The sequence below is a fragment of the Trachurus trachurus genome (assembly GCF_905171665.1).
Source record: "Trachurus trachurus genome assembly, chromosome: 11".
Classification (NCBI taxonomy): Eukaryota; Metazoa; Chordata; class Actinopteri; order Carangiformes; family Carangidae; genus Trachurus; species Trachurus trachurus.
Window position 1 is genome coordinate 29,708,937 of NC_139904.1, and position 144,179 is coordinate 29,853,115.

The window sequence follows — 144,179 nt, forward strand, 5'->3', positions numbered from 1 at the left end:
AATATCATATTGAGTGTCTTACAAAGAAACTCAGGGTTAAACTTGGTTTCTATTATAGAAACAAAAGTTGTTTCTCCTTTAATGCGAGAAAAAGACTGATTCAGGCAACTTTTGTATCAATACTTGACTATGGTGATATCTTATACATGCATGCAAATCTCTCCTCTCTGAAAATGCTGGATTCGGTGTATCATGCAGCATTAAGATTTGTAACAGATTTAGGTTTTCGTACTCATCACTGTAGTCTTTATGAGAGTGTTGGTTGGTCTTCTTTGTACAATCGTAGATGGGAACACTGGTATTGTTTCCTTTATAAGGCCGTCCTGTGTGACTTGCCTCCTTATTTGTGTTCTCTCTTGGTTCCTAAAGTCAACACCAGAAGCTGTCGTCTCAGGCACGATAGATTGATAATGTATACTATTCCTCGTACACGGACTGTCTTTGGGGAAAGTGCCTTCAAAGCATTTGCACCCTCGTCCTGGTATAAATTACAGAGTCATCTTAAATTGGATTATCTCCCAAGTATGGAAGATTTTAAAGCTAGGATCAAGGACTATTTAACTACTGAATGCACATGTTCTCTCACCGAACGCAGCTGGTGATTATAATGTATTGATGCGATTTGCTGTTATTGTTTTAGCTGTTTTTATGTTTGTTTTGTTGATGTTTAAATGTGGATGTACTGTGCTGCTTTCTTGGCCAGGACCCCCTTGCAAAAGAGATTCTGAATCTCAATGGGATTATTCCTGGTTAAATAAAGGTTAAATAAAAAAAAAAAATCCATCTGCCACAGTCGTTCAACCTGACTATACAGGTCCGCAGATGAGGGGAGAGTGGATGTAAAAAGGCACTGCTGCTCAGTGAGACCATGCTTTAACTCCTGTGCGGGGCCCTGCAGCGTCCATCCAAGGCGTGTCTTAATGGCGGCTGGCCCTCCAGGTGGTCCAAGACGGACTGGTTCCACTGGCGTTATCAAGTGGGGGTAATCCGATCCAATGAGTAACAACGGCTGGGCCTCAACGAAGTGCTGTAATGGCAGTCCCTGCAGGTGGCGAAACTTGCGTTGCAAGGCACTAACAGGGTGAGTGTGCTTGGCAAGGCTCAACTGTTTCGCAGTGAATGCTCCCCGGATGTGGTACAGTCTCTTAGGTTCTGTAGCAGGAGAGATGGTGAATGAGACTGCCGCCCGATGAAGAACCTGTAGTTCCTGTCGCACTGTGCGGAGGGTTATGTCTTCTGACTGTCCCTTGAGCCCAAGTTGCTGTGCAGCCGCATGGAGGAGGATTGTGCGTTCTGATCCATCGTCCAGGATCGCAAAAGCCTCCATAGTTCTGTCTCCATTCCTCAGCAGGACCTTACTGAGCTTCAAGAGAACCTTGCGACCCGCAGCCGGCCTGTCAACGTACAGCACTTCATTGGTTGTGTTGAGTAGGACAGAGTTGGCAGCCTCAATGGGATCCTGGGATTTCTCCGGCCTTTCGGGAACTCTATCAGAAACCTCGTGGAGCACCATTAAGTGTCGGCGGTTGCAGGTTTTGCATCGCATCTTAAGGTTGCATTCCCGCGCGTGATGGTCTCGACCACAGCGCCAGCATCCGTTCTTCTCCTTAACCCAGCTCTCCTTCTGCTCACGGGTTAACCGCTGAAAGTTGGAGCAAGTATTGAGCGTGTGGTTCCCGTTATCACAGTAGGGACAGTACATTTTCACTTTGTCTTTAGTGACAGGAGCTTTCGATTGTGCACCTGGCGGCTTTGTCTCTGTTCCGAGGAGTACGGTGGTTGCCCGGACCGAATGCTTGAGCTCCTTTCGCTGGTCTCGACCTTTTGCCTGGGGCTCCTTCCTCGTGCTGTTAGTGAACCTTGTGTTATCCTCCTGTACCTGAATCTCAAATTCCAGCCAGTCTGCCAGATCAAGCAGAGTGGGAATGGGCGTCCGGAGTGGATGGATGAAACGGCGGAAGCTGGATCTTAAGTCATGGGGGAGTTTTCCCAGGAGTCTGGAGACGTGTGATCCACACTCAAGTTCCACCTTACCTTTCCTGCCCAGCTGCTCCAACAGTCCCACTAGTGAGCGCACCCGCAGAGCAAACAGCCTGAAGGCTTTGATGTCACCACTGGCAATATTCGGACCATCCATTAGTTCAGCGATCCGCTGAAGGGCTAGCTGGTGCGGTTGCCCATACTGCTTGTCGAGAGCGGCCATCGTATCAGAATAAGGGTACTTTGAGTTACAGTAGGAGTCAGCAACCAATAAGGCTTCTTCTACCTTGAGATGATCCATAAGGATCTGGAATTTGAATCTCTCATTGGCGTCGTCGGGGAGGAGGTTTTCCAGGGCAATTTTCATCCGTGAGAATTCTCTGGGATTTGGTTGAGTGAAGTCTGGTATGCTTGGAGTGGGTCCCTTATACAGCCTCGAATGGCTACTCTGGGATGGGGGACTTGGCGATCGATACTGGGAACACCCACGGTGGGAGGGGGACACTGAACGTTCTTGGCGATAAGAGCGATGAGAGTCGCGATGGTGAGCGGAGTCTCGCCGTCTGGGTGTTTCCTGCCTATAACGATCGGCACTGGATAGACGAGAATTGGAGGAGTCCCGATGGTAGTCGGATGACCTATCCTTTACCGGCTCCGGTTGTCCGGTTTCTGAGACAGGGCTGCCTGAGCGTGCAGGGGCGTTGGGTCTCTTGGTTCGTGGGGCTGGAATAGGTCGGCTTAGCTCTGTCCTTGCCTCCCGCTTACCTTGCCGAGGAGCTGGGACTGGTTGTGTGGAGGAGGACCAAGAGTGATATGAAGGCTCCTCTCTGTCATATCTGGACCGGGTCCGATGATCAGCATGGTCCATTTCCATCCTCGCCATTTCTAACAGCAAGGCGTCTTGTCGGCGACGGAGGTATTCCATCTCCTGCCTCATTTCTTCTTTGGTGGTGTCCCAACTATCCTTTGTCACCCATCGTGGTGGTGAGTACGAGGCCTGGCTTACAGGATATGATGGTGCTCGGCCTGCTGTATATTGCCCCTCGTCTTCATCCTCAGTGTAGTGACTTCGTGGTGGTGGTGATGAACGCTTCATCTGGCCTAGGTCACGGTCGTCCCGTGATGTGGCGAACAATGTCTGCGGCGCGGCGCACGCAGTAAGTTCTTCTTCGTCTGAATACTCCATGTCAATCCGCAGTGAGTCTGAATCCGGCTCGAAGGACCATGAAAAATACGGTTAGCCTTTGTAGCCCTCACCCGTCTGTACGGTTAGCTTATGTAGCTCTCACCCGTTACTTAATGCTGATTATTGCCAAGCTCAGACACGCTGGCGGTTGTCCAGTGAAAGACAGAGACAATTGGAGTAGAGTTTCAGAGTTTTTATGTAGGGTAGTTTCCACAGTGCATTGATTTATGTGGTTCTGAAATACAATAAACATTGCAATAAACAAAATTAGCAATGCAAAGAAATGACATAAGACCCTTAATCTCCCTAATCTTTAACATGAACTGAGCATGTGGATGCATTAGCATAAAGTAAGCTAAACATAGCAATTAAGCTAGCAAAAACGTGACTATCACTGATAACAGCAAAACTTACATTTACATAACATAAAGCTGTAATCACATTGCACACAAATATCCAAAACTTATTACTTACATTTTTCATGCACGCACAACACTTTGGGAAACTTTCAACCCTTCTGATGTCTGTAATGGCCGCCGTGTGTCTCCGTGATCAAGATGGATGGCAGCAATGGTGGGCGGGGACAGACAACTAGGAGTGTAATGTGATTGGTTGACTGTACTAACTGATTGACAGCTGAGTTAGCGAATAAGGAACTGCTAACCAAAAAAAGTAAGAAATTACATGAGGTAGATTGGCCTTTTTTACAGTAGTCAAATTCAAAATACAGCAGCGCGGTGTCCCCCCTCCCCTACCCCTCAGCCTCCAGGTTGCCAGACAGTGACGCGCTAACCTCGGCTCTGCTCACTCACAGTCAGTCTCAATGTCTCAAAGCAGAGTAAAAAGCTAAATATTCATCAACAACCTCACTGTTTTATTGCTCTGACTCACAGTAACAACGAGCGGAGTTCACGTCACTCAGGTGATCTGCAAGTTATCGTTAACAGTTGCATTACCGCTCCGACGCTGTGTCTGTGTGTGCAGCGCTGACACACGGACACAGACACGCACACACAGACACAGACAGACACATGTAACCCCGCATCTACAGGAGCTTAGTGTGTTATTCACGCCGTAGATGAGCCAACATATGAGACGTCTTACCGCAGAATAAACGACACGAGCCGCTCCGTTTCATTCCGTTTCTCCCTTTACAGTCTATGGTTTCTCCTCCACTTTCTGACGTTGGATCATAAAACATGACGACCGGAGACAGGCGACACGTTCACAATCACTTAATTTACCATCGGCTCCATTTCGCCACATTTCCTCTCTCTTTTCTAACTTTCACTTTGTAATTCTTCCCTTTAGCTTTAGCGTTAGCAGCAGCTCAAACTAACTACGCTATGCTCACTACAGCAAACGGCAGAGCGACAAGCCGCTTATTTCTACCCTGTGATATCAAGGAAATATGACCATAATAACCGATAATAGAACACAATCTTTTTTTTCACAATCTCGTTTTATCTCCCAGCTGTATTTGCAGCTCAGTGGAAGCTAACTGGCAACCCGGAGTCTGAAACGCCACAGACGCTGTGACAGGGAGAAAGCGCTGGGTGGCGACACATGCCAACCATAGAAATTCAAAACATAAACATGATTTGCGGTCTGCAAAAAAAATGTTTTTAATGCGAATATCTTGGCTGTAGGATTGTTGTTGGTGAGTTCAGTTATTCCTGAGTCTCTGTTACATATTAGTACGATTATCTGTTAATCTGACTAATATCTGTTTTCCTCATCTGTTCATGAACAACTTTGTCAATCAGCATGTTAACATGAAACTTGAAGAAAAAAAATTGCCTTAATCCGACTATAACTGGACAGCTGAAGTGCACGTAAACAAGTTAGTCGGACTAATATCAGAGTTATCTGTGACTACTATGTCTCTTTTATCTTGAATGAGGCCAAAGATGAATTTCCACGGCAGTGGACAATAAAGACTTTCAATTCAATTCAACTCCAATTAAGACACCCAGATAATGCGATTGGAAATCAATTTTCTCCGTCATGTATACGCCTTAATCGGACTGAAGCTGGACAATGCATGTGCGCATGTTCCACAACAGTAGAGACGGCACAAAGTGGAGCAGAGAAGCTTGCTTTTTTTTTTTTCAAAGTATATTTTTGGGGCTTTTCATGCCTTTTATTTGATAGGACAGTTGAGAGAGACAGGAAATGGGGAGGCAGAGAGAGGGAGAATGACACGCAGGTTAGGGCCGCTTGACACAGGAATCAAACCTACCAACTGAGCTAAACACCGTCCCTGCAGAGAAGCTATTATTGCCAGATTGCGCATCAATCCACGTCGATTAGATCACCCCACATAGGAAGTCCAAAAATAAAACACAACGGACACTTTTTAAATAATCACTTTGTCAAGTTTCACCCACTGGCACAATCAGCTAATTGTCTGTCAGTCAGCCAGTCAGAGGGACCTATAGGTGAAAAACAGCAACATTGTATTATGCATTTGTTCTACAGGAACACAAACAGAAAGTAAAAAGAAAAAATATTACGGAGTAATGTCGAACAGTAAATCAACCTCAGAAATGCAGAGATATCTGTTACAGTAAACTCACTTTAAACATGGCTGTTATCACAACAGCTTGTAGTTCTCCATGATGTGAGGTCTCCAGCTGCTCTGGGCTCTGCAGACGGAGCAGAGATGCAGCACATCCAGTGGGCGAGGGTTTGATACGTCAAACGGAGCTGAACTGTTTCAGAGTCAGAACAGAGCAGAGATGGAGTCGGTGGAAATTTGGGGTAAGAGTGAAAAATGGTGTCTGAGGCTTTAGACCTTTTTAGAGTATTAATTTGGAACCTACAGCTGCTTCATAATCCTAAAACACAAGGACACCTACAGTACAGTACCCTCACACTGCATGGGATCGTTTACCCCTCTTTGTTTGTTTGAATTCAATCAGTGTGAGCACAAACTGGATTAGAACTAAAATGAAACCGGACGAATCCACCAGGACTCTACACTCTGAACATCTACACCCTAAAGTTCTCAGAACTTCCAAGGTTGAACAACTCTTATTGATACTCTAAAGCAAGTTTCTTACATAAGACAAAGCACCTCCCACTCATTACGTGGTTTGCTGTTCAGTACATTAGTGGCTACAGTAAAGGACATGTCCTGTGGTGTAAGCCTCAGTGGGAACTGTAAAGCCAGAGACAGAGGCAATTAATGGGTCTCTCAGTTTGTCTACAGTGAACACTCGCTGTGCAAATAACTCAGCACAAGTTAAAGTTTGTGATAGGCAATTTAAAGATCCCATTATTTTAATGTAATCTGTGTAAGAAACCTCTTGTTCTCCATTTCCAGTTCAATGAAGCGAGGGTGCTGGAAGGAGATGAAATCTCTTTCTTCCAAGGTGCTTTGATGATTTCAAGTGAAGTGACCAGAAGAGAGTACAAAGGACTATGCATGACATGGTATAATTGCTGTTTGTCTTCAGCCTGAGATCCAGGCTCTCTATGTTCTGTAATAAGAACAGATCTAAGAGACAGACTGATATTACAGGAGGAGGCTGAGCGGCTATTGAAAAAGTTGAGGCAGTGTAAATGCCAGCATAGGGAAGAGGCCTATAGAAGGCCGTAATGATGGCTGCCCGAGGGCTAGTTTGTTTCCATCATGCAGCTATTGCCAGCCAAGATGGGACTGGAGTGTTGCTGGAAGTCAGTTTACTATTCAGTATATCAGATTGTCTATACATAGGGGATCTCTTACACTGTTAGAATGCACTCAGGGACGTTAGACCCCTTCATTTATTTACATTTTATATGGCAACCTGATACTAAAGTCATTTAAATGCATTTTTCCTCCTTCTCATACTCCTCTAAAAAGGAAAAAAACTGTCTAAAATATGTGTCTTCCCAAGTCACCTTAGATCAGCTGAATTTACCAGCTGGACAGTTGCATTTGATACGATCAAGGGAAATGGGAAGAACCTGGGGTGCATTAGCATCAGTAAAAGTGTCATCAATGAGATATTTCAGTTGTTCTTTTTGAATAGATTTAGAAAAGAAATAATGAAAAAATATCACTTTTCATTTTGCCATGGTGGTTTTGCACGTAGATTGATGAGGGGAAAGTCTATTGAAATGATTTCAGCGTAAGTCTGCAACATAAGGGGTCTGCATATTTTCAGAATGCACTTAAAAATAAACATAAACTGCTTTGGACCCTTTAATTTTTTTTCATTTCATTTTATTTATTATTATGCACCATTTATTCATTATTTAAAATAGCAATGGCCTGTCATACATTTCTCCACATTTGCCCCCCACTGCTGCACTGGAATTGAAGGACTTTTTTCCCCTTTTTTTTCCTTTTCCTTTAAATGTTTTTCATGCTGGTTTTTCTCTATAATTACCCTGCCATGAAATTCCATGTGTTATTCTTCACTAGTCATATTTGTTGGACATTAAGGAGTTTACTTTGTGATTCTTGATTCTTTGGTCGAGAAAGGCAAATATCTCCAGCAGCTATGTAGTAAACATTGGTGATGGATACAAATTGTGTACTGCAGAATTGTGGTACTTGATTTCAAACAAGAATGGGCTGAGCAATTAAAGCTTCTCTGAAAAGTTCCTATCATGGACACACACACTCACAAGAAAACAATAAATATGTCAAACAACTCAAACTAAACAATTCAATTAAAAGACAAACTGTTCTCAGCTTTAAAGCTTTTTGTAAGCTATGCTGTTCATCACAAGAGGACACAATTACACATTAAATATTGATGGTGCTTTTTTTGGTGTGTTGTGCTACAGCCTACATTTACATGCCCTTTCCCACATGACGTTATCCCATCATAATCAATGCAAGTGCTGGATGGCTCTGCTGCTAAAATGAGACCGGATGTTGATGATGGGCACTTGCTGAACAGACTGATGCTGCCTTTGCAATCTCAGCTCTACTTAGGCCCCTAAAAGCCTCGGCCTGGCCCTGCTCGAGCAGCACTTCTGGACAGAATGTCAAAGCACTACAGCTTTAAATCCAGTCCTCTCTCTTGTGCAGGCTTTTTCTTATAGGTCAAAAACAAATTATACGTCTGATTCTTGCGGTAGATTGCAGCGCTACATTACCTCAACGATCATGGCATTGACTCGCACAATGAGCAAGCGCTATCATGACATCATCTTGAAAGAGGCCCGCCATCCTCAGGCTTTTACAGATGTAGAGGCTCCATCACTTTGGATAATAACCTGTTACTTATAGTGACTCATTCCACCAAACACATTCCACAGTTTCTCTTTCTCTGCACGTTCTCAATAAATCCAATGGTTCATATGCAGTGTTCAATCAATGCCTTATTTCCTCCTTTCTTTGCTCAGGCTCAGGCTGTTTTCCATTAAGAGTCTTTACCATTAAAAGTCATTTAGGTGCAATTTTGTGGGATTGTGTCAAAAGCGGCGAGTGTAGAATTTTTAAAGCTGACATTCTTCCAGGGACTTGATGGAAGCTGGGTTGTTACCTGCTGTGTTGCACTTTTCTGAGATTTAAGATCGATTTTCTTTCTACACGTACGACGTAAAGCCTGGATGTGACACACACAAAAAATGCTTTTTTTTCCTAAGGTTGCAGGGAAAACGACATTTTCTGCTGAAGACGTCTGGGTTAACAGTAATGACTCTGCAGAAATTCACAGATGAACGGATGCAGGGGTAAAGGCTTAAAACAAATCTGATGACAATCAGCGTAATCTACTGCCACATGAAACACAAAGTCTCATTTTGTCACCTGGATTTGAAAAAAAGTTTACCGTCGGGAAACAAACGGACGTGCCGTTGAAATCCTCTTCATAAACAGCTTACTGTTGCAGAGAGTCGTGATGCATTAAAGAGCTTTACACAACATCACAAGTCGGTCCTCATGCATTTATGCAGCCATGAAAATAAAGCAGAGCTGCTGAGGGATCACAAGTCGGTGACAGTGTTTATTTTACAGATGGAAATGATCAGGGAAAACTCTGGCTCACTTTTAAAGAAGCCCCCAAAAAGCAACACATTTTCACTTGTTAGTAGCAGATCTTTGTCGATTGTGTTGTTGATGTACTTCTCTCACATCAATTGACTGTAACAGTAGATAAATTATAGTGACAACCACCACCAAATGATGGCTGTTCAGAAGTTTGCTCCAATGTTTTTCGGAGAAGTGGAGCTCCACCTATGGGAGCAGCGACGGGGACGTCTCAGAGGCAGCAGCCCCGTCTCCTGAGCTGCTCGGCCGGCCAACCTGCGTCGTCATCCTGGGGGGGGGGGGGGGATAATCGCTAAATAACTTACCCGCAGGCTTTTAGAGGTTTACCGCCGGCTGGTTAAAGTCTTTTTAGGAGATAAATGTTGGTCTCATTAATGAAATTTAACAATTGTGGCAGTAGCATTAGTTTGTTTGAATGAAAAGTGAAGCTTCATGTGTGTATTGGACAGAGGAGCAGTGCTGCCTCAGGGCTATGTAGCCTATGTACAGAAATCACCACATTACATCAATAAGTAAATGTTTTACAATGAACTGATCAGTCTACATTAAATTTCAAAGTTAGGTAACCCTTTAATTTCCAGGCCGTTAATTACGTCATAATGTCAAGAAATTACCAAGAAATAATAATTAATTGCATAGTAATGTCAAGAAATAGCCTAGAAATAACGGTCAATTTCATAGTAATGTTGAGAAATATAGCCAGGAAATAACTTTTAATTGTGTAGAAATAGCCCAGTAATAATAGTCAATTGTGTAGTAATGTTTAGAAATATAGCCCAGAAATTGCATGGTAATGTCAAGAAATATAGCAAAGAAATGGCAGTCTAGTAAAATAGACAAGTTGTAGTAGTAGAATTGCTGTGAATTACTGCTAAGTATTGGGTAATTACAGAGTAAATAGCCTGTCGTTTCCATGATATAGTCAAGTACTTGCAGTGTGATTAACCTGATGTAATTGTAATTTCCACAGTTTTACCTTAAGGTTAGCTGCAATATCTGTTTCCCAAAAGCAAATGGTAGATCTGGCAACTGCTGGAAATGTCACCGTAGTTAACCCATAATTACCTTTCTGCTGCCTGCAAAGTGTAGTGGACTTTGTTCCTTAGAAACGTATAGGTAGTTTCAGCATAACTAACATGGTTATGAGAACTTCCACTGTAATAGTCTTGCCCATAACCCATTTGGATGAAAGATGGTAGATGTGGCAACTGCTGGAAATGTCACCGTAGTTAACCCATAATTACCGTTCTGCTGCCTGCAAAGTGTAGTGAGCTTTGTTCCTTAGAAACGTATGGGTAGTTTCAACATAACTAACACGGTAATAAGATCTTACACTGTAATAGTCTTTCCCAGTAACCCATTTCAAATGTGTAAATATTTTCCAACAAAGATAAGCTACATACCATGAAATGTCACACATGAACACTTTTTAGGAACATAGAAGCCATTTCCAAATGATGGAGGAGATAATTACCTTCACATTTTATATCAAGTGTACAATATTCCTGCAATAACCTATCCACCTTTTTCTGAACTTCATAGAAGAAAGGCAAAGTAGATTAGAGTACATGAATGGGATGTTGTCCTGTTAAATCTCAAAACTCATATTCACATGTTCCCATGAAGAAAATACAATGAAACTGTTTTCAGTTGTTTTTAATAATTTCCCTGCTTATGTTAGCGTATTGGAACATTCCCAGTAGAGTTATTCCGTTTCCGATAGCAGTATTGGAAATGCCTCCGATACCACCGAAAATGTTGGCATCGGTATCAGCAGTCGGCTACTGAGTCCAGGTGTAGCCGGGACGGTCTGCAGGCTCCCACTACTGCGTTGTGTTCTGTGCACAATAACACGGGACGCAGGGCTGGGTTCACACTCAGGTTTATTCCTGTATGATGGCAACATAAAACAAAAAGGATGTGAATTAAATGGTCATCTTCTCCATAAAAGTCCTCTCTCAGTCAGGAACAGCACAGACTGACAAATGCAGCACTATTTCTCCCAAAAAACTATCACATCTCTTCACATGGTAAAACACACAAGTAAACATCTCTAACATAACAATGGAGGCTGAGCAACCACACACATACCTGTATGATGGCGACATAAAACTAAATGGATGTGAATGAAATGGTCATCTTCTCCATAAAAGTCCTACCACACAAAAAATAATTTAATTTAACATGTAGGCTAGTACATGGAGGACGCATTGGCACATGCACACCACACACACACACACACACACACGCACGCACGCACGCACGCACGCACACACACACACACACACACACACACACACACACTCACGCACACACACAGGAAAAAATCGCGGCAAAATAACTGTCTCTCTCTTGCTCAAAACAGCTCTTAAAACACACTACACGACAGAAAACACCATTCCAAACAGTTTTAGATTAACATTTGTTCATTAAATTGGCAATAAAACTCAACAGATATAACTTTTCGGTCCCGGAGCCTCAACCATGGATGTATTATATTGGGGCCTCAACACATACCTCTCTCAGTCAGGAACAGCGCAGACTGACGAGAGAGACGGGAGCGACGTGCGTCATATCCGCAGACTTTCAAAATAAAAGATCGGTTTTGTAAAGATAAAAGAAATACAAAAATAAAACCACAAAAATTTAATTATATTAACAATAATCCATATTTAACGTAAAAAAGAACCTAAAACACATCATCTGATGGATTTTGGTGAAATTAATAACAATAAAATGTGTTGTTTCCTTTTTCTATCTGTTACACAGGCACCGATCCGATACCACGTGTGTTTATCTGTGGGTTATAAATACAACATGCAGCTAGAATAGAATAATAATATATATATTGTGGATTTATTTTTGTATTTCTTTCATTTTTACAAAACCGATCTTTTATTTTGAAAGTCTGCGGATATGACGCACGTCGCTCCCGTCTCTCTCGTCAGTCTGCGCTGTTCCTGACTGAGAGAGGTATGTGTTGAGGCTCCGGGACCGAAAAGTTATAGCCTATTTGTTGAGTTTTATTGCCAATTTAATGAACAAATGTTAATCTAAAACTGTTTGGAATGGTGTTTTCTGTCGTGTAGTGTGTTTTAAGAGCTGTTTTGAGCAAGAGAGAGACAGTTATTTTGCCGCGATTTTTTCCTGTGTGTGTGCGTGAGTGTGTGTGTGCGTGTGTGTGTGCGCGTGTTAGTGTGTGTGTGTGTGTGTGTGTGTGTGTGTGTGTGTGTGTGTGTGTGTGGTGTGCATGTGCCAATGCGTCCTCCATGTACTAGCCTACATGTTAAATTAAATTATTTTTTGTGTGGTAGGACTTTTATGGAGAAGATGATCATTTCATTCACATCCATTTAGTTTTATGTCGCCATCATACAGGTATGTGTGTGGTTGCTCAGCCTCCATTGTTATGTTAGAGATGTTTACTTGTGTGTTTTACCATGTGAAGAGATGTGATAGTTTTTTGGGAGAAATAGTGCTGCATTTGTCAGTCTGTGCTGTTCCTGACTGAGAGAGGACTTTTATGGAGAAGATGACCATTTAATTCACATCCTTTTTGTTTTATGTTGCCATCATACAGGAATAAACCTGAGTGTGAACCCAGCCCTGCGTCCCGTGTTATTGTGCACAGAACACAACGCAGTAGTGGGAGCCTGCAGACCGTCCCGGCTACACCTGGACTCAGTAGCCGACTGCTGATACCGATGCCAACATTTTCGGTGGTATCGGAGGCATTTCCAATACTGCTATCGGAAACGGAATAACTCTACTGGGAATGTTCCAATACGCTAACATAAGCAGGGAAATTATTAAAAACAACTGAAAACAGTTTCATTGTATTTTCTTCATGGGAACATGTGAATATGAGTTTTGAGATTTAACAGGACAACATCCCATTCATGTACTCTAATCTACTTTGCCTTTCTTCTATGAAGTTCAGAAAAAGGTGGATAGGTTATTGCAGGAATATTGTACACTTAATATAAAATGTGAAGGTAATTATCTCCTCCATCATTTGGAAATGGCTTCTATGTTCCTAAAAAGAGTTCATGTGTGACATTTCATGGTACGTAGCTTATCTTTGTTGGAAAATATTTACACATTTGAAATGGGTTACTGGGAAAGACTATTACAGTGTAAGATCTTATTACCGTGTTAGTTATGTTGAAACTACCCATACGTTTCTAAGGAACAAAGCTCACTACACTTTGCAGGCAGCAGAACGGTAATTATGGGTTAACTACGGTGACATTTCCAGCAGTTGCCACATCTACCATCTTTCATCCAAATGGGTTATGGGCAAGACTATTACAGTGTAAGTTCTCATAACCATGTTAGTTATGCTGAAACTACCTATACGTTTCTAAGGAACAAAGTCCACTACACTTTGCAGGCAGTGGAAAGGTAATTATGGGTTAACTACGGTGACATTTCCACTGGGCAAGACTATTACAGTGTAAGTTCTCATAACCATGTTAGTTATGCTGAAACTACCTATACGTTTCTAAGGAACAAAGTCCACTACACTTTGCAGGCAGCAGAAAGGTAATTATGGGTTAACTACGGTGACATTTCCAGCAGTTGCCAGATCTACCATTTGCTTTTGGGAAACAGATATTGCAGCTAACCTTAAGGTAAAACTGTGGAAATTACAATTACATCAGGTTAATCACACTGCAAGTACTTGACTATATCATGGAAACGACAGGCTATTTACTCTGTAATTACCCAATACTTAGCAGTAATTCACAGCAATTCTACTACTACAACTTGTCTATTTTACTAGACTGCCATTTCTTTGCTATATTTCTTGACATTACCATGCAATTTCTGGGCTATATTTCTAAACATTACTACACAATTGACCATTATTACTGGGCTATTTCTACACAATTAAAAGTTATTTCCTGGCTATATTTCTCAACATTACTATGAAATTGACCGTTATTTCTAGGCTATTTCTTGACATTACTATGCAATTAATTATTATTTCTTGGTAATTTCTTGACATTATGACGTAATTAACGGCCTGGAAATTAAAGGGTTACCCAAAGTTATATGTTAGGCTACGGTACTCTAAATCGTCTTTGGTTAGGGTAAGAGGTGATTGCATTGTGGGATACAGTACACAATGTAGACTGGCCAGATGCATACTGGAGATATTTTCCAAATCAGTACGACATCCGGGAATTTTTCACATACTGCAGATTAAGCTTTGTTTGCATAATGCATACTACATACGCTACTGCATTTTGGCCATATCAGTACTAGCAGTATAGTATGCGGTTTTGAATACAGCCTTGCATGTTGGTCTCTGTCAGCCATGATTGCTTTGTTTGGTTTTTTGTATTATTAGGTGCTATGTTTACAGGACAGGTGGGGAAAAACACGAACATAGAGGGACATAGAAAACAACGTATTACAAGAAAGACAACTTAGACAAATTAACAAAGACTAGGGTTGTGATGTTCGCGGTGCTGTACATATATTGTGGTGGAAGGTGCTATATGTGAGTATGTGTGTGTGTTAATGAGCATGTGGTGTTCTGTGTATGCCTGAAGGTAAGCTGGAATGATTGAATACAGCTAGAAAAAAAAAGATTATTTTGAATGATTGTTTCTAACGACATTGTGTTGCTGGGCAGAGATTGTGAAATAAAAAATGTGGAATTTGCTGAACATTGTACAGTTTGATGTCACAAAAGGATGTAGGCCTATGTATTTTTTCTTTTAAAAAGAAATGACAGGAAAATGAAAACGGCAACAAAATGTCACCATGTTGACAAATGTTATCAGTTGAAAGCTTTTGAAAATACACATCAGCTGCCATTGGTTGAGCTTTACGGTCAAAACACAGCTATTATTTTCTATACAACCCCACACACACAGGCGCTCAGCAGCGTGTGTCAGTGTGCAGCCGCGGTTCCCCGTAACACCATTTACAGCCTCTTCACCCCTGAAATCAGGATGTTTTCTTTCCTTAGAAAAGGCTCTTGCTCACTCTGTCACTGTCTCTTCATACAAGGAAGGGCACTTGTTGACGTTGAGAACTATAACATCTGCATGACCCACAGCTACCCTAAATTCTCTAATAAAAGCCCGAGCCAAAGCACGGCCAAAAGTTGCACTTACAGAAAAATAAGAAAGGCCAGAAGCACTCGTGTCCTTCTCATAGTTATTTTATTGCAAACTGCGTCGGCGCTACAACACACAGACCGGTTTCGACAACGTCTTCCTCAGTGTGTAATTTTCAACAGGAAATGATGTATTTAAATACTCACAGCCGTGGTCAATCACTTGATAGACAAGTAACAATCATCGAGAAGAATAACAACTTCAAAAATGTATAAATATTAGACAAATAGATAGATAGAATAGACAGAAATACAAAAAAATACATCAAAGACCCAGACATCTAAAGTATCATAGGTAAATAGGTACATAGAGCAATGTACCTATTTACCTATGATACTTTAGATGTCTGGGTCTTTGATGTATTTTTGTATTTTGTAAATTTTTCTATTTTTCTAATATTTATACATTTTTGAAGTTGTTATTCTTCTCGATGATTGTTACTTGTCTATCAAGTGATTGACCACGGCTGTGAGTATTTAAATACATCACTTCCTGTTGAAAATTGCACACTGAGGAAGACGTTGTCGAAACCGGCGTGTGTGTTGTAGCGCCGACGCAGTTTGCAATAAAATAACTATGAGAAGGACACGAGTGCTGCTGGCCTTTCTTATTTTTCTTTTTCACATTAAAAGAAGACAGGCATTCTTCGGAATAAAACCAAAGGGGAAACACAAGCATACTGCATAAATTGTAAAGTGCTTAAATTGCTAACAAGGTGATCAGTGGTGTGGCACATTTGAATTGTTCATTTTGTTCATTTTTGTTTAAAGTGTTTATGACTGAGGGGATGATGTTTTTCTCAACCTGGGGGACTCTGTACCAGCGTCCTGATGTGATAAGCTTGAAGGACAGGGGGTGGGTGGGGTCTTCTGTGGTTGTCTTATAGCTCTCTTTGTGACTGTTTGGGTATGGGGTTCTGTCTGAGTTTTGCCTGTTATTTTACTTTCTTGTTTGGTGATCCCTGAGAGCTTAGATTTGTTTTTTTACTGAGATGTGTATGAACCAGGATGTGCTGTTGAAGGTCAGAACAGATTCAATCAGTGACTATCTCCTGCCTCAAAACTCTGCAGTTTCCTCAACAAGAATAGGCATGTACCTTCTTGTAGATGGAGTCAGTGTGTTGGGAGAAGGTCAGGGTTATGATGGTGATTTTTCCATATGTGAAACATTTTGCACATGGGAAACATGTGGTTTTGGCCCAATTTTGTGTGAATCACATGTGAATTCCCATGTGAACCCATTTTCCACATGCGGAAACACGTTTTACACACACGCTCCACATGGTAACACATAAAATTGGGCCAAAACCACATTTCCCATGTGCAAATAACATGATTCCCATTTGCAAAATTGTTCACATGTGAATCACATGCGAAGTTCATGTGTTATTTGTAAGGGATAGTATCTTTAAAGTCAAGTAAGCGATCCAGTGGTTTTGGCTAACTTCCTGTCAGCCGATGGAGTTAGCAGTCCCCACCCTCGTCCCTACGTCACCGCATCCCTTGGCTGCACACACAGAGAGGACCGCCCCTTTATGCCGTTCTCTCTCCTCATTGGATAAAGGTTGTAGGATACAAGGAAAGTTTTCTCCTCGGCTTACAGCAGAGCAGAGTGACTGACAGACCCGTGTTTCAGACCAAGCACTCTATATAAGTGATTGCTGTCGGAAGATAGAACTATTTAAGACTTATATTAACACAAATATTCCGCTTACTTCTGCTTTAATTAATTCTTGACAATAACTGTGGTACTGGTACTTGTTGGGGAAACAGTCTTTAATTTTTTTATGTACATTGGTGCATGACAAATGACAAAATGAAGAAATCTTAAATCTTGTATTTGAAAATTTACTGTATGTTGATAACACAGACAATAGCAAGAAAGATTGAAAGAGATATTGCTACAGTAAATGTATCATTGCTCTGGAAACTGGCTCAACAGAATGTCTTTAGCTGGCAGCATACTGTACAGTGAATTAATCACACAAAGCCAAGAAAAATGGTGTACGAACTAAATAAAAAACGGAGACACGACCTGTTAATTAGTGATCTTCAGAGGTGCTGGTGGGCAGATTGTCTTTGCCCTCAAACCAGCCCGGCTCCCTGCTTCCTTTACATCCAGGCTTTATGCTAAGATAAGCTAACCACCTGCTGGCTATAGCCTCTAACATGCTTGTATGAGAGCGCTATTGATCTTCTTGTCAGCACAGCATGCGATTCTGACATCGTAGACCACTGTCTCTTCCCGTTTTCTTACATTCAACACTGTCTTCTTTCCTTCCTAACAAGGACAACAATCTCTGCCAAGCCGTGTTGTTTTGGTGGCCTAATCCTAAACAAACATTAAGCGGGGGGAGATCAGACAACAGTCAAATTCATTCTGCACAGGCCATATGTGTACCAGAATTTGCAGACAGCCTGGGTGTGTGTGCATTTGCAATGATTTCTGCCACAATGGTTGTACCCCAGCAGATAAGATTACTATTCCAACTACAACAGCATGGTGGACACAGAGGTCACCCTCTCTGACATACAATCTGGAGAAATAATACTTTTCCCCAAACTTGTAAACACAAATACAAACCCAAATCCCACACTATACCACACCTCTTAGAACACCCTCCAAAAGCCAGGTCATCTTGTATAACTGAGCATGGTGAAACAGAGAAAAGACTCATTCTCATCTAAAAAGACGACTTTGTCTTTACATGTTGTACAAATGTTGTAGCTATTTGAAAACCGGTGCACCCGAACTGACACTGCTCTGTTGGTGAAGAAGCTTTGGAAGCAGCGTGGGAAAGAACAGCCACCTGGTGTGAATAAAGCTCTCCTTCATATCTAATTGGAGTTGGTGCAATTACTGTATGCTTATTAGCACTTTCAGGAGTGTTTGGTAATTGGACTGTGTTAATAACACTTGCGTTATCTGGCTGGGTTTGTGTTGTATCTGAAATAGACTTACCTGAGAACTGTAAACAGATATAGAATTCCTTTCAGGGGAAAAGAAAAACATCTGCATTCTGGGTGAAGAGAGATGACAAAGTTCACAGGTTTCTCAGGATGATTGGGAAGGAATTAAAGGTCATGACCCCCCTAGGGAGAACAAAGCACATAGGCCACTAATAAGCCACTACATTAAAGCAAAGATGCTCCAAATTCAAAATGCAGCTCAGTCAGTCCTTTAATAATTCACATCTGTTTTCTACAGTGTCTTGAAATAATAATAATGTCTCTGCCAGTTTGTCTCAACTTAGAGACAAACACATACAGTAATATATGGGCATGTAGCCTACAGTAAACAGCTGCCTCAGTGGACATATTATACTGTATTATACGTGTGTACATGTGTATCACAGCATTTCAAAATAAAACTGCTCTGTGCCTCGTGATGTGATCCATCATGGGTGTCTGTCACCATGGTGATGTTCCAACTCTTGACAACTCAGTAGTTTAATTTGAAAGTTCTCAGATCATACAGCCATATTTTATTTCATGACTGGCTCTTGTATTATCATGATTTGCTCCCTCAGCTGGTGATATACCTACATAGACTATAATGAATAAAATAAATATAGAATAACATAATAAATTTGAATATGTCAGAGATTGGATGACGGCAATAGCTGTGTTCTATTTTCCCTGTCGGAATAAGTGTCTGTAGATTACTGTTCATCCAAATTCTGTCTTTTTATTTCTGTATTTTGGAGCAAACGTTTTCTAATGTTAGTGCCTTCTCTTTTGTATGTGTTTTGTCCTTAGGGGCCACTGTAGTCTATTTATGATGTTATTTATAATTACCACTGCTTCTTGTGTCTGACAAAAATCTAAATCCGCTTATCGCTCTTCCAGAATTTTTAACCACATCTCACAGTCTTTATCAGAAAATGGACTTGGTTCAGGTGTCATTGTGTGAGTTAAGTGTGGAGTTGTGGTCACCTGATAACAGGTAGCGGTCTCTAATCAGAGATGGTCTCTGGCATTTTACCCCCTGGTACAATGGAGGATTTGATGCGATAACTTTCAGGAGAACTGCCTTCATATCTGCTTGTTTAAAATCACTGGCTGCTTTTGGATACTGTACATGTATGGTCCAAATGCTGGTGTTAGCATCCAGTGGACTCCTTCAAACCTATCCTAATATTCAAGTCAGTATAACTGTAGGCTTCACCCCATTTTTTCCTTAGGAATTTCACACTGACCACTTCTTATGTAAACTGCGGTAACACTTTACTTGACGCCTATATCCCTGTTATTATAACCATACTTATAATGAGTTATAATGCAGTTATAGCACTGTATAACTATAGTTATAAACACTCATAAATGATCATAATGCTTTTAATCACAACACACTATAAAGCATTTTATCATGACTCATAAGGTTGGGTAATATAATAGGTTATACTGTAATTGTTAGTAACTCACTGACAATGCCCACATCAATAATGAATTATTAATATAGTTATAATGTGTTAGAATTGTCTTATAAACGTGAATAACTATCATTATAAACACTCATTAATTATCATAAGACTTTATAACAATAAGCATAAGACATCATAGAGCATTTTATAATGGCTTATAGGGTCTTAGTATTATAATAGAGTTATAATGCTCTATAATGTGTTATGCTCATTGTTATAAAGTCTTATTTGATTTAAGAGTGTTTATAATGATGGTTATACACGTTTATAAGCCAATTATAACACATTATAACTATATTTATAATGCATTATAAATGTGGGCATTGTCAGCGAGTTACTAACATCATGACTTATAAGGTCAGGTATTATAATAGGTTATAATAATTATAACCTATTATAATACCTGACCTTATAAGTCATGATACAATGCTTTATAGTGTGTTATGATTATTGTTATAAAGCATTATGATCATTTATGAGTGTTTATAACTATAGTTATACAGTGTTATAACTGCATTATACCTCATTATAAGTATGGTTATAATGCGTTATAGAGATAGGCGTCAAATAAAGTCTTACCTACAGATGTTACTGGTTCAAATTTGCGGACTTCACGCGTGGTCCACGCGAGACGGCACAAGACTCATGCATTTTTTTTCTTTGGCGAGACAAGAGGTTTTAATGAAAAGCCTCAATGTGCCAAAACAACCGCCAGGTGGCATCTGTGAGAACGGAGGACGACAGGCGGATGACTCAGTGATCTGTGCAGTAATCCACAGCTTAAACTCTAGGCTATTAAACTAGAACTAACTACTGTATACACTGCCTAAATCACAGAAACTATTGTAATATGATAAAGCCTGTCTTGCTTTATGACTTGATGATTATGTATCACATATCGCCGCGATTAGGAGTGGCGCTGTTCATGATACAGAATACAAGAGGATGAAAGGAGAACTAGCTGCAGACAGTAAATAATATAGTAGCCTAGTTTTTCAATGACAAAATGTAACGACGGCAGCTACAGTAGACTATAGCCCACGTCTCACTCTCTTTTTTCGGTCATCTGTCTCGTCATCTCCAAAATGTGTTTTTAAAATGAGCCAACTACAGTACTGTGCAGTAGTGCCGCAGATTTCTCACTCCGCACCTTGTTTGAGAGTGCAGCTGGATGATTTCTTGTGAATGAACGGGTCTGTGTCACTTTGGGGCTGGGCGATAAAACATAGGATAAATAACTTTCCCTCGATAGAAGACGCGGCCGATACAAAGTGACACCGTCAGCCATGCAGCCGGCCTGGACTTTTTATTTTTAATTATGCAAAGATGATAGCATCAACAAAACACGGCGTAACACACGCGGCTGTATGGGACAGGCTTTTATTTAATTCAGAACAAACCGCTTAGCAAAAATGGAAAATATAGTCTATAATAATTAATTGATCTGTTGTTTGGCCACTGTTTGAAAATAACCCGAATTATGAGCAAATAATCTGATCCAGAACAGCAGTCATAATCAGACTTCTTCTAAATAAACCTAAACATTAAATAACTGGGCCAGGTCGGACCATGGGGTTATTTTTTCTCTTCTTCTTCACAGGAGAAGAGGAGGTGCGCTGCGCTCACGGACGCGTTGATGTTTTGTGATTTATCTGCTGCCTTGACTCTGCCCTTTATACATGTGCGTTCAGATTAACAATAAGACAAGCCATGGTTGAGTTTATTGAGTTTTAGCTGCTCAATCTCATTGTTTCAAAGAAAAGGGATTGATTTTTATAACGAAATGAAACGAAAACAATATTATATTGATACATTGTTGTAAAAAAAATCCAAAAGAAACGAAAATGAACTAAAGAAAATAACTTTCACACACACACACATTAAAACAGTGCGATTGGTTGAAAGCTGATAATTAGCCATGTGCTTATAAGCTGATTGGCCGAAACCAAGAACAAAGCCGCGTGAATGGCCAATCGCCATGTGTTAACATTTCCATATTCCGCACATTCTGTGACAAACTGTAAACTGTTTTCTTGTCTGTAACAACATCTATTGCACGTCTGTCCGTCCTGGGTGAGGGATCCCTCCTCTGTTGCTCACCCTGAGGTTTCTCCTGTTTTTCCCTGTTAAAAGGGTTTCCATGGAGTTTTTCCTCAGTCGATGTGAGGGTCTAAGGACAGAGGATGTTGCTACGATGCCATGTGAAGCCCTTTGAGACAAACTGTTTGTAAAAACGGGCTATACAAATAAAATTGCCTTGCCTTGCCTTGCCTTAACGGCCGACATGTAAATCAGCTGTTTCGATGGGCGTTATATGAATAGAGATGTTAATGTGGTACTTTGCACATAGCCTCCTCTTCTCCTGTGAAGAAGAAGAGAAAAAATAACCCCATGGTCCGACCTGACCCAGTTATTTAATGTTTAGGTTTATTTAGAAGAAGTCTGATTATGACTGCTGTTCTGGATCAGATTATTTGCTCATAATTCGGGTTATTTTCAAACAGTGGCCAAACAACAGATCAATTAATTATTATAGACTATATTTTCCATTTTTGCTAAGCGGTTTGTTCTGAATTAAATAAAAGCCTGTCCCATACAGCCGCGTGTGTTACGCCGTGTTTTGTTGATGCTATCATCTTTGCCTTGCGCAGATGATCCTTCATAATTAAAAATAAAAAGTCCAGGCCGGCTGCATGGCTGACGGTGTCACTTTGTATCGGCCGCGTCTTCTATCGAGGGAAAGTTATTTATCCTATGTTTTATCGCCCAGCCCCAAAGTGACACAGACCCGTTCATTCACAAGAAATCATCCAGCTGCACTCTCAAACAAGGTGCGGAGTGAGAAATCTGCGGCACTACTGCACAGTACTGTAGTTGGCTCATTTTAAAAACACATTTTGGAGATGACGAGACAGATGACCGAAAAAAGAGAGTGAGACGTGGGCTATAGTCTACTGTAGCTGCCGTCGTTACATTTTGTCATTGAAAAACTAGGCTACTATATTATTTACTGTCTGCAGCTAGTTCTCCTTTCATCCTCTTGTATTCTGTATCATGAACAGCGCCACTCCTAATCGCGGCTATCAGGCTGTCAGCATTGTCCCCAAAACGTCTGAGCAGTATTTAGTACGGTGCTGCCACCTAGAGGAAAACAGTTGTGGTGAAAAGTCACGCGATCACGCGATCCTGCAGTGCAGGACAAACCCCGCAAATTTGAACCAGTAACATCTGTACATTGCAAACCAAACTGTAAACTGCTATAGCTGTGTGAGTAAATCGTGGTGCATAATGGCCCATCAGTTCCTACTGTATGCTGAATTTAGAGCTGCAGCGTGGAGGGGTGGTTAGGACTCTCCCTCCACAGCAAGAAGGCTCTGGGTTCAAGGCCTGGAGGCTTTTTTAGGTGAAGTCTGAATGTTCTCTCTGTGTGAGTTCCACCCACAATCCAAAGACAGGCACACTAGGTTGATTGGAGATTCTAAATTGCCCATGTGAATGTGAGTGTGTGTGGGTTGTTCATGTCGGCCCTGTCACAGACTTGTGACCTTGTCCAGGGTGTATCCCACCCACACTTTATGCCAGCTGGGACTGACTTCAGCCCCCTGTAATCCTGCACAGATAAGCAGTAAAACAAAGTATTTTTAATATTCCCTACTAATTTTAAATGATTTTTTATTAAGTATTTTTAGAGTGCACTACCAGTCAAACATTTGGACACAGCTTCTCATTTAGTGGTCTTTCTTTATTTTTAATACTTTCTACATTGTAGATTCATACCAAAGACATCCAAACTATGAAGAAACACATTTTGGAATTATATAGTAAACAAAAAAGTGCTAATTTAAACAAATGTGCCCATATGCAGAGGCTAACAGTCCTCAGTCTGCCCTGCATCTGGTGGTGCATGTCGTTCCCCCTCTCCTTACTTCCCCATTTCCTCTCTCCTTCTCTCTTAACTTCTCCTTTCCTTTCCCCTTTATTATCACATTAAGGCAAAAAGCCCCAAAATATGCTTTAAAAAAGAAGTGCTCAGCACCTCTGAGAACTACTTAAAGACTGTTAGAAAAACATTCCAGGTGACAACCTCTTGAAGATGATCAGTTCAGTTCAGTTCAGTTCAGTTCAGCTTTATTTGTGTCCCCGTAGGGCAATTAGTGTTAGTGTAGTCAAAAATACATAAAAAACATACAAGACATACGATTAAAAGTCTAAGCGGGAGGGATAATACTGTACAGTGTGCTGAAACAACGGCAGCGACTCATGATGATGACTGAATTAAAAATGTGCATAAAGTTGTCATCAAATCATCTCAAATCTAAATCATATTATGCTTTGTTTAACACTTTTTTTTAAATTACTACATAACTCCATATGTGTTCCTCCATAGTTTTGATGTCTTCAATTTGAATCTACAATGTAGAAAGTAATGGAAATAAATAAAAAACTTTGAATGAGAATGTGTGTCCAAACTTTTGACTGGTAGTGTATTTCCGGGGGACTTTTTTTGCCTTTATTTTGAAAGGACAGCTGAAGAGAGACAGGAAATGGAGAGAGAGGGAGGAGGAATGACACACTGCAAAGGACCACAAGTGGGAATCGAGCGATTAGCCACCACCCAGTGAGCTATATTACACCCCAAAGAGGATTTTTTATTGATTTACTCTGAGACCTCCCGTGGCCACTTGATAACCACTGTCTTAAGCCAGGGACACACCGGCCCGACCGTCGGGCCTCGTTGGACGGCGTCAGGAGCTCGTCTGTTTGGTGTGTTCCTCTCCGTCGGGGAGCGCCGGGTCTTGTCGGGTCTCGTCGGGGCCGATTGAACATGCTCAGTCGGGACTCGTCGGCTGTCGGGAGAGTAGACTCGTCAGTTACTCTGATTGGCTGTGTGCTAGCTATGGCGATTCTGATTGGCGGTGCCCTAAGCGAATCAGCGGTGTGTGTGTGGGAGGGTCGGAAGTGACCACAGTAAACAAACGGTGTCCTAGCCTGTGCTACAGTAAAAATGGCACACAAAATAAAAAGAGGAGTAAAGCAATATATTAAGCGGCAATTTAAGCATCAAAGATAATCACACCCACATAGTTTGAAACAACGTTCAAAACACACACAGCTAGTGTCACAACTAAGCATATAAAGTCCGCTAGCTTAATGCTAACGTATAATGTAAAACACCATAGACAGGCTAACAGAAATTAGCATCGGCTATCGCCATTTCGCGGCAACCGAGCCACAGCAGTAAGCTGCTAAAAACTGTTTTATTTTAGGCTTTAGTGCTGTTAAACGTGGCTGGTTAAATTCTTTTTGGGAGATTAATGTTGGTCTCATTGATGAAATTTAACAACTGTGGCAGTGGCAGTTTGTTTGAATGAAAAGTGAGCAGGGCTGCCCCTGGTCTGTATTGGTCTGTATTTCTATGGGGGAGTCCTCGCCACTCAATCGCTCTGGTCGGCAGTCGGGGCAGTGTGTTTCACTGTTTCCTTTCTCCCGACGAGAGGCGACAGACTCGTCGGCCAAAGCCGTCGGCTTCTGGGCGCGTTGTGGCGGTGTGTTCCTGGCTTTACAGAAAGGCCGGACTACAGCCTCTAGATGTCATAGCTACAGTATGGGTCATGAGCATCTGTCGTACCAACCAGGACAATCTCAGGATTTAATGAGCTACTGCACATCAGAACAACAGTGTGTATGATTTCAATACTTGTGCACCAATGTTTTTTTTTTGGTACATAAATACATAACTGCCTCCTTTACTCTCACCACAGTCTTTGTTTGTATCCCAGCGAGATGCTGTGTGCAGCCTGCAACATCAATGGCTACATCTGGGATAAGCAAGTGGAGCTGCGTCCCTGTTGTGAACAGAACACCACAACCCTGGCTGTCTCAGCCGCTGTGTTGTGTGAATGCAAAAAAAAAGAGAAAAAATTCACTTGTACCGGCACTGTTACGCTGTAATCCTACGATAAGAAGATCTGGGCGACAAATACACAAACACATTAAGAGCTCTCCGAAAAAAGAGGAGCGAGGAGCCGCTGAGTGCGCGCACGCCACCGCCGCCTCGCACAGAAGTGTGTGTCGCTTTTGTTAAAATAGAAAATAAACCTGTAATCCTGCGCTAAATTTTGAATTACTTTATAAAACTGCAGACTAAGTGAAGTTTTTTGGGGGGAGCTTAGGACGAGGATGAAATGATGTTGCGCTCCCTGTTTTACATTTAGAAGAAAAAGAGAGAGAAAAAAAGCACAGCTACAGCTCACTCAGGCTGACATGTGTTCTGTGTGATACAAGAACAAGAACCAAAGTGTCTCCAAAGTGTCTCCTTCTCTGCTTCCCTCCTTCACCCAGACATGCAGATCTATCAGTGAGGCTGAAACCCATTATAAAGGGGACATATTATGGAAATATCACTTTTGAAGGCTCTTTAACATATATGTGGGTGTTTGTCTTGCCTTCTGGCCCGTAAAATGTGAGAATTGACAAAATAATCTGTAATTTTCAGGCTCTATATATAGGTTCACATTCAGTTCAGTTGTCTTCCAGTGATGTAATTAGCTTTCGAAATTGCATAATCCCACCCCTACCTGTTACCAGTAGAAGGGGCGGGGCAAGCTGTGGCTCATTTGCATTTAAAGGGACAGACACTGAAAGCAGCCGGTCTGAACAGGGCTGTTTTGAGAGGATGAAAAGAGCTGTGATGTTTGATCCTTGGAGGATTTTGACCAAAGCATGTCACAGACATGTCTCTAAGACACCTGGGAACTATTTTAATTTGTGGAAAGGGGGCAGAATGTGTCTCCTTTAAAACTGCCTCACTGATGTTCCCCTGTACTCTGTATTTCAGATTCACGCACATCGTCCCTGCCTCTCCATCTATTTTACACTCAGTGTCCTCATTCTACATAATTAGCAGAGTACAGCAGGCACTGTCGCCACTGTTTCAGGCTCTGATGCACCGTAATGAAGTCTGAAACAAATCGCGTTTTACTTAAACCACTGAAATCTCTGTGGAAACAACCTGAGCTGTCCTGTAAAGCCCCGCAGATGTAGCAGGCTTAAACCTCTGAAGTTGGATTCATTTAATTCTCCATTTCTCCTCAACGTTCTTTAATATGTTCTGCGATGAGAGATAGTCCACTGCAAACACGGTGAATGCGGCCGAGGCTGTGTGTGTGTTTCCACAGGGATGGCGTGCTGCAGCTGGTGGATTAAAGCACATGCCAGGGAAGGGAGAGAAAAAAAATACTGCAGCAGTGTAAGACAAAGGCAGTAAACTTATAAAAGACATTAATTGCAACACACAGTGCCACAGCATCATTAAACAGTGGTACAATGCCTCAGTAGGCAGCTATTAAAATGACCATTAATGCAAACTAAAACCACTGCATTGCTCTCCGGTTGGAGCCCATTAGTTACCCAATGACGTTAATATGTTTCAGCTCATTTGGATCAATCTCTCAGTGAATTAAGCTCCAGTATCTCAGTCCACTAATCCACTTGAATCCTCAGTGTGAAAATCTCTTCATCACAGCATTAGTTCATATAACATTTTGACTGCTTGTTAATGTGGTATTACACTGTCACTGCAGACAGCAGCCCAGAACGTACAGAGCATAACACAAGTGTCTTTGCTGGTCACACACTGAGACAGTCGTCATTTTCCTCTTCAAGTCCAGAAGTTAGAACTGATGTGAATAAGATGGAATTGCTCCTTTTAGCTTCTCACATATTGTATACTGATTATGAATCTGTTTGTCCAGGTTTGGCTAGAAGTGACTGGTCGAATAGATTTTTTTAGTGATGTACCTCATTTTCACTCACTGAGAGTCTCTCATCGTCTACATGTTGTACAGAGACTTGAGGAGAGCAGAGACTGTGGACAAAGCAAAAGACCTACCTTTTTAGCCTTGCATTTAACTGAATTTTATTATTTTTATATTTTCATAACACTATTAATTGTTTAATTGCAGTATCTCTCTATCCCCTTGATCTATATTGATATTTATCTATTTTACTTTACCTATTTCACTAATTGTATCCCATTACACATCTATTTTATCATATTACTTACTGTTTTCCCCATTGTAAAGGATTGAGTGTAAGATAGTGTTTCCTCGATGCCTTTAAAGGGATAGTACCACCCATGGCCCATTGCCATAATCCCTAATAGTTTTAGGAGTCGGTTTTTTTTTCCTTTAAGTGTCGGTGCAAGCTATTCTTAGAACGGCAGAGCAGAGCCATGAGCTGCTCACACAAGTTGTGACCTGCACATTCACCACGCTATGAGATAATAACAGAACGTTACAAGACAGAGTTGTTTTCCAGGTAAATTAATGCAAAACCGCTTATGCCAGTTCCCGTCGGGGACAGTTTTTCAGCAAGCAGTCTCTGCATTTGCCTCGAAAACAACTCTGTTTCGTAATTTAGTTTAGTTTATTGGTTTAAATATACAGACACAATGCACAAACATTTCTGTAAACATGCCTGTTTAGCCAAGTTGGCTAATTTTCAACCGTATACCGTAATGTTCTGTTATTATCTCATAGCGTGGTGAATGTGCAGGTCACAACTTGTCCACCAGAGTATTTTGGAGATGTTGGATTGTGTATTTGATGAGTTTGATGAGGGAAACCAAGAAATCCCATGAGCATCCGTAGCGTAGCTCTGAGCAGCTCGCGGCTCTGCTCCACTGTTCAAAAATTAGCTTGCACTGACAATTAAAGGTAACAAACCTACCGTATACATGGGCCAATTTGCCAAAAATGTTGAACTATCCCTTTAATTGCAGTGTTTTAAAATTCTTGTGTGAATGCGTGTGTGTTTGTAAATGTAAGTGTGTATCCATATATGCATCCCCTATGTTTATCGTTTTTATCATGTAAAGCACTTTGAGCTGCCGAGGGCATGAAAAGTGCTATGCAAATGAAGCTTGATTGATTGATGTAAATAGGAAGTCTTTCCTGTATTGTGCAATTTTGTCATCATTTCTCGTGTTTGTTGAGTGCAATCTTTGATTGTAGTGTGTTATAGAATGTTTACAGTCAGAGGAGGAGCTCACTCAGAGCCTGAGGGCACAGCCTGTTGATCACTGCTGTGTGGGTCACTGTGATCTCTGCCTCCACTTTAAATGAGTTCTGTTTGCTCTCTGTCTACATCTACCTGAGGAAGGTCTAAGACTGAAAATTGTTCAATAAATGGATCTATGTGGCAAGTACAGACAGTGTGCGGGTGTTTTTTTGTGTTTGTTTTTTTTGACACCTTTCCCAGTGCCTAAATTGAGATACACTCTTCAGATGTGGTCAGATGGAATACACTGTAGGTGCATTGCTGTCTTGACCAGGAAAAATCAGATCTGAAGTTAGTGATTCAGTATTTTTCCTTTCATCTTAAGGTCATATTGTCAAGGCAGTAATATAGACCAACATAGGTGGGCACACAGTCTTGTTGTGCATGAGCAAAGTGGACTGAAAATGTGCCTGGATGTTGGGTTCAGCCAGGTGGAAGATAAAATCCAGCCTCAGAAGCTTTGGAGCGTCTTTGTGACATGTTGTGTACTGTGTAACGCCGTCATGTTTCATCACTGGTGTCTGATGGATGGATGCTTTCTTTCTACCTGGTGAATGTGTCACTGTGTTTCCACTCATCGCCTACATTTGTGAAGACAGTTTGAGAATAAACTGGAGGTTTATTCGCACTTCTCAAAATATGAATTAATAAATATAAAAACAAAAGACATGCGTATTGATTTCCGAAAATCCTTACATAGCAGTACTCCTCTGACAATCATTCAGGACAAGGATGTTTAGATTGTAACAGAATATAAATACTTTCATTGATAATAAGCTGAGCTTTGAAGCAAACACAGATGCAGAGCATTATGCATTATTATTATTAACAGTAATTTATTATTAGTAGTATGTTTTTTTTATTCGTACTGTTTTTTATGTATTACTGCACTATGTTGTGGCTATAGTGACATGTTGATGTCTTTGATGCTGTCTTTTCTCTATCAAGTTTGTAATGCTTGCTGCAAATCCAATTTCCCCGGGATATAAATAAAACTGAACTGAAGTGATAACAGAAATTAGTTCCAATGTGCAAAGTTTGCATGTTCTGTCTGTGCATGTAGCTATATATTTTCCTCTTCAGCAACAAAAATGAAGGCTGCCATTGATTGCTCTCTTGAATATTTATATTGTACAGTTACACACCGTTTGCTGTACATCTACATCTTGATTTTATTGGCCACATTGGAAACTTTTACCTTGTAAGGAAGATGTCTTTTCATTTTCCACTTGTCAATATTAAATTTATAGTCAATCAATAATCAATTCTATCTTGTAAATAACACATGGTGGCCAATCAGATTGCAGGGGGAGGCAGGTGCCCTCGTGTCCCACCATGGAAGACCCGCCCCTGCAATCCAGTGGGACTGATTGGCGACTATGTGTGTGAATGTGAGTGTGTGATTTGTTTTATTGTGTTTGTATCTATATTTCAGATAGACCGGTGACCTATTCAGGGTTTGAGTGTGTGTCTGTGTGTGTGTCAGGACTGTGCTCACTTGTCAGTCACAATATGTAAACAATTCACCACAAATACAACCTAACTGTTGTTATAGCAGCAATATACCAAGGTGAGTTGCACCTAGCTTCTAAAGTGAATGAGAGATAGTTCTGTGATTGGTTCATTGCATGCTACAGCTAAAACACGGCCATGGATATTGAAGAGATTAAATACAACTCCTTTGAGCCATGTGCCGTCTCCCTGCATTAGAATAGAAAATAAGACATGGACACACCCTAAATTATCTTGTGCCACCTCAGAACCTGTGCTTTTGGTTCTTAAAATAGACTTTAAGCTCATTTTGTTTATCAGTGCTTAGCTAGATATATTACTGTTCTATGAGCTAAGTCATGTGTCAACATGGTTTGCTTTTTTTTTCCTATTGGAGACAATGTGTTGAATTCAAATCCCTAATATACACTCTCCACAGCCAAGCCCAAGTCATAGAGAGTTCATAGAACCCAACTGAGCGATGACATTGAGGTACACACCACACACTGGTTGGCATTTGTGACGGGTTGGCATCACACAGTGAGTGTTCACCAATCAACCGCTGATCTGCCTTTGATCAGGGGCTTGTGTCTGTGACGTCTAGAATCTGTCAGCAATGTCACATTCAGGCTTATAATGATGTTGTCCAATTGTGGCATGCACAGAACAAGTTATTCAAAGTGTCTGGGGTTGTAGATGTTGAATTTTCTGCAAATAGTAACTGGACAGAACAAATAACATCTGATTATTGATTTAAAAAAAAGAAAAATCAATGTACAAACTTTTATAAAGCAAAACTTGAAATAAGTGAACTAAAATTGTTTAAGTTTAATCAAATAGATCACAGAGCCTAATTGAATTTTTTGGGTGTTTTTGTTCTGTATAAAGTTAACATTAAAAGGAAAAGAGGAGTAAGATCTTCTGAATATATCTTGTTTTTCTTTTTTGCCAGTTTTCTGGCATTTATTGAAATAATAGTTTGGAGAAAAAAAAATGTATAGGCTACAGTATATATCTTAACCTAATATTACCAAGTGCTCACAAAGTGTTAAAGCTATGGAGCAGCAGCAGCCAGTAGAATATTTATGTCTTCTAAACAGAGAAGCCATGACTCTGCTTTGAAAGTGAAAGGTGTTGCAGATCTGTGTAAAAAGAGTTCAGTTTAATTCCTGCCCAGTATTGTCCCTGCTTGCCTCAGAATATTTTCAACATTTGCAAGGTCTTTCTTAAGACACACAGGACACTGAAAGGTTTGATTATTTTGAAAGCTCCAATCTATTAAAAGCAGATGTCCAGCTCTGGGTTCTATGTGAATGGTGTGAAAGTATTAAATCCCCAGTCCACAGAGAAATGCACAAAGAATATATTCAGAAAATACACAGCAAAAAGAAGTTGTTATTTTGTGATGTTTTGTGAACTCACCACAATCAGCTCTGGCCCAAGCCGTGTGGATCCACCATCCATGTGTGTGCAGATTTGTGTGTTTTTTATCTCAGCTCCTAGAACTCAAGTGTTCATGGTAGGGCTCTCAAATTATGACACAAAGGGCTGGATTTACTAAGGTCCCAGATAGCGGGCGCTAAATTGTTTGCACCCGCTAAAAAATTGCGTGTTTGGTTAGTGCACGCAAAACAGGTGATCTACTAAAAGTAACCCGCCAAATGTGCTGTTTTTCCTAACAGAGGTTGATTGCTCTGTGTGTGTGTTTTATGTGTATTTATTGGTATTGTATGTTTTTATGTATTTTAGACATCCTGGCTGCAAATCAATTTCCCAACTGGGACAATAAAGATAACTTTGAACTTTGAAAACACGTGCAAACCACAATATGTAAATGAGGGCTATTTTGCCCGTTTGAGAGACGCAATCCTCGGTGCGCCCGGTTAGTAGATCAGGTTCCACATGTGTTTGTGAGTGCAATCACGTTTGCACACGTTTTAATACACGCAAACCTTTAGTACAGACGGACCTAATCAGAAAGGAAACGGAGGCTGTGCAGTGCGCAATGCGCATTGATCCTTTTTTCCTTTTTGGGGTCGAAATGGATCATGTGCATAATTAACTGCAAAACAAGCAAATACTTCATATTAATGACGTATAATGTTCATTATGCTTCTAGCCTGTCTAGCCTCTACCTGGTCTTTTTACTAAACTTAACCAACTCCTTTCTTCATTGCCTAAGCCCAACCAAAGCATCTCCCTCAGTCAGCTGTCAGCACGAGCGGCGGCTGCAGCAGCCTCGCGCCCTGTGAGCTCAAGCCGGCTTCAGCCGCGCTCGAGCGGCGCAGGGGGGGAGAAAAAAGTGTATTTCTATTACTGTGTGGGAGATCTCCAACAACGGAGTCGGGGAGAAAGCAAGTGGGACAGATCTGCCCAGTCCCTGAGCAGCGCACGTTTCACAGACAGGCCACAACACAGAATGTAAACAACGTCACACGGTTCAGCACCTTGGACAGCTGCGGGGGGGAGGGGGTCGTAACAGCGGTGTTTCGAAGTGGGGGTGTTTCGGAACAGCGGGGTGTCGAAGTGGAGGTGTGTCGGAATGGAGAGCTGTCCACGTCAAATGCAAGGAGTGCCACTTTTACAACCTGCCTCACTACTAGGGTTGTAACACAACCTAGGGTAACAGTTGACACTGAATAACTAAAAACTGAGAGCACACCACAAAATATACATCTACGGTATGTAAGTTTATTGTGCATGTTCCAACACTAAAGCATCTTCCTATGGCTCAGAATGAACAAAAATAACTCATCACTGATGGCTAAATGAAGAACAGTGTGGTGTGGATCCTAGAAAGCTGTCTTTAAGAACATCATTCTGATAATGGTACATGGTATGTATGTGTAAATGGAAACCTTCAGCAGGAAATCAGAAGCAGCTAATAGTCCATGTATAATTCCAGGAAAGATGGTGACACATGATAAAACAACAAAGGTAAAAGGTGTTACAATCATCCACACCCCTGTCAGCCATTGTTTGACCAGCTGAAATGAACATCAATAAAAAGACTCACATTTTACCTAAGGACCTGCTCTTTTATCTTGTAGAAGTTCTTCAACAGTATCAATACTAATCAAAATCCAAAAGGTTAGTTTCTTACCTAAAACAACGTTTTTGTCAGGTAGAGTGGGTTCACATGATATTGATCATATCAAATGGGAGAGCTCAGAGCCTCCTCTCTTCTAATTGGTTCACTAACCTGTTTTTCTGAGTGAAACCTGAGGCAAGGCAAGGCAATTTTATTTGTATAGCCCGTTTTTACAAACAGTTTGTCTCAAAGGGCTTTACATGGCATCACAACAACATCCTCTGTCCTTTGACCCTCACATCCACTGAGGAAAAACTCTATGGAAAACCCTTTTAACAGGGAAAAACTGGAGAAACCTCAGGGTGAGCAACAGAAGAGGGATCCCTCACCCAGGACGGACAGACGTGCAATAGATGTTGTTACAGACAAGAAAACAGTTTAGGCTATAGAGAGAGAGATGTAAACTACACTGAGATGTTTTTTGTTGTTTAATTATTTAAAAAAAGGATAGATATTCCTCTGGACACCAAATAAATAGTGCAACATATGGGACCTTTAAGTAAGACATCTACTATAACCAAGTGATGAATTCCCTCTTGGGTTTGGCAATGTTGCCAATTCATTAACACAAAAATTATCATGTTAAAGAGGGACACCGCTGGTGATATTTCTGCCTCAGGGTGATCCATCCTCTACAGGTTTTCTTTGAAGTGCACCGCTGCATGGATCTAATATGCATTCCTTCCTGGTGGAGCGATGACAGAGACCTGGCTGGCCTCGCCTTAGCTATGGAGACATCACGCGTCAGACTGTCTGCACATTGTAAATATGACACGCTGTCAGATATATGCAAATGCTTTTTTTTTTTTTAGTTCGATGTATTGGATTTGCAGTCTGAGCGTGCAGGGACATGGCGAGACAAGGAAGCTAACACCACAGACATAAAGAGTGTGTATGTTAAATATACTGACACGGAGGACAGAGATATTTATGTTCTATGATCTCTGTGTTGCCTTCAAAGAGAGTCGTAAATTATACACACACCGAGCTCCTTTTTCCCGGCACATACGGTACATCTTGTTATCCTACTTCCCCCCCCCCCCAGCCTCACAAGTGTTGCCGGGCTCACCAGTCAATCAATGTTGCTGCATAGCAAAGAGTATTTACAGTTCATTAATGAGGCAGCAGGGGACAGGAATGTCGGGACGGAGAGCTCCTGGGACACGGCAAAACATTTGAAGGAGAACTAGCGGAGTGACAGCGTTACAAAATGCACATCTGAGGGGGGAACGTGTTCGGGAGGCGGAGATCAGCGGAAACTGAGAGGGCTGAACAGAGCAAAATGCAAAGTGCTCGGTGCTCTAGGTTACAGCAGCATCTTCATTATGCACATGTCTGGGAGAAGAGGCCTGTTTAACTGGGCTGACCCTTGATAATTAGCACTGCTAAGCCTCAGTAGAACTATACTTAACATTTGATTCCCCAGATTTTCCTCTCACTATGATATCCTCTTTAAAGGGATAGTTCACTCAAAATTCAAATTTCACTCATTATCTACTCATCCTCATGTCGACTAAGAGCTGGGAGAATTTTCAGAGTCCTCCGTTCCTTCTCTGAGTTACGGGGGGGGGGGGTTCGCGCAGCAGTATTTGTCCATATAATGGTTGTCAATGGATACCAACTTTCTTCGTCCAAAAAGACACACCAAAAAACATCCAAATACCTCCATACTGCTCGTCTGTAATGTCCCTCTTGTATTGAAGCCCCGGCATGAGAAATTGTTCCGCCAGTGACACAGGAAGAGCAGTGAACTGAGACACTGGGAGCTTCCGCTACAACAAGCTTAAAATATAGACTTATTAAAAAAAAAATTTCGGAACAATTTCTCATGTCGGGGCTTCAATACAAGAGGCACATTACAGACGAGCAGTATGGAGGTATTTGGATGTTTTTTGGTGTGTCTTTTTGGACGAAGAAAAATGGTATCCATTCACAACCATTATATGGACAAATACTGCTGCACGGACCCCCCCGTAACTCAGAGAAGGAACGGAGGACTCTGAAAATTTTCACAGCTCTTAGTCGACATGAGGGTGAGTAGATAATGAGTGAAAATTGAATTTTGGGTGAACTATCCCTTTAAATTACATTTACAGCATGTTTGTTTTTTGTTTTTTTGTACGAGCAAATACTGCATGCTGCATATTTTTTTCTGTGGAAATGAGTAGCCTCGGTTGAGAGCCCTGTCAAGAGAGGCTTACTGCAGTTTTTCTTTTTTTCTTTTTTCTTCTGTGTGATGTGTCGGCCTCCCAGCAGGGAGGGAGCGCATATACCGCCTGAAAAGACGTACCATTTCAGTGCATCCCAGAACGCCCCCTCGGTCGATAAGGAGTTGTCATCTTGCCCCACCTAACAAAAGCCAAGCCTGTCAGAACCAATATGAGTCCTCATCGATTTAAATACCCCCCCTTCCCTCCTAGTTTTTTTTTTCCGCTGAGCCAACAGCAGGGGGGATTAGGAGCGCGGTCGCGGCTATCGAAGCGATGGATCTGGACACACCATCAGTTATTCAGAAAGTAATTTGATTTAGCGACTGACAAGCGGGCTGTATTGAGGAGGAGGAGGGTGGGTGGGTAAGGGGGAGGTGGCAGGTGGGGTGGCGGTGGCGGTGGCACGGGGCAGGTCATAATAGATTAATAATCGTAACTGACAAGTGGCCAAGTTACCAGCGTGCGAGTGGGAGGTCTATCGGAGATGAAACTGCAGCTATACGCCAACATCTGTCAAGAGGCCGCGGCCATAGAAGTCACTTGGCCGGTGAGTCAGTGCAGAGGGCCGTCCATCCATCATCCTCCGCTCCCAAGGTGTTAGGGCCCGGCCCGGCCCGCCGCCTCACCTCACACACGCTTTGTGAGGACAAACTAGGAGCAAAAACCTCCAGCAGTGTGTAAAGAGGCATGTCTGCACCGATACCTTTTCTTTTTCACACCACAAGTCTGTGTCAGTTGCTGCTACATGACACAGATCCTCTCTAAGGCATTGGAGAAGACTAGATTTAAAGCAGAAGTAAGCAGAATGTTTGTGTTAATATAAGTCTTAAATAGTTCTATCGTCCGACAGCAATCACTTATATAGAGTGTTTGGTCTGAAACACGGGTCTGTCAGTCACTCTGCTCTGCTGTAAGCCGAGGAGAAAACGTTCCTTGTATCCTACAACCTTTATCCAATGAGGAGAGAGAACGGCATAAAGGGGCGGTCCTCTCTGTGTGTGCAGCCAAGAGATGCACATGAATGTGGTGACGTAGGGACGAGGGCGGGGACTGCTAACTCCATCTGCTGACAAGAAGTTAGCCAAAACCACCGGATCACTTACTTCTGCTTTAAGTTACATAGATGAAACTGGCTAGTCAATAAGACTCAGTCCTCCATATGTATGAAGATATAAATGTGTATGAAGATGTTTTAGGTAAATCCGTGCATATGGATCTGTGTGCATTGAGGGGCACCTGTATTTAGTATATTTAGTATGTAGGTGTACCAGCACACATATTTGGGAATATACTACTGCCAGTGTGGACTGATAGGATCACCTTTGTCTCATGATTGTTATCATTACTTTATCTTCTTTATTTTATTTCTGGTGTATTATTTTGTCATTTGTTAGTTAAAGACAAGAGGGACAAAGGGATTCAACACTCCTGTATTAATTAAATTGTAAGCTATGTACTTCCTCCTTTATGTTCAGATATTTGAATCCAACAAGGGGAGGGGAGGGGAGGGGAACAAGCCAGAAGGGTATGGGTGGTATGGGTGGAATAAGGGTGGGACAATAGCTCACATATTTATTTTATGCATCAACGATGTATGGTGGTATATGTATGTCAGTTATGTGGCTGTGAATATGTATGTATTATGTAGTAGTTACAAACTGAAGAAGGGTGGGAAATTAAAGGTTTTTTTTTTTTACTTCTTCCTACTCCTTTTTCGAACAATATGCTGTGTTTTGTTATGTCTTGGCTCTATTTTTATTTTTATTTATTTATGTTGTATGTACAAATAGTTACATATATTTTTTCATATACATTTTTGAAAATAAAAATACATTCATTCATTCATTCAATACAATTCAATGTGGGTTTATTGTAAAAGGGGGAGATAAAATAATAATAACTTGATCACAAAAAAAATGACACAGATCCAGCTACACAGGTCTGCTCTTGTCCATTCCAGGCAGGACATGGCTCCACTGGCAGCGGCTGGTTCCACAGTGCTAACTTGGCTCTGTGTGTTGACCTTTCAATCTGCCCCCAAAATGCTGTGTGCATTGCCCCAGTATGGACCCCACCGCAGGAGAGCTTTGTGTGGCTGCTCCGTTTTGTAGTGCTGGTTTGGATCCTGAAATTTGGCCAAAGCCTAGAGCGTTTTTAGGGGGAAAAAAAGGGAAATAATGAACACTGTATTCTATATTCACAGTCACATAAAACTCATTTAATTTACAAATATTTATACAGACTAGTGTCTGGAGACTTGTTTTATAGAGATAACATTTTAATTCATGACTGAGTGGGAATCTGGGAGGCATGGACATGGGAATCATTTTGCAGATGTCATAGCAGAACAATTAGGTGAAAAGGTGAACAGCACTAAAGTGAAAAAAAAACAAACATGAAATAATTCTATTTATTGTGATTTACTCTCTGTGGCCAATGAATTCCCACATCAGATTTCCCTAAAATCTGTTTGTGACTGTTGGTTAAGTAGCGGTTTCAACCAGATGGTGGCAGATGGTGGAGACCAGAGAGGGACTTGTTATTTGGGATCATTTTTTTGGGCAGAGGTCACTGATAGAGGACTAAGGTCCAGATCCAGATCCTGTCCTATCAAGATAAAACATGTTTGTTTGTTTGTTTTTTCCTTTCTTTTTCTAATTCATAATTTCTGATTTAAGAGGTGCAGCTTTTCTAGCCTTTAGGCCACTGGTCATGTGATGCTATGTGTGGCCAATCATTACATCATCATAACACCAAGTCAGAGAGTGGGATTAGTGGGAAATAAGCAGGGAAACAAGAGTAGATGAGGGGAATCTGTAAGGCATTTTGAGAGTCTGTTGAAGTCCTGATATTGTTGTATTATTATATCAAATTAATATTACATTATTCCCACTGTCCCAAATGTTTGCTTGATAAAATGCCGTCTCACTGGACGTCTTTTAATTTTCCTTGATCTTGTGTTGGGAATCATGTCTTTCAAATCCCATCACAGTCTGGCCTGTAGACATACTGCCCATACGGCAATAATGCCATAATGATGGGGCTGAGGTAGCCGCAATCACTGCAATATATACAGTGTGTGTGTGTGTGTGTGTGTGTGTGTGTGTGTGTGTGTGTGTGTGTGTATATATATATTATACCATATCTCATATCTCAAGAGAAAGAGAGAATAATATGATGGCAAAGGGGCAGTGCAGTGTCAATGCATTTTCTGGATATACATACAGTATACCCACACATACACACATACCACCTGACTATTCTTACATTTTTAAACTTAAGAGTTAGAACAGAAAAGCAGTATTTGTCACCATGGGAACACATTCATGACATGATGCAATTGTCAGATCAGTTGAGCTGATCAACTACAAATCTTTAAGGTTATTAGTAGACCATGAAACATTTAATTTAATTACAATATTAATGCATCTTGTAATAATAACCTCTTCAGAGAAGTGTCATTTCATCTTTCCACAGGAAACACTCATGGTCCTCGTAAGGATAGAACTACGGGAATTAAACACACTGTGGCAAGCAGTGTGTCAGAGAACAGAAGAAGTGATGAAAACCCTAATATAGACGGAAGCAGAGAAAATCTCCCAAGATATGGGCTTAGCTGGGATGAAGAATACTGGAAATGAGAGCCGGCGTTACACAGCCACGAGCTGATGGAGATGAAAATGTATTGATTGTTTTGCCTGTTGACCAGATTAAATCTTAGGGGCTGCGCAATAAAATTATTAAAAGAGTCTGTACTTATTTCACATGAGCATAAAATCAATAACCATTTCAGCCAGGCACTGTTAACATATCCTTCCTTTTGAAGCCACAGCTCCCCTGGAGAATTCCTCCAACGCCTTATTGTTGCCTCACTTTCATCTTTACTGTTTTCTAAGGTCTTGCTGCATTAAAGTCTTAATCTTTCGACCTGATCATATCAAAGGTCTAGTTGTAGTAGGCGTTACTTCACTACTGTTGAACAATGAATGTTAAGATTAACATTCGATCGGCACATTAAAAAGATAACAAAGAGAATATGTAAAAAGACGTTGTCTCCTATCAATGAGAAATGACAGCCCTGCAAGGATCTTTGAAGCGGGTACTTGCCTCACCCTTTACACAAGAATGGACAGGCTGACAAATGCATGCAGACAAGACTCGACGGTGCACACGCAGCGAGTGCCTGTATCCACTTTATTGAGGCACGTCTAGTGGTAGGAGGTGGTATTATCCCTGTTTGCCTGCAGAGCGTCTTCATTTCAGGCCTGAGTTCATCAACGCTTTGGAAATGTTCTATTTCACGCACACTGGTGCGATAATGTCACTCAGGTCCTGCAGAGTGTTTTTGGCAGAACATCCCAGCGACATCCTGTCCTCAAAAAATCAGTGATCAGTGAAGCTGCCGTCCTGCTCCCGGAATCACTCTGACACAGGGAAGCATTAGAAGAATGGGAAACATCATTTTACAAATGTCAGAGAGTGGTGTGGGAAAAGGAGCCTTCCAGTCAGCGATGTGGGGTTACACTGCAGGGTTAACAATGTACATTTGGTAAGATGGAGCTTAATGGAGGGCCAAAATGGATCCACCACCAACCTGTCTGTCGGTGCCAGGAAGGAAAGAACAACAGCACAAGAAAATAACCACCTTCATATTACTGGTTCTGAAATCACAACAACACAAGAGCATTTAAAAGTATTATGTTGTTTTTTCGGTCAACTTTTGTACAAGACACAGAAGAATCCTGATAAAAACAAGTAAACCTCCACATACCAAATGGTGGTGATGGTTTTGTTTTGTTTTGTGTATTAAGATCCCCATTAGTTTTTGCCACGCAGCAGCTATTCTTCCTGGGGTCTTTTCATCTTCATAAATGACAAATACAAACCATTAACACACAACACATACTTAATACATAGAAACAAAAATACATACAGAAAACACATACTTAATACATACACGTACAAACAAAACATCCAAGACAAACACCTAACATACATTACCAGCTCCTACATTAATCACTACACAACAAGGATGCCAAGACCCAATTTACAGATATACTAATGGTCAAAATTACGATCGAAATAATAATTTAATAAAGTTTCATTTGAAAACTAACCATATTTCTTTGTTGAATAACATAATTCGGAAGGGCATTCCACTCCTTCATAGCTCTATATAATACTGTACATTGAGAAAGCACCCTGGGTAAAATAAATAACCTCCAACAGCACGTTGAGTTGAGTAAGTATGTATGGTTGATCATTTCACAACAATGATATGATACAATATTCGTATCAGTCTTTAATGACTTTCATTAGATCAACAATGATCAAGGATCATTAGGGGTTCCCCAAGGTTCGATTCTTGGTCTCTTACATTTTCCTCCTTCAATTTAGTTAATCAGCTTGAGCTTACATTATTCTGTATGTCAAAGCTCAAAACCTGGACTCAAAACAAGCTGAGGCTGTGGGTTTCATCTTGATTACATGCAAACGTCTGCAATAAGGCCTTGTTACGTCTCTGAGTTGTATCTGACTGTTGTGTCTTTCACAGACCAAGTATTAAATTGACCAAAGAAGGTCATGGTTATTTCATGAAACACTTGGTTTAGGGTGGCAAACATCAGAGCGTAAGGGCACAAGGAAATATGAGAGGCAATTAATGGTTGATTAAGTTCAGATTAATGACATTAGGTCCAGTGGCCAAATATTTGCCAACACTACTTTGATTTTGGTGAAACGGTAGGCCATGCCCAGACTCCTAGAGCTTCTCAATAGGTCTTTTGAATGGGATACAGGAAAGATCAAAGGCTGAAGTGTCTGCCTTAAGAAGGCACTTGTAGTTGTGACAGGTGTTTCATCCAGACCCATGAATTCAAAAACACAAGTTACAGTGAGTGTTACAAAGGGTACAAAAGTCTCAGGTGGCAGCGCTATCCGCATGAGGCTGGTGTGCTATTGCCAATTGGAAATTCATGAGAAGAACCTTGATCTAAGGAAGCTGAGATGACTGGACTTTTTTCTCTTTTTTTTTTTTGCCTCCACCAGGTTCTGCCCTGTGGCATTCAGGGCTCCCAGGTGGTGTAGTTACACCAGATGGATGAAGTTGCAGTTCATGGTTTTGGTTCATGGTCCATAAAATTCCTCACATTGATGTTCGAGTGGTCATCTGCATCCTTTGGGGACATCAGATCATCAGTGAAGTCCAAACATGGGAATGCACAATGTTGCTAGAAGAGCTGGTCATAGGAAGACAATTAAAACTACCAATTAAATTCCAATTTAACATATCAATGATTCAGAATTACCCAAATTACCTGAATTACCTCTTGTATAAACCAATCGGCTATAAGGAAAAAAAAGTTTACTTGTTTTATAGCTGAATCCATACATATGTGCCTGGTGTGTGAATATACAAGTACCTGGTGCTTTAAAAGGCAGACTTCTGGTAATTGTTTGTCAGGAGAGAGAAGTGGAAAACACTTTTACTGAAACACTAAGACAAGTATCTATATCTTTAAAATTCATGCTCCATTGTTCTTTCCAATCAAACTACTTTCCTTCTGTCTGAGAGCCCACTGATGTTCACATTATGATAATGTGAAGCCAGATAGAGCATGGGTGGGGAAGTCACCTCCTATTCATTTTCTCAAGAGGCAGAGAACCATTTACAAACACTGTAGAGGCCAAACAAGTTCATGTAAGCAAGCTTAGAGTAGGAAAGCAGAGTGAACAGTCACATCTATGATTTGTTGTAAATAAATGTAAATTACAGTGTATACAGTACAACAGTGACAGCATAGCACCAATATGTTGTACTTGTGAAACTAAACTGACTCAGATATACTTTATTGTCCTAATTGCTTAAATTGGACTTTGATTCAATCACATTAAGAAGTCATTAAAATGTGTTTAAACATACAGAGCATAAGCGTACACTATATAGAAGTAATTTACAAGAATAAGGGAAATTCAGGTAAAATACACAGAGAATACAAACCCTGAGGCATCAGTGGATTTATTTTTGCTCTAACCTCTTCTTATTTTAGGCTGCTGCCTGAAACACCATCTGATACAGACACAAAGGAGTTCAGTTAATACCACCGAGCCTGATGGTAACAGCTCATACTGTGGTATAAGATATGGCTGTGTGCTTAATCTGTTTAAGTCTGCATTAGTTAAATAGTGACTGGAGATTGCAATGGCCGTTTTAACCCATTAGTTTCATCACAGTTTTGACTGTAACTTTGATTATAATCATACAGGCAGACTACCAAACAACGCATTAAAGCAGAAGTAAGCGATCCGGTCGTTTTGGCTAATGCTGCGTTCCAGGCAGGCTTTTGAAACCGTAAGTTACAGCTTCAAGTCACGACTTACGACTTTGTAGCGTTCCAGGCAACCCGTAACTCGTGTTTTTCCGACCTGTTTTACCTGTGAAAGTCACTATAACGGCCACTCGTAACTTCTGACCCGTGAACTCGTACCAGATCAAACTGGTACGACTTCACAGGTCGGAAAAACACGAGTTACGGGCTGCCTTGAACGCATCATAACTTCTTGTCAGCCGACGGAGTTAGCAGCCCCCGCCCTCGTCATGGATCTATTGGTCCTCGTCCCTACGTTACCACATTCACGCGCATCCCTTGGCTGCACACACTTTATGCCGTTCTCTCTCCTCATTGGATAAAACTTGTAGGATACAAGGAAAGTTTTCTCCTCGGCTTACAGCAGAGCAGAGTGACTGAGAGACCCGTGTTTCGGTCCAAACACTCTATGTAAGTGATTGCTGTAGGAAGATTTAACTATATAAGACTTATATTAACACAAAAATATCGCTTACTTCTGCTTTAATTATCCTTGCCAAAATAAAAATAAAAACATAGCTACTTCTGCAATCTACATAAGGAATACCTCTGATGAACATAGCCTGTGCTCATGGGTGGTCCAGGTTAGATCGGTGTCAATGTGAACACCAAGATACTTGAAAGACTGGATCTGTCTAATGGCTGGTCATGTATAACCGCAGTGCAGTGATCACAGACTCCTTCGGGATCAAAATTCTCCTCTGTTTTTATAACATTTACAGTCAGATCATTCATATCACACCATCAAACAAGCGTCTTCCCTTTTGAAGGATGGACGTTTGGATCATCATAACAGGAGGCAGGCAAGAAAGCTTCGCCTGTGTCAGAAGTGCACTGGCTTTCCTCTTCCAGTCGTTCCTCTCTGTGCTATATGCGTTCATCTGTTTCTTATTTGTCTTACCATTCATCTCTATCTACTAACTACATACACTTAGTTTATGTGTTACTTTCCCATGAGGCAGTGTGCTTCTTTGATTCTTAAACCAGCGCATTTACCTCCAAACGCAAAACTCCAAGCCACTTAAATCACTCACCTTACCCGTTCCAGCTTTTAACCAACAAGAGCTGAACCTATTGTCCCTGTCTGTATGCATCACGCTTCACTTATATGTGACTTGCTGCCTGGAGGAGTGAACATCTCCCCAGGGTAATGCACATGTTGAGGTGCTTAAGAAGCGAACCAAAACAAAGCTTCTTCATCACGAGGAGCCGAAACCGGCGCTTTGCTTCTCAGAGCAATCTACCTGTATGCAGACAGAGGGGACACACCACGTATGCTCTAATGCACAGTCGGTCCCGGAGGAGCTTCTATCTGACGCTCGCTGCCTCCTCAGAGCTGGCTGTTGTCACTGGCTCATCACATCACATCACAGGCCCATTTGCCTCTCAGTTAATCCAGTCCTCCAAACCCCCTCTAAGTCTTTACACTCTCAGCAGATGCACTGGCTAAACATATCGCCACAGAAGACTGGAACAGAGGTAATCATCCAGAACATTAAACAGCACTGCAGAAAAAATATATATTTGTTGTCTTGTACTTCATAAAATTTTGGAATGTTTCTGAAAAACAGTCACTTCACAGTGTCAAGTGAAATTGCTGAAAATTGAGATAATTTAGAGAGTCAGGCCCGGGGAAGGAGAGTCATGCTGGGAATGTGAATGTATTACTGTGTATACATGTTAAGTAGCTTTTTTGGATTACACTTTTGGGGGCAACTTTAGTTAAATCCTGTCTGAATCTACTGTCTCACCAAGTCAGATTTGAATCACTCTGCTATAGATCTTTTTTTATATGGTTATTGATTTCCCTGTGGTTAAGGATTTAATGCTGTCATCATGTAAAGCCACATTGGCTCACCTTTTGCTGTCAATTGATTTCCATCAGTGTGGTTTAAAACAGATTGTCAGGGTTGTCAATGCAATAAAGATACAGAGCCAAGAGTGAGGCTTGACAGTGTCAGAGCTGCTTGGCTGCACTCCCTCACCCAGGGCTGCATGGGAGGGTTACTCTAAGAATGTAATCCAGTACGATTACAAGTTACCTGTTAAAAAATGTAATCTGTAACTTGCTCTAAGCATTACACAATTAAAGTAATGTACCGGATTACTTTCCGTTACTTCTGGATTACAGCAATACTAAATATGAAAATTAAGAATATCACGCAGCCACCACACATCAATCCACGTAGATTAGATCATTGGTTCCCAACCTGGGGTCTGGGCCCCCCTCAGGGCGGCGTCAGAGATTGCAGGGGGTCCACAGAGCTTTGTCTGTTCTGAGGTTGTGAGGTTATCAATATTATATTTGTGCATATTGAAATTTTAAAAATCTATAACACATCCAATTGGATAATTAAAATCATGTATTAACAAAGACAATAGGAACAGAAACCTACAGTACAACCTACCTGCTTATAGGGACATGATAACAATTATTACACAACAAAGGAAAATGGACAGAAATTCAAAATAAATCAAATAAAACAAAATAAGGATGGAACAAAATAGAATAAAAAGGCTCGTCTTTGACAAAAGCGCGGGGGGGGGGGCTTCGAGGAAAAAAGGTTGGGAACCACTGGATTAGATCACTCCAAACAGGTAGTCAAACGCACCGAGCATCGACCTCATGGAGGTACAAAACATAGTTGTGGAGGTGGAAAACCACAACATTTAATGATACAAAACATCTATTCTACAAGAAGACAGACAGAAAGTTAAAAAAAAAAGTATCTCTATGCGTGCGCAATGTGCATAGCCTGTCTGCTCTACAATATATTTGATTTAAAAAATGTAATCCTGCCAAGTAATCAGCTTTAATAATCAGCCTTTTTATCAAATTTACCAGTAATCTGATTACATTTTTTTCTGTACTGTAACAAATTATAGTTACCTTCTCTTTTTGTATCCTAATGTCACATGTAATCTGTTACTCAGCGAGCCTGCCCTCACCCCACCCCACCAGCCACACCTATAAAAACCACCTCTGCATAAAGACATTTCCCCATGTACCCTCTGGACACTGCTTTAATACATCTAAACAATCTAATTATCAATGCCATTACCTCCGCTCTATTATAATGGGGCTAATGTTGTGGCAAATTGTGGGGAATGCCAGTTTTCATAGACACAGTTATAGCAAGAGTTGTGTCTCATCAGGCTATTTGTGTCCCCCATCAACTGCTCCTGTTTTCCTTCTGTTCGCATCTAAAGTGACTCCACTGCTTTTGTTTCAGCCCATTAGCCGCTGTAGTTCTCATATATTGTGCTCTTATTGAAACTCATACCTTATCATTAGCTGCGCAGAATCGCCCGTTTGAAAGCTGCTGCCTTTTTTTCTTTTCTTTTTCGCCGTCTCTGTTTTCTGCTGATCAACAACACGTCACGGCTCCTATTACACATTACAGGAGTCGTGAGCGCGAGCCGAGGGGAGAAACGTAACGAGATGAAAGGAAGTGTTGAAAAAGCTCAAAGGAGCAGCACTCTGCCCCAAACCTTTTAAACAAAACACTGTAATGTCATTATGCCACTCACATGAGCCAAACACAACACGTTTTTTTTTTTTTTAATGACTCCATAAGCACATAGTAATTTGTAATTATATGTAATTTACACAGTGGCCTGATGATTCACTATGTCTTTAAGGAGAATACAGAAGGTTATTTGCAGCGACAGGGGGATTTCCATCTCAGTGAATCATATTGATGATACATTAGTCAGGCCCAATACCTTGTTAGTGTCTGCTACACCAGCTCTTTTCTTTGTTTTTATTTTATTGATATTTCTGAGCAGTCCATATCGTATAAAGGTAGATGTTCATGTGTTTTCTTTGATTATGAATCAAGTTTAGGCTCTAGATCAGTGGTTCTCAACCTTTTTTGAACAAACTCCCCCCTGACCATACCATGATCCTATGACTGCCCCCCCCCCAAAAAAAAACAAACAATGTTACATAATTTCGTTTTAAACTTGTTTTCTACACTTATCTGTTACTTTATTCATATTTCACTGTTTTTGTGAAGCTAAGACTCTGGTAAACATATTTCAAGTACCAAAACAGTTCGTCCTTATGACTGAAGGTGTGTTTTCACAAGGGAAATTTCCAGAATTTGGCCTAAATTATTTATTTTTACAGTTCTCTAGAACAAAAATGGCCTGTAATGATGGTAATGATGAGGGAGCTGTCCATGGTTACTTAACCAAAAGTCTCTTGACATATCATACAAAGAAAACTATGGACTATGGAAGTTTTAATGCTCAAAATACAAACAATATCATGAGGTGAACCCTATGTCGTGGTAAAAAAAAGATCGTTGATTCGGTGGAAACCTTACAGGCAGGGGTGGTTATGGTATGTGGGGGCTGCGGGGGTATACTTGACGACCCAGGTATTGTTACATCTGGGGGTATTGATCCGGCAGCCACCATCCAACACTGCAGGATCTGGTTTCTCTTCAGTGTTGTTATCTGCAATATGTTATATTTTTATTCCATCACTCAGACAACCGTCCACCAATCAGAAGAGAGGAGGCTTTGATCCTCTCTGACCTGTTGTTTCGATAGTGCTCCAAAAAGAAGACTGAGAGAGGAGATGTAAAACTATACTGAGATTGGTTTTGGTACTTGGCACCATAATTATACTTGTCTTTTTGTTTGTGAATAGCAACACTTCAGTTATGTATTTTGTACATGTCATGACTGGGTCCCTATTCACAAGTTTCTGAAGCATATTGAGGTGTCCATTTTCCACCAAGTGTTATTTGTATGCTTGTACTTGTCTGAAGTATAGGCTACGGTCTGGAGTTTGAAGACAGCTGAGCAGAGTTAAAAAGAAGTGCGTTAAACAGACCTCTGGGCCCACTGCTCTATGTGCTCCAGGCTAACTGCTCCAGGCTACATTATCTGCTATTAGTGCAACTCACCCAAACCTCTGACCAAACTGTTGACAGTCAAGTTGCATTGAGGGTAATGTAGATGCCAAGTTCTGACAAGGAAGGATCTCCGCTGAAGCTCTAACAGCTTTGTTTTATTCCCTTTAAAGTGTGTTAGAGGAGTGCAGTGATAACAATTACCAGTTCAATTACCAAAGGTCTCATGAGTCTAGGAGGAAAACTCTCATGGGAGTAACCATCCTGCTCAACATGAGTCACTGGCTGCTGCTGCTGTTCTCTGCTGTTGGCCACATTGAATTTCATGTCAATATTTATTCTAACATCCACCTATAGACTCTGAGTCTATGCTCCCCAGGGAGGAGGGTTGTATTGTATTGTTGTTAAATTATAATAAAGTGCAAGAAAAAGTTGTTGTTTTTTTTAATCATTTTATCAAAAAACTGGAATTCTCCAGGTCTGACTAAAACAGCTTTAATCTGACTGAAACTGGACCATGTGTGCATGCTTCACAATAGTAAGACGGCACAAAGTGTAGCATTGAGGCCGGCCCCAACCCAGCCAAGACAAAAAAAAAGCACTAGCACCAATTCATTGCATTTCATAAAAAACAACACACAGTACAAGCAGCAAGAAGATGTGTTTTATGTATTTAAAAAAGCCCTACGGTGGCCCTGAGGTGCAAATCACAACTGTAATCCAGTTATTTACTATGTGACAGAAAAGTCAGCCAGAAAGTAGTCCATATGAACCCACTGAAATGACACATATCACCACCTATGTTGAGGAGGAGGACATATTTCTGTCAACTATTTGATTTACCCTGTTGCATGTAAACTGGGACAAGGACAGAATTCCAATGAGACGTCCAACTCAGGTCATTCATTCATTCATTCATGGTAGAGATCTTCTTGAGTCTGCTGTTCTTCACTAACTCAGGCCAGTTCAGCTACAGTAGATCCCAAATTGTAGCCCATCAAACTGGGTTTTGTTATGGTAGAGATCAAGTTTTAGTTGTTTTTGTTCTTGATTCCTGTTTATTTGGTGTCTATCTCTTGTCTCATATCCACTCCTGCTCCTTGTTCCTGCATTTGTTATTGCTGGCCTGACCTTATTATTGTATTATGTGTTTCATCTGTTTCTGCCTTCCGCATGCTCCCATTGCCTTATCTGTAGCTAAAGTCTTTCAGTGCCTTGTCATTTTGTTCTGTTTGCTCCATTTACTCCTGTGGACTGGACCTGTTTTGATTTAAGTCCTGATTGCTTTAAAAACCAACTGTGTTGAATCAAACATTCTTTATTAAGGACTGACAGGAGTGGTATTAAGAGTTATTAACCACATTTGCTGTTATTGTAATCATGTCGACAGAGACAATCTAATTCTGAGGAAGTTGAGGGCTGAAAAAAAGAAACGTGTTTTCTGTTAAGTGTTATGATCATGTATGATGGGTTCAGGTTTGCTTTCAGCGAGGCTGTTTCACACGTCTATTTCCTCACCCTGCCCCTGACCTTGCAGCTTACCCATCAAGTCTAAAATAAGAACAAGACCAAAGTCAATGAATGACATATAAAAGGAGCATCAGAGAGTGTGTAGGAAGTCTAATCATCACTTTCATCCTCATCAATACCAACTCTTGTAATTGTCTTCTCAAACAGACTGTACGCTGTTGAACAATCCAAGAGTGGATCATCAGGAAATCCCTCATCCCTATGGACCCTTAGTTTGAAATCGTATTGAAATTTGGTGTTTAACATCTATTCAGAGATCTGGGCTGTAGGACATGTCCTCGGTTTATTTAGTTTTGCAGATAATGAATGAAGGTGCTCGTTCGATATAAAAAATGTACACAGGCAGGTGTGGACATTTTCCAAGCACCTTCTGTGAACAGGACTTGATGGCACTGAATGTCCTCAGATGGAAAGTTTCAATTGAGCGTGTCATGGATCCTGGTGGCACTCAGCAGAGACAAAACGATTGGAGGCAACTCCCCCACTGATCATTCCAGGAAAGTAAAGAAGAGCACATCAGCGGTCAAAGCATTAGGAATCACCCAGGGATTGATTCTCGCCGGCGATAATGTTCAGAACCTGCTGAGCATATCATGATGGTCCCATTCAGCTTTTCATACCTTATACATTTTCCTACAAATTGCTGTATTCAAAGCATGATTCACTGGGAAATGAGGCGGGCTATAAACATCTGAGGATGAATGGGTGAAGGTATCGGAGAGTGAGGCGTTCTGTCACTTCTTATCATTTGAGAGGCTGCTTGATACAGACAGGGAAGGAGCTCTATCAGTCAGCGTATGGAAACTCCATGTCCCCCACTACCCCACATGTCCCCCTTAGTTCTATTTAAACAGATAGACTAGTATATCTGCTAGAGTGTGGGCCTGGTTGGCCGTCTGGGCCCACATCCTTGGCTTCCATGCTCACTGCGGCGCCCAACTACTCATTGCGGCCTAGCCCTGAAAAAAAAAAAAAATTTGAAAAGTATGTATTTTTAGATGAGGAAGATTAAAGTCAGTGTCTCACCTGCAATACAAATGCAGATTAACCTTTGTCCTGTGTTAGCTTTCTGCTGGTGTCAGTTTTGACCTGTGTTTTAAATCAGCTGTAAAATACACTAAAAGATTTCTCTTTTTTTTCCTCAAATTTGTTTTTCTTCTCTTGGTTTACATTGTTAGACTTCCTTATCCATGGAAATATTGGTATTAATATTTTTTATGTGGGCCTCTGGGCCTTTTTTTCAGTATACCCCTTGGCTTCACTGTAACCTTCCTCTTGTCAGCTTTCTGCTGCCATCTATGGTGTTATGGTCGGTTCTGAGCCGAGTATTTATCATCCCATTTGTTTCGCATCTCTTGGTTACATTGTTAGGCTTCCTTATCCATGAAAAGCTTGGGTTGCACTTATGATTTCAGTTTTAACTCTCATTATTGTACTCATCATTATAACCGGGTCAAAATTGACCCTGACACCACAAATGTCATAATTTTAATCAGAGCTTTTTAGAATTTTGTGAAAAAACTTTTTCTTTTGTTTTTTTTTGTTTAATAGAGGTTCCTGACAAAGTAAAAAAGCCTTGAAGCTATAAACAAATGTATGTGGTACAAGTCGTCTAAAGTTACTGATTGGCCACGTGTTTCCGCATTGGGGCGCATGAATCTTTGTGCCCAGAGCTGAATGCAGCTCCTTGATGGTGCGTTCAGTTGTACCATCTAGTGTCTACAAGCTGTATTTTCGTTTAATTTTATTAATTGTCCATTTTTAAGACTTCTGTGTTGGGTTTTTTTCACTGAAGTCAAATCACACCCGCATACAAATGAAAGCTTCGAACCGAGGCTGCCATGTTGCATCGCCATTTTTTACATTCAGTGGCAGTGTGACCGTAGGTAACCACGGAAACTCAGCGGAGCTGTCGGCTCGGCCTGTTAAAACTGTCACCACTGTGTAGTGTGAGGAAGGACGGAGGCACTGATGATGATGTTGCATTCAGGTGCAGTCAGGCAGACGCTTGTTTATCCTGTTACATGCAGCGTCTGTTGTCTGTCTGACGTCTGCCCAATTTCACGTGAATGCAATGTCAAGAAAACGTTATGCAACCACACTGCTAGATGGAGGGAATTCCTACACATTATAACTTTAAGTTTGGTATAGCCCCCACCCTGGAGAAAACTACACTAGCCGCCACTGGGTACAACTGCTACTATGTACTGTTAATACTCATTTTTCCACTTCAAAAAGCCCAAACAATGTCATCAGATATTCTGTCAGGGCGCCTATAAGGGGCTCTAGAATGCTGGCGACTCTTGTGTTAAAGGAAAGACCAAATACTGAAGACCTCAGCGGAGTGGGAACACTTTAAAGTGAGTGATGACAAGACAATGGTAGTGTTCCCAATGTGCAGTTTAGAACTGACCTAGTATGGCAGCACAGCAAGGATGGAAAATCACCTGAATGCTGCAGTAGCAGGAGATTGTTTGATGTTGTATAACTGCCTCGAATTAAACCAAAAGATGCATGTTGCTGTGGATAGAGAAGAGAACAGAGAGATGTCTGAGTCCACACCCCCACCCCCCACCCACCTAACTCTCACTCTTCTTATGCAGAATTGTTTGGATAACCTCATTAGACTCCACTGCTGCCCGGTTCCAATACATTAGCAATTACATTCATGAGTAAAACTGTTTGGTTTTTCTGCTACACAATAGACCATCATTCCTAACTGCAGCACAAATACACACAGACACATCTACACACTAATAACACCTTTAGTTTATCATTGTACATACCTGCATCACATGTTCATTTCAGTCCAATATAAAAGGCTCACACATCATTGTTCCAACAGAAAAATAAAGTTTGATAGTAAGCGTGATTATTACCTGAATTAATAATATAGTGGTATCCACCACTTTCCGGAGAATGACGCTGGGTGTCGCCATGACACTCCATTCCACCGTTACTGTATTGTTGATAGCATAGACTTGTTGATAGACATTGGCCGTGATAACTTTCTTTATAATCATCACATAATTTTAATGAGAACAATACGGACAAGGTTTTAGCTATATGTCATATTTCCACGTCACTATATCACCGTTGTGACTACTCTGATGTTTATGAAGTCTAGGAACGAATTGTTGAACAAACATTTTAGATTAGCTGGGCTAACGGTTAGCTGTTAGCCGTTAGCAGTGTCAATAAACAATAACTCAATAAACGGTCCATGAAAAAAATGTTTTTTCCAGCGGATATCCTAGTTACAACATGAATGAGCTAACTGGAGTAGTTTCATGTCGTGTCCGACAACGGGAGGGTTTTAACAGCTGATGTTAGCTTAGCTGCTGCTGTTAGCTGTCAGCAGCAGCAAAGCTAACAACTACGATAACCATGACTAATTACAAAAACGTGCACACAGAAATACTAATGTTTGTTCAATAATTTGTTTTATAGACTTAACAAACATCATATTTTGTCAAAACGGTTTTGACTTCCGTTGTGGTGTGACGCAATGGATCATGGGAAAATAAAGTGGTGGATAAGCCTTTAGAGGACCTTTACTCTATTCAAGTGACCCAGGTGTGTGTGATGTACTGTAACTAATAGAATAGACAACAGTGTGTTAAAGGTCATGCTTTTCCAGATTATGTCCATGTGTATTATATTGTCTGAAAAAGTGAATTGTGCAAAGGTTGCACCCAGCCAACATGTACATGTGGGCCCCATATGGGTTACAAATGGACAGCATGGGTACAGAGTGGGCATGGGCTAGAACTGGGCAAATTGTCTGGGCCCCGTATGGTTTCAGTAATACAGGTCCTATATAGGAAGCCCATGTGGGCTAACCACATGGGTCTCATCAGGGATATGAGTCGGCGAAGTGGGCATGGGATAGAAGTAGGTGGTTTATTTGGGTCCCATATGGGTCACTTAACATGAGCCCCACATGGGAAGCCCATGTGGGCCAAATCTAAGGGTCCCATAGGGGGTATAAGTGGGCAGAGTGGGCATTGGGTGGAACTGGGTATCATTTCTTGGGCCCCATACGGTTCCTTCAACTTGGGTCCAACATGGTCAGCCCATGTGGGCTGACCGTGTGGGTCCTGTAAGTGATAAGAATGGGCAAAGTGGGCATTGGCTGGAAGTAGGCAAGATTTGTGGGCCCCATGTGGTTTCAATAGCATGAGGCCCATATGGCAAGCCCATGTGGGCCTACACTATGGGCCCCATAAGGGATATAATGGGGCAACGTAGGCATGGGGTGGCACATGGTAACAATACCTGGGACCCAGGTTGCTTCAGTAACATGGGTCCCACATGGTAAGCCCTTGTGGGCCTATTCTATGGGCCCCACAAGGGATACAATTGGGTGACATAGGCATGGGTGGAATATGGTAACAATATCTGGGACCCGCGTTGCTTAAGTAACATTGGTCCCACATGGTATGCCCATGTGGGCCTACTCTATGGGCCCCATAAGGGATACAATTGGGCAAAGTAGGCATGGGGTGGAACTCGGTAACAATATCTGGGACCCATGTTACTGAAGCAACATTGGTCCCACACGGTAAGCCCATATGGGCCTACTCTATGGGCCCTATAAGGGATACAATTGGGCAAAGTAGGCATGGGGTGGAACTCGGTAACAATATCTGGGACCCATGTTACTGAAGCAACATTGGTCCCACATGGTAAGCCCATGTGGGCCTATTCTATGGGCCCCATAAGGGATGCAATTGGGCAACATAGGCATGGGGTGGAACATGGTGACAATACCTGGGACCCATGTTGCTTAAGTAACATTGGTCCCACATGGTAAGCCCATGTGGGCCTACTCTATGGGCCCCATAAGGGATACAATGGGTCAAAGTGGGCATGGGGTGGAACTCGGTAACAATATCTGGGACCCATGTTACTGAAGCAACATTGGTCCCACATGGTAAGCCCATGTGGGCCTATTCTATGGGCCCCATAAGGGATACAATTGGGCAACATAGGCATGGGGTGGAACATGGTGACAGTACCTGGGACCCATGTTGCTTAAGTAACATTGGTCCCACATGGTATGCCCATGTGGGCCTACTCTATGTGCCCCATAAGGGATACAATTGGGCAAAGTAGGCATGGGGTGGAACTCGGTAACAATATCTGGGACCCATGTTACTGAAGCAACATTGGTCCCACACGGTAAGCCCATATGGGCCTACTCTATGGGCCCTATAAGGGATACAATTGGGCAAAGTAGGCATGGGGTGGAACTCGGTAACAATATCTGGGACCCATGTTACTGAAGCAACATTGGTCCCACACGGTAAGCCCATATGGGCCTACTCTATGGGCCCTATAAGGGATACAATTGGGCAAAGTAGGCATGGGGTGGAACTCGTTAACAATATCTGGGACCCATGTTACTGAAGCAACATTGGTCCCACATGGTAAGCCCATGTGGGCCTATTCTATGGGCCCCATAAGGGATGCAATTGGGCAACATAGGCATGGGGTGGAACATGGTGACAATACCTGGGACCCATGTTGCTTAAGTAACATTGGTCCCACATGGTAAGCCCATGTGGGCCTACTCTATGGGCCCCATAAGGGATACAATGGGTCAAAGTGGGCATGGGGTGGAACTCGGTAACAATATCTGGGACCCATGTTACTGAAGCAACATTGGTCCCACACGGTAAGCCCATATGGGCCTACTCTATGGGCCCTATAAGGGATACAATTGGGCAAAGTAGGCATGGGGTGGAACTCGGTAACAATATCTGGGACCCATGTTACTGAAGCAACATTGGTCCCACACGGTAAGCCCATATGGGCCTACTCTATGGGCCCTATAAGGGATACAATTGGGCAAAGTAGGCATGGGGTGGAACTCGGTAACAATATCTGGTACCCATGTTACTGAAGCAACATTGGTCCCACATGGTAAGCCCATGTGGGCCTATTCTATGGGCCCCATAAGGGATGCAATTGGGCAACATAGGCATGGGGTGGAACATGGTGACAATACCTGGGACCCATGTTGCTTAAGTAACATTGGTCCCACATGGTAAGCCCATGTGGGCCTACTCTATGGGCCCCATAAGGGATACAATGGGTCAAAGTGGGCATGGGGTGGAACTCGGTAACAATATCTGGGACCCATGTTACTGAAGCAACATTGGTCCCACATGGTAAGCCCATGTGGGCCTATTCTATGGGCCCCATAAGGGATACAATTGGGCAACATAGGCATGGGGTGGAACATGGTGACAATACCTGGGACCCATGTTGCTTAAGTAACATTGGTCCCACATGGTATGCCCATATGGGTCTACTCTATGGGTCCCATAAGGGATACAATGGGGCAAAGTGGGCATGGGGTGGAACTCGGTAACAATATCTGGGACCCATGTTACTGAAGCAACATTGGTCCCACATGGTAAGCCCATATGGGCTTACTCTATAGGCCCCATAGGGGATACAGTTGGGCAACATAGGCATGGGGTGGTATCCATGCTGCTTCAGTAACAGTGACATTGTAACACCCGCCATTGTAATGCCCACAAACGTAATAAACCACAAACGTTATAAAAAAAAATATGCAGCTTTTAATGTAATAATCCTGCAAATGTAATTTTCCCACAAACATAATAGAAAGAATGAGTGACAGCGTGTAACTGCCTAGAGAAAAGTATGAATGCTGGTCAGAACCATATTGTTTTTTTTATTATCATTCTTTACTGTCATCATTTCTGATGCCTCCAGTATGTTTAACTTGCAACAGTCTAATGATGCCTGATGAGCTGAAACACACACACACACACACAACTGTTTTTTTTAATTCGTCAGTTAGACTAGAGAGGGAACGTAATCAGCACACGTGCATACTCACACACGCATGGGGTAAATAATTTTATGTATAGGCCTTGGTGCAGATCGATACTGAAATATCGATACTTCCGATACCAGGTCTGTCTGCTCTAGAATCGATACTCAAATGAAAAGATTGATACTTTTGATACTGAAATCATTTGTGGTAATAGGCTATCATTAACAGGAACACAGTGGAAAATAACAAAACTAGTCAGATCTTGTCCAAATAACACACGATTGGCAGGAACTACTTTTCTTCCGCCTGGGTAAGTGCATAATGCATAAGTGCAGCAGCAAAGTGGCGCCACAAAACATGGTGCCACAATCAATGAAGATGAAGTCTGTAATTTCTAAATTATAGATAATATTATATATGAATGAATAAAAAAATATGTTTTTTTAATCATTTTCTTATTTAATTTATGGTTTTATTATATTTTATTTTACTATTTTTGGCAACATTCTACAGTAAACGAGGCCACTACCTCATTATAGTCCAGAGTTTAAAATAAATATGTTACTCTGAAGTCTTGCATCCAAGCTATGACTTGAAATATAGTACTTTTCGATTTTATTAGATTTACCAGGCCCATTAGGTGCATTTGTACAAGGTATCGGTATCGGATCGATATCACCGATAGGCTACCAGCTTGAATTTTACTCAGTATTGTTTCGGAAACAAAATAGGCCTAGCGTACTTTTTTATTTAATTGGTTTCATGAGTTTCTAATGCTTTGGCAACATTGTTTTAACTGTCAAATAAAGCAAATTTTAACTTGAACTTGAGAGAGAGAGAGAGAGAGAGAGAGAAAGAAAGAAAGACAGGGAGAGAGCTGTTGATGGCCCACAAAGGATGCATTTCCTCCATGACAATGAGCAGCGACTGGCTCTGCCTTTCTTTTTTCCACCAGTTTTCCTGTTTCTGTACATTTTTGTCATCTGGTTTGACATGAGACAGAGAGAGATGGGGTAGACTCTCCATAATCTTGGATTTCACACGGTCCTAGGCTATTATAGATACCAACAACCAACACAACGACCATTACATTTTATTACAACATTGAAAATTGATTGATGGTGAATGGTTTGAGCATTTTAGTCCCCCCTCACGTCTGACGTCTATCACACATTGCAGGGGGGAAAACACGCATCACAGCAGCTGCAGTTCTGTGAGGCAGACATATCTTAGACATATTTACAGAAGAAAAAAGGTCCACTTCTTGGCGCTTGCATTCAAACGGCCGCTTTGCACACAGAGCCCAGAGCTGCCTGACTGGGAGCTGACACCGCAGTAATGGCGGCGTTCGACTAACGGTTATTTCGCCGAATTGGTCTATAGGGAAGTTTAGGTTGGCATTTCCCACATAAAGGATATGATTAGGAGGACTGACTTATTTCACCTGGGCAGTCTAGCAGGGTAAGATCATCTCTCAGAGTAATGCTGAGAAACTGGTGAGCTTCATTATTTTGGTAGATTTTTACTTTTGTGAATGCATGTTAATGCTCATCTTATCAATCTCATGATGTTACAGTATCTTCATTTCTTATTTCAAATTAGCCATAATGGAATGTCATTACTGGACTTTATGCTTCCTATGTCAGTCTATAAGGCATTAGATCCCTGTTCATGATTCAAACTGAGAAACACTCCTGAAATATTGCAATCATGTTACAAATAAGCTTTAGATAACATCCAGGAGCTGAAAACATTGTAGTTTATATGGACATTCTAAATGGAATGTGCTTTTAGCATGGGTTTTCTCAATTAAAAAAAGGCATCTTTAAAACGTGTTTATTTCGGATACAAAGTGTGATCTCACTTGTGTCTTTGGATAGATTTATTTGTATGAACCTAAGGTACTTCCATGCCAAAGGGAACCTTTGCATCATGACTTGAAGTCAAAAGTCGCTTAACCTCCCCACTACTGTAGGTCTTCAGCAACACTGTCCAGCAGGTCATCAGCCCCACTGCCCAGCGAGCCGCCAGCCCCACTGTCCAGCAGGTCATCAGCCCCACTGCCCAGCGAGCCTTCAGCCCCACTGTCCAGCAGGTCATCAGCCCCACTGCCCAGCGAGCCTTCAGCCCCACTGTCCAGCAGGTCATCAGCCCCACTGCCCAGCGAGCCGCCACTTCCACTGAAACAATGTTCTCTAAAATCCTTACAATGGTGGAAGAAATGAAGGAAACCCAGAAAGTCCACAGCAAAATGTTAAATGTCCTATTAAAGAAGCAAGATGCGTCACCACTGGAGGTTCCGGATGGAGTGGTCTTCCCCCTGCAAACGCCAGCAGATATTGATGCTCTTGAGGAAAAACTGGGGGACCCCAGGCTGATGTCTTCTGTTGTACGTTTTTTTAAATTAATATTATTACTTTTTTCCAAATTGATTTTCATTAGTGTTCCGTGTTATGTGTTACATTAGAGTAAATTACAGAAAGGCTACAACTTCAAATGTTTAGTTGATTTTACGTCTGAATTTTTAAATCTTTGTAGCGCATTGTCTTACCACTTAATGTAAGCCCTTTTTTGTCCCTCTTATCTCTAGGTTGCCATGGTGGCAGATATAGGGGGCACAAGTGTGGATGATGCCACGAGGCGAATGATGAGATTCATTCTCTCAAACGAGCTGGCGTTGGAGTACAATATGTTTGGCCGTCACGGCAAAAAAAAGTTTAAAGACTTGAGTCTTTTCAGCGTTGTGTATGGTAAGTAAGTTAACTTTGCAGGGATGAAGTTCTCTGTTGCCCTGATGGGTTTCTGTCAGTTGGAAAAATTAAAGTAAATTAGAAGAAAAATGTCTCACGGGATGAAAATGCAAGGGATCTCTTTGTACTGGACTGCACTATTTTGAGAATTGCTCATCTGATTACTTAAGCAGTAAATGCTAAAGCTTAAATCAATGTGGTATTTTTATATTTCAAATCTGAATCCTGAATTGAACCATTGAAGCCTCAATTAATGTGCATCAGTTATTGCTTTTAGTGCACTTTGGCATTTTAATGTAAAAACATGTGCATCATTTTATTTTATGATTATTTGTACACACCTCAGCTATGTAACGGATTTGGACGTTGTTATGGAGAAACCCCTTCAGGTTGTATGAAATCCCTCACCTGTTGGGGTTTATTTCTCCATAACAACCGACCAACTATACATTAGCCCGCTTAGAACACGGCCTACAACTAAATCATTCAATAATGTAACACAAAATAATGATTAAAAGATATTTTATTCATGTAAAATGAATTTTATTGGTTTACGCTGCTTTGATCAGCACAGCACAGAAAAAATAATCTATGCAGTTTAATTTTTACCGTCATTAAACAGCTTCGGACTAATAGTGATGTTAGATAAATGACTGGTAACTTGTTACAGAGAGAGTGGAAGCTCCTTCCACATCGTGGCTGGAAACCAAACCTGCTGATCAGAACCTCTGATCCGGTGTCGCAGCTTTCCTCTCGTCTCAGTGGCACCTCGACACAAACGCACCCTGTAAACAGTAAAGTTAATCTCTTGTTTATGACGGATACGACTACACACAATACACATACCGTAACACGTGTATGGTAATCCGTCAATCCACTTGTAACACATTACATTAAGTGTAACACTTGTTACAGACATCCCTTTACATTTGTCGTCTGACCGCCTGTCACTGGACTGCGCTGCATAACCATGGATGTATTGCTGTATTTTCCGCACTATAAGGCGCACCGGATTATAAGGCGCACCTTCAATGAATGGCCTATTTTACAACTTTTTTCATATATAAAGCGCAACGGATTATAAAACATACGGATTATGCACAAATATGTCTAACTTCCTGCTGATGTGGCCCTCGACTTGCCATTTTTTAAATTCTGGCCCATGGTGTATTTGAGTTTGACACCCTTGATCTAAGCTCTAAATTCAGTTGGAAGATTAATAAGCAAAACACAAGTGTTATATTTAGACAATAACTGGGTGCATTTATTCACCATAGAAAATAGAAACACTTCTCTCAACAAGGTCTAATTCACCTCTATGTTATGCTTTGACAAAATGATGAGATCAAATACAGTTGACCAAGTTCAAGTGAAATTAAATGTACCTCTGTTTACCCCAAGGCTCTGTAAGATAGCACAAATAAGAAAGGAAAACACAATAACTCAATTGGCCAATGTAATTTTCTGTACCCAGGTACTTAAAATAATAAAAATAAATAATCATTTACACTTAATTTTTCACCAATATAGTATTTTTAGCGGTGATAATGTTGCCTGAAAGCTGATAATAATGGAACTGCATGTCAATCCCCCTCACTTAATCTCTGCGTAGCCTACCTGTCTCTATCCAGCAGTTCTTTCAACATAAAGGCAGAGTTAAAAAAAAACAAAAAACACACAGACTCCTCCAGCCTGTACTGCGAAGGAGGCTCAACATAGCCAGGTTTTGTGTTCATGTTCTAGCTCAACAAAATCTCTAGCCCTGCGGTCCCCTGGAGTTAACACGGTAGGCTACTACAGCTTATCATGTTGCTCATAACGCTCGGATCAACAGCTGAGCAGCGTATTCCCTCAGCTGAACATCTGTATGCGGAGATGAGAGAGAGAGTCAACAGCACAGGAGCAGCGTGATCTCTCCCTCCATACAAACGCTTCGTTCAAAGTAAAGGTGACTCCAGCTGAAAATGAGTTAAACAGCGGTGCTGTTATAGTCGATTTTTTCAAATTCTGAAGATAACCTACAGGCAACAAAGGTGCATTCACTGTGCTTTTACAGCGTAGTAACTTGCAAACATGCCGTGCGTGCAGCTGCACATTAATTGTTCGTCTTCGATTACAGTGTTTCGAAGCCAAAATTGAAATTCAATTAATCGTCCAGCCCTACTATATCGTGCTAAATGTAGTGTTTAATTATACTGCCATCTATTTTCTTTTTAAATATAAAATAACAAAGAGCTACACCGCAGCACAGAAACATGTGTAACCTGTATAATGTTTATTACCAAATAGCAATAGAAAACCATGATTCCCCAGTAAAAATAGACTGCGGTTTATATACCAGTGCGACTTATATATTCAGAATTTTACGGTAACTGATATTATTCAGTGTTTCCCCTAGCCGGTTTGTCTTGGCGGGGTGGTGGGTGAATGAGTCCGGGGGGGGGGGGGGGGGGGGGTTATATCGATTATCCAAAAAATATACTTTACTTTAAAGCAGAAGTAAGTGATATATTTGTGTTAATATAAGTCTTAAATAGTTATATCTTCCGACAGCAATCACTTACATAGAGTGTTTGGTCTGAAACACGGGTCTGTCAGTCCCTCTGCTCTGCTCTGAGCCGAAGAGAAAACATTTATCGTATCCTACAGTTTTTATCCAATGAGGAGAGAGAACGGCATATGCAGGGCTGTGTGTGCAGCCAAGGGACGCCGTGAATGTGGCGACGTAGGGACGAGGACTGTTATGGTGCGTTCAAGGAAACTCGTATTTTTCCGACCGTGAAGTGGTACCAGTTCGATCTGGTACGAGTTCACCGGTCAGAAGTTACGAGTGGCCGTTATAGTGACTTTCACCGGTAAAACAGGTCGGAAAAACACGAGTGGGTTGCCTGGAACGCTACAAAGTCGTAAGTTGTGACTTGAAGCTGTAATTTAGGATTTCAAAAGCCTGCCTGGAACGCAGCATTAGCGAAAACGACCGGACCACTTACTTCTGCTTTAAGTGATAACATTAAGTGATAACATCAATGTGACACCTTTAGACTGATATTCTCCTCTTGATACTCTAAATATTGATTTGGTTCATTTAAAGTTTGTGATTTTGGCCATTACTATGTGGTGATCATTTAATATTATGATTAGTATTATAATTACAGTGTTTGCAAAAGTTATTCATTACCCAGCATCATATTCAATAATAAATGTTGTAATGGACAGTGGTAAATTTATCAATTCCATATCACAAGTGCATCTTTATATTAGCAGATACATGACGCACATGTAAATACAGTGGTTCCCCCACCGTTAATTTTTTTTTAAATAATTTTTTTAAATAAAAAATAAAATACAAGCTATAGTCTAATACAGTACATGAGCTCCTGACGCTCAGCTCAACGGGTGAGGAGGCGGAGACAACTCTCAGCGGTGACGCTCAGAGAAGTAAACAGCAGCGATCAGCTGATCTCTCCTCCGTACACTGGAGTTTCACAGTTAAGGTGACGCCAGCTGACAATGAGTTAAATAGTGAAACAGCGGCGCTTTTATCGCCAGTTTTATGATTAAACTCTGAAGCATGAATTGATGATCTACAAGCTGGGTTAAAAGAGACGACGATACCACGCCACTAACCCACTAACTGTGCGTTCACACCAAAAGCGATAAAATCGCCTGTAGTCGCTCTGGTCGCTACTATCCGGCCGCTTGCCAGCTCGAGCAGGCCCTCGTACCAAGCGACCGAGGGGCGGGACTTTCAAGCTGTGCTGCAGATATGTGTCCATTCTGGCTCTCTCAATTTCTCCGGCTGTGAGAATCCCGGTCCGCAATTGGCTGTCGCCGTGGTCGCGCCGCTGCTCATTTGCATAAAGTTGAGCCTCTCTCAACTTTGGTCGCTAGCGTCGCTTCCATCGCGTCGCTCGCGCCGCTCAAATCGCGTCGCTCCCGCCGCCGGTCGCTCCTCATCGCTCCTTGTCGCCAGTGTACATTGAAAATGAATGGCAGCTAGTCGCCACGGTCGCTCCGGTCGCTTTTGGTGTGAACACACAGTAAAGTGGCTTCACAGTATTCTCTCGTGTTTATTTGTTTGACTTCCTGCCCGGCTTATCGATCGCTGTAGGGCGCGAGCCGGCCGCGGTGCACGTGAACAACACGGTTGATGGGGCGAGCCGCCCCGCTAACAGAACAGTAGGGGAAACACTGTTATTACCATTCACGTTCATGCGTTCATCTTGTTTTTGTTCATTTCCTTCCTCATTTCTACCGCTCACTTCTAGACCCACTGGTGACTGTAATGCGCCACCTTGTGGAGGTTTATGTGCTACTACATGCAAAAACACTTCAAATCGATATACATTATGTTAAATTTATGGAGGCTATACACCAGAGATGGGATCAAGTCACACATGTGCAAGTCTCACGTAAGTCTCAAGTCTTAACCTTCAAGTCTCAAGTAAGTCCCAAGTCATTTTCCTTTTGGGCAAGTCAAGTCAAGTCACAGGTTTTGTCAAGTCAAGTCCAAGTCAAGTCCTGCATAGGTCAAGTCAAGTCCAAGTCAAGTCACCTTATTATTGCAATTTCACCCGCAGAATCTAATCTAAATAAAGTGAAGACAACAGAATAGAATAGAAGAGAATAGAAAATCTATTAGCCTATACTATCATGACAACACCATTCTCAGCTTCATACCAAGTAGTTTTAGATATTAATTTCATATTTTCAAAATTTTCAAAAGTCAAACAATGTGGAACATTGAAACATCCCTGGATGCTATGAGTGTGACAGGCAAACAGCCAATCGGCTAACAGCGGTGTAGTTGGGTTGCAGCACCATCTGCAGCAGTGAGAACTTGAGGCTGAAGGAGAGGAGGTTAAAACCTACATCCATGTTAAAAACGGACACGTTAGCTCCTCGCTATGGTAATCTCCGATTGAATACACTGTGATGCGAGCGTCACACCATGGATGTATTATATTATAATAGATCCATGTAGCACGCCCGCTGCAGCGACCCTGATGGCCCCTTTGCTCCATATCAAACCCCCTTCTCACTCTCTCTCCCCCTCCCTCCCTCTCTCCGGTGCTCCTTTCAAAATAAATGCATGAAAAGTCCGCGGGGAAACAAAACAAAACAAAACACCGACTGAGCTGGTGCCGTGCCGGTGAGAAATTCGGCGGTGGTGGCTGGTCATTTAAGTTATTCAAGTCATGTGTCTCAAGTCAAGTCCCGAGTCTTTAACGTCCAAGTCCGAGTCAAGTCGCAAGTCTTTTATTTTTTGTCAAGTCAAGTCAAGTCACGTCAAAATAGCGACTCGAGTCGACTCGAATCCAAGTCACAGTGACTCGAGTCCCCATCTCTGCTATACACTGATTATCAAAGGCTTCAAATGCAGCTGGTAATGTTTGGATTGATGAGTGATTGCTCCTCCAGTCGGCCTCGGTCCTCTCAGTGGTGGTCTATGTATGGGATAATGTAGTTTGGAGATTGTTATGGAGAAATAAACCCTGACAGGAAGTAAGGAACTCCGTACTTCATGAAGGGGTTTATTTCTCCATAACAACCGGCCAACTACACATTATCCCGCTTATAATCAGCTTATTTGGATTGTGGATGGGTTGGACATTGAGAGGGTTCAGTCATACAAGTACCTCGGGGTACACCTTGATGACAGGCTGGACTGGTCCGTACACACTGATGTGTACAAAAAGACACAAAGCAGGCTCTTCTTTTTGAGAAGACTCAGGTCTTTTGAGATTTGCAATGTTATGCTGCGTATGTTTTACCAGTCTGTAATTGTAAGTGTAACATTCTTTGCTATTGTCTGCTGGGGTAACAACATCAAAGTGAGGGACAGGAACAGACTAGACAGGCTCTTCAAAACATGTAGCTCTGTGATGGGGGAGGAAGCAGAGCTGCTAGAGGCTGTGGTTAAGTGGAGGATGGGGTGTAAGTTAAAAACCATCCTGAGGGACGCCTAACACCCTCTACACAAAACCCTCTCAGGTCAGAGGAGTAGCCGTAGCAATAGGCTCATCTCCCTGACCTGCAGAACTGAAAAATATAAGAGGTCATTTGTTCCTGATGCAATAATTTTGTATAACAATTCCTAAAATGTTTTTTGTGTTCATCTTTCTTTCTTTTTTGTGTCATTGTTTTGCGAGCCACTGGACTATTTTGCATTTTCCCTGTTAGGGATAAATAAAGTATTCTCTACTCTACTCTACACTACATGGCCTATGAGTAAAATGATTAATTTGAAACATAATGTTGATCAAAATACGATTTTCATCAGTTTTTAATTGCATCATTTAGCAAATCTGCAAGGCTAATCACATCCGCTGTTTTGCTGAGCCTCCTCCCGGTCGTGCATTTGAAGCCTTTGATAATCAATCAGTGGATCGATTGATTACACGTGTTAGAATGTGTGTATTGTGTGTACAGTGTTTCCTCAAGGATTTTTTAAGGAGTGGCTTTTGGGGTTTTATTTAAAAAACAACCCGTCAACAGCGACCACTGATCTGAGTCTGTTGTCTTTCTCTCACCTGAGTTAAATGATTATGTGGAAAAACATGCTGTGGTCTGTCATCCAGGTGCAGGGGGGGTGCAAAGAGTAGATACTGAGCAAGATAGTTATCTGTAGTTTACCTTAGTAGCTACTCGTTAGGTGCAGTGCAGGACTCTGCCGTGAAGGTGGAGGCATGCTCTCCTTGTAACAAGTTACTAGTCATTTATCTAACGTCACTATTAGTCCCAAGCTGTTTAATGATGATAAAAAAACAAAACATAAGGTAAAGTTTCTCTTTTCTGTAAGCTGGTGATGTTTGGATTCACTGATGAGTGATTGTTCCTCCTGTTAGCCGTTGCTATGGAGTCCCATGCTATGGTCTATTGAGAAACACTGCAGAATTGATTGAATCTAGTATTCAAGAGACATATGTTCTAATATATATTAATTATGAATATGAGGGAATATTATAATAAAATGTTTTTATTAAGTTCAAGTACTTAATAAATATTTTATTGTGCTAAAAATCCATAAAGATTATCCATCATATTCTTCATACTTTTGGCAATATGGCCCTGAAGTTGAATTGTTGTTAATGTTCATAGCTCATACTGTCAACCAAATTTGTTTTACAGAGGCATTGAAGAAGAACGCATTAACGTCTAAGGTCAACCAGCAGGAAGCAGAGAGGGCGCTCTCGAAATGGTTTACCGGGGCAAGAGACAGAGGAGGCCGAAGGGCGGCCAGACAGCCAATGGCAAATTAACCCTCTGGTCCAGCTAAAGAAAAGTTAAGTTACTCCTGTTAAGGCCCAATGTTAACACCACAACATGTCAAAGTAAAAATTGGTTACACATTGCAATTTTTTTTTTTTGCTTAGCAGCTGTTAAAGGGATAGTTCAACATTTTGGCAAATTGGCCCATTGCCATAATCGCTAGTAGGTTCATTACCTTTAATTGTAGGCTAAAGCTATTTTCAGTACGGCGGAGCGCAGCAGCAGGCTGCTCAGAGCTATGCTATGGAGGCTAAGGGAATTTCTTGGTTTCCCTCATTAAACTCATCAAATACAAAATCCCAAAACTCCACAGCGCTTTTGTTGTGAGCTGCACAACCACCACTCTATGAGATAATAACGGAACGATACAAAACGGAGCCGTTTTCAAGGTAAATACATGCAAAACCGCTGATGCATGTTGCGTTCAGGGACAGTTTTTCAGCAAGCAGTCTCCGTATTTACCCTGTATTCACCTCGAAAACGGCTCAGTTTCGTATCGTTCCGTTATTATCTCATAGCGTGGTGGTTGTGCGGGTCACAACTTGTCCACAAAAGCGCTGTGGAGTTTTGGGATTTTGTATTTGATGAGTTTAATGAGGGAAACCAAGAAATTCCCTTAGCTTCCATAGCATAGCTCTGAGCAGCCTGCTGCTGCGCTCCGCCGTACTGAAAATAGCTGACACCTACAATTAAAGGTAACGAATCTACTGCTATGACTGTAGCGATTATGGCAATGGGCCAATTTGCCAAAATGTTGAACTATCCCTTTAAAACTCTTCCGTTGTTGGACACGACATGAAACTACTCCAGTTAGCTCAGACATGTTGTAACTAAGATATCCGCTGGAGAATTTTTTTTATGGACCGTTTTGAGTCACTGAGTTGTTAAAGTTGAACAGGTATAACTGTTAGCCGTATGATAACCAAGTAGTTGTAAACAACAAGGTCGTCCTAATGAATGATGTGTAAGGGCCTGTTTTAGTGAGAGAATGCTGATGTCTGATAAAAAATGTTGAAAAACTGAAATAAATCAAAGATTAAAAAAAAAAAAGAATTTCCTCCAATTATTTTGAGGACAGTCATATGTCTGCCTTTGAACAGGGCCAACATTGATTTGTTTGCTTAAAGTTTGCTGGAGCTTTTTTCCGTTTTATATGACCATGTGCCGTACAGTTTTTTGTGACATGTCGGCTAAAAGGCATGATCACGTGACTTTTGGTGTAAAAAACATGACATCATAATAGACATATGGCTAGATGAGAATTAAAAGACCAACATACTTTTTACTGGACCTCAATCGACCAATGATAAGTGGTATAATCTGATATTTTAGAGCAGAGTTTTTTTTTATTTAACCAATACTGGTTGGTAATTTATTTTTTGACTAATTGCAGTTGTGGATGTTGATTCAAATTGTACTCAGTACTCAATTAGGATGTTGTATGAAAATATTATATGTGTGTATCTGTAAAAGGTAAGAGATTTGAAAGTGGGATGCATGTTTTTTCAGCTCATGTTGTCCCCATGTAGGACCTATATAGGACTAAAAACTGGGACAAAAATGGGTCTTGTATATCTTGCCTAGTTGGAGCCCACCTAACACATAGTGTAATCCTGCATTAAACCCACATGGGCAATTGGCTTGGGGCCATTATGGAACCCGCTGACAATCCCACTTGCAACCCACATACCAGCCATTACTGTCCCCATTTAGTACCCACATAGGACTAAAAGCTGGGACCAAGATGGGTCTTGTCTGTTTTGCCCATCTTGGGCCTATCTAAAACCTTGTGCTATCCTGCCTTAAACCCACATGGGCAATTGGCTTGGGGCCATTATGGAACCCGCGGACAATCCCACTTGCATCCCATATTTCAGCCAATACTGTCCCCATTTAGTACCCACATAGGACTAAAAGCTGGGACCAAGATGGGTCTTGTCTGTTTTGCCCATCTGGGGCCTATCTAAAACCTTGTGCTATCCTGCCTTAAACCCACATGGGCAATTGGCTTGGGGCCATTATGGAACCTGCGGACAATCCCACTTGCAACCCATATTCCAGCCCATACTGTCCCCATTTAGTACCCACATAGGACTAAAAGCTGGGACCAAGATGGGTCTTGTCTGTTTTGCCCAGATGGGGCCTACCTAAAACCTTGTGCTATCCTGCCTTAAACCCACATGGGCAATTGGCTTGGGGCCATTATGGAACCCGCGGACAATCCCACTTGCAACCCATATTCCAGCCCATACTGTCCCCATTTAGTACCCACATAGGACTAAAAGCTGGGACCAAGATGGGTCTTGTCTGTTTTGCCCAGATGGGGCCTACCTAAAACCTTGTGCTATCCTGCCTTAAACCCACATGGGCAATTGGCTTGGGGCCATTATGGAACCCGCGGGCAATCCCACTTGCAACCCATATTCCAGCCCATACTGTCCCCATTTAGTACCCACATAGGACTAAAAGCTGGGACCAAGATGGGTCTTGTCTGTTTTGCCCAGATGGGGCCTACCTAAAACCTTGTGCTATCCTGCCTTAAACCCACATGGGCAATTGGCTTGGGGCCATTATGGAACCCGCGGACAATCCCACTTGCAACCCATATTCCAGCCCATACTGTCCCCATTTAGTAGCCACATAGGACTAAAAGCTGGGACCAAGATGGGTCTTGTCTGTTTTGCCCAGATGGGGCCTACCTAAAACCTTGTGCTATCCTGCCTTAAACCCACATGGGCAATTGGCTTGGGACCATTATGGAACCCGCGGACAATCCCATATGGGTGTGATCTGAGAATCCTATATAGGGCCCATTATTTAGCCCAGTATTTACCCACATGGGCCCCACATAAAAATGTTGGCTGGGCAGCAGGAAAGAAAACAGTTGATGGTGGTAAATAACAAAAGGGTCAGTGAACTAACTGAACTCATCTCTAACATTGTTGGAAGCTCTGAAATGGTTATGAAAGAAGGCACTTCATTCAAGTGGCCATTATTGTTTGCTACTGCTTCTTTTTTTCCCCCCCAACAGCATCTGAGGATGACGACAACCCACAACTCTGTCTAGATATCTATGTTTCTCTATGTTGGTGTGTGTTATATATGTGGATCATTCATTTCCTTCAAAATAACAAAAAAAATACTCTGCAGTGTTAAGGTCTGACGCACGCCACGGCTTTTACACTTTATTATGAAATGTAATTCTATTTAATTGGCGACAGAGAACTAATACCAGGCTGTGTGCCCTTGTGCAGAGAGAAGTGATTAACCACTGGCTTTGTTTAAATATAATCCTGTCAATCACAGCGTCCTCTGTCTGGGGTGCTAATAAGTATTTCATTGTTCAGCAAACATGATTTCCCCCAAAATAAGATGGAAGGATTAAAAATAATGAACTGTTCGCCCTGTTCATTTGCATCTTGTGTTAGGTTGAAGTGTGGGTTGGAGAAACAAATTGATCAGTACTTCATTTCTGTTAAGATGTCTGAAGGATCTTAATATGCATGGAGGATGGATTTAATGGAAAGTTGGAGTGAGAGACTGACGCGTTTGAGATTATACTAATCACGTATAAAGTGTCACCATTTAGCTCCTGTGAAGATCCACACCGTTTCTCTTTAGAAATAGATTGACAGCAAGCATTAATTATTCTGTCCATCCATCCATCACTTTAAGTATCCATCCTCTAAGTAACCATCCACCCAAGCTTTCATTCATCTATTACTTTCCTGTACCTGCATCATCTATACAGTACAGCTATCAATCCATCCATGTTCTATACTACTCCATTCATCCATTATGTCCATCATCTATCAGTCCATCTATCCATACGTCTGCCAATTCAGCCATTTATTTTCCATCTTTTCATCCATCATACATTCTTTCCTCATTCAGTCAACAGTTCATGCATTTTTCTCCTGTACTTGTGTCCACATTTTGTCATGGTTCAGGTCAAGGATCCAGATTTCTTCCATTTTCATTGAATCTCCTCTTCTCTCTCTCTTTCTCTCTCTGTGCTTTGATTATCTCACCTTATACTGTACATGCTTTACTTGTGAGTGAGGCCTCAAATTCTTTTTTCTCAATCAAACTCAGCTTTATTTATATAGCACCCAACACAAATTGTTCCAAATTGTTCCAAAGAATACAAAAAAATGCCTCCAAAAAGGAGAATAAACCAAACAGATCATAAAAGCTATTGAGTATGAGTTTAACAGAAGTACATGAGGCCAAGACCATTGAGATGGTACTATAGCATTAAAGCCCCAGTATGTAACTTATTTGGCTTTTTATTAGCAAAAATCAAATATGTCTTTCATAAATACGTATTTCACTGAAGTCGAATCACACCCGCATACAAATGAAAGCTTTCTGGTACCTTAGAATGTGTTGTTACAAGTCGTTACAAATTCATAAGTGGGCGACGCACCGAACCGAGGCGGCCATGTTGCATCGCCATTTTTTACGTTGAGTGGCAGCGTGACCGTAGGTAACCATAGAAACTCAGCGGAGCTGTCGGCTCGGGGAGAAAGTTTTCCAGGTAGCGCCTGTTAAAACTGTCACCACTGTGTAGTGTGAGGAAGGACGGAGGCACTGATGTTGCATTCAGGTGCAGTCAGGCAGACGGCCGTCGGCAAACCAACCGGATGTGATGTAATTTTACTCCACGAGAGAAAGACGGTAAAACGTGGGTCAGGTAAACAATACCACATCACCATGACAACATATTGTCATGCCTGTATTGTTTTACCTCGTGCTGGCGGACCACTTGTTTACATAGACGCTTGTTTATCCTGTTACACGCAGCGTCTGTTGTCTGTCTGACGTCTGCCCAATTTCACGTGAATGCAACGTCAAAAAAACTTTATGCAACCACACTGCTAGATGGAGAGAATTCCTACACATTATAACTTTAAGTTTGGTATAGCCCCCACCCTGAAGAAAATTACACCAGCTGCCACTGGGTACAACTGCTACTATGTACTGTTAATACTCATTTTTCCACTTCAAAAAGCCCAAACAATGTCATCAGATATCCCGTCAGGGCGCCTATAAATCTGTCTCCCGATTTCAGGTGAATGCAACATCAAGAATACGTTCTGATATGCAACCGCACTGCTAGATGGAGGGAATTCCTACATATTATACCTTTAAAGGAATAGAAAAAAAATCCAGCATTGTGTTCTAGTACCACTGAGTCATGTCTTGACTATACTGTATTTCCTGTGCCACAGAATCATGTGTCAACGACACCTCTCCAGCCCTGCTCCATCAATCATCAATTCACTGCTCAGGTATTCATGGCCTGCCCACCTCATTTCCATTGCCCAGCCAGCTCCTGCTCTTTCACAATCTTGGTTTTATAAATCTGTGTGTCTTTGAGTTTGTGTTCTACTTTTGAGTCCCTGCGAACAGCGACTAGTTCCAACATATTCTTGGTTTTCAATCCCCCGGGTGTTCTTTCAATCTATCTTGACACTGCCCACATGGTTTCACACCCAATCATCTGTCACCCTCATCATTCATAGAGTTGTGCTCAGATCTGCAAGTCTCTCAGACTTATCCACATAGATGAAGGACCGTTATACCTCTAAAAGACCAGCCTCCTGATCCTGGTCAGTCAGTCTCTCTGTTGCATCTGTCTTCAGGTCGTTGCACATAAGAAAACTGACCCAGTAGGCCCTATGTTTCTCGTTCTTGCTACATGCCTTCATCACGTCTGGCCTTGGCAACTGCATTTCCAAACACACAGTAAAGGATTTACAGATCATCAACAATGTGGCAGTAGATCTGGTTTTCAATCAGCCCACCTGCTCCTCGTGTTAGTTTGAGCCAAATTCACAACACTAATGCTTGCCTGCAGAGAGACTCCTTGGTCTGCACAAACTCAATTAAGGGAATGTCGTCAGGTATTACAAGCTGGTCCAGAATGCAGCAGCAAGAATTATTACTGGTACCAGGAGAAGTGACCTGCACTGGCCTCTCTTCACTGGCTACCTGTATGATTGATTTTAAGATACTTTTATTTGTTTTTAAAGCACGTCACAGGCTAGCTTCTGAGTATATCGCTGAACTCCTCACCCCCGACTCCACTTCTCGTCCCCTTAGATCCTCAGACAAATCTCTGCTTTCCATCCCACATACAAAGTTAAAAACCAGAGGTGACCTCCATCTTCAAAACACAGTTAAAAATGCATCTCTTTTGCATAGCATTTGATTCGGCATAGTACAAATACTGTGGAAGGGCACTAGGGCCAACAACAGAGGATTTTTTTTTAAGATTCTGAAGTGAGTTTTTATCTCAGAAATAATTCCATTTTGTTTCTCAGAAATTCAGACTTTTTAACTTAGAAATTCAGACTTTTTTCCTAGAATCTTAAAAAAAAAGGGCCAATTCTGTTGTTGGCCCTAATGCTCTTCCGTACTAATACTCATCCTCATCCTCTGATTTTCTTTTTATTGTACCCACTGTTTTTAAATGTTCTTTCTGTCTTTTTTTTCTCTCTTTTTATATTCTTTTGTCATTGTTGTTCTTGTTTTACACATAGTTGTAAAGCATTTTGGTCAACATTTGTTGTTAAATGTGCTCTAAAAATAAATATCTATGCATGCTCCAATCCAGACTGGTCTTACTTGTGGTCTCTTCATGGTGGAATGAGCCATAAGACTTTGTTTCCTCAAGGACTCTTGAAGACTCCAAATCCCATCCAAACACTTCTTACTTGTCTCATGTGCACTTATTTAGCACTTTGTGTCATTTCTCACTTGTAAGCTGATTTAGATAAAAAGCATCAGCCAAATGAGAATGTAAAATATATTATCAATCCATTCACTAATTTAACTATCCATATCCCTGTGATCTTCTATATGTATGACCCGTACTCACTCTTTTCATCTATGTCGCTTCCACCCATTCATTTGGTTGGCTGACAGCTCATCCATCCCTGGATATTATGTCTTCCATTTATCTGTTCATTTCATTTCTGTGATCCATCTCTCCATCCAGCTTTTTTTACTCATCCATCCATTTTTCTGTAACATCTTACAATTGTTATCCTGCCATTCTATTCATTCGGCCATCTGTCATTCACTCAGCCATCCATCCATCCTCACATCTATACAACCTCTCTTTAGCCATCCAACTAAGCATCCATTCAACCGTCCATTTATCCATTTCCCCACCATTCAGGCTTGCAGGCGCTGGAACTTATCCCATTCTGCAAGGGCAAGAGAAAAAGTAGTTGGACAGTTTACAGTTCCATCTCTGGGTCCATCAACATTCATACTCTGGTCACACCAACAGCCAATTTACCCCTCTGGTCTCTCCGGTAACCCTGATTATTTATGTTGTGTTAGTGCAGCATAATCAGAATTACTCTTTAATGTCACATCAGAGCTTTCTATTATCCTATTCATACCTATTCCCAATGCATGCAACCATTATCATAATTGTTGTTCACACATTAAAACTGCAGTCTTCAAATAATATACAAAGAGGTGGAGAAATGTGACTCAAATCCTCCTCCTGTCCATTTCACACTGTGATGCCTTCGTCTTTCAAATACGTTTGGATTAATTCAGCAGGGGTGTTTAAAAGTCATATCATCTCTATGCTTATGTTTTCTGCTCTGATGAAATTACTTTTTTAGGATGTTGCCAAGTTTCCACGTCTCGATAATATCTCAATAAAGGTGGAATATAATATAGTAACTATTTATTTGATCAGAACTGTGTTAAGGTTCCCATATTTACACTTTCACAGCATTTTATCTGAAGTGCTGATATCCATGAGATGATACATTTGCAGTTTTAAGTGCGAAAAACTAACACCTATGTCGTTTCATATCTCCTCACTACGGCTTCTGCCTGGAGCTGTAAAGCAACAGGTTAGTGAGCCAATCAGAGGAGAGGAGAGTCTCTGAGCTTCTCTTCTGGATGTTTTCTGGGTGATTAAATAAAAATATAGCAGATTTCAGGAAAATACAAAGAGAAACTAAATTCTGCCAGGTTGGACGGAGGGTCCAGCTGGTCTGGGCTTGGCTTAGAGCTGTTGCTGCTTCATTGTGACCTCACAAAGTTACTGAATTCTTGATGACATATGAAAGGTTCAGTTTTTAGAGACTGTGAACATGTTTCTGTGGACAGAGCACTTTGATATTTTCACAACACAAAACTTAGACTTACTTTATAATGCTGAAAAAAAAGCAATTTTAGCATGTAACATAATAATACACATTGGACAGTAATGTGTATTATTAGTGAAAATATATAATAAGAACGGAAATAGCACTAAAAGACCTTGCCAACTGTTTCAAATTGCACTCTGACATTTGCGTGTTCTTGTAAATGTAAAACTCGCTGTTGGTGCTCTGAACAATGTTCTGTTCCAAGTAACTCCAATAACTGCACCCTGCTGAAGTATGACCTGACGTTGCAATTCACAACACTTACCATGTTTTCGAAAATTGCATGTACCCTGCTTTGGAAACTTAAAGGCAGGTCACACTCTTTAGAGAAAAGCATTATCAACATTATTGGAACGTCATTTTTACTGGTAATTTCTTCCTCTTTAACACCAGAGAGGACAAACCACTGTTATTTAACCTCCGCTATGAACTTTTCAAATGGAAAATCATGGCTTTTAGAATGTGGCTGCATGTCTGCCTTACAAAGTTTTGTTGGATTTTCAAAGTCACACAAGGAAATAGCACGTTTAACTCCTTTTACCGCCTTTAACTGACAGCTTGTTGACGCCTTGTCTCAGACCTCTAGCGTCCACTGCCCTTTAAAAACTAGCAAAGGAAAACTAGTGCTTTAGTCAGTCCTAATCAGGTTTTGGTTCAAAAAAATACAATCCTGCAGAAAAGTGTAACTGTAAAGTAACAGATAACCTTTCCAAAAAGCTGAAGCAAATCAACCTGTGTGTTTTTGGCTGATCACTTTTTTACCACAGGCAGCTCTGCAGGAAGATGGTAACGTCACGGTGGCATTTTTTTTTGCCTTTGAGATTTGAATATCTGCACTGGTGAGAAACGTTCATAGGAAGCGGTTTTGATCTAAAGATATATGTGTGTGCACTCTTCCCATTCAGCCTTCATCTCGATGCCAAAGCAGCCTCATTGGGACTGGCACTCTGTCCGCTTTCAAAGCTGGCTCTTTCAAAGCCTGCCTCTATCGCTGCAAAATCCAGGAAACGCTGCATCCGAGGAATTGATGTCTTTGTAGGTGAAATTCATCTACAGTAACAATCTCGGCGAAATGGCAGCAGCGCTCCCCAGACCACTGTCTGAAAGATGACATTTTGTTGAACAGCATTTCATTCCTCATTATCTTCTCATGTTCAATCCGTCATCTCTCCCTTTTTCTCTCTGTGGCGCACCTCTTTTCTCCTCTTTCCTGCCCAAAATATCTTCTGTCTCACATCAGTCTATCTTTCTTTCTTTCCTCGTTTGGTCCCACATGCAATACCATTCCACGTGATTGTCTTTGCCTCTGTGAAATGTGTCATCCGTACAGGCCCTAATAAAGAATAGATCCTCTGACGTGTAAAAGCCACGGCAGCATGTGTTACTAATACTTCTTATTCTCTGTCTTACTGCGTCAATGCTTAATATGAGACTCAATAATGTATTAGGTGAGCCTTTTATAGCTATATATACTGTACATATTATATCATATAGATTATTATATCACCAGATACTGGATCAGAACTTCACAGAGTGTATTATGACTGAAAAAAAAAGAGGGATCTATTTCTCGATTCTGCGTTGGTGAAACAGGGAAGCTGGCATCAGCTGTGTGTGTGGTCAAACCTCTCAAAAATTCCTAATGCACCACATTCACTCTGTGGATGAGAGGAAATTCAAACGAATGACAAGAACATCCTGATCCGTCTGATGATTAAATTAACATGAAGTAGTTTTAAATGCAGATGATCTAGGCCAGAGACGCATTTTGTATTTGGAACTCGCTCCATCTAAGCTGACTGAGAGTGTGTTCATACACTCACCCAACACTGGGATGGACTACAACCATGAAAGCAGCATTTGCATTCTCTTTTTTTCGTAATATGTTTCTAAGATGACATGAAAACTTTTTTTTTTAAGTTAGTAACAAACATGTGCACTCTTATTCCTCATTGGGAAAGGGAGGGATATTTATAGCCTACATGATGTTCCTTCTATGACTAACCAGTACACATGCAGTCTGCACTTCCTCCTGTAATAACATGCAATTGCTAAAATGGCTTTGGGAAAAATTATTATAATTGAACACCATGGGCCCTAGTTTGCTGGCGCAGCGCAGGTGGCGCAAGGTAGCGCAGCCAGTCTAATGCAAGTTTCGACCAGCGCAGCCGAGCGCAAAGTCAGATTGGAAGATTGGCAGATCGCGCTGCGCTGAGATAGGCGTGGCCGCGCAGCAGGGGGAGGCGTCACAGATTCAGCTTGGTGCAGTGGAAGTTTTGTGCGAAAATGTCTCGCCGAGGTTGCGCTGAAAGCTCGCCACCTCCAACCAGGTCTAGTCTCAGCGCAGCGCGGAGCGCAGCAGGTGCAGTGGAAGTTTGACTGACTGACCTGCAGTGCACACACGTCACCAAGACCTCACAGGCAGATCTCCACAGTTCCAGACACATTTCAATGCAATAAATATCCACAATAACCACTATTTAATGCAACTAATGGAATCAACACGTGAATTTATATCTATATAGATTGTCCCGTCACATCTGACGTCAGATCAAAGCAGAGATCAAAGGCTGTCGGCGCGTAAAGGAAACTCCACCTGAATTAACACAGCAGGGACGAACTGGCACTGAAAAGCAGCTGTGGATGTCCCAAGCAGGACTGAGGGTGGATGACTGCATGTCGCTGCCGTGTTGAGATACCACTCTGCCCTTGTGATGATCGCTTTATTTATTTATTTACTTATTAATTCATTAGCGCATCAGGCAGCCGTAATGAAAAACAAAACACAAATCTTCATCTCTCTTAGTCCACCACAGCCTCGGTATCAGATAGTCAGTATATAGCCGTATACTCAGCATCTCTATCACAGAAAAAAAGAGAGAAAAAAAGAGACGGACAGAGAGAGAGAGAGAGAGAGAGAGAGAGAGAGAGAGAGAGAGAGGGGGAGAGAGAGAGAGAGAGAGAGGAGGACAGAGAGAGAGAGAGAGAGAGAGAGAGAGAGCGTCCTTTACGCTGATTTTATCCGTTACGCATGGTGTTTGTTTATGTTGTATTATACCTCTCATCTTGCTTACAGGGTTTGAATAAATGTGAGTTTCTTTATTAGTTTATTAGTTGTTGTTTCTTTCATTGGGCAGGGGTTCTCAGTGTATCAGATCAAACCTGATTAAGGATATTTGTATTATTATTAGTAAACTCATTGTTGGTCACTCTGAGCTCGGACCTCCGGGGAAACAGCTGTTTCCTCCGGGGAGAGGTTCGGCCTCTGGCGTCGCTGTCTCCTCCGTCCAGTCCAAGTATAAAATGACAAACTTGCAGCGCGCATCGCCCTCCGCGCAGTTAAAGGTGAGGAGAGGAGCTCATTTGATTGGTGAAGATCTGACTCGGCTGTGTCAAACCCACTCCACGCCTTTCTCTCCTCCTCTTGTCTCCCTCCCGCCCTCTCTCCTCCCTCTTTGCCGTTTGCGCCGGTGGGAGGGACGAGGGGAGGGCTTACGCTGGTCTAAGTCTGACTGCGCGGCCCACGAATCTTGCGAAATGGACCTGGTCCACGCCCCGTTGGCGTGGCGAAGCTGCGCTGCACTTAGACTTCGCTCGGTCAACGAAACTAGGGCCCCATGTCTCACCGTTTTTCTTTTTTGGTTCTAACTTTGTAATCTGGATAATTTCCCTCTCTGATGAACAGAGTGGTCAAACACCTGTTATATTAACAAATAAGGTTAGCTTTCAAATGAGTGGTGTGTTCTGCATGAGGGTGGCCTAGGATAGATCAGTTTCAGGCTGTGAATTATTATCATTTCCCTCCACCTCTGGTCCTAATGAAATATTTAAAAAAGAAAAAAAAAAGAATTTATAATGAAACAGGTTCTGTGCTCTCAATTATTATGGTTGTATGTCAAAACCTGCTGTGTAAAACTGTTTTGTGACATTACTGTCATTGCTTCTTTTACATCTTTCATGATTTCATTTTCTAAGTTGAAAAAATTATCCCAAGCCAAAAACAATGAGCACTATTCACTGGATAAAGGTCATCAAGATGAGTGTATCAGCACACATCTTCTCAAATCTGGTCTGTAGTGTTATTAGAATACTGTTTGTGGAGATATTCTGGACAAAATCGATTTCACACATTAAAAGGGAGAGTAAGCAGAGAGATACCTCTCCCCTAGTAAGTGATGAAACTACTCCTACATCCTTGCTGCCACTCACACATGGAGTATCAGCGGATGTGGGGTGCTGCTGCGGTGGTGGAGGTGTGAGTCATGGTTGCAGCGTGTGTTCTGAATTTGAATCCTTCTCGCCCCTCCAGGGTTTTGCTCGGGCAGATCCCTGGTTGACCCTGAGCGGGACAAGTGGGTGTAGAAAATGGAAAACACGATGACGATACTTTCTCACAGTGGATATGGAGCTTTCTGAGCAGCCAGCTGTAGCAGCTGTGAAGGACAGAACACAGATAATAATAGTAAGAAGAAACAACAAGCATTTTTGAAAATCCTTGTGAAAGCCATTACCCTGGACCAAAGACCTGAAACTGTCCTGTGATTGCGATGCTTTGGTGTTCTGTGTTCTGGTTTTCCTCTATTCTATACGTAGTATAGGGGCCACATTGATTTTTTTTTCCCCCCCACAGACTACAAGAATTTTTAAGTCATAATTGTACAAGAAAAAAGTCATAATCAGTCGTAATATTATTACTTTATTTAGTAACACTATAATCAAATTACAATCAAATAAAACTACAAGCATTAGTTAAGCATTAATAAATACTGAATTCTCCATTTATAACACATGAATACTCAGTATGTACTTTATAAATACAGTTATTTAATGAAATTTAATTTAATGAAATTTAATGAAAAACATCTGATACAGGTTATAAATCCTCTACATCAGACTCAAATAAATAACATACAAAATTTAAACACAATATACCAACCCATACATAATCACTAAAATACATATAACAGAATAATCCCCAAAAATCTCATGAAAACCACAAAAAAAGAAAGAAAGAAAAACAAAAACAAAGAAAATATTGCTAATCAATGATGAGTACAACTTTTTAAAATGTGTTTATATACTACATACGTATCCATGAGTTATAAATGATGTATTCAGTATAAGCTTAGCTAATGCTTAATGTGTGTACCTATTGTAAAGTGTTACTGTACCCTTTATTTTCGTAAAATTATGACTTTATTCTAGTAATATTATTACCTTTTTTCTCATAAAACATTGACTTTATTCTCAAAGTCTGTAATTTTTTTTTTCTCAATGTGGCCCTAATACTCTCCATAGTTCTGCAACCAGACGCATCGGTGCATCATCCAGTAGGTCAGTCCTGCCACATAGCCCTCTACTGGTGAATGCTTCACTTCTGTTCTGTGCTGGATTATCCAGCTGCAGTCACTTACTGTGTTTGCATTAATGCAGAGTGAAGCCAGAACCAACCTGATCAAATGAAAACATTTGTAGCAAAAACACCTTGGTTTGAACTTTCAGGTGTGAAAACATCCTGAATCAAGGAACATCTGCATGTATCAAACCAACAATATGTGTAAACAGATGCCATGCATGATTGCTCGCCCGTCTTCCTTGTCTTGTCTTCATCCACTGACCTGTGATTGTCAGTCGTCAGTCGCTGCATATTAAAGCTTGTTGGAAATGAGTGCATCAGACCCATAAACTAAAGACGTCCTTCAACTTTTACCTGCATCTGTTTTCAGACACTCTTACTGAAACGTAGGAAGTGGGAAATTGCATTCAGGATACAACCGGGTGCGAACTTGGTAATTTCTTCTCACATCCTGAGGAAGCGTATAGGGTAATCTCTAAGAGGGAAAGCTGTGCTTAAAAAGCTTAAAATAGAAATATACATTAAGACACCAAGGTGGAAATGTCACGTCTCCTTAGGTTGCCTGTTTGCATTAATCTGCAAATACACTCCTATTGTACACTGGGGTATTGTCCTCTTGAGGCTGTCTCATCTCCCTCAGTTCCATGCATGTGGTCTTGCTCTGGGCTCTCATCAGACGGACGGGGGAGAAGCATATTTTCTGGATGTTTGTGCGTGTGCGCCGTGGCTAATCCTGAGCTCTTTGACAGGTTATCAGATATAACAAGCTGCTCGTCCGCTCGTCAAGGTGTCTCACATTAAAGGAAAGTTAAAGCCAATCACTCCCAGACTCTGGTGGTGGTGAGGATGAATGGAGCCCATGGATGAGAACACACTAATGAGAGGGAGACTTCTGATCAGATGGTTTGACTGGAGTTGGTCTGGCATCCAGATGACCTCAAGTTGAGGTGGTGATGGGATGGAGGGGGGTTAGCAAAGAGGTAACTTTTAAATAGTTAAAGTTAAAGGGATAGTTCAACATTTTGGCAAATTGGCCCATTGCCAAGAATGGGCAACTCCTAACTCCTATAGTTAGGAGTAGGTTCATTATGCTACGGAGGCTAATGGGATTTCTTGGTTTCCCTCATCAAATACACAATCCAACAACTCCAAAACACTCTTGTGGACAAGTTGTGACCTGCACATTCACCACGCTATGAGATAATAAAAGAACGTTACCAGACAGAGTTGTTTTAGAGATAAATTCACGCAAAACCGCTGATGTGCGTTGGTGGCAGTTTTTTTTCCGCAAGCAGTCTCTGCATTTGCCTCTGTCTCGTAATGTTCTGTTATTATCTCATAGTGTGGTGAATGTGCAGGTCACAACTTGTCCACCAGAGCTTTTTGGAGTTGTTGGATTGTGTATTTGATGAGGGAAACCAAGAAATACCATTAGCTTCCATAGCATATAGCTCTTAGCAGCTCACAGCTCTGCTCCGCTGATCTAAAAACAGCTTGCACCAACAATTACAGGTAACAAACCTACTCCTAAAACTATAGGGATTATGGCATTGGGCCAATTTGCCAAAATGTTGAACTATCGCTTTAAAGGTTGCTGTGTCAGGTTGTGATTGAATGGAGACAAGCGTGGAGCTTGAAGATGTGATGGTTACAGTGGGGGATGAGAAGTGCATTACATCAATGATGGGTCTTCACAAAGATAGCTGTGCTCACATGCTTTGAAGATGGATGAATTTATAATGAGTTCCATCAGAAATTGTAGATGTTACACAATTAGAACATAAAACCATGAAATTATTATTATCTAAAAAATCTTAAAACACAGAGCTCACTGTTATCCTTCCCTGATCGTTCAAACAATGGAGCCTTTTGATAACGAACAAAACGGGGAAGGGAACAGATAAGGATTTAAAAAACGTGGCGAGCCGCAGTGATAGATTCAGTTATTCATCAAACGTTTGAGGGAGTTTGTCTGAAAGCTTTTTCAGCCCGTTGAGCCGAGACACATGATAACAGTAAAAAAAACTGATGGATTAGTCAACTGGAAGAGGACCAATAAGAATGGATGGTGCTATCAGTGACATGAAGCCATCCTGCTAATATGAAACATTAATGTGTCGTTACCCTCATCATCCCTCGCACGCCGCATCATCCACCGCTGCCCATCTTTTTGTGCCGGGGCTTTTTCTGCATAAGACTGCTGCATGCCAGTACAAGTGCGATAAAAGGCAGGGCTTTTAGACTTCCATCATCTGTTTGGAACTGTGCTCTGTTGAACTGTAAGCATGGCACGTGCTGCACCGCATTGTTAACACAACCGTGATAATTACCACCTGCTGCGAGCAACGTCTGATGCCAGGCGACGTTTTAAAACACACTGTGTCGGTGTCGGGGAAAGGAAAAAAAACACAACTCGAGGATGCGAAGGTGCACGCGCTCGCAGTGGAAAGGGCTCATCAGCACATGAATACTGTACAGAACGAGATAACAAGATTTGAAATCCACCGAGTGCGAGCACTGATCCAAGCCGGCTCTTTGTGCTATGCGGAGTCTGATCTATAAGTAGATGATGTTGAGGAAGTGATTGCTCTGTGCTATTGTTTCCACCTTCTTCTCCTCTCTCTGCCTCTTCTCCGTCTCGCACGCCTCTGTTCTCTGCATCACTCGCATCTCTCCCTCTCTTTTCCACTTTAAGTCACATCAAAAGCAGCTTTTTCTGCTTAATGGGCCATTAGCTCTGCTCTGAGTCTCTGTCAAAAATCTTCCCAGGCTTCTCATCTTCCTGTTTCACTCATATGTTTTAAGGGCAACAAAATAGAATAAAAAATGGAGATATGCTTCTTTTAGAGGGGAAAATGATAAAGAAAAAGAGAAATAAATGCCTCCAACACTGCAACATATCACGCACAAATCATTAGAGAAGATGATAAGGTTTTGGTTTTGTTCTTATTCATCCATCCCTACATATACAGTATAGGCTGAGGATATTATTGGGTTTATTGTTTCCTCTGGTTTTAAATGAACCAAAACCAAAACAGCAGATAGTTTCCCACCAGTTTTGCCAAAAAAAACCTCTCAAGCTCATCGGAATGTAACATTAAAAAGGAAAACTCCGGAGGCACTTCTGTCACAAGAGGCAACAGTTGATGGTGGATACAGTTGTGGTGTTTTATGCAAAGTTCAATCGGAATAAGAAAACCGGGATGCATTTGTAAAATAAGTGAGTAACTTTCATTTTTATGAGCACATCTGGGGAAACTGAAGGCAGAATCTGACAGTAGATGATCTGACAGTACAAGACAGCAAGTTATTGTCCTGATTTCAGTGTTTTCTGCTACAAATGAAACGTGTCCACATTTCACATCCATTTAAAACTAATCCACCGTTATTTTTTTAATGTTCAGTTGATGACCGCATGGTGTGTTTGTCTTCCATTTCTATGTGGCTGTAGCCGCCTGAATTTTCTGTCCGCACCTGATCTCCATCCAGTCATCAAGGCCGCACCACCTGCTGCCAGTTCAGCTCATCACTCTCCACTGGATTCCATCACATTTGGTGGCATGCTGCTTCCTCAGACTTTTATTTCTTATGGTTACTATTTTGGGAGGGGGTCTTCATAATTAACTACCACCCTACTTTAATGATGCAAAGCCTGCTGAGCTAGTGGAACTCAAGCTGTCAGTTACATGCTCCCCTCGTCTGATAGGGCGGGCTATTTAAACCCTCTGCTTACCTGCTGCTCCATGAAGTGTCTCAATGATAAAATGAACAGAGCCTGATGCCAAACTTACTTCAGACATGCTAATATTAGTCATGCTTTGCTTCAGTTTATCTATGCTCTTAAATATGATTTCAATCCAGAGTTGTCTGACTGAGCTGTATATGACATGGCTATTCTTCATGAGGTCTACACACCCACAATACAAGCTTACACAAAAAAAAAAAAAAAAAAATAGACACAACAGATAGTTCCCCTGCAAAAGTCAAGACTCAGATACATCGTATAGGAAACTGATGACTCAAAATCTACAAATTAACAGTATTTTACATTTCATAATAAAGGAGCAAAGGGTTTATACATTTCTTTTCTTTTTAAATAGCATACCCATGTTATTCTAAATAAAATTAGATACTATTTGGTCAAACACAAACCAATCACAGTTCATGAGATATTGGAAGAGAATGTTTTAACATTGTGTTCCCCTGCTCAGTTTGAGGTTTCCTGTTTTATTTTGAAGTTACAGTACTTTGTCTTTCCCCTCTTGTGTCTAGCTTTGTATGAGTCTTCACACCTGTGTCTCATTTGTCATTAACCCTGTGTCTACTAACAGAACAAAGAGATCACATCACAGCACCAGTCAGCTATAGAATAGATTTTAAAGTTCTGCTACTGGTTTACAAATCACTTAATGGTTTACGTCCAGAATACATGAATGACATGTTAGTAGAGTATAAACCCAGTAGAGCTCTGAGATCTACTGACTCAGGTCAGATAGTGGAGCTCAGAGTTCAAACCAGACATGGTGAAGCAGCATGTAGCTGTTATGCTGCACACAAGTGGAACAAACTAGCAGCAGAACTGAGATCAGCCCCAACTGTAAGCACTTTTAAATCCAGGTTAAAAACATTTCTCTTTCCATGTGCTTATCTATTTTCTTTTATTCTACTTTTTATTCTTCTTTGTTCCTGCTTTTAACTGTGTTTTTTGTTTTGATGCTGTTTTATGCTGTTCTTTAAAAAAAAAAAAAAAAAAGTTTTGTCTTTATGTAAAGCACATTGAGTTGCCTTGGTATGAAATGTGCTATATAAATAAAGTTGCCTTGCTTTGCCTTGCCTTACTAGTCTGAATGTTCCCTCATCTTTGTCTGTCCGTCTCATCCATCATGTGCTCGCTATGTCGTGTGTGTGTGTGTGTGTGTGTGTGATAGGCTACTTTGGTTGGAGTCCCTTTTTATTTTCTCTTTCTGCAACTTCTGGGATCTTAGATTGATGATCTTTGGTAGGTTTAGTTAGTTGAGTTTATTTTTGTTGGACTGTGGAGACCCTTTCTGTGTTTTCTAATAAACACCTTAGTTCCCCATTAGCCTACCCAGTGTTTTGTGTCTGCAGCAGTTGGGTCCTCTCCCTAAAATTTTACAACTTCTCTGTGCTTCAGATACTATTTGTCACCATCCTGCTCAATTTAGTTGTGTGTTTTCCTGGTTTCATGTGGATTTGAGTGCATTTTGTGTGATTTGAGGTTTTATCTCCAGCCAGTAGTTTTCCTTCACCTTCACCTGTACTCTCTCACCCAATTATCACCTGCCTGCTCAGTTTATCCACGTTTATTCCAGTACTTATTCTCGTACTGACTTGCTGGTTTTGTCTGCGCTACCAGTACGAGTACTACTCCTTCCTACTGCCATCAGGCCACTGAACTTTTCATTGTAAGTCATTACAAACTGCTCCAGTTTTGTGCAGCCTGTGTTCATTACAAACTCATCACATCTGCCTGTTGGGACTGCAGGCCAGCTCTGCTCCACTATCAGTAGCAGCCAGCAGCCAGCAGCCAGCAGCCAGCAGCCAATCCACCTGTCTCACTGTCGGCAGTCTGTCTGTCTGCCACAACTTGCAAAGAACTGCAACCAAACAACACCTGCTTTTCCTCCTCAGTGACTGTGCTCTGCTTTGTGGCTTCAGATTCACTGCATGAATGCCACAGTCTGTTGCTATAAACTAATGAAAAAGGACAGCACCAGAGCCCAGTTGTTCAAAAGGTTTAAAGGGATAGCAGCATTTTTTTAACCAACTGCTGATCGGCGGGCGCTAACCCTGGGCGGATGGATACGTAAGTTGGTTAGGTCCAAATAAAAACTGCGTTTTTTCTGCACTTTGAGGGGCTGGAAAAAAATATATTATAGCGAACAATGGAACTGTGTATTTTTTTTCAGGTAAAACCTCTTTTAGGCCATGAAAATAGGCCGTTTCTTTGGGTCTGTTCACAACACTGTATGTTGTAAATCTCTGGGCAGGGCTATGGGCTGGCGTTGCTAACGGGAGGAGTGCAGAGAGTCTTCTACTGCAATTAAAGTACTTAGGGGCTATTTGTAGATCATACAACCCCACTTTAAAAAAAAAATGCTACTATCCCTTTAATCTGGTTCAAAATTATCTGGATTGTGAAATCCCCTGTTTTGCTATCCAGGATAATGTAATTAATTTTACTTTCATCCCAGTTGTTCAAAGATAATTTAGATTGGATCGGTCTGATCCAGATTTGTGTTTTTAAAATATTTTAAAAACACGTCTGATGTCATATTGTTGTAAAGGTATCTGTCCTGCTGGATGTATAGGCTCAAAAAAACATAATTTCCTTTGGATCGGCATAAAAGTATTTTACAATACAAATATTCTAAAGGTTTTTACAAAGGGGTATTTACTTTTTTTTTGGAGCTGATTGCATTATGTTGTCATTTACAGAGTGATAAAAAAAAATTCAAACTTTTTTGAAAATAAAACAAACATTTGAAAGTAACCAATGTTCAGACTTCTGTTGCATTGTACTGTATGCAATGTATGCAAATTAGCACATATTTAATTGGATATTGCCACATTTAAATATTTACACATAAAATTTGACAGCTTGTTATACAAAAAAATAATTGTCTTAATGTTTGTAATAAACTAAGTTTCATGGTGATATCTCTACCATTTTCACCTGTAGTGTCTCGCCTTAATAATTTGGCTTAATACTGGTCCTAAAGTCTATTTTTTAGAGCTTCTGCACAACACTGAAGAAATAAAATAGCATCTTTCCTTTATGAGAATCATTAACCAGTTAGAGGATTAATGGAGACATTCGGGTATACAATTTAACAAAAAGCAAGTAACTCTCCTCCCAGTGTTGTTAGACCACTGCTCTATGATCTGGAGACATCACTCTGTCATGTACTGTAGCTACTATAAGCACTGGATGTAGCGACTCAGACACTGATCCTGTCCGTGACTACATTATTATGCACAGACACCAAGACCTTGTCTAGGTACACATTGTTAGGTACAGACCTGCAATGCAACAACGTGCAGGCCACTTCATGCGTGAATACACAGAGGAACTATCTGAACACAGCTGCTGTCGCCTGTTTGATCCCAGATGACACTTGTCTGCCCTGGTACCAAGTTACTGGCATCAAGCTGTGGGTCTGGGGTTGGGTTAGGGGAAAAGAAGTGGCCTTGATGATAAAAACCCCAAAACAACCCATAGTCCTAGGTTTTTATACCATTATTAGAACTGCAGTGAGAGACGTACAGAGCATTAGGGCCAACAAAGTTTTTTTTTTTTTTTTTTTTAGATTCTGAGAAAAAAGTCAGAATTTCTGAGATAAAAATTCAGAGTTTTTAATCTCATGAATTAAAAACTCAAAGTCTGACTTTTTTCTCAGAATTATAAAAAAAAAAAAACCTCCGTTGTTGGCCCTAATGCTCTTCGATATAGACGGGACTGCTGGGATGACGTCGTCGTCACAGAGATCAGTGTCACCTGGAATAAAACGGAGAACATCTATAGTAAACCAGTCATCAGTTCAGATACAACCTCTGTAAAACCATGCATGTCTGTCTGTCACTGCAGCTATGTTATGTCCCTTGTCTGGGGCTGGGATTGAGATTCTCAAAGAAGCACTTTATTTTTCTTTGGCTCTGAAGCGAGAACATGTGCTGGAACCACCCTGATCTGGCCTGGTCAAAACACAAGAGCATCCTGATCATGTGGTCAGATGACAGCACTGCAGCTCCACACACACACACGCACACACACACACACACACACACAGGCACACACAGGGGACAAGAGATACACTCCCGTCCAAAAAATAAAAAGTCACACACTCTAATATTTTGTTGGACCTTCTTAGCTTTAATTACAGCATGAATTTGCAGTGGCATCTGTTTAATAAGCTTCTGCAATGTCACAACATTTGTTTCCGTCCAGGGTTGCATTAATGTTACAAAGATTCTCAATGGGGTTAAGATATGAACTCTGTGGTCACATTGGACCACGTTTCTTCCTTGAAGATGATGGTTCCCCACTCTCCTTCCAGTTTTTAATAATGCGTTGGACAGTTCTTAACCCAGTTTTAGTCTCAGTAATCTCCTTAGATGTTGTATTTGCTTGATGCCAATGATTTGACCTTTCTGAAACAGATGACTACAGGAGGTGTCTTCCAACATGGTTGTTTAAGAAATGAGACTGCATCATAGGGTTACATAAGTTGTTGCCAGCTGAAATATAATCATCCATACAGTAATTATCCTATGGGAGGCTCTTTACTGTACCTATTAGCTTACTTAAATCAGTGGTGACTTTTCTTTTGGACGGGCAGTGTAGTTGACAATCAGATCAGTTACAAATAATGACCTATGAAAAGAGGTAATAAGCTATTGGAATGGTATAAAAGACCCCCAAACAAAAAAAAAATCCACAAATGAGAGCATCTTTATTTACACCAGCAACCAGACTTTTGAATAAGAGAAATTAGAAAAAGAAAAAAAATCCACCAATCTCTGTTGACAATGACACAAAATTGGAATTTTGCTCATTCAAAAGGGTCAAGTCCACTTTTTAAAATAGATTTCATGTTGTATTGCCACAGGTGATGAAGGACATTTGAAGTGGCATTGCACTGAGACAACCTTGTTGTATCTTAACCTTCCCACGATTCTCTGCAGTCGGCCCCATTGTGACCCATTTGGTGCACTTGTTGATGAAATTATTATTATTGTGGATATCAGCGAGCTAATTCCACATTCAACAGCAGCACGACCTCACTTCAGAGGTGCAACGGCTCAAACACTGGTGAACAGTTGGTGCATTCAGCAGGTCAAAAACAGAGTCAGGCTCAACACAATGGAAAGAAATGATGATAACAAACGCTTCAATAAACTGTGACCGATCAAAACGGCCTAATAAAAACCATATTGTGGCTATTGTGCCTGCTGTCAACATCTGTCAGACTTCTGTGGCACAAATAGGAACAGGAAATCAGAAAGAGAGTTGTATGTATCCCTTTTTTGTCTGCTAGCCCTTTGTTTTCCTGCCATGGCTCATCATGCTCAAATAGAGGATCGCTCTAAGTATGTTGAGTTGACTTACTTTACTTACAATCCTGTATTGAATAAAGAATGATATCATCTGTAATTATTCAGTTAAGTCCGAACCCTTTAGACTGACACGTCTGCACTTATTGTATCAATTGATCCTTTTATGGTTCCGTAAAAGACAATGTATGTTTTTGTGTTTCTTTTAAAGTGTCACTTTCTTTCAACGCGGCGGCAACAGCAAGGTCATTAAAATGAGGAGGCAAGACAGTAACATCCTGACTCATTATCATTATTGAATGCTATTTGGCTGACTGTCAATCCGCATTCAACAACTCGCACACGTAGGGAGGACAGTTCCAAGTAGCTTCAAGGAGAAAGCCTTTTGTGGTTTTGTCACATCCCCGGCATGTACCGCTCCACAAAGACGAGAGACCACGCAGGATTTAAAGTCATTTAGACGCAATTTGATTTCAAATTTCCAGACAAAAGCAACATGATAGACGAATCTGTCGTCCGTGAGTCACTGGTGACTGGTGCAGGGTTGAATATACAGTATGTGTGGAAAAAAAACAAAAGAGACACAACCCAAAAGTGTCGAGGGTGATGATGAGAGAGACAGAATGAGGAGGTGGCCTGAATAAGATTAGCCCATTAAAGGATCATTTCCGTTTTTTACAACCTGGACCTTATTTCTAGCATAAAATACGATCATTTACTCACCCAGACGACTTTGGTGTCATTTGGAGTCGTTTTGACGAAATTAGCTCCAGTGGAGCGGCGCCGTATATCCGTATAATGCAAGAGCACAGGGCACGCAATGCAGCCTCTAAACAACACATTATCTGCCGCAAAACTCGTTCATTTCGCCAATATTTTGTTATGGTACACTAGTGCTATTCCCCTCCGAGCCCGTGGTGGCATGTTAACAACATCCAGCGACTGTAGGTTGACCTACTGACCTCTGATCTGGATGATGTCATCTCCGACCGCTGCCCGGCTCATTCTGATAATAATGATTCCGCTTCAGCATTCGGGTCCAGTTTTATCTCAACTAGCCGTAGCTTTAGTGAGTCCAGGTTGAGGAGAGGAAGCCTGTGGAAGCTGAACTTCATCCAGCTGCTCATTTTGTTCTGACAAGTCAGAAACACGCAGAAACGAACCGTAGCATTAGCCGTAGCAAGTTAGCCGCGCTGCACCGCGGTCGGAGATGACATCATCCAGGTCAGAGGTCAGTAGGTCATAGCCTGATGCATCAGCCACTTATTTCATTACATTTCATGTAGCGTCTGAACACGAGCCATAGGGATTCGTTTGCTTCCGGGAGGCGGTTGCTTACATTTGCTTCAACTAATCGCTGCTGCTTGGTGGTCACGTGTGCTATACACCGGTTAAGCTCATAGGTTAATCTTGAGCGCTTGAGTTCAACGTCATCGCCTTCACTTACCCGTCTGTTCGCTGATTGGTTTGCTGATTGGTTTGCTGATTGGTTTGCTGATTGGTTTGCTGATTGGTTTGCTCCGTCCGCCAGAGCGGACGGAGCAAACCGAAACGCATTGCTAGTTTCCTGACTACATGGTTGAGGCAAATGAAATTTGCCGGAACCAGTAGGCGGCGCTAGCCTGGCTAAGTAGGTCAACCTACAGGCGCAGGATGTTGATAACATGCCACCACGGGCTCGGAGGGGAATAGCACCAGCATATAACAAAATATGGGTGAAATTAACGAGTTTCGCCGCAGATAATGCGTTATATAGAGGCTGCGCTTGGGGGGGTCATTCCTATGTTCCCATAGCCCTATGTTCCCACAGCCTTATGTTCCCACATTTCTAACTTTTGTTGTCACTGAAAATAAGGCCCTATGTTCCCACAGCCCTTTGGTCCCACCATTGGTTGGGTTTAGGCAATGAAGAAAAGAGTTGGTTAAGTTTAATAACAAAAAGACCAGGTAGAGGCTAGACAGGCTAGATAGATAGAGTCCAGATAGGTAGAGAGAGTCCAGTGGGAACATAGGGCCTAATTTTGAGAAAAATCTTAGAACTGTGGGAACATAGGGCTGTGGGAACATAGGCATGGACCCGCGCTTGGGTGCCCCGTGTTCTTGCATTATACAGATATACGCGCCGCTCCACTGGGGCTAATTTCGTCAAAACGACTCCAAATGACACCAAGTTGTCTGGGTAAGTAAATGATCGTATTTTATGCTAGAAATAAGGTCCAGGTTGTAAAAAATGTAAATTATCCTTTAAAGATGGCTGGCTCTGCACATCTGCATCTCTATCCAGAGAAGAAGGAAGGCGATCTAAACGGACATCTGTAGCCCACCCCTCATTTTCTTTTATTTTTTTTTTTGGATCAAACTCACTGTGTTTGAGTGGCATTTCAGGTTTTGACAAGGAGAAGGGCTGTAGATTCTTGATAGTGTTCGACTTGAAAGGTCTTATTCTGTAGTACTGCAAAAGTTAATCAGCAGGGACAGCTAGTTCTGTTTGCCTTGAGGTGAAAACAATAGAATACTGCAGCAAGAATATGAAAAAAAAACATGACTTTTACCTTCTAATGTTGTCTGCAACCTGAGAATGATTTTTGCTGCAAAACTGAGAATGTGCCAGTTTATCCAGATTGAGTGCATTTTCCTCCCCACAGGGGAAATTCACTCACCCACGGCTGCAGAGATGGGCTAGATGGAACTTCAGGGTTCATTTCATGGGTAAAAGAGTTGAGAGTAAAAGATCCAGTCCTGAAACAACACGTCAGTCCACTCAACCCCGTGGCTCTACCTAGTCACTGTCGAGAGTCGACTTGGACAGAAACGGCTAATTACTGGTGTGGATCATTAGCCACAGCATCTGAATCACAAGTTCTGTGAACCATGTGACACGTTCAGAGCAGTAGCACACGTGTACCTAGGCCATTGTCTGACAAATTCATACCCACATTTACACTGTAATAGTGCATAAGGAACATAATGACATTCGCAAAACAACACACAAAACCTATGCAGCTACAACTTTATGAATTATGTATCTCCCATAATTGTAGCTGAGTACTGTATATTGTTCTGTTACTCACATTATGTTGCCTTAATGTTATACAGCAGAGTGTTTTTTATGTATTTAATGCAATACACATAGACCACCCTCTGTTTGTACAAATAAAATGAACCCAGTTCTGCTGATGAGAGGAGAGAGGCCTCGAGCTCAGATGGCTGGAGACTGCTATAGGCTATTAGTATATTATGCATACAGTGTTTTAATACAGCTGGATTCACAGTAAAGCTGTTCTCACTGCCATGTTCTTCTCTTTCTGTTGTCAGACAAAGGGACATGAAATGTTGATTGAAATACGGTCATAAAGGCGACACGTTGACCAGCAGTTACCTAGTGTTATGGTAGCCTACTTGACTACATTTTCAAGGTCTTGGTCTTGTCTCGGAATCGACTATGTTCACATGGTCTCTTGGTCTTAGTCTTGACTCATTCTTGGGTTTGGTAACTACAATTACCTCCAAACTGTGGATAATATCCTTATTTTATGACATTGTTGTCTGAAAAACACCATAGATATAATTTGCAGACAAACGTTGACCAGTAGTGTGGCTCAATCACTCCACCTCATTACTGACAGGTGTATGACAGCTTGTCATGTCCTCCAAGTGTCCCCTGGTCCTGTTTGACTTTTCCCTGTTTTATTTTGAACAATCTTCTTCCTGCCCTCTGGTGTTTCCCTCCTTTAACCCTCGGATTATCCTTCAATTTGTACCACTTCCATGACCCCTGGACAACATTTAGATATCAGTTACTCCCAAAATATTTGTGACACATATAGGGCCGGGTCTCGACTAAACATGAAAATCACTTTTGACATGGGTTTCAACATTTTTAACCCCTTCCTGGCCAGTTGTTTTTGCTGCAAAAACACTACATTTCTATGGGGTTTTTGGCTGGTGACAGTATTTTAGTGATAAAAAAAAGAGATATCCAAAATCCCCTCAGTGAAAACTTCTGAATATAATATGTCAACAAAATAAAACAAGAATTTTTAAAAGGGCGTTATCCATTGTTCAGATTTCAAAAGAAAAGAAAATACATTGATTTTAAAGTAGATTAATAACCTTTTTTTTGGTTGTTTTTGGACATGATTTTGGTTCATGTCTAGAGATAAACAACTAACATGGGGTTAGAGGATTAAAGCTGGAAGCTCCAGTTGAATCCAGCCCATCACCATGGTGTGCTGCACAGACCCCTTGCTCTTGAATAAGTGGTTTCCTGCCTTCTATTGTCGGAGAAGCAGAGACTTTCCACTCTTTGAAGAAATAAAGCATTGAAAAAGGTCCAATATTTGTTATTAGTACAACAGCAACACATCACAGTACTCTGAGCTCTGCTTTCTTTAGTGTTCAAAAGCTGCTGAGAACTTTGTTTTTTCCTGTTGTTTTTCTTCATTCCATAAAAACAGCCACCTGCTCCATCCAAAAGCAGCGCTGACAGCGGGGAGCATGACCAGAGCGTAGAGTCGCTGTTTGCCAGTCATGTTAGGCTACACGACATGACCATTGGTCGTTCCCAATGTTGTGCTGCAACAAAATCGTGTGAAAATTGGCCTGAAATTGTGTAGTCTGATCCTGCCTTTAGAGTGGGTCATCCAGACTGACTGCTACTGTAGTGCTGAGTGATAGAATTTTTTTTTTTTTATCATTATCAAGATATGAATGTCTGATTAATTCCCCCAAAAATACTGTCTTTACACAGTCACACAGGGTTTCAGCTGGAAAAAAATAATTGCATTTTAGTGTGCACACATGGGACAGAGGTGAACGTTTTCACCAGATCTGTTATAGCTCTGAGTCCTCACAACCATTGCAATAAAAAAAAAACATTTAGTGTCCTTATTCACACACCTCTTCAACAAGATGTAACCAACACACTCCTCTATCTGCCAGTTAGTTTTAATAGCTACTGTAAGCTTATAATGAACTGGAGAAGCTAAAAGTAAATGTAAGCTTCCAGCTCCAGCTGAGACAGCAGCCCAGCAGTTGTGTCTGTCCTTCACTCAGCAAAATTGTACAAGCACACTTTAATATGTGTTTATTGTAAATCATTGCAGTATTGACCAGTGTTATCGCACCTCACAAATCCCCTTCATATTCTGCAGGCCTGATTCCCGGCTGCATCGGACTGTATTTTGAAGTCTCCTCGGGCCAACATATTGAATGGTGATATTGAAAAATATCTGGAGCACTGACTGTGGCCTCTGCTCCACGTGTTCCATAAGGCAATAAGTGCAGTCCTTTTTTGCCATTTAATCACAAGCAAAGGCCACTGCCTGTCGCCCAATCAAGGTAAATGAGCAGCTCCCACGGCAACGACTGATTAAATCAGCAAATGGAAAAAAAAAAAACCTTCAAACAACAATCAGGTCCTGGTCTTGAAGTTATCGGGACACCGTGGATCAATGTTACTGCCATCAAATACAGAAAAACTTCATTATGAGCCATTTCCTACTGAGCTCTATATGACGCATTCATTCCAGGTTTCAGTTTGTTATTTCTCATCATGCAGAGAAATTAGCCGCCATACGACCTTGCCCCACTCTATTGCAATTACAATTTCCCCGGTTTGTTACTGATTGATGCTTCGACTATGACGAACTTCAAGAAGCATTTTGATAAAGTAATTGAGTTTAAAGGTGAATATGATGCGAGGCAGGAAGCAGCTTTTGCTCCAGTCTTTTATCCTTTTTTTATACGTTCATTGCTGATTAATGTTGTGATTGTGAAAGAGCGATGAATACAAACAAATCCTCTCCAAAAAAAAAAAAAAAAAAGCAAAGTGTCATTAAAAATATGCTTTTAATATAGACCTAGCACCACAGGCTGGATAAACACAAACATATCCTTTGTCATTAAAAGCTGCAGGTGTGAGCTGAATGTTAATTTATTCAATCTATTCAGCGATCAATAGAAAGACTCAAAGGTCAAACAAATTAGCTTGTTGCTGGAAGGTTGCCTCATTCCTCAAAGGGATATAAATGCTCCGGCTCCGCACAGGTTAGCTAACTTTCACAACCAGACGTTTAATCGGAGGAGAAACGCCGCTCCCGCCTCCCTGTCGGCATGTGATTGTCAATATTTGGTGAGGCGGAGGAATCTGAGTTCACTGAGCGAGAGGATGGGGAGGGGGAGGGAGAGGGGGGGGCGGCTTCTGACACCAAGGAAAATTAGATCTCACCTTGAATGAAATATTTTATGCTGTAATGCCTTAAGCTTTATGACTCGGGCCAGAAAGCTGTAGGCAGTTTGCATCCATTAACACATTTTATTGGAGGACTATGCATATGCATGGTAGAATAGGACTGGATTCAAGCTCCTCTGCTATCACATGGCTGCCGCACAACTTCTGGCATCATTTATGTAGCGTGGTGAGAGCACATGAATGATTCATGAAGCTTGATCAAGGCTTTGAAGTTCTAATATGATTTGTGCGTCTCTGAAGGTCATTCCCACAACTATTGATACAGTGTCGATCGGCGTTGCTTAACTCGTTAGGTTAGAGGGGTCTTTGGTGGATCCATTGCTTTTAACCCTTTGATGCGCAACATGGGTGACGAGTTTTTTTGTGCTATATCTTTGCGAAAAATGTATTTCATCATATAGTATTCCAGGTATTCCTCAATTAACTGTTTTTTTTATCATAATACATCCTTATTTTATTTTTTACTTTTTTAATTAAAACACATTTTGTATCACTACCCCTCTAATGCGCAATATGGGTCTGAAATGACCCACATTCATTTCCAATGTGATTTCATGCTGAGTGATAGTTTCTTTGGTGTAACTTTTTTAATCTATTTTATGATTGAATGTTCAGTATTATTTAATATCTTGTTTTTTTATTAGAGGGGTCATTATTTCCATTTTTCCTTTCTTACTTTGTGAACAAAAATGTCTTGGACCAGTTGAAAAAGCAAACATAGCAAGAATACTTTAATTTTAGCATTCCCTCACTATCTATACCAACAGCAGACCATTGTTTCCTTGATTACAATAATAGTCATTACTTGTCCTTTTTCCCCCATTAATAGCTCTGTTGACATATTCTACTGTGGTCAACAGCTAGCCATAGTTTATTCTGAGTAGGCTATTTCAATCTTATATCTTTGAAATCACTGCACAGTATTTATCATTTCCTTCAGTAAATATTCTTTTTTTAAGCACATATAATCATATACTAATTAAAAACAAGATATTCAAATGATACTCAGAAGATTCAATCATAAAATATATTGATTTTAAAAGATACCGCAAAGAAACACTCACCCAGAATGAATTCACATGGAAAATGAATGCAGGTCATTTTAGACCCATGTTGTGCATCAAAGGGTTAAAGCTTTTCTCTTATGTTCCAATGGCTGATTGAAGCTGCTGTCTGAAGATTAATGAGCGCGCTGAGGGTTTGGCAGTATTTTTATTTGTATGTGAAGGCAGTCAGTATTTAGTGTGAAACATGAAGTGAGATTTCTAAAAATATATATATCTTGTTGTGCTTTTTGAAAGGTTTTAAATGTCACAACTTTTATGAAGGTGAGAAATCAAACGCGTAATGTTACAATAACTAATAAAAGGCAGACTCGTGCATTCCAGCCTCGCACAAACAGCTCTAGCCTGGAGATAGTGTGGAGAGGCAGAGGGCTCTTTTTCTAAAATGTCACACTGATTTACAGCCCGCAGCTGCTGCGCTCAATGGAACGCTGGCTCTCTGGATTCGTACAATGTTTGTCAGAAACTTTACATCCAAATGAGTTTCATAATGCATGAGATCGATCAGTTCTGACCCAGTAAGTGTTGCCACCACACACACATACACACACACACACACACATGCTCTCAGCCCCTAAAGTCCCTTGAACGTGATGGTGTTCTGGTATTTTTTTGTCTTTACTCTGTTGCAGGTAGAGCTGAACCTGTATGTGAAACTTAATGTTGCGACCATAAAAAAAAAGAATAAACCACCGACTGTCTCTCACTGCCATAAAACAAGATTCAAAGTGGTCGATGGGATTCTTTTTTTTTTTTCTCTCTTCATTAGCCAACTGCTTTGATGAATCGGTCTATATTTGGATCAGTCTCCTGTTTGTCAATGTGTGATGCACCGTATCATACAACCACAACTCTGTATTTCATACCGATTGGGCATGATGCAGGAGGAAGCCAAAGATCAGACTAATGTCTGTTTCAATAAGCACTATTAATTGTGATTTGTCATTATTAATTAGTCTGCCCACGATTTTCTCCTTCCAAGCGTTTAATGAATGTCGGCAAATATTGGAAATTCACCTTCTAGTTCTAAAAGTATCTTTATTTATTTATTTCGTCATTTTTAATCAGCTTAATTTATTATTTTAGTTAAAGCAGAAGTATTCCCACCATTATCAATTAATAACATTGTGTGTGTCGTATAAGTAACATTAAGTTGTACAACTCTCAACTTCTTTTAATTGTTTTAGTGCAGACAGTGTATGTGCATGTACAGTAGGCTATGTGATATTTAACATCTTAATAATAACTTTGATATACAATTTCACTATAATTACACTACATTCCCCCGCTCTCTGCCTCCCCATTTCCTGTCTCTCTCTCGACTGTCCTATCAAATACAGGCATGAATAGCCGAAAAATATACTTAAAGGGATAGTTCACCCAAAATTCAAATTTCACTCATTATCTACTCGCCCTCATGTGGACTAAGGGCTGGGAGAAGTTTCAGAGTCCTCCGTGCCTTCTCTGAGTTACAGCGGGGCTCCGTGCAGCACTTGCATGTCCATATGACGGTTGCGAACAGGGCTCAATTTTCTTCGTCCAAAAAGACACACCAAAAACTTTAAATATAGACTTATTTAATTATTTTCGGGAACAATTTCTCATGTCGTGGCTTCAATACAAGACGCACATTACATACGAGCAGCATGGAGGTATTTGGATGTTTACTGGTGTGTCTTTTTGTTACGAAGACAGTTAATATCCATTTGCAACCGTTATATGGACATGCACTGCTACACCGAGTCCCCCTGTAACTCAGAGAAGCCACGGAGGACTCTGAAACTTCTCCCAGACCTTAGTCCACATGAGGGAGAGTAGATAATGAGTGAAATTTGAATTTTGGGTGAACTATCACTTAAAAAAAAAAGAAAGAAATGACCATCCTAACTTATCTTGTCTATCTGAAGACATACAGTAATCCATGAGTTAACCTAAAAGTTTACTTCAGAAATGCAATAGACTTATAAAGAAATACAGCAATAGAATAAAAGTGTCATTAAGGTAAATGCACAGGTTTACTTTTCACCTCTGGTTTATCCACACGAATCCACATGAAGATGTATCAGTATAAACTTGCAGCCTCTCTAAACAGTTTCAATATCTGCCCATTATAACTTTTATGAAAGTGTATTGCAGGGATTGAAAGAATGAGTGACCTAAAGAAATAACTTTTCAGTGTAAGAGAGAAAATGATACCCATCTGTGCTCCTCCCCTAATGCATGCTGGTTTCAGTGTGGCCACCCCTGTGGGAAATGTTTGTATTGTGTAGGCAGCAAAATGTTATTTGACACCATCACAAGCTGGAGTGATGAATCATCTTCACAAGCTTTTATACGAACAGCTAAATCTCCATTTGTCCAATGAAACTGCGGCTGGGATTAGATAAGTACAAAGCGAAGGGAGAAATGTTGACCCCTGCCAAAAAAAGAGAGACAAAAACATAAAAAGGGCCAGTAAAAAGAGAGATAAAATGACAAACATCGGCACCGAGTAAAAGAGAAGGTAGAGATGTGGCTCTTTTTGAGGCAAAGCCACAGATACTGTCTCTGTAATGTGCCAGGGGAAAGGCGTCCATAGTTCAGAGACATAAAAGGAGAGACTTGACATGCCCTCATGCATTAGCCACTTTTAGTAAATTTAGAAGGTCTGCAGAGAAGCGAAGGGCACGGTGCGGGTATAAAGGAGCAGACACTCTGATATATCAGGTGCTCTGACTCATGACCATCAATTCAAACTTCTCAAAGCCATAAATATTACACTGCCGCTCCTCTGGAGAGGAAACTTAGAAAGTGATGCATTTGCTGCTAATTTCCAGAGTGGTGCCTATGGGCCGGCCACTGAGGAAACATCCACTTCCACATGCAGGGAAGGAGCCGCTGTTGCAAACCTATCCAGAGGAAGTGATTTTATATGTACAACGTTTCAGTAGAACTGGACGCTTTAGATGCTGCTATATGCTACTGTGGCATGAGTTTAGGAATTGAAGTGCAATAGTGAGAACTTTTTTAAAAAGTAGAAAAGAAAGAAAATACAATTTTAAGCTCCATGTGTGAATATGTTTTGGCACAAGCAGCCGTATAATCTGGACCGTCCTTGACTGACTGACTTTCCAACTTTCAAACAAGCTGGGTGGGAACCTGGTAGATGAGAGGTAGTTGGACTGGAAGATCGTCCTTTTATTGTCATTCAATTATACACACTGGTGTACAGAGAACAAATAGCAGTTGCACTAGCTCAAAGGAATAATACTGACCTAAAAACAATCAGAATAGATAAATATATTTTTAAATGTAATAGAGATACTGAAAAATAAGTAATATAAGTGCGGATTAAAAACAAAGGTTAAAATACCTGGAGTTCCTCAGCATTTTGCAAGACCTATGTTTCTTAACGTTGTCTGAGTAAATATAAAACACTGCTGGCTCAAGGTAGGCAGAGTTTAGGTGTCTGCTTTGTGACATCACAAATTAATAGAGGCACTGATAGCTTAGTTTAAAGCAGAAGTAAGCGATCCGGTTGTTTTGGCTAACTTCCTGTCAGCAGATGGAGTTAGCAGTCCCCGTCCTCGTCCCTACGTCACCACATTCACGCGCATCCCTTGGCTGCACACACAGAGAGGACCGCCCCTTTATGCCGTTCTCTCTCCTCATTGGATAAAGGTTGTAGGATACAAGGAAAGTTTTCTCCTCGGCTTACAGCAGAGCAAAGTGACTGACAGACCCGTGTTTCAGACCAAACACTCTATATAAGTGATTGCTGTCGGAAGATAGAACTATTTAAGACTTATATTAACACAAACATTCCGCTTACTTCTGCTTTAAGCCTCCATTTGTGAATTTCTCTGTTGGTATTTTCACGGTATTAATATAGAACTGCATAGAGCTGCAACTTAACAGTGCCTGTGAAAAGTTGAGTTTAAAGTCAACATCAATGAATTCTGTGGCAGATAACACCTTAGAAAGTTCACTGTTATTTGACCATTTGTGTCAGAGTGGATCCACACCAGAGCTGCCCACTGCTGCCATCACCTCCACTAAGAACATTATGTTTACACCCATGTCTGTTTCTTTGTCAGCAACAATGTTCTGAAGTAATTTTCACCACATTTGGAGGAGGGACGGGTCACGACCCAGATGGAAAAAAAAAGTTAAAAATAAAAATCAATTTTGATTTGCTGTGAAAGGGGCAGATGCAGGAATGTGTAGGATTGTTTGGCCTTGGCCATGGTGTGTGCTCTACTGAGTGCCATTGTGGTTATTACCACATCTCTCAAATCCCCCACAACTTGGAACTACAGGAGTTAGTGGAGCATTTAGCAGCTAATGAGTCATATATTTTTCTCAAGAGTTGCTGCTTCAGAGTAAAATCTGAGCAAGTTCTCACCTCAAACACAACTTTATAGAAATCTCTGATGTGTCCACTGGATGATTGCTGACATTTATTAGCAACTGTAACAATTTCATGTGACGCCTTACATAACTGTATATTGTACACATGCAGGCTTGGGGAGTAACGGACTACATGTAACGGCGTTACGTAATCAGGATACAAAAAAAGGGTAACTGTAGTCCGTTACAAGTACAGAAAAAAAACCCGTAATCAGATTACCGGTACTTTTGATAAAAACGGAGATTACTTAGCTGATTACTTCACATTTTAAAAATCAACCACAGGCTATAGAGCGGCCGTAGAAGCCACTCGCCGTCTCGTTGTAGTTTCAGAGGTGAGGCACACAGACAGAGCTCCTCTGCCTCTTCTGCCCGTACGGTGTGTGTGTGGCTGAAGCTATGCTGCCTCTTAACGTAACTCCAGAGCGATAGATATAACATGTTATATCTATCGCTCTGCGTAACTCTACTAGTGTGAGCGGCACGTAAGTTCACGTTGCTTTCGTGAATTGTAAACACAGACGCCCCCTCGGTTTTAGCGTCCAGCAGTTTAGCGGCTAATTCAACAGCAGTGATGGATAACTGTACCGGAGAGGCTAAACAACTTCATGAGCTTCATTTGAGGAATAAACGGCAGCTTTTACCTGACGGGAGACCGACGCCTGAGCTACGGTAGCTAACAGCTAGCAGGTTATTTCTCTCTCTCTCCCTCTCTTCTTCACACACACACACACACACACACACACACACACACACACACACACACACACACACACACACACACACACACACACACACACACACACACACACACACACACACACACACACACACACAGCCCAGGTTGTCTGTCATATCTGTTGTAAACCTTGTAATACTAGCTTGTTGAGTACAGTTTACATTATTGTTGCTTCGGTTTGAGTGTATATTAACTCGTGGTTTGTGCCGCGGCTGTCACTATGTTGATAAAGTGATGATTTACAATCGAGAGTTTATCCATTGTGTTTTATTTTGAAATTTAGCGGATGCTCGGTGCGTTTCATTTCCTGTTTCCTCTGCGTGGATTGATGCGTGATGGCTGCGTGACTGAATTTGCATGTTTGGTATTAAAGTTATCCAAAAGTAACTAAATGTAATCTGTTACATTACTTTAATTTTGTGGTAATTAGAGTAAGTTACTAATTACATTTTCTAACAGGTAACTTGTAATTGTACTGGAATACATTTTTAAAGTAACCCTCCCAACCCTGTACACATGTTAAGGAAAACCCCATCAGTCTGGTATCATAGCCTACATACAAATATAATATACATGTGGGTAACACTTCACTTAAAGGTCTGATCATAAGAGTGACATGTTACAGTCATGAACATGTCATAAACATTATGTCAATGTCATAACACCCAGGTTTGTAGGGCTAGGGTTAGGGTTAACTGAATGACACTTAATAACAACATTATAACATTGTCATAGTGTTTGTGACTGTGACATGTCACTCACTCTTATGATCAGACCTTCAAAGTGTTACCTAAATGGGTGTTTGAAATTAATTAGAAAAGCATAAGGACTATGTATACTTTTTTATTTAGTTGTAGGCTCCAGTCAGTGTCGTTAGCAATAGCATACAGTAGGAAAATGGTCACGATTTTGTGTCTTATGGTTTATAACATGAAAGATAATCATAACTGGGGTGCTCTGTGGTCAAGTGCTTACTCCCAACTGAGATGATCTTACCCCCACACTGTCCTATCAAATAAAGACAAAAAACACCCCAAAACTATCCTAAAAAAGATAATTATTAATTTAGTTATTGTTAATTTAAACAACTATTATGGATACTATAACACAGAAAGGTGAATTCAAGCCATCTGATTAGTTCTTAACTGTGGTACAATGAGCGTACGCTGCAATCACTCCACGTCTTAGTCGAGCAGCAGTCTGGCCAGCCACACAAATATACACACACACACACACACACACACACACACACTCCACATAAGAGTGCAAGTGATATACCTGATACAACACAGTTGTTAAAGCAGAAGTAAGCGATCCGGTCGTTTTGGCTAATGCTACGTTCCAGGCAGGCTTTTGAAACCGTAAATTACAGCTTCAAGTCACAGCTTACGACTTTGTAGCGTTCCAGGCAACCCACTTGTGTTTCTCTGACCTGTTTTACCTGTGAAAGTCACTATAACGGCCACTCGTAACTTTCGACCCGTGAACTCGTACCAGATCGAACTGGTATGACTTCACAGGTCGGTAAAACACGAGTTGCCTTGAACGCACCATAACAGTCCTCGTCCCTACGTCACCACATTCACGCGCATCCCTTGGCTGCACCATACAGCCCTTCATGCCGTTCTCTCTCCTCATTGGATAAAAATTGTAGAATACGAGAAAAGTTTTCTCCTCGGCTCAGAGCAGAGCAGAGGGACTAGGAGACCCGTGTTTCAGACCAAACACTCTATGTAAGTGATTGCTGTCGGAAGATATAACTATTTAAGACTTATATTAACACAAAAATATCGCTTACTTCTGCTTTAAGGCAATGGCCATTATTGGTAACCATTTTCAACAGAGGTGCTGCAGGGGGGTTGTGGAATTTTTGGTTGATTAAACAATGTTTTATATATTTTGGTTTCCACATTTATGTTTCCAATAATCTCTGCATGATTATCATGCCGTTGACAGATATTGTTGATATTGGCACTGGTATCAGTGAACAAGGTCTGTTTATAAATGGCAGAGGGACAGCCACCCCTACTCACTGTACCTTGTACACCTTTTGAAAAAACATGAATATTTCATTTCATTTATTAAGGACTGCACAACAAGTCGGCAGAATTTGCTTTCGGCACAGCAAAGTGGCGCATAGTACTGTGTGGCACCAAACATCATCGAGTTATACATTTAACATACTTAAACAGACATCAACATCAGACCAGACATTTTACATACAGAGTTTGGAGATGAGTGGAGTTCAGTAGCCTGATGGCAGTGGGAAAGTTTGTTGATAAAGCGCCAGCCAGCAACAGTTGAAATAGTTGGTTGGTTGGGTGTGTTGGATCATAGATTATCTTATGTGCTCTTGTTATTGTGCGTTTATAATAAAGTGAGCCAAGTGATGGGAGAGAGGGGTGTTTATGATTAAATATGCTTTTTTTTATGATGCGTTGGAGTTTGCTGCGTGAGTGAGTGTCCAGACTGCCGTACCAAACTGTGATGGATGCTTTCGAGGATGGCTGTGTAGAACTGGAGGAGGAGAGTGCCTTTAACTTTGTATTTCTTGAGCTGCCTGAGGTGGAATAGTCTTTGGTTGGCCTTTTTTATTATAAGGCTTATATTGTCCCATTTGAGTGTGTTGCTGAGGTGGGTGCCCAGGAACTTGTAATAGTCGGTGATTGTTATGGGTTGTCCAGAGATGAGGAGGGGTGTTTTGGGGCGTGGGCTGCGTCTGAAGTCTGTGATTAGTTCTTTAGTTTTGGAGGTGTTGAGTTGGAGGTTATTGTCCTGGAACTAAGTTGAGTATGTAGTGAGTTTCATTATTGTTGGTGATGAGTCCAGTTATTATAATAATAATAATTTTATTTATAGAGCACTTTCCATCAAAGTGCTGTACAGTTACAGAACATTTAAAAAAAATTACTGTCTGATGTCCAAGGAAAGACTGTTCCACAAAGTAGGTGCGCGGAAGGAAAACGTTTTTTTATTTACCTTTGGGACACTCAGATAATCGCTCGCCTGGGAGCGCAAAGGCCGTACAGGTACATAGGTATTAACAAGGTCTGACAAATAGATTGGAGCAAGACCATTAACATTTTTGTGAGTCAACAACAGCACCTTGAAATCGCCTCTGACCCGAACAGAGAGCCAATGGGAGCGTACCTACTATGTTCCCCGGGTCCTATGTTCCCCAGTTCCCTCTTTTTGAAAAAGGGTCCTATGTTCCCCACTGTTGCTGGTTGATTTGGCTCTCTCTACTTACCTGGACTCTCTATCTATCTGGCCTGTCTAGCCTCTACCTGGTCTTTTTACTAAACTTAACCAACTCCTTTCTTCATTGCCTAAACCCAACCAATGGTACAATTACACTTCTCACTCAAAGTCACAAAAAATGGGGGAAAAGCAGGGAACATAGAACCCTTTTTCTAAAAAAGGGTTCTATGTTCCCCGGTCTGGACACAGAGGGGAACATAGTACCCTTTTGGGGAAAAGCGGGGAACATAGGACCTTTTTTTAGAAAAAGGGTCCTATGTTCCCCGGTCCCATACAAAGTGGGGAACATAGGACCCGGGGAACATAGGGATGATCCCGAGCCAATGAACAGAGGCCAATACAGGGCTACCATGTTCATAGCGGGATAGTCCAGTCAGCAAATGGGCTGCTGCATTTTGGACCAACTGCAGACCACGAAGGCTCTTTTTGGGCAGCCCAGATAAGAGCACATTACAATAATCTAAGCTTGAGGTCACAAAGGCATGAATACGAGTCTCTGCGTCTTTCAAAGAGACGATAGATCTGATCTTAGCGATTTTTCTGAGGAGAAAAAATGCTACTTTGTCACCTCCTTTACATGTGAAAGATGTGAGACATGTGAAAGAAAGGGTCTGATCAAAGAGCACTCCAAGATTTTTTACCTTATCCTTGCAGTGAATAACACATTCATCCAGAGACACAGTAAAGTGATCAAACCGGTGGTATAACTTTGCTGGTCCGATAGCTATCATTTTGGTCTTAGCTGCATTAAGCAGCAGAAAGTTTGTTGATAGCCAGGTCCTCACAGTGGCCAAACAGGCTGTAAGTTTATCAGAGCAGGACCCATTTTCTGCAACAACTGGCATATATATTTGCAAATCATCGGCATAACAGTGAAAAACAATTCCAAAAGAACGCATAATTAGACCTAGTGGTGCCAGGTATAATGAAAACATTATGGTTGTGTCATCGGCATATAGAAGGAGACTGAGCTGTGGTGGGATGTGAGAAGGTTGGTGTAGATGGAGAAGAGCCGGGGGGAGAGGACACAGCCCTGGGGGGCACCAGTACTGAGGGTCAGAGGGCTGGACAGGAGTCTGACTATCCTGACCCACTGACGCCTCCGCCACAGGAAAATACTGTTGTATTATTTGAATAGCTTACTATTGAATACACAATGACAAATTATGTTTATACTGGGCCCAGTTTAATACATTACACTTGTTTTTAAATTTATAGTAGGGTCCCTGCTCCATCTCTCTGTCACTTTGGCGGTCCTTGACCTGAAAAACGTTGAAGACCCCACACAGCACTTGTGAATAGGGTGACATTCCCATGAGTCTAAGTCATGCTTTGTGAGAAGTGCTACTAAACATGCTAAACCTGTCTGGTGAAAAAAATAGGCTCCGTCAGCACCACTATTCACAAAGTATTCTCTTCTACCAATTCACAAACTGAATAACTGTCAGACTCAATGTACATTCTCACCGCACTAGGCACAGTAATAATCTTACTTTGTATTTACCCTTTACCCGCACATCACACCATCAGTTTAATATCGTCACCCTATTAAAATAATGGCCTAAGTCATTTTTTCAAGTTTTCGGGAAAACACAAAAAACTTTACCAAATTCAGATCATATGATATTTATTAATCATTTCACTCAAAAAGGCCTTGACAGTGGATGACTGTTGACATACATAAAACGTTGTGTGTTAATTATGTGACATTAAAGAATAAAGTGACTTAGGCCATTTTCCAAACATTTTCGGGTGACTTAGGCAACTTTAAACCTGGCTTAAACTGCCCTAACATTCCATAGTACAAACACAAAACTGAAATTACCATGAGTTAAATTAACCCCTGTGTGCAATTAGGGTCAAAAATGACCTGGTTGGCACGTTTAAGAGCAGAAAACACCTAGTAAACGACATTTCTTCGACTTAAAATTCAATGGCCCAGACTTCCCTCTCCCCAGACACTTCTTCTAGCTCTTCCGGGAGGATACCAAGGCGTTCCCAGGCCAGCCGAGTGACATAGTCACTCCAGCATGTCCTGGGTCTTCCTCAGGGTCTCCTCCCAGGGGGCATGGCCATAACACCTCTTTAGGGAGGCGTCCAGGGGGCATCCTATACAGGTGCCCGAGCCACCTCAGCTGGCTCCTCTCGATGTGGAGGAGCAGCGGCTCTACTCCGAGCTCCTCCCGGGTGACAGAGCTCCTCACCCTATCTCTAAGGGAGCGCCCCGCCACCCTGCGGAGGAAACTCATTTCGGCCGCTTGTATCCGGGATCCCGTTCTTTTGGTCATGACCCAAAGTTCATGACCATGGGTGAGGGTGGGAACGTAGATGGACTGGTAAATCAAGACCTTCTTTACCACAACAGACCAATACCACAACCGCATTACTGCAGCCACTGCACCGACCTGCCTGTCAATCTCGCCGTCCATCCTTATTCATGAACAAGACCCCAAGATACTTAGGCCCAATCCCATTTATCTTCCCTAAACACTAGCACTCCACAAAGGGAGATACCCCTTGACGATGAAGAGAATGTTATAAGTAAAGATCGTACCCTACGCAATGGGACACCACTTAGCATGGCCGATGTTGTCACCTATGTGACGCGTAGCAACAACGTAGGAGCACTTCCCCTCGCTCTTGAAAGAATTAGGACACACTATCCCTACATGAGAATGCGCAAAACTGAATGCTTGTGTCAAAATCAAGTGGGTAAAGTGGGACAGGGCCTTAAACTCTCCCCCGACCTGGAGGTTGAGAACCATGGCCTTGGAGGTGCTGATTCTCATCCCAGGTACTGAATCTTAACATGTATGTGATAATCCATCGATCCACTGATTGATTATCAAAGGCTTTGTTGAAAACAAATGCACACGACCAGGAGGGGGGTTAGCAAAACAGCAGAGAAGTGACCAGACTTGCAGATTCACTAAATGATGCAATTTACAGTATGAATAGATAAAAGTCGTAAGCCATGTAATAAGTGGGATAATAAGTATACGTTAGATGTTACATGTTTATTGTATTTGAAATGTTTGAGTTTAAAATGTTCAATTTCAATTCAGTGAAGTACCAGTGTATGCAGGAAGTTAAGACCACACAAGGGTTAAATTGCCCAAGTCAGACATTTGATCCTAAAGAATCAAAAAAATGTTGACTTAGGCCAAGAATAAAATTGCCTAAGTCACCCTCTTGACATAGGCCATTGTCTTACAGAGCATAAAAAGCATGATCCTCTCAACTAAGGATTAAGATTATTTTACCAGAGGTGGCCAGCATTATCAGGAGATGATTGAGGCCAAAAACTCATTTTCGTCAAAAAATGACTTAGGCCATTATTTTAATAGGGCGACGATATGACTTTCAGAGGTCCTATGTTTTGGAATGGACTATCTCCTTCATTAAGATCCATTTCTTCTTATTCACTTTTTTAAAAGCAGTTAAAAATACATCTCAACTTCTCTTGAATTTCCCGCTCTTTCCTCTCTCTCTCTCTTTCGCTCTCTCCATATCCCACATCCTTACTTTGTCTTTTTATGATTTCAATTAACACATTTTTTGTACCTTATTTCTATTGTCTCTATTTGTCACTGAATCACTTTGCTCTTTATCTCTCCATTGTTTTTTTTTCTCATTTTTGTTCATTTTGCTCATAACGTTGATTATGTATGCACTTTATCTCTTTTTTTTCTATGTGTATTTGTTAGCCATAGAAATTTGTCTTGTTGTAATTTGTTATAGGGGTGGAACTTAAGTACAAGCCAACCGGCTTTGTTCCCTCCGTGCACTATTGAATTTAAATGTGTGCTAAATAAATAAACTCAAACTCAATACACCTGCGAAACGTCAGTATGCCAACACTGTCAAAGCTGCTGGATCAATAGAAGAACATGAGGTGTAGTCTTCAATGCTTGCTGAAGCCGCCGCCACAGACAAAAAATAATGCATAAGACTAAAGGATGAAAATAGAAATTTGTTTAAAAATTGAGATCAGTGCTAGGCTCCGACCACCAGCTGCCTGCCTCATAAGTGCATCCTCACAGAGCTGATGTAAATCTTTTGTTAACCTCTGTTTAACTGCTGCTGACAATGAGCAGGGATGAGAGTGCGCTCAATAAGAGATGAACAAGAGCATTAAAACAGTCCCAACATCCATCGAAACTCAGCTCCACTTTTGAAGGACACTCATCGCATCAATAATACAGCAGGTCAACAGCGCTGGGGAAACGCACGCAGCCGTGGTGTTATTGTGAGAATAATTACACCTGTGGCAAATAGTGAATATAATAACAGGCATGTGGGCAGAGGACAGGTGTCCTTGCATGGACAAACACTCCTGTGAATTTGCCTTTGCAGTGAGAGTCAGTCATTTGACACAAATCACACTGACAGACTGGATGTCCAACATTCATCATTAATAACACAGTGATGGTGTTCTCCATTGAAACCAACGATGACTGTGAAGCTGCTGAGGCAGAAGAAAGTTTTTAAAAAAAAGCACTGGAATGTCAAATTAGGACCACAGCATTTTGATTTGATTTGATTTGATTTTTATTTGTCTCAAACAAGCACATCAAAAGACAAACAGTATGTAAAAATAAGAAAAAAAAGAAACCAAAACAATAATGATACTGTGCAAGTTTGAGAAGGGGCTGAAGGAAGCAAAGCTTATCAAGTTCAGCCCCCCCTTACATTGTGATTCATGTCATACATCTGTAGTTCCATACAATTTAGAAGATTAAAAACATATTACTTTAATATATAAATATAAATAAAAAGAAGAGTGAAATTAGCTGTCCAGTTCTTTATAGCTGACCAAGACTGTTTGTTTGTGCTTACTTTTAAATTGTTTTAAGTTATTGCACATTTTTATATCCTCATCTAGTCTATTCCACATTTTTACACCACAAAAAGAGATGCTCAAACTTTTCAGGGTAGAATGGATGGTAGATTGTTTAAAGTTACAGTTCCCTCTTAAATCATATGTGCTTTCTCTGACCATAAACATTTTTTGGATGTTTATTGGTAGCAACCTATTCCAGGCTTTAAACAAAATCTGACCTGTTTTGAATTTGACTATAGGTCCTCAAATTTTAAAATACCTGATTTTAAAAACAACGGATTTGTATGAGCAAGGTAGCCAGCATGATGAACCATCCTTATGACTCTTTTTTTGTAAAATGCGAATCTTTTGTAAAGTGCTTTTATATGTGTTTCCCCATACCTCAACACAGTAGGATAAGTACGATCAATGAGTGCATAGTACAACATTTGAAGTGACTTCTGATCTAAAACATGTCTAGTTTTACCCAGAATTCCATTCATGCTACTGTCACAGCTGGTTACACATGTTAGGTGCAGTGTATCCTGGCCTACAGGGGTAAATGGTGGGTATGGGGTGTTTTTTGTGTATCTATCTTCTAACCCTAACTCGCCTTTTTTGTGAAATACAAGATGTTTTGTTTTGATGTTTGGTGGGACTGCTAACCAAGAGGAGGATGGGTTTGATTCATATATCAGATCCTTAGTTTATAATATTTCTGTTAACCATAATTGTTTAATGGCTAATAGCCTAGTGTTGGGCAAAAGTAATTAAATTACTGATTGAATTTGAATTTTAAATTAAATTTTAAAAGAAACAAAGTTACTGCTCTGATTTCTTAATTTCAAAAGTAATTAGTTACATTACATATAGTTACCTATTCCATTCCCTCAAAAGGAAAAAAACGAACAAATAAACTCTTTCATCCCTCTGCTCTCCCGTGGTTTAGAGAGGGGGCGAGTTCATTTTGAAAATAAAAAGTGAATAAATAATGGCCATTTAGTTTTTTTCATCATAATAGTTATTTCTTTGGAGATTGAGGTGCTCTTTTAATATTTTGTCGATCAAAATACTGTATGCGTCACGTCAGGTTTTTTCCACCATGAACTATAACAAGTAAACATTGCTCGTGCCTCACATTGCAATCATGAAAATCAAAGTGATGTCTTACAACCCTGATATGGATACGCTGTGCAGTGAAGTTCAGGGGCGGAAATCACATTAACCAGGTGAGAGAAATAATTTAATGAGCTATTATTTTTGAAAATATATAGCCTAGGTTTATTTCTATATCTGACCCTGAACTGACGTATTTGTGTTTCATATTCAGGATGACGGTTGGCTGCTGTACGTCATGGAAATTAAGGAATGATGTGCAGACTGAAATAGACATTCTATAAACTGCAATGCCGGGTTTCTCTGCCTATCTGAGCCAAAGGCAGCCACCTCCTTTAAAGCATGTGTGTATGTGCATGGAGGGCTGTTCAGATGTAGAGTCTTTTGTGCACACAGACCTATTACCTTCAATGTAGACGCACGTCATGCCCGCTTTGTTTCTTTGTTCATGTCAATTTAGTGGTCAAATAGCTTTTGTGGCTACGAGTGGGTTTTAATATGGTGGAAAAAGGCCCAAACGGCTTTTTTAATGGTACAGGTTGCTGTGGTCTAATGATGGTGTTGTACCTATAATCACCTTCTTTTCCTTACGGTAAGTGAGAGTAGCACTGGGCCCAGGTGCTTCCCATTAATAAGAACAATAATACACATTTTCCATAAAACAAATCTCAAAGTGAGACAAAGTAAAATCTGTGCATATAGCATATTCATTAATTAACATAATCAGGAAGGACTCCGCCCCCCAAGGTACCTGCTGCGGAAGAAAAAACGACAGAAGACACAGACAGAAAACAAAACCTAAGGAGAGGCCTTAGAGAGGCTGTAAAATGTTTCTTTTCCTCTGTAGCTCAAACTGCTAAGATCTCTGTGTTCATAGACATGTCTGAGCTGACTGAGACCTACACTCAGCTCCTCCTAGACTTTGCTCTGTTTTTGTGTTGTGATTTTTAACCTGTCGTGATCGAGAAAATTCTGCAATAAGAGGAAATCTCTGTCCCTATACTATTGTCACTGCTTAAAACCAAATATCACAGCCTCACCTCATTTGATTCCCACAGAACTGGTGATTAGAATGGATAGAGTGTATTTCTACGCAGTGAAAAGCAGCTTCTGATTGTACAGATAACAGTCAGCAGGATCTGAAGTTGAAGGAGAATCCTTTTATATTATTTATCTCTGTAACGATAAAGCTGAAAACAAGGACAAACCACACAGATATTGTTTCTTTTAACCAGCACATATTTTTTTAGCCTTTGACAGTCAGGAAGGAGCAGAAACCTTCAGTTAGTCCACTCGACAACACGCTGGACTACGTCAGTATACACTGAAGTTCTACTGTAGCCTCATACGACCTCAGAAATCCTGTGCTACTCTCACACGTTCTATAGCACCACAACAAACAGGAACAACAACTAGCATCTTGCACTGCTGGTTGACATTTTTGACATTTTGTGGTGAAAAGTCTGAAAAAAATAGAAATAAACAGAAGGAAAAGAAGCTGAGAGTTTGGCTCAGATCCTGGATGGAGAGGCTGCTCAGCCTACACAGGGAACAGGAGGAGAGTGAACTTTGCAAAACAAAGTTGAGGTTCAGGTTAGGTAAAGCTGTTTGTTTGCAGATGCATCAACACAACTGACGTCACTGGTCACAAATATCACGCTCAAATATCAAACATGTTTAATAAAAACTTTCATGAAGAAAACGTTAAGTCACAGTCAAACAGAAAGAAGTCAGAGCATCTTCACCATTGGTGATGTGATGTGTTTTGAGCGACTGACTGAGCTACTAAAGTTAAAGGGATACTTAACCCAAAATTGAAATGTCTCATTATCTACTCACCCTCATGTGGACTAAGGGCTGGGAGAAGTTTCAGAGTCCTCCGTGGCTTCTCTGAGTTACAGGGGGTCTCGGCGTAGCAGTGCATGTCCATATAACGGTTGCAAATGGATACCAACTGTCTTCGTAACAAAAAGACACACCAAAAAACATCCAAATACCTCCATGCTGCTCGTATGTAATGTCTGTCTTATATTGGAGCCCCGAAATGCGAAATTGCCTCGAAAAAAATTAAATAAGTCTATATTTCAAGCTTGTTTTGTAGCGGAAGCTTCTCGAAGCTCCTCTTCCCGGTTCGTCAAATTTGGACAAACTGGGAAGAGGAGCTTCTGCTACAAAACAAGCTTGAAATATAGACTTATTTAATTTTTTTCGGGACAATTTCGCATTTCGGGGCTTCAATACAAGACGGACATTACATACGAGCAGCATGGGATGTTTTTTGGTGTGTCTTTTTGTTACGAAGACAGTTGGTATCCATTTGCAACCGTTATATGGACATGCAGTGCTACGCCGAGACCCCCTGTAACTCAGAGAAGCCACGGAGGACTCTGAAACTTCTCCCAGCCCTATAGCTCAGATCTCTACTGCTTTAGAAAATTTGGATCAGTCTGTTTGCCCCGCCCACCATCCAGGCTTGTGTTTGATTGACAGGTGCAAAGAGCAGAGATCATCCAGATGGTCGGAAGAAACGTCAGAGAAGGAGTCTTCTGAGACCAGAACCAGAGACCAGCAGATGGAGACACAGTCAGTGCATTTACATGCAAGGCAACAGTAAATCGAGCTCTGCTCATAGCTCGATTTGAGCGTCTCATCGGAATTATGTCCTTGTCCAAATTCAGCATTAACAGGGAAAATCAAATAGTTTTCCTTAACATAAGTGGTCATATGCGTAGTTTCAGCAGTTTCTCCTGTCCAGGTAACTTTTCTGTCACCTAGTAATTAACTGGATATAAATAACTTAGAGTACAGTTCCCCACTGGATGTGCTGCAGGACCAGGTTCGGAACGAAAAATATACACTGCCCATCCAACAAAAAAGTCACCACTTGGATTTTACTAACCTAATAGGCAAGAGCCTCCCATTGGATAATTACAGCATGGATGATTATGTCTCAGCTGGCAACAACCATGTCGGAAGACATATTGTCATGGAAAAGATGTTAATCTGTTTCAGAAGGGTCAAATTACTGGCATCTAAAACTGTCCATCGCATTATTAAAAACAGGAAGGATAGTAGGGAACCATCATCTTCAAGGGAGCAATGTGGTCCAATGTGACCACAGAGTCCAGACATTCACCCCACTGAGAATCTTTGAAAAATAAATCCAACTATGGATGGAAATAAATGTTTGAACATTGCAGAAGCTTATTTGAAACGATGCCACAGCAAATGTGTGCCGTAATCAAAGCTAAAGGGGGTCCAATGAAATATTATGAGTGTGACTTTTTCTGGACGGGCAGTGTATATAAATAACTCAGGTCGTGTCGGGCCATAGGCTTCCTTTTTTTGTATTTATAGAAAAAGCACATCTTTTTGCTGGTTGCACTGTGTGAAATGCATTAAAATATGTGCTGACAGATCAGGCCAGGTGCTTTTTTTTTCTTTTCTTTTCTTTTCTTGCATTGTCCAGTTTCACAATCCGTTTCCAATCACATTATCTGGGTGTTTTAGTCAGATCTGGAGAAGTCCAGTCTTAGTCAGACTAACACATTTACATGCACTTTGGTTGTGCAGTTATAATTGTATTAGAGTCATCATATTTTTTTTTCAACTGTCATGTATAAACATACTGAGTATTAGTCACTCTACTGATAAGGTTTCAGGTTTAATTAGCCCCGCCCCCTATTCTCACAGGCTGAGGCTGTTTTTATGTCAGCGGTTTCTGCAGTTCCAACACTCAGTCATAATGTTGACTGATTATTTCTCATGATGTTTCTTGTCTAAAAACACCACATTGACGCCGACCAGGTTAAACACTTATCATTGGAGGAAGTCTTGAGATAATTATTTCAATTTAAAATGAGACGTTCAACATAATGCTCAGGTGTTAATTCCATGAGCAGGAGCATTTCATTTGGATTCACAGACTGGAAAGCATACATAAATAGATTAATCCCTTTGCCTGCTTTTTTGGTCAAGAAAACAGCCTTGATAATTAAAAAATAAAATAAAAACTATCAGCAGTTCATTTTCCAAGTTGGAAAGCACTCAAGACAGGAAAGTTGTGTATCACATGCCAATCTCCAGGCCTGTGGGCTGGATTGTGCCTGCCATGAATTTTTATCTCGAAGACAGTGAATGTGTTGAAGCTGCTGCTCGGAGCGATCTCAGCGTGAATGAGATATATAAAAGGAAGGAATAAAGGAAATCTCTGCTCGAGACAGACAATTGCAACGGAAGACTTAAATAACTCACCAGTGCCTTCCATTTTGCCAATCAGACCCCTCTGAATTTGGTAATGCGTCAGCAATGCAGGATAAGCAGATTTCTATGGGAGGGAATCACCGTGCATTATGTGACCGGGGCTTTTATGTTTTCCCAGTTTACCGCGCACATCCATGCATGATTATGCATGATGCTGTGACAGCTTTGCATGTGAAAACAGTTTACTGGGGGAAGCCAAATGAAACCTTTACTCAGCTTCCATTTTGTCAGCCTGCAGCAAATGTGCACGGCATCATATATACACCCTTACACCCCTCCCTCCTTCACTTCTCAAGGCTGAGAAATTCAATTTTTAAATTTTTTACACATTCATTTGCAGCTGATGTGGAGACTCTGCCAGAGCGCTGACAGGAAGCGCTGAATGAATTACACTTCAGAGCGAGCTCTTCCTCCTTTCATCCCCTGTATGATGCCACGGCTCCTCCCATGCACTGGGACTTACTTGGAAGCACTTACTTGTGGGAACAAATGTTCTCTGTGATAAGGATCAAAGAATCTTTTCATAAGTCCAGCTGCAAAAAGACAAAACACCCTCTGAGCGGGAGTTAAATGAACTGGCATCAAAAGAGAAAAAAAACGATGCAAGGTGGAAGAATGGGAGCAGGCAGGTCAAGATAAGAAGCAGAAGTGTCACTGGAACTCCTGTGGGGGTTTTTATTGCAAAGGTTGGGAAAACGCAGCAGCAGGCTGAGAATCATCAATCAATCATCACTTAAAAGAAAACACATGTCTCATTTCTTTTCTTTCTTCCTGCATCTACAGGTTTTTTTCCTCTGTTACAAATCCAAAAGTCCGGCTGACACAGTGTGAAGCTCTCTCATATTCGTCTCCTGGATTTGCTCTCGCAGCAGCAGCCGCCAACAAACCGTGGCTTCTTCATTTGTTTTGTCTGATGCCGCTCATCCAAAACGAGTGAAAAGTTACAAATGTCTTCTCGGTCCAGCGGTGATTATTTGCCACGCTGCGTCTCAAGTGTCAGGGAGAAAGAAAAAAAAAACAGAAATGGAGCTACAGTAGTTGCTTTGAGGAAAACATGAGAAAACAAATGAAACAGATCAATCAGTTTGAGGAACAGAACACATTTATAAATATTGACTATCTCAGTGAGATTCTGCCCAATTTAAAAGTTAAACTCTGAGGTGAGGTTGTGGTATTTACTGTGATCTCAGCAAATTCATATCAGTTTTTTTTTTATGTTAAATACCTATTGAGTGCAGCTCACAGTAAGAGTTTGGTCATATGACATGGAGCCTCCTCCAGTTTTCTGCCTCTTTCTCCAATTAAAAAAGGTAAAAATCCCTCAAATTAAATAAGTATTGATTTATGGAAGATGTGCAAGGATGACGAACACTGAACCTTGCAGCTGATTGGTTCCTGTCAGATGTTCTCTTCAGGGCTAATTACTAGTAGAGAACATGAATCATATATGTTAGCTATGTTGTTTGAAACTGAGATTAAGACAATATGTCACTAGATTACAATGTAAAGTTTTATTTCTGAACTGATTTTAACCCTTAGAACTCAGAGCATTTCAGCTGCTTTTTTACATTACTATGTTAAAACCAAACATATATATATATATATAGGGGCTATGAGAATGTACAGGACAGAGTGTCTTATATCATTTATTTCAGCACAACCTATGCAATCTGATGATTAAAAAAAAACAATTATGTAAACACACCTAAGCAAAAAGTATTAAAAAGTTTTTAAATTGATTTGATTTAAAAAAAAAATGTTTTTATCACATACTAAAAGCAGAGATCGAACATTTTTGAAAGCTTGAAATAATAAAAACAGTTATACTGACAATACTTGCACAAATATATAATAACAGTGTCTAAAAACCATAAAAAAAACATAATTAACCCATTCAATTTCCAGACGGAAGTTCCTGTTCAAAATAGACAAAGAGGGTGTCACATTCAAATGTTACACACATTCAAAATATGTCCTGGGTCAATTTGACCCAATGGATACCAGAGGATCCCAAAATGAAGACAAGGGCAAAGCAAACAACAAGAGTGGAGGGTAAAGTAGCTCTATAGTGCTTGTCAAAAGAAACAACACTTCAATAGATAAAATAATAATAGATAGAAGATGAGAAGAAAATATAATAGATAAAATCTCTGGCCTATGTGTTCCCTGAGCTCCCTGCGCACCACACTGACATGCCAGACGACCTAAGGTCACTTGTCAACAACATTAAAGCACAAAGAACCATTATGAAGAGGAGAACCTCATCAGTCACAAGGTTACTTGTTGTAGGTTGGTTTTGTTCGTGTTGGATAGGTATAATTATTTCCAAATAGACTCGTCAATGTGCTTTTATCTAACCTGGAACATCCTCCTACAATCTGTTTCTATAGCTCCTTGAGACTTTGAAGAAAGAATTCATATGTTCGCTTTGTACTGAATATCCTGCCACCAAGTGCCGCTCTCTTGGAAATTACTTTCAACCATTGAACAAGCATATTCCTATACGCAAGCACGGCCAATAACTTGTCAGCAATAATACAGAAATGCAGTGTGTGCCCTTAGAGGCTAAGAAAATGGAGATCCTTGGGGAAAAGCAGCAAGATAAAGCAGGGACAGGATTCAGTACAAACCATAGACTTCAACTGATTAGCAAAACACTTTCTCCTCTTCTGCTGATCCAAATATGAACTGCAGTTCACACACTGACTATATGTAAAGTCAAACAATCAGAGCTCTCCTTTTGATTATATGGCCCCTTAAGCACAGTGGAATAATGTGAAAACATAACACTGGCATACCGTAAGTAAGGTAAAGGTGTATGTATAATTTAATATTGTATGCTATTTGCCCATAAAGTTGGAATAGTTCTGTTTTCAGACACATTCCTCTTTTTATTTCTATTTATACACAATAGTAATCACCTTTGGTTACATACTGACTACCAGAAAATACACACTTTATCCACCAAGAATAAATCACATTGTCATAACCATTTCATGAGAAGAGGTAAAAAAATATATTGTTTTCCAACTTCTTGTGTATCATATGTCAGTTCTGTAGGTGTGTTATTATAAACAGAGGAAAAGAAGAACATTTTAACCTGGTGGTTGCAACAGATAAAAACTTAGGGACATTTTCAGTGTTTATCCTCCTGTGGAAACGGCACTGTATTACACTGCAGTCACAATTCAGCTGAGTGAGGTGGAAAGCAATTTAATATAGTGTGCTGTGTAGGTGCATAGGAAGAGACTCATTCAGCAGTTGAAAAAGTGTAGCACCAAAGGAAAGTGCTGTTTTGACAAGAAGATAAACAGCTGAAAATATTCTCCATGAGCCAGAGGTTTAACACATATTGGATTGTTTCAGTGGACGTTTTTAAAAGTGCCGAATGCATGTTGTTGTTTTCCTCATGGCCCTGTGCACAGGAACACACACGCAGCTCTACCGGTACTGTACTTACTGAGAGAAGGTCAATCCTTGCATGACTACACCACACAGGCACAGCCCCTCGTCAAAATAATGGAACTATTCCTCCTATAACAACGTTAAAAAAACAAACATATAAATGTAGATATAATATAAATGTAGAGTCACTGAAGAAGCTCAATAACCTCTCAGTTCTTGTTTAGAAGGAGCATAGAGAAGAATCTTTATTAGTCCAGTCTGCTCTGGATCTGCACAGCCTGGTAGAAATGTCCTCAAGAGAGGACATGCTCCCACAAGAGGGATGAGGAGTTTTTTTTTTTTTTTGCATCAATGCCAATGGCATGGTCTTGCATTGACCAAATCAGGTTCTCGAAGATGTTAAAATGCAATTCCAGTCTTCCCTTAGTACAGGGGTCTCCAACCTTTTTTCCCTCTGAGAGCTACTTTTACAATGGCTACTCGTGTTTTGTAACATGCATTATTTTCATTCTCTACATTCGTAAAATAAAACTGTCCCACTCATAATGAAAATAGTATGTTTTTTAGCCTCTATCTTCCTGATAGCTGAAATCAATGTGGGGTTTGGTCTCTCCTCTAATAAATATGAAAGGATGCTGAAAATCACAGGACATGTCCCTTCTGATGATAGAAGTCAGTGGTCCGAAATGTGTCTTTCTCTTCTATTAAACACATTCTACATCTCAGGATGGAGTGGGAAACGGTAGGGGAGAAACAGCTGGACAGGGAACCAGGATTTGACACAGCACCGATAAGCACAGAGCGCCGGATACAATGTTGCTGCAGGAGAAGCAGGTCCATGGAGCTGATTGGTTCATTCTTATCACATGACATGCACTGCACCGACTGCCTCCGGAAGCCTACGAAAAAACAGACACACTGTATAGCAGCGCATGCATGCACGCACACACGCTTCAACGAAGGCGGCCCGCCATAGGAAGGGTAAATCCTGGATATAAGGTGCAGGTTTGCCAAGACTGTCCACTCAAATTTGCTAATTTATATATGATGAATATTTATGTTCATGAATTCATTAATCCTTTGCCGAGCTACTTGGTACCTAAGTGGCTGCGAGCTACTGGTATTGCAGCTTGCGAGTGTATTTTGGACACCCCTTACACCTCGTCCCGACAAACAGCGAGCGAGCGAAACGGCGACGAAAACTTGTGCGAAGGTGTCCTGATATGCAGCGTGACGATTTTGTCGCGAGTATGTTCTATAGAGCTCCGGGAGCTGACGTCACGGTGACGTCACGCAGCCCCGAAACTGACAGCGACGCCATTTTGGCAGGAATCAGCAGATTTTCGTAGCATAGATACAGGGGAGAGCCGGGTGCGGAACAAGAGTAACAAAGCGATTTTCTCCGAGCCCATACAAGTTTTACATGTATAACTTTGTCAGCATGTAGTATGACCTAACAAAACTGCTAAACATATTGAGGATACGTCTTACTTTGGCTGAGTTACGTTCAAGAGCCAGCCGTTTTCAGTGACAGAAAAAATTCACTCTGGCGTAATTCTTTTCGATCGATCAGCTGTGTTTACCGTTTCAGGTGTCATAGTTATGATGGTTAGACGGATAAATTAGTCCTCTTAACACACCCTAAAGCTTGACATGTCAGAGTTTTTCAGTAGGCTATAGAAGCAACTAGGTTTGGGAGTCACTGTGGGGAGTAACAGCTGTCCCTCATCCCTCTGCACATTGACAATGAGCCTGCCTGTCACTCTGTCGGTACTGCGATCACACTGTGTGTGTTACATGATTAATTAAAACACACACGTAACGTAAACAATGTGACTGTACATGTAGATAGTGCGGGAGGAGGGCAGACGTGGATCGGTGGACCAGGAGAACAGCTGCATAACATTTTGGCAATAAAATGGAAGATTTTAAGCCGTCTGTTCACATGATCTCACTTTAATTCCAACACATTGGACTTAATATATATAAAAACTAAATAGATTAAATATTACCGACCCTTATAATGCCCCCGGGGTGCTTTTCAAAAGTATCTCCGGCCGCCGGCGGACGTCCCAGACCTGCAGTATGCGGACACAGCTAGGCTACCTGATCAACTTTGCATCGCGCTGCTGCTTTTGCATACACAAGCCTGGAGGGAAAAACCTGCTGTATCCTCACTAGAAGGGTAAGTGTCGTATCATCCCAGTTAATGCAGGGTAGCATTGCTAACGTTAGCTGGTAGCTGTCCGGGGTGCTATCTGGGGGCCAGCCGGGAGCTCTCCCCGGTGCTGATCAGCCCGCGGCGGGTGCGGCGGTGCGCTGCGACCGGCTCTGGGTCAGCTTGGAAAGGCTGGAGGCGAAGGAGACTCACATCTTATGTGTTTGCCTCTTTCTTTTCTTTTTGTCACCGTCTTTCCTGCTTGTGTCATTTTGTGGAGCACAAAGAGCATAAAGCTGGCTTTTGTATGCTTGTAGAGTAGTTGATCAGGTAGCTGTGTCCGGATACTGCAGGTCTAGGACGTCCTGTTAGGCAAACATATTTTTGAAAAGCACCCCGGGGGCATTATAAGGGTCGGTAATATTTAATCCATTTAGTTTTTTTTATATTAAGTCCAATGTGTTGGAATTAAAGTGAGATCATGTGAACTCAGACGGCTTCGGCGCTTACAGTCAATGCTTCGGAACTGACCAGTTTCCTGCCAAAATGGCCGCTCGAACGCTGGAGGTCACGTGGGGTCCGGAGCTCTATTGGTTCAGAATCCAAACCAATCAAATTAACGAGGGACATTAACAAACTTGTGGCGCTATTTTGAGATTCCTGGCATTTCCTGGTTGCCGTTTTTCACATCTTGGAGTGTTTTTTTTAATTTTTTTATTCCTCTCATATTCTCCTCTCTCTGATAACTTGCTTGTCAACAGAAAGCAGTTTGTACCTTTCAACCAATAAGAAGTGTTTAGGGGCGGGACAGCGCCGCGAAATGTCGTCCAGATAGAGACAGAGCGAGCGATTTTTTCAGGGTTGAGCGACATCGCTGGACGGAGTGATGTGTCAGGACAGGCTGATTGAAAAGTACGCATTCTAATCACTTTTCCTCGCTCGCGTCGCTGTATGTCAGGATGGGGTGTTATTACTGTGCGTTCAGACCGAAAGCGTCGAGAGCGTCGCGGTGGCCGGAAGTCATTCATTTTCAATGAGAACCAGCGTCGAGGAACGTTGAAGAGCGTCAAAGGCGTTGGCGTCGCGTTTTGGCGGCGAGAGCGTCAGGAGAAAGTTGAAATCTCCTGAACTTTATGCTAATGAGCGATGATGCGGAGCAGCGGCAACCAATCAGAGTGTAGATGTCGCGGCCCCTTTAAATGGATGACCAACCACAACCGCCGTCAACTTCTTTGACGCGCGTCAAAACGCCAGGGTGTTCAGACCACCAGCGTCGCGGAAAAGCGTCAAGAGCGTCTTTTGACCCTTTTGACGCTTTTGGTCTGAACGCCCCATTAGTGTCAAGTCCCTCTCCCACTCATTCTTGATTTTCTTTTGGCGATTTTTAGTTTGCTTTATTAACACCAGACCATGTGAAAAAGTTGAATGATGATGATGTCTACAGACTATTATATCAGATGCCATATTTGCCCCCAAAAATGCACATCACATGTTTCAGATTTATTCAGCAGCAATGAACAATTTTAAAGTAAACTGCTACATGAAGCTGATTTTATAGGCTATCTCTTTTCAAAAGCCTAGACTGAAGGGATGTGAATATTTGGGTGTCTCTATTCGATTCAAGATCAGTTCTCATGCACATGCACATAGACATGTATCACTTGTAACAAAGGTGCTGCTAAAAAAAAAAAAAGACGGCACTCCGCTCTCATGCGTGTGTCACTCAAATCCTGAGTCCTGTCCAGCAGTTCTGTGCAGACACCCAGGCCCAGATCATTGCTTCTTGTGCATGTGCAGGCAGTCTGCAGGCAGTCCACTGTGCTGGACAGAGTTCATGGGCAGATCAGAGCTGACACATCATCTGAACCTTTGCAGACGTGAACCGTGAATCCTTTTGACAAGTTTGGACAGTTTGTACAAACTAATTTACCTCAATCATGAAGGCCTCTTCATCTGACTAATTATTTGTCACACCAAATACATTTCACTAAAACTTTAATGTTCAGCTGCACGTTAATTACACCTGGCCACCTGCAGGAGCCCATTGACAAAGCCAGGTGAATGACTTGGCGGTGTGCTCCAGAGGACGTGCCGTTCTCTCTGCAGGTGACAGCGCTGCACACTCTGTAAGTAATTACCTTTGAGGGGGAACTCCAGAGGCCCTTTAGGTATTAATTGGTGTGCAGTCGTTGTTTCTTCTTCCTCTCCCCTTCCTCCTTGTTTTCTTTCCGCAGCTGCTCCGGCACGACGGCGCATCAGAGGGACAGATGAAGGCGAGCGCCATGTGGTTCACCGAGATTGCGACAGGAGCCAGAGACAAATATCTTCCATCGAGAGGCCACTTCAAAGACCACCATGTTGATATTCATGAATGATTATTTATTAATTATTATTTTGACAGTGAATTTGGATGCTTTTCATCCCCCCACCACCACCACCCAGATTTTTTTTTTGCCCTTGCTGGATGAGCCAGCTGAATATTGCGTCGGAGAAGAATGTTTTATATGGTGCCTGAGGGCTGTGTGTGTGTACAGAGTTGACACATCTGAATGATTGATACAGCTTCATCGTGAGCATCTTCGATTGGAAAAATAAATGAGGGAAGAGGGAGTCTGGAGACGGTGATAAATGAATTTTGCCTGAGGTGGTGACTGATCTTTTCCAGGTGGTGGAGGCAAAGGTTGAGCAAACAAAAAAAAACAAAAAAAACATTCCACCAATAGGTGCATTATTCAACACAGATTAAAACACACAAATGGAGAGAGAAACCTTCAGTATGTTGATGAAACATTCATCAGCTGCATTAAAGGGATAGCAGTATTTTTTTTAAAGTGGGGATGTATGATCTACAAATAGCACTACAAATAGTACTTTAATTGCAGGAGAAGACTCTCTGCACTCCTCCCGTTAGCAACGCCAGCCCATAGCCCTGCCCAGAGATTTACAACATACAGTGTTGTGAACGGACCCAAAGAAACGGCATATTTTCGTGGCCTAAAAGAGGTTTTACCTGAAAAAACAATACACAGTTCCATTGTTCGCTATAATATCATTTTTTCCAGCCCCTCAAAGTGCAGGAAAAACAAGTTTTTATTTGGACCTAACCAACTGCTGATCGGCGAGTGCTAACCCTGGGCGGAGGGATACGTGAGTTGGTTAGGTCCAAATAAAAACTGCGTTTTTCCTGCACTTTGAAGGGCTGGAAAAAATAATACTATAGCAAACAATGGAACTGTGTATTTTTTTTCCAGGTAAAACCTCTTTTAGGCCGCGGAAATAGGCCGTTTCTTTGGGTCTGTTCACAACTCTGGGCAGGGCTGGGCTGGCGTTGCTAACGGGAGGAGTGCAGAGAGTCTTCTACTGCAATTAAAGTACTTAGGGGCTATTTGTAGATCATACAACCCCACTTTAAAAGAAAATGCTACTATCCCTTTAAAAGACCTGGATTAAAGCTGCTGTTTGTATTCATGACCACTAATTACCTTTTATATAAATGATACAGTATTTGGAACCGTGGAACAGCATGTATATCACACAGCACGGCAGCAGAAATACAACGGTGATGCTGTGAAGTCATTCAGCGGTAATGTGCACTTGCACTGGCATCTTTTCCCCCACACGTTCTGTGTTGACACGGCCTCATTCAGATGAGTGACGAGGCCGGACTCGGGTCTCAGCGCCGTCTTAATTGATGTTGTACATTAGTGGTAGTGGCAATTATCCAGCAGTTTATCATGTAATCACCAAAACTACTCGACATGCAGTGAACCTCAACCCCCCCGCCGCTTCTTGGTAATCCAGCCTTGGACTTTCTTCTTTTTTTTTTTCATTGCACATGTTTGATCTCCTGTAATAATTTCTCTTGTGCGGTGAGTTACAGCTTGATTGCTCTTATTAATTCATGCAGTCTGGTGATTGCACATAATTGCAGCATATCTGTGCCCAACAAACAGTATTTCCTTTTCTTTTTTTTCTTTTCATTCTCCTCACCCATGCACAGCTGGCATATCCAATCCCCTCCCAGTTGTTCTATAAGAAAATATATTTCATTTTCAGTACATATGACTTATACATAAGCAGTGATCTGTGGGACCCTACCTTTTGAAACTGTACAGATATAACAATGAAAAAGTCTAAACTGCAGACCATAGAGATGAGCTAGTTTTACTTTTCTTTTCTTTTGGGGGGGGGGGGGGTCATCCACTGAGCAGAGGGTGAAGGTATCTGTGGGAGAGATGTAGATGACTGTTCCATCAGTGTGTGGATGTGGGTGAATGGATAAATGTGGCCCATTGAGAGCTCGCTAATCAGTCCATTCACCATTTACCCTGCACAGTTGTGACACTATCACACACACACACACTATCACAAAATCTTTCAAAAGACGTATTCCTGCCAACGCACTATTACCAGTCCCCACAGCAATACACACTCACAGTGAAAACGAGTCTGACCACACTGCCACAGCTGGTAATTATGTTCATGTACAATATGAAATATAACACTAGGCCGCAATCATCCATTAGAAATTCCAATGCTCTGTCCAGGGTTGGGTACTGTACACCCTGGACAGGTCATAGGGCCACACACTGTCTGGAGAAGAACAGCATGCACACTCACTTTGACACACAGAGTCACTAATTAACTCATTGGCTCATTACAACCGTTCACTGCCATTGACGTCGATAGACGTCAATTGCGTTTTTCAACGGGAGGGGCTGGAGGATGGTCTGGTGGAGCTTGTCCATCAATATCAGGCTTGTAAACTAGTGTAAAGACGTGTAGCTGTCCTGTAGGTGGCAGCAGTGCCCTCTTTGGATGAAATATCAGCATTGATTATGAGAAGAAGCGAGATGACAAGAGATATAAGAAACTTATCGGAGCCTATGTGTTCCGCACGTTGGCACATTATGTACCGTATGTGTCGCGGTAGTTCGGAGAGGAAGAGGGTCGCGATCGTGAGAAAACGACGGAGATCATTGAAAAAGACACCGAGGACCAACACCGACGCTGGACACCGGCGATCAAGCCGGGCCGTGCGTTTGTTCTCGGGCCGTGCGTTTGTTCTCGTTTTACAGCTGCTGCTTGCAGATGATGATAATTTTTCAGTAATTTAAATGGTTCAGCTGGGCAAATTTTGATAAAATGTTAAATCTGGTGAAAATCAGAGGCAAAATCACTTCCAGCATCATCAGCCCGATGAAATCCCACAGCTCGATCCCCCCCAGCCAGCTCGCCCCAGCTGCGGCTCTGGGGGCGGAGCTCCAGTCGGACCGTGGTCCATGTCATCCCTCCACAGACGAACATGACCCGGGCGTATTATTGTCGGTGGGCAAGGGGGGAGGGAGAGACGCGGAGCGGTTATCATCCGCGTGGGACCCGCTGTCGGAGGAGACCGCTCTGCTCAGCGGGGAGGAGGAACAGCGTGTATTATTGTTAATGTTTTTTCTAATTAAGACATCCATTTTGGTGGTTTATTACATAATGCACCAAATTATTACATTTTCTTCATAAAAAGTGCAACACCCGCAATATGTAATAAGTGATGTAAAATGTAACAACTTATTACAAAATGCGGCAAAGTTTATTACATATTGCGTTCAAGATTTTTATTACAAAATGCGGCAGATTATTACAAAATGCGGCGTTATTACATAATGACGTGAAGATTTATTACATTACATAATGCGTCATTATTACATAATGCGGCGTTACAAGGTAAGAAGGGTTCATTGTAACATTTTTATTCATTTATATAAATGTAGATGAATAAATACTATTTACTATACTTTATCCTGAGGGAAATTCAGTTATGTGGTGGCAGCGCTGCTTTTCTGTCCAGCAATACACACCTGAAGCTTCACTTTTCATACGAACTAACTAACGCGACTGCCACAGTTGTTAGATTTAATCAATGAGACCAACATTAATCCCCTATAAAGAGTTTAACCAGTAAGCGGTAAGCAACTTGCGGATAAAGTTACCTGGCTCGTTATCGCCAGCGGGAAGACGATGGAGTCGGCCCCGGGCTATCGGTTCAGTAGACCGGCTACTGCCTCTGATAAACTGACCACAGACTGGGGATTTACAGTAACAGTGACTTTCTCACATGAACAAATATTAAACCTTTTATTAGCTAGCAGACTTTATGCCTAGTTGTGATGCTGGCCGTGTGTGTTTTGAACGTTGTTTCAAACTATGTGCGTTTGCTTGAACATCTTTTATTGCCGCTTAATATGTTTTATGTAGCCTACAGTATGGCATTTTTAAGCTTCATGTGTGTTATTGGACAGAAAGAGTTTTAATTGCTTTTCACCTGGCTAGATGCAAACTTAATTTTGTTGTCTCAGTACTTGTACTCTGCAATAACAAGTGAATTTCCTCTCATCTCAAGGCACCCAGGCCTTAACCATGTGGTTCAGGGGGCGCTTTCCATTTTCCATGTGTGGCGGGGGGCGGTAAACGATACGAAGGCGATACGATATACCGCGTGTCTGCGAGTGGCAGATCTAGAGAATTACACCAACAACGCCACCTTAGGACTTGCACCTAAAGAATTTACTCTTTTCAAACTTTACTTTCTCAGAGGGTTTCCCAAAAACAACCCATGCACAGGTAGGTACACAAATGAATACAGGCACGGTTATAGAAAAAGTTTAACAAGTTGTATTTAGTCACAAATAGAAGCATTAATTTATTTAAGTTGCTTATCTTCTGTAAAAACAATTATTGTTATTTTTATTTCCAAAGAGCACAATATTAATCTGTACCACCGACTCAGCTTAAGTCGGGATGAGAGAATAACTGCTGAGGTCACTGCATAAATAAACAAAAAGAAAAGAAACCAAACAAAATGTCTTATATACACAAAACACTACAAACTCAAAACACAAAAGAAACAAAACCCATAATGCTACATGCATAACTTCTGCAGGTCCTCAAAGCTGTGCTACTTCCCACCCCCCCACTAAGGAGTCGCGGTCAGTCGTCTTGAACTACAGTACACTACTTTAAAACGAGCGTCTAACTGACGAAGGCAGAGCAGTACTATGAGAAAGGTAAACAAAAAGAAACCAAACGTGGAGATAAAAGGCAAGAGGCAAGAGGCTAGGCAGGGCACAACAGCCTAACGCCAGGCAGGCTGCATGGCGGGCTGTAGCCTGCACCAATAAATAATGTAGCCGTCAGAAGCTAGCGCGGCAGCGGTGGCTAACCGAGGGGGACACACACACATCCACCATCTCGCCATACACGCCAACCTGGAGAACCAACACCCCGGCGCATAATGGCGCCGGTAGACCGCAGCTCGGAGGTGCCGTTTGCCGGGCCTACACAGGCGAGGAGGGAGAGAGCAACTGAACAACAACGGGGGCTATTTAAACAGGTCCGCATTAACAGCCAATGAGCGACTCCGCACTACAGGTGCCGGTAAGGGGCGTGACCACACACCTGACGCGAGGCGCCAGACCTGCTGCAGCATCAGAGACTGAGGGACACAGGAGAACACACATATATATTCACACAACAAATAACCACCCGGTTACACATGGGTCATCATTCAGCTCAATGGGAGACATCATAAACAACAAGAGCACCACAATGAGCATGGGAACCTACAATGCGATACAGACAACCAGGTATGCCCTGAGATCCAAGGGTCAGACCGCCCTTCAGATGTTCAAAAGAGAGGATGTGAAGCTCTCCAAGGTGGATACGGTCCTCTGCAAGAACACCCGCACTGCTGGCACCAGGGACAAGATGCGTAGACAAAAGGCCCTGCTGAAACAAAGAGAGAAGCAGGTGGAGTTTCAGTGCCAGTCTACAGTCAGTGCAGCCCAGAGCAGGAGAACTTTGCTAGAGGAAGAAAGGTAAGCAGAAGTCCAGCACCTGGCTGCCCAGAAGCACAAAAGAGCTGTGGAATTACTGGTCCAGAAGAGAAGATAAAAGTCCAGTATTTGAGCCCTTTACTCTATTCATGATCCACACCTTACATTGCTGTAATAAACATTTGTGCACACTAGTTGGGTTTCCATCCAAGTCGTATCGAATTTAAAAGCAGATTTTGTGAAAAGGCGCAAAAACCAAATGCAAATTTATGACCGTTTCCATTCATTAGTGTTTTGCGATTAGGAGGAGTGCGCCGTGAGATTACATCATAAGAGAGCGTGAATGTGTCCATGAGAACAGTTGACACTCAGCTGACAGCTGACACTCAACATCATGGACAATTTACGTACTTTCCGGACTATAGACGCACCTGTATAAGCCGCACCAGCTAAATTTTAAAAGAAAATACAGAAAAGATAATGGGTTACGGAGCGCGTTTGTGTTGCGGTGTGCAGAGATGAGAGCTGGGAGACTGCGTCGTTCTCCATTTGTTTGAATGTCGCTGGGTGAAGTCCAGCAGCACTTCACCCACAAACTTCGCATAATCTGTTTCCATAACAAAAAGTCGCATTTTCATTTAATCGATACGCTGACAAATCCACCCCCCCAAAGCGTAAAAACTTTTGTGCGCATTCACAGCCTTTTTTCAAATTTCTGGCGTTTCCATTCAAGTATTTATTCGTAATTTTTGAAAATGCAAATAAAATAAGGTGGATGGAAACGCAACTATTGACATATGGAACTGGCTAATGGCTGCTCCTTTCTGTTTTGTTTGTTCTCTGTCAAGGATGGGGAAGCAGGAGGACCCAAACGCAGACCAAAGTTCAAGGCAACAAAACTTTTTATTCAAAAACCAAACGTAAAACAAGACAGGGCTCCAAAGTCCAAACAAAGGGGAAAACACAAAGTATCAACTAAAAGGTCAACAGGCCTAAGTCCTGGACATCAAAGTATCAAAGGAAAAAAGTACAACCCAAAAACAGAACCAAGGAACGTAGAACAACACTAGGATCAGGACAGGACAGGACAGCACGGTGACGGTGACGAGACGAAGACGAATGAACCAACAAGAGACAAAGGGAAACACAGAGGTTATACACACGAGGAAACGAGACACAAGTGGTGCAATTAGACACAGGTGAGACACATAATGTGTAATCAACCACAGTAAGACAAGACAGGAACTTCAAAATAAAACAGGAAACAACTCAACACAAAGAAACAGAGACACAGACCAGGACATTCTCCAACTCTCAGGTGCTGAGATTCTATCAATTTGGTTGTGCTTTGGTTTTGTTTTGTGTTGCATGGAAAAAAAAAAAAAAAAGTTTGTTATATGAAAAAAACGGTTATGTTTTTGTTGCATGCACTTTATATTTTCATCTATCTCATTGTTATTGTTGTGTTATTATTATCCTCTTTGAGAGTTTATTTTCAATTGCTCAATAATTTTTTTTTAAAAAGATCCTAGACCATTTCTCCTGCTTGAGTAAGACTGAGCCTGAGCTGGTACCTTTGGGATGCCTCAATAATTGATTTCCAAAACCACTTTTTTTGCAAGGTTCATCTGATGGACATCCAGGGACAGATTCACTAAGGTTTGCACAGCTTTTGCTCATGTTAAACCTGCATAGGCTGAGCAATCTGCCCCTCTGTTTGTCTTTGAAGACCCTCTTCACATGTTTCAAAACCAAACACAGAGAGACAGATTGTGCAGGTTTAACACGAGCAAAAAGCTGTGCAAACCTGAGTAAATCTGGACCCTAGTCTCATGCTAAAATTGACTGTAAATTCACCTTTAAAGTTGTTTTTTTTGTTGTTTTTTTCTGATGAGTTTGCACCCCTGGATCTTTAAGACTGCACCAAAATCCCCCCGGGACATTCAGCCACATCATGAGTTTGTTTGGATAACAATCAGCCACCTGAAAAGAGGGCTAAAGCAGAGAACGGAGCGCAATAATTCTCAGTTCCACTTTTTACGATTAGCTGTCAGAGAAGCGCTTGTGTCATGAAGAGACCCATATAGGGTCATAGGCGGCGCTATCAATAGGCCCAGAAAATAAAATAAAATCATCACAAATAATAAAATGAAAAAATAAAATTATGTTTTTTTTTTTCGTTGTTTTTAAATTATATTTTAGAAAGAGGTGGGAAATACATTAAAACACACATTTTTAAAGTATTATCTATGTCGATGGTTTATTTATTTTTTATTTCAGTGGTATTTGACTGGTTACCTGCGTCATTACGTACACACGGCGTAGCTACAACGCGCAGCGTAGAAGCTTACCCCTTTGCCTCGCTATGCTAGTCACTGACAGTCCAGCGAAATTAAAAGAAAAAAGCTCGGTAAAACGGACATTGGAAGGTTTTTGAATATCAAAATTAACGAGTCCGAGAGTCCCATGAAGCAGCAGCCATGAAGCCGACCACGATGCTTCCACCACCGGCTGCCGCCTTCTCCCACTGGCCTCCATCATGACGCCGGCTGCCTCCCCCCCGGATACCGGCCACTGCCCGCGAGTCACCGGCCTACCTCCGGACAGATCATCGCACCCCCCCCCCCCCGAACACCTGCGCACACCCTCCTCCAGTCACTGGCCTAAGTTACGTCCAGACAGCAGCCCCGACCGCCCGGACACCTGCTGCCTCCCTCCTCCAGTCACCAGCCTACCTCTGGACACCTGTGTGAGCGCACATTCTCAGCGATACAGCAGTTGCGCAACTGGATGAGGACAATGGCACAGCAGATTATAGGTGCGTTTCATTACCCCTTGAAATGCGCAAAACCTAAATATCGAAATTAAAAACTGGTAATGGAAACACCTACATTTCGAAAAAACTCTCAAATATCGCAAAAAAGTTTTTACGCTCTCATGAGGTGGTTTTTGAGACGTATCGATACAAACGTGTATCACAAAAGTGTAATGGAAACACTTTTTTCGCTTTTCTACACGTCACCGGCGTTGTGTGTGTCCACGCTGTGTTGGTTTATGTAACTTGAGGGGACAAATGAACCACACGTTTATTGTCATGCATTGCTGACCTGGGCATTGTTTCTCATTAAATTAGAAAAACCTTTCCTATCGTTCCCCTTTTCCGTGCATGGTTGAAGGAGACTGGCTCGCATCCACGCTCCACTCCCTCCTGCGCCGAAATGTCACCTTAAGTCACATAAACCAGTACGGGTGTGTGGACACAACCACCTATATTGTTGTTAGCGCCTCATCACCGCTGGTGTTTAAAAGGCTCAGTTCTTTCTGCAGTCAGGTTAAAGCGCACATCCGCCGTGTTGGTAAACAAATAATCCCTCTATATCAACGGAGGCAACCGTGCTTGGTCACGCTTGGGTTGGAGGCAGAGGCGGTCCTGGCTAGTTTTACGCCCTGGGCAAAACCATCCCTTGGTGCCCCCCCCCCCCCCCCCCCCAAAAAAAAAAAAAAAAACCCCACCAACAAACACAAGAATATATTATAATCAGTGTTGGGGGGGGTTCTTTTAAAATGTATTCCCCCACAGATTACTGATTACATGTCCCAAAATCTGTAATCTGTAATGCATTTCGATTACTCAAGTAAATTAATACTAATAGTACTTTCTGGATTACTTTTAGCGTATTTCAAAATCACCTGCCTGTGCGCCTTTAACACTGAATTTGATCTTACACATGATCTTATAGGCTACCGTGGCTCCTTTAAATTAAATAATCAATAAATGTGTTTGAATTTGTCAAACCACAGTTTAATTTGTTATTGATCATCCAGCCATATTTAAATGATTTTTTTAAATAACCAATCACATAAAAGTATAGGCTTAGGCTATATTAAAACTGAGCAGCTTGACTACAGCCTCTGAACCTCTAAAAAAAGACACAATTTAAAATAGTTTTTGTTTGTGAGTGTAGGGCCAGCAACATGATGATATTTTGAATATAAAGTAATGACAGGAAGGAACCACTGTTCCATCTGTTGGCTAAACTAAAAATGTGCTTAAACCATAGACTTTATAAAGAACTCACTTCTCTGCTGAAGTCGGTGTGGTTTTGGAAACAGCGTGACGTTGCTGTTAAACCAGCTCATTATAAACATCATGACAGTCCAGGATCCTTTTAACAATGTGATCCTGTCGCAGTTCATTCATGTTGTTTACCAGAGACCGGACATTGAAGAGGAAGAAGAGGAATATTGCTGCTGGGCATCCCGATAGCAACATTACCAAAATGAAGCCAACTTCAGGGCGAGGAGTTTAGCGCTTAACCCTCCTTTCTTTCCCCGCATGAGAGCCCTCTGGGCCGGCGGAGCATCCGACGTGAGACCTCAGCAGTCGCGAGTTGATCCCCCGCCCCCCTCCCCCCTCGCCTCTCCTGACACACACACAACCTGTAGTAGGCCTATGACTATCAGCAGCAAGTTGACGTGACATAGGGGCGCCCCAGCGACCACTCCACTAACTTGACGGCGAGTTTTGTTTTGTCTTTTTTTTTTTTTTTTTTTTGAAAGCGCTCGTGCGCCCTCACAAAGATTGCGCCCTGGGCGGTCGCCCATATTGCCCATAGCTAAAACCGGCCCTGGTTGGAGGTGGTGTGAGTGCGGGCCAGCGGGGGACAGAGGAGGGGGCATTCGGGCTTCAGCACGGAACAACTGGCCCGTGTGAGTGCATCCTTATTTGTGGCCGCTGCAGCGCCACACGGGCTTTGCCTTTCAGTAATCAAGCGCGGTTTTTGTCTTTGTTAATAACAATAACAGCAACAGCTGTAGACTTTCTTTTTTCTTTTCTTTTTTTGTCCCGTAGCTTCCCCATTCCTTCTGCCCTAGCGCCGCCTATGTATAGGGTCTTCTATCTCATTAATCTGAGCAAAGACTTGCCTGAAATAAGATTAACAGGTTCAAATGATGGATAGAAACAGGATCCTGGAGTAGAGAGCATGAGGTGACCTGACCAACATAATAAATATGCCAAATGAGTCCAATGTGACTAAAAGAATCAGGACTTTGTTTGAATAAAACTCTACTGCATCGAACTCCAACTCTCTTCAGTGCTTGATTTGAAGACTCCATTTTATTTTATATTGGTTTATTGAAAATATTGCTTAAGAGGCAGACTGACAGCCCAGGCCGGGTTTGAAGGCACATCAGACTCAAGGAGGAAGCTAGAGAAACAAACAACAACAACCTCTAAATCTCTACTGACCCTATGATTAAACAAAAGCTGCTATTTATTATCCACAGCAGCTGTGTTGCTGTATTCTGTATTGTTTTATATTCGGGAAACCAACTCAGCCAACAAAAGTGTCAGGCACACTTGTTTAAGGCTTATTATTTTAGTCAAGAGCACAATTTTAGTCTAATAACAATATAATAATTGAGAGGAAGAAATTCAGGAAAAACTGAAACGATCAGAAATGTGAACTCTCTGACAGTCAAAAAACAAAAAAAGTAGAAATCACAGGTTAAAGTCAGAAAATCTGATATTAAATTAGAGTTTTAAGGTTAAACAAAAACAAAAACCCTTTTATATGTGCATGAGTTGAAAACCAAAAAGCTTTATTAAACTTTGGTCATGTCATTTTTGCCCCACACAGACTTTGACAGACATGATCATAAACTACAGTTCAACTGGACAGAAGCATTTTCAAGTGTCAGCATTTTTACTGACGAGCCTGTGGTGTTCCAGTGGATTCAGGTCACAGGATACACACTGGGCATGAACACACACACACAAGTTGCGTTTCCATCAGCTGTTTAGATGCGCATCGGAAAATGATGATGGAAACGGGAAGGGGGGGGGGGGGGGGGGGGGGGGGGGGGGGGGCGGGGTGCAAAGTCCATAGATGGAAACACACACGATTCGAATTTCTTTTAATGCGCATTTCCCAGTAATTTGAATCACTTTGGATGGAAACATGGCTACAGATACACATACATAATGTCGACCATGCAGCAATTTTTGATCAGATTAATTAGTTTCAGCTGTGTCATGTCACAGAAGGGCCCACATGATGCATCGCCACAATATGTTGTTTTGAAAGCAGTGGATTACATGAATATCCCTGAGCCTTGGTGGTAATGAGTGTTTAACTGGAGCATTATTTCTTCCACAGACATCCAATACTGCTTCTTTTTTCTAGCAAAGTTTTTTTTTTTTTTTTCCTTTTTCTTTCTTTTCTTACTTGATTCTTAAATTAGTCTAATATGTCAGAGCCATGGAAGTCCAAAGAGGCTGGGGGAACAGGCTGCTTGTTTTTTGTTTTTTCTAGTTCCTCAGTAACACTATGTGCTTTGGATCTTGATTCCTTGCAATTTGCCTTTTTTTTGTTGTTGTTGTTTGTGCACAGATTGCATCATTTGCATATCTCATCATACACATTTTCTTAGGTGTTGTTGCTCCTCTGCTTTTCTGTTCCCCTTCTGTATCTACTAATACCACATGTTTTTATATTTGTCTTAGTCATTCTTCTGTTCTGCACTAAATGAAACTGTTGATAGTGTTGCTAAATTCCATACACACGTGCACAGACACACACATATGCATGTATCTATATGAGTAGTGTAGCCACATGTGTACATTATAATACAAGTGAATGCTGGAGGCAGTTTCTGTTTCCAAGATCAAGATGAAACATAACTTGAGGCGCCATGGAGTACGCCAAGTACTCGGTTTAAAAACTAAAACGTTAAGCAAACATTCATCTGCTCCATTTTTTTTGTCCCTTTTTCAAAACAAAAGCTGTGGCCGTGATCCCAGCCAGAGAGGTCTGACTGATTCAACCCACCATAATCACATCAAATTACTGCGCTCCCCCGCTGGGCTGACAGTGAATCTGTGACAAGGAGGACAGTTGCCGAGAGACAAGCAGCACATTGATAAATGATAACTGGCTGCTGATCATCCTGTGAGAGCACACCCACTCACACACACACACACACACTGGACTGATGTTATGGGAACAGACATGGCATGAAATGTCCACATACACAGGAAGAGACTGTAGCTGCTAAATATTATTTACACGCGAACGCCACCAAGGCATAACACCTCAGCTGCTCGACCCTTTTAATCTGTGAGTGTCGGATTAATCCCGAGGCACTGTGTGGAAAATGAAAGACTTTGCTTTGCTTTGCTGAAGGTTGATTCAAACTGTGCTGTTTACTGAAAGAGCAGAGGAGGGGAGGACAGCCAAAATCCCTTGGATACTAGAGGAAAACTGCTAATTTAGTACATGGAGTTAGTTTACAATTAGGCTACCAGTGTTATGATACTGTTCTTTTCATGACGGCTGTTTTATATGACTGATGTTGATTCAGCTTTCACGGATTAAGATACAAATTTACAGATAAACCTGAGAAAAGCCCAACTGAAACGTCTTCTTCAGCAAAATGGGTTCAATACGCACCAGTATATAAGTCACTGAATACTGGTTTACAAGTATATTAATGGCATATATACCCTTAAATATGTTTTCTGAATATGTGCCTGCATTTGAATAACTCTTCTGAAAGATAAGAGTTAAACTGTAAGATCCATTTTGAGTCATGCAAAATCATAACAGTAATTATAATGTGTGTGCATTAAAGGTCCCACATAGTGGAAAGATATGTTCATGTCTTTTTTGCTTATAAAGCAGCTCCAGGTTCTAAATTAATTCTGTGAAAGTATCAAAGCCTCAGTCAACATACAACTACAACCTGCCTGTATTCAGAAACTGAGCCTTAAAACCAGCTGTCAGGACTTCTGTAACTTTGTGATGTCACAACAAAGCAGTCCCTATTTTCAGTTCCAAGCACCTCCCACATGAACCCACAGTCCAATCTTGCAGGATTCAATTTCTCTGCGTAATTACTCACTGAGATGTAAAGCTATATTGAGATGGTAATGTTCTTAAAATGCATCATCATACTTCAACAGAATAGAGTAAAATGGGAGCTTTAAAGGGATAGTTCACCCAAAATTGAAATTTCACTCATTATCTACTCCAAATTTGACGAACCGGGAAGAGGAGCTTCCGCTACAAATAAGCTTGACTTATTTAATTTTTTTCAGGACAATTTCGCATTTTGGGGCTTCAATACAAGGCGGACATTGCATGCGAGCAGCATGGAGGTATTTGGGTGTTTTTTTGGTGTGTCTTTTTGTTACGAAGACAGTTGGTATCCATTTGCAACCGTTATATGGACATACACTGCTACGCCGAGACCCCCTGTAACTCAGAGAAGCCACGGAGGACTCTGAAACTTCTCCCAGCCCTTAGTCCACATGAGGGTGAGTAGATAATGAGTGAAATTTCAATTTTGGGTGAACTATCCCTTTAATATAGTTTATGTAATGATGGGATGTTGAGGATTAGTATGCACATTTCACTTTAGCCTCACCCATTAAGACTCTGCTGCAGCAGAAAACACACTCTGGTTTGAATGCATTTCTTTAAACCAATCACAATCATTGTGGGTGTTGTTGAGCTCAGGGTGCATCAACAATGCCCCCAAACTAACTTGCCTTGGGGCAGCATCTGCACAAGTGAAGGTGAGCACTGTCATCTTAATGTCTGCTTACCTGCACAAAAGAACATTAAAGGTGCATGGTGACTGTGTTGCTCTGTAGCTTCTGGGCTTTTGTCATAAATACTTAGCCAAAAGCAGAAATGTTCTATTTTTGATGAACCTGTTGCTCTGTCTTATTCACCTGAGGAAGAACATCTGTGGTAGAAACGTGTGAAATGAATGTCATCCGTCTCCACTCGCCGGGCTATAACTGGCCATGCCAAATGAAGTGTTTCAATACCATCACACAGTAATTTAGTCTTGGTAACGAGATTGCGGCACATAGAGCAGGTGGGTAATTTCATTTCTCCTCTACCATCACTCCGCTCCTTTCATCAGGCCGCTCTTTGTACTTCTTGGGTCTTTGTTCTCCACAAGCATAAATGTAAAAAGCCAGTTACAAACCCTGTAGACACGGAGAAGAAATTAGCGCTTGCAGGAGAAGCCTACCTGGGGAAATCACTTCTCCCTAATCCCCGACTCAGTCACCAGCATTCACTACCTCAGATGTGGTCTGACGTCGTCCAATAGACAAAACAAGTTGAACATGCCTTGTTTCAGCTTCATCCATAATGAAGGTAAATAAATGGGCTATTTGTAAGTTTCTCCCTGCAATTTTTTTCTTCTTTTTTTGAGTGAATGTTGCTGGACAAAAGCGTCTGCCATTTTGCATTTACCAGACAAGAGGCTAGAGTTAGGTTGGTTTACACTCGGTGGGTTTACATGGACACTTTTCCCTCTTTCTGATTGAATTCATTCCGATTTAAATTTTCAGGTTAAAGCAGAAGTAAGCGGAATGTTTGTGTTAATATAAGTCTTAAATAGTTGTATCTTCCGACATCAATCACTTACATAGAGTGTTTGGTCTGAAACACGGGTCTGTCAGTCACTCTGCTCTGCTGTAAGCCGAGGAGAAAACTTTCTTTGTATCCTACAACCTTTATCCAATGAGGAGAGAGAACGGCATAAAGGGGCGGTCCTCTCTGTGTGTGCAGCCAAGGGATGCGCGTGAATGTGGTGACGTAGGGATGAGGGCGGGGACTGCTAACTCCATCTGCTGACAGGAAGTTAGCCAAAACCACCGCATCGCTTACTTCTGCTTTAACTGTTACATGTAATCGGAATATTTGGCTCCATGTAAACCTGGCTATTGATGTTGTGCCAGGGGCAAGGGTTTTCAGAGGCTTCTGCTTGGTGTTTTCATACCAGGCAGAAGCAACCTGTGTTTCTTATTAATGGTCTCAGTTAATCTGTGCTTTAGTGATGATTGTGTGATCATTAGGCACTTTAAGTAAATTATGTTTATGTGACACAACAAGTAAAATGGATGTTTAATCGCTGTGGTGCTGTATTTAAAATGTTAAGTAACAACGGAGTTAGCTCCGGTGTAGCATGTGCTAACATGAAAGCTAAAGCTATGAGATTGGTGGCTAATATGTCTCTGTATGATGATGTTTTACAGCTTCATGACACATTAATTGATGTGGTAATACATATACGCTAATGAGAACTCAACCGAAGCAACCTAACATACTAATGGTCTCTGTTTAGCATTTTTCCCAGTTCTCAGGCACATACAGCTGCTGGTGGGTAGCTGCAGCACGGTACCCGTTACAGCTGCTTCCCCACTCTGGGAACAACTTGTTGGTGGGTAAAGAAATTCAATTTGATGCTGAATTCGTAATGTGCTCTAATATGCTGCTAATCACTTTGTAGCAATAGAAAGACATACAAATAGCTTCTATACATATAACTGAGTAAAGGTTGTGTCTTACTTCCCCTATAGCTGGATATAAAAACTGACATGTAGAGGAAATAGTGGTTGAACACACTCACAGTTTCTCTCCAGAATCTCACCTAAATGGACCTGCTATTTCAGCTTACTTTCCTCTGTCTGTGAGATCATAGTTTACTGAGAACCATCAATAATTTGTCTTGGATGTTTTTCTGTAATAGCACATGAGTGAGGACAAAAGCAAAAAAAGAAAAGAAAGGATCCTTAGGGGGCATTGAAACCAGCCTCTTCCTGTACGGCCAGTGAATGAATCACCACCCACATCCCTACAGCTTGGCGTGTTTGGCCCCAGAGGCCAGGCCTCTAATGCATTTACCAGCGGTGACGAGGAAAAAGCGCACTAACGGGAGGGAATCGGCTTTCTCAGAGATGGTAATGGGGGAGAAAAAAGAAGCCCGCAGCCCAGTTCCAAATCCTAATGTGGAGGGCAGGGCTGCCAGAAAGGAGGCAGCCATGGTGAGAGGCGGAGGGATTGGTGGGATTATAATGACTCTTGGAGAGAACGCGAGGTGCAGATGGGCTGTGGGAGGAAACTGGGTCCAAACCCAGTGCCGTTGGACGTCAGTGGTGGAGATGGTGCCGTTTCACTCTGCAGAGCATCATGAATCCAATTAAGCACTCACATCCAAATTAACACATGCACAAGCATGCACCGAGGCACAAACAGACAGGAGGACCATACTGCAGGCGCAAAAAAAAACATTCCTTCCCGGATGCAAAGAAATTCATCAACCCAACTTTGGCATCTGTATTTCACAAGTGTTAAAAACCCAAGTGTCTTCTGTCATCGTGACCTTCTCACAAAGAGAGCAGAGTTGTTGCTCTTCATAAAGACAAAACAAACTGCAGTGCTACATCATGGAGATGCAGGGACTCAGGCCCTCAGACAGAGGATTATTACTTTTTTTCCCTTCTCTCGCACGAAACCTTAACAGTCTAACCTCAACAGTTTAATATCATCTGAGATCATAAAACCCCAGAAAATCGATTCTTGCCGTCTTTCCATCACTGACCCAACTGCTGCAATTTCATACATTAGCTGCCGAGAATCAATCTCCAGTGAAGCTGAGAAGAAGTTGACTTTCTGCAACTGATAGGAGCTTCTTTTTTGTCTTTCTTTTTACTTCTTCAGCAGTAAGGATGTACAGTTAATGTAATTGATAATATAATGTAGCTGTCAATGATGTACCTACAGTATGGTAATGTTCAGTTCAATGTTAAATCTGCTGCTGATACTCTCAATTTCCTCCCAGCAAAGTACTGAGGAAAGTTTAGACAGTGAGTTGTGTGGCTCACACCACGTCAGTGACCACAATATTGCTCTGGGGGAATACATACATTCAGATGTTTAATCCTTTTGCACCGGGGTGGTATGAGATCAAACCCTCAGCAACAGATGGCATTAGGAGTGGAGCTGCATCCAGATCAGTGTCGTCTTTGCCTGTTTGCATTAAGCCTCCTCAGCTGTGACATGGAGTCATTGTAGAGTCTGGGTTCAGTTTCTCACCTAATGGACCCAAACAGTCTGATCCTTGAATCAACAGGCTGGATTTACAGTAAGCCTCCTATAAAGCCAACTGCCTTTAAGGATAATACAGCTCTAATACTTGGATCTCTCATTTTTGTTGTTTTCACTATTTAGTCAACACTGTTTGAATACATTACATTAGCCCTGCGAGTTTAGTCACACATCCAGGTTTGTTACAGCTAATGCAGCTCTGGCTACAGCCCACCACAATCCTTCCAACCCCAGGTCTTTTAGACTTGGGGTGGCACGATGGAAATATGGTCGGCCCCTTCCATCCCAGAAAGAAGGATCTAGGCAGTGGCGGCTGGTGTAGTTTTCTCCAGGGTGGGGACTATACCAAACTTCAAAATGAAACTTGACTATCATATTATTTAGGGCCCATACTAAGTCATGTTCCCCATGTTTCTGCACAATTACAGCACTACTATGATTAACAACAGTGTAATGTGGCTCAGCAGTGACTCCTAGTTTTATTTTGAAAAGTGCTCTTTTATTTTGTAATTATTTGCCTTTCTATTGTTTTGCTAGTCACATGGGTAAGGCACAGGTCAGATCGGCCATCTTGGATAATGTTATGAATAGAAAATGTGCTCCAGAGCAGCATCGTACCTTTAATCGGGTTTATCCACCGTCGTTGAGCCTTGGAGAAGCTTTGTTTGTGAGTTTGTAATATATTATATTTGTATAATTCATAGTTTGTGCATATTGATTGCTTATTTCATATATTTTAATTAATGATAAAAAAATAATCCTATTTCATTGGATGTAGCATGTAGCTCTATGTTTTAAACTAGTGCAATTTACCTTTTTTCTGTATCCATATTTCAGTTTCACAAGAAAGAGTGGGCTTTGTAAAGCAACTGACAAGACAAACAGTAAAGCCTCATTTTAATTCTACGTCTGAGTCATCTTTTCACCTTTTCAACGCCACACCAAGTGTTTAGCTATCTGTTACTCAGTGCAGTTACACACGTGCAGTGGACAGAATAAACATTGTTAAAAGACTAACACCACACATTTATGCCCATGCTTCGGTGCCCTAGAGCATTGGTTATCAGGGGTCTGATTTGTGTCAGTTTTGGGGTCCTTGATGTGAAAAGGTTTAAGAACCACTGCCCTAGAGGCCTCTACTGGCCAGCCACCTGTGGTTCTAGGTTTGATTCCCAGGCCTGGGGTCTTTCTGAGTGAATGTTTCATGTTTTCCCAATGTCTGCGTCAAACGGTCCAAACACATGCACACTAGGTTGATTAGTGACTCTAAATTGCCTGTTGTGCGTGTGTGTGTTTTTGTTTGCCTCTGTGTGTGGCCCTGTGACAGACTGGCGACCTTTCCAGAAATGAATGGAAATATATGATTTGAAACAAAAGAGACAACAGCAGCAGGACCAGTCCTATGAATGCAGCTGTCTGTGACTGACTGAGTCACTGAGTTGAGTGATTGAGTTACATCATTGATTAGCCAGCCACACTTTGAGTTTCCCACTAGTCTGAGGCTTTTTAAAAATGAACTGGGACCAAACTGCTTCTATTAGGAGGCGTTCACAGCTTCAGTGTTGCCAACTAGATTCAGAGACATTTTTTCACCATTGCACCCAATGATAAAGCAAGTTACTTTTTTGGGGGGGGGTTCAGACCTGGCTCATTTTGGAGCAGTTGATTCAGATTCAGATGCAGATTGAGACTGTTGTTCTGAAACAGGGAGCGTTTAACACCAAAGCTTGGTTGATATGCAGTGTTGGGCACATTACTTTTAAGTAATTAGTTATATTTACTTGTTTCTTCCCCCATAAAGTAGCTAATTACTTACCAGGAAAAGCAACCATGTTACTTTTTTTTTATAAAATGCTCAAGTATGTTAAATTACTAGGACTCGCCCTCCTAACCTCTCGTTTATCTCCCAACTCACTCATTATTCCTCCACACAGGCAGGCTGGGCCAACGTCTTTTTTCCAACTGATGAACTGAAAAAATGTGTAGGCCTATCTAACGTACACCTAAATGGGTGTGTCAATTTGTGACGCTGCTACTTGAGTCAAGTAACGGCACATTTTATTGTCAGTAACAGTTACGGCGTCATAATGGGGGAAACAGAAACTTTTTTAATTACTCGTTACTGAAAGAAAAGCAGAGTTAGTAACGCCTTTATTCCCATCACTGGTCATATGAACACTGGAATCGCACTTGGATGTGGGATAAAACATCCGGGTCAGGAACCCGCACAAAATTGACTCAATAAAACAAACTAGCCACACACAGTGCTGATGTTCTATGGTTGTTGTTTCTCTGGTGTAAACTCCTCCTCCTTCCAGGTAAGATTTCTGACCAATGAGAGATCAGTAAGCTTCATGCATGGCAACTTTGGACCACTTATACCATGTGATCACAAATGAATTTAAAAAATTGCAACAATTGTATCATTTTATACCCTGAATTGGAACAAAGTAAACAAGCCACAGGTTTGAATGCACCCTTGAACAAACATTTGCTACACTCACTCACACACACACACACAAACACACACACACACATAATTTCAACTGGACTTGCACTTCATGCAGAGCTTCACAAGCTTTGAGGCTTTTGTGAAAAAATGTTACAAGTTTCCTTATTTTAACCATGAGAGCTTTTTGTGAGGACAGATTAAGAGTGTGAGCGATGCATCTGATGTGTGGCTCCATCTCTACACCTGCTCCAGTGAGTAGCATGTTCTTTGCATTGTCAGTGACCAAAGTAGGCCTCCTATCCTTAAGTTTCCATTCACAGCAAACATCACGCAGAAAAGCTGACAGAGTTTGTCCAGTGTGGGCCTCATTAAATGCTCTAGTTTGCAGAACATGTTTTTTCATATTCCACTCTAGGGTTGCACGGTATACCGGTACTAGATTGGTACCGGGGTACTAACGCATTTAAAACGGTACCATACTGCGCTTAGATGGGACCGGTACTTTCATTCTGCGCCGCCAGCAGCGGTGACGTCGCCGCGTGAAGTCGCCGCATTGTAATTTGAGCCGCGAGGAGCGAGAGAGCGAGTCACAAACGAAGCAAGGTGCTTTTTATCATTACCGTTACAGCGCCACCTGTCCATGTGCCTGTGTTTGTGTGTGTGTCTGTGTGTGTGCGCCGCGCGCGAGAGAGAGACGGCCGCCACAGCCTCGTTAATAAGTTTTGTTTTTACCGCGGATCACCACTGGCTGCATGCTCTCTCTGTCTCTCTCTCTCTCTCTGTCTCTCTCTCTCTCTCTGTGAGTGAGTGAGCACGGCGAAGCAGCGCTACGCAGAGATGAATTAACGGAACGATATTGCGTTGATGGAGGGGGGGGGGGGGGGGGGCAGAATCAATTTGGTCTACATATGGGAAACAATAGGTGTATGTTTGAGTAACATGAACATTTGTGTTTCATTCTATAAACTACTGATAACAATTTCTCCCAAAAATTACAACTGGTCAAAATAACAAAAAAAGATGCAGTGTTTTCAGACCTCAAATAATGCAAAGAAAACAAGTTGATATTCATTTTTAAACAGACATTTTTTTAATTTAGGAAGAGTTCAGATTAATATAGATGGAATGTTAATCCTGCAGCAGCAGTAACTGTTTACTGATTTCCTGTTTTATGGTCCAACATTTTTCTATTAAAATAAAGCCAATAATGACATTTTTTGTGTTCTCTTTTTATGTGGAAAAGTACCGAAAAGTATCGAAAAACATGTTGGTACCGATACCGGTACCAACATGTTGGTATCGTGACAACACTATTCCACTCATTGTGTGACGTGGCGAGGGTTTGATTTAAGGAACTAAAAATAATTTAGTTTAAAAGTGTTGCCGACAACGCCACCTAGGTTGAAGAGCCTAGGACTGTTGGTACCTACAGAAAAACACAGCCAGTTCTCCGAACACACCAGCCCACACTTCTACTCTCTTTTCCGCCTGGCCCTGCAGCTGGTCCCCTCTGTGTCTGCTGCCCAATATGGAAAAACAACACTCACACTTTTCCTGGGTGAAAACGTCCCGTTATTTCAGATAATTCAGATTATAAGATAAAGAAAACATGCAATAAAAACTGACCCTGTCACAATTGTCAATATGATGTGCTGTGACTGTGATATATAATTGACTGAGTGGCACAGGACGTCCAGCCATCCACAGTGACAGCAACTTGTTGGGCATTACTCAGGG